Source organism: Hevea brasiliensis, chromosome 8, assembly GCF_030052815.1.
Source record: "Hevea brasiliensis isolate MT/VB/25A 57/8 chromosome 8, ASM3005281v1, whole genome shotgun sequence".
Classification (NCBI taxonomy): domain Eukaryota; kingdom Viridiplantae; phylum Streptophyta; class Magnoliopsida; order Malpighiales; family Euphorbiaceae; genus Hevea; species Hevea brasiliensis.
Window position 1 is genome coordinate 77,624,886 of NC_079500.1, and position 144,179 is coordinate 77,769,064.

At 34.9% G+C, this 144,179-nt stretch overlaps 1 non-coding gene across 1 annotated transcript; it reads left to right on the forward strand.

Annotated features, from left to right (window-relative positions):
• Positions 1-14,314: 14,314 nt before the first annotated feature.
• LOC131182654 (small nucleolar RNA R71) lies at positions 14,315-14,421 on the forward strand. The gene has a single exon (XR_009150916.1). It is a non-coding gene; the product is annotated as a small nucleolar RNA R71 (small nucleolar RNA).
• The last annotated feature ends 129,758 nt before the right edge of the window (positions 14,422-144,179 follow it).

Here is a 144,179-nt window from a genome sequence, read left to right on the forward strand (position 1 = left end):
TAACACTTTCCAAGTATCAATAAATCATTTATTACAAACATTAAAAAATCATTAGTGTTGCCAACATCACATAGTTTAAGCTATAACACAAAATTTTATGATCAATGTTGTGTTGTACACCATGACAAAGCTATCTCAACCTCACTAACCGTTATTAATGAGGGAGGGCTAGCTAGAAAATATGAGTACTCATCCGATCTCGACCTCAACTGGCAAGCCAGAGAGGAAAGTAACATAATCAATCTCAACCTCACTAGCCACTACTAATGAGGGAAGCAAACAAGTTTGTCATGCCAACTGTGGTTTTAAAACAATTTAAATAATTTCCATTCAAATACCCAAGCATTTCAAATCATCATAATTCAACACATAGGGTTGGCAACACAACAATTTCTCAAACACTTCTAAAACACATTCATTCCGGCCACCCCCTTGCTGCAATCAATGGCCAACATCCGCCTTTTCAACATAATAATAAACTCATTTCAACATTCAAATATTTTCAAAACAATATAACTAATTCAATACAAAGGAAACTCAAATTTGATTTATAGAAAGTTTATTCATTTATTTGAAATTTAAAACACAAGGAAATCAAGTTGTGCACAAACCTTTCTTAAAATTCCTTTCTTTGATTTAATTCTCCCCTTCACTTCAAGTATTCTTCTCCACTAAAAATACACAATTTCAAAGCTTCAATACTCATTCTAATGTCCTTAATAACAAATCAAATGAATTCCTTGTAATATTCCTAAACTAACTACATATTCCAACTTTTTTTAGATTCCAGGCAGCATTTGCACTTGACTTTAAAACTCAATTTCAACCTAACATAATTTATCAAAGTGAAGTTCATGAAAATTGTTTCTCTATATCTTACTTTTAATTATCATTTTGAATCACTCAATTTGGAGGTCAAGATCATCAGTTATGATCAAAAAACTAGGTACTGCTCCTAAGTATGTTACCTTGCCATTCTCAGGTTTTCCAGATTTTCACCTAAACTTGCATTCCATATTCAAGCACTTTATGTTCAGAATTGGCATCAGGTCTCCGAAACAAAGTTTTAGTTCTTTGTCTTAAGTTTATAAATCATTTTGTATCACCTCAATTGAAGATGTGCAAAGAAAATTATGCTTTGTTACCACACGTAGGTCATAGGACAAAATTGCTAAGTTGTAGGAAATTCTTAGTTCTAATGTTCTGATTTTCTCTAACATTTTAACTACCTTGCCCTTATATCTGGGTCTAGGTCAAAATATGAAAGTTATAGTTTTATGCCTTATGGTTATTTTAGCTTTAGAATAATCTAATTTGCATCTATGTAGCTTCAGTTATGGTTATTTTTCCAAAACTGTTCAGGTGGTAATTTCTCAGGTTTTCAGGTTAATTCCAGAATCAGGGTAGAATTTTGGACTTACTATATCTAGCTAATTTGGATAGGTTACAATCATAGTTTGACTTCATAGTCTTCATATGAATTGTTTCCTTGTGTCTCAAATTACAGAAGTTCAAGATTCACTCAATTTGGAGTTTTGAAGAGTGAGTTATGCTTAATTAAGTAAGTACTGTTCATTTGGTCAATTTTCCAAGTTCCTGGTTTTCATTATCGGATTCTAGCCCTAATTGAGGTACCTTTCGACATTTTCAGGTCAAGTCTTCCACATAAAAGTTTTAGCATTTTGTCTTAGGTTTCATTTCCCATTGGTTTCACATCAATTGGGGTTATATAGCTCAAGTTATGAGCTAATAACCCCACTAGACTCAAGCTGTCCAGATTCAGCACTTAAGGTAGCACTTTAATTCACTTAATTTCTCCACTCAATCATGGTCATTTCTCACTAATTGCATATCCATTAGTCATATTATAACCATTTTAACACAAAACAAACTTCATACCACTAAAACCCTAATTACAAGCAAACCCTAATTTCTTCCTCTCTATTTCCATCAAATTCAAGTGTATATTTCATGCCTATTATTTCATTCACTCCTAAAATTCAAGTTTTTGACATCTAAGCACATAAACCCTAACTCTAAAACCCTAGACCTAAATTCCCTTCTTCCATAGCAACCATAATTTGATCAATTTCATTGTAATTTTTCACAAATAAACTTGGAAATCCTTAAATTCATAACAAAGTAAATATAATTCTTTGCTTAGTCAATTTTCCTATCTTCACAATCCTTTAATTTTCTTTGATTTTCTTATCCCCTTTCTTCAAATCAAGAACTAAATGAAGGTTTTCTTGTGATTTTCTATGGAATTAGTGGAGAATTATAGGGTTTGGGAGCTTGAAGGAAGCAAAAATGGAGGTAGGAGTGAGATAGGGTGGACGGCAACATGAAAGAGGAAGAGAAGATGGAGATGATGATGGTAGGTGATGTATATAAGTGAGATTTTATCTTAAACAATTAACTTTTTGTCTTATATACAAATTATCCCTATTTATTTTAATGATAATTTTGTTTATAATTATAACAATTCTATAATTCCTTCTATGTCCTCTTTTAAATTTTATACTTCTTTCACTTAATTTAATCCCATTCTACTTTATCAATCTCATTTATTTTATTTGATATTTAGGTCAAAAGTCAACTCTTTAAATGAATTGACCAAAATGCACTTTATTGGGTTATAGTTGATCTTTTTTAATAATACCGATTAAATCCATAACCCGATGGTCACTTCGATTTTTATTCTTCTTATCTCAATTAATTTTCATCTAATTTTAGTTCTTAAACTGGCTTTGAATAGTATTATTTACAGACCAGAAATAGTATTATTCATAACTTGAAATTTTCGGGATGTTACACTCTAACTGAAAACATGTAAAGAATGACAGCCGTAGACATTATATTTTATGTAGACATTTTAATAATAATAATAATAATAATAATAATAATCGAATTTTGATTCTTTCTATATGGCAATATAATTGTTGAATATCAAATTTAATCCACCCCGAATTTTAATTTTCTTTTGAGCCTAATTAAATTTGAATTTGAATTTTATTTTAATTTTCTTGCCATAATTAGATTATTATTTATTTTTTAAAAAAAGGTTATTAATTTTAATTAAAAAAGTAATAAAAATAATAATAAAATATGTTTTTGTACCAATTTTAATCTTGACTATCAATTTTATGAAAATTTAATTTTAGAACAACTAAAGAAAAGAATAAAATTGTTTTAATCTCCACTCTTGGTTTTTTTTTTCTTTTTTTTTTCTTTTTCCTTCACCTTATATTTAAGAGAATAAAAGAAAATGGCAGAATTAAATCTTATCTATCAAAATTTATTAGAGTTTATTTTTAGCCATTAGATTTAAATTAGTTTAAGTAATTTGTACCTTTTAATCTTAGCTCTTTATTTTTGTAAGAATAAATCTAGACCCTTAGATCAAAAGGTAATAAAGCAAAATAGTCCCAAATTAATCCTAGCTATTAAATATTTTAGGAATTAATTTTGGACCATTAGATTAGGAATTTGTTAAAGAAGCAAAGACAAATTTTGGTACCATTAAATCCTAGCCCTTGTTTTTTTTTAGAGATTTAATTTACACCATTAGATCAAGAATTAGTTGAAGTAAAGAAGACAAATTTTGTACAATTTATTTCAACCATTGATTTAATTCATAAGAACAAATCTTGACTCTTGGATCAAAAGTAATAAAACCAAAATAGTCCTTAGTTAATCCTAACCTTCTTTTTTTTTTTTTCAATTTTTTCCTCTACCATTAGATTAGGAGTTAGTTAAAGGGATAAAAAAATAAAATTAGTACCTTTTGATCTAAACCTTTAATTTTCTCTCTTTAATTTTGGACCCTTAGATTAAAAGTAAAAAAATAAAATTGTCCTTTTTAATCTTCACCTTTTATTTTATCTCTTTAAATCACAACCCTTTATTCTAGGGTTTTACTCTCTTATAAATACTCTCCTTTCTACTTTTTCAAGGAAAAGGAAAATTTTTGGAGAGATCAACCCAAAGACCTCGGCCTTTCTTTCCCAATCTCCATCATGTTATAGCTCTTGAACACCTCCTCCATCATTCAACATAGAGACCCATTTTGAGGTTTCGTTTTATCTCCATCAGCCACACCCACCTCTCCATCGCCACTAGCCCCTATGAAAGACCCATTCCTCACAACATCCAATTGTTTACCTCATTTCATCTGTGACGATATTGCATGTTATTAGCTCCACCCATCAATAAGAAAAACCACATATAACACAATGCCACAATTCCTCTGCACCACTGTCCATCCTCATTTCACAATGACCCTTTTCTACTGCCCATGTACACACTATGGTTCACTTCCTCTTTACTCCTTGGCATTAAACATATTATTTAGGTTATCTTTTGTTTGCTATGGGTGAAGCAATTTCTTTCTATTTTAATGCTTGACACTTGTTTACTGATTTGTTGTTTCAAAAAATAGTATTTTGTTCTAATTTCTACTAATTCCTAATTCTTGATTATGTGTTTAAGGTCTATAGGTGTTGATTGAAATTATATATGATATTGTATCTTGTTAGAAGATGTGTTTCCTTTTCTTCAATACTTTTGTTCTTCCATTCTACATTCGAGTTATCTTGTGGAAATGAAGAATGCGCTTATCATTTTGTTCTGTTTTGGTCCTTGCTCGAACCAATTTGTCCTTTTGTGTTTATCGGTCTTGATATGGATATTCATAAGTTTTAGGTAATCTTGGTAAGAATCTTCATGATGCTGTGTCTACAAATTTTAATCTAAAAACTATTAATCTTTTATTTGTATATATTTTTTTTTGTTTCTTATTGTCCTATTCAAATTCTATTTTATCATTCAAAGTGTTCATTCTCTGTTTTTAGAACACACTTTGCCTAGATTTATTTTTGTGGTTATAGCTCATAAGATCAAAATCTCATGATCAATATGTTCTGAAGTTAATTAATTTGTGCAAAGTATGGGTTAAAATGTTTGAAGTTGGTTGATGTGGAGTGAGTATTTATAAGAATAGGAGGATGAAGGTATAATGAGGATTGAGACACCATTCTTTCTCGCCATTTTGGGAACTAAATAGATGGATTGCTGCTTTTTTTTTTTTTAATTTATCCATTAGTCAATTATCATATTATTAGTTCATTTTCTTTTCATGCGATTTGATATTGACAATATGGTATAAACATGCCTGGTTTTATGCCTGATGAATGTGGTGACTATTGAGGTTATAAAAATAATTCAATAATAATGTTATATGGGTAAAGGATGTGTCAAATGTTGAAGAAAGTAGTGAGTTTATGGATTAAAGTGTGAAATGTTTTATGATGCTTCAGTGTGATGAATTTCACTATAGAGTATGAGCCTTTCCCTGAAATATTATTTTGATATGGTTCATAAAAATGTACCAATAACTTTATAATGGTTTGGTCAAATTGGATTGCACTAATAGTGAAGATTGTTATGATTTTAAGAAAAATTACAATTAAATTAAAGCCAGTTTACTTTAAAAGGGGATTTTCTCTCATACAATAATAATAAATACTTTTTTTTTTTGGTTATACGGAGCATGCTTAACTACCTAAATAGGGGTACCCCTTATAATAATAATAATAATAATAATAATAATAATAATAATTATTATTATTATTATTATTATTATTATTATTATTATTGTAACACTCCTTACTCGGTCTACAGTGTAGCTGAGCAAGGAATGCCACATTATGTGTCAGAGCACCTTATCTTAACTTACTTTATTTATTATCCATTTGAAGTTTATCACATTTAAATCGTATTATTTTTAAGTGGAGAAATTAACAGAGTCTTCCCTGTTTTATGGATATTGACCTATTAAAATATTCACCTATTTAAGAATCTCAACATAATATCCAATTCAAATTTCATTCTCAACTATAATTTCCAAACATATTTTCATAATGATCCATATGATCATCTCATACTCATTCATATCATTAATGAATCCATTAGATTTAATTACAAATATACATAATTGTTTCCCATAAATGTAAAAATTATTTACAATCAAAAGTTAATTTACAATTGTGTATCTAATTACAAGTGCAAGATCATGCATGCAAGGGCCCCTTGCATTTTACCAAAATAGCAAGTGGAGGTGACAGCGACTCTACTGCAGATCAGGCTTCAATGATCTCTGTCCAATATCTACTAGGCCTTATCGTCTAGACCTGCGTGAGGAAAAACCATATCGCTGAGCATTTCTGCTTACTAGTGCAATAGTAGAATGAAAATATACTATACAAATGAAAATAAATATTTCATGGTTGTAGTAACATAAAAGAAGTGCAATTTTTATTAATTATGAGTTATTACACATTTTGTTGATCTTTAGGAGCAATTGTTTCATTTGGGATCTTTTCCATACATTTGTTCATTATCCAATCCTCTTAACTCTTTTCAATGCCCAAGTAACCTATAACAGAACTGAATGGACTGGATACGCGGGTTTTACTAGCATTGGGTACTCGATACCTTAGGCTGTTATACCATCGGTCATAAAGTGTTTATCCGGTATGCAATATAATGGCATAAGAGCCAAATAATCACAGATGTAGAATAATCATAACTAGTACTGGACAGTCGGTGCCTTGGGCAGTCATACCATTGGACATATAAATGTTTGTCAGGTATACAATAAAATTGGGCTTAAAAGCCATAAGTAATACTGCTAAACTCATCCCTTCCTGGCATGCTAATCTATCCAACCCATAAGCAAATGTCTAGGCATACATGGGCAATATATTTAATCAATCAATGATCTTATTATCTCATCATATGTATCATTCCAATCATAGTGGGAACATAAGTCCCAATCACATATTCACATAGTACACATGTTCATCAAACCATTAATGTTACATACAAATTATAATTCAAGTCACTTTGGACTGTTTCATGAATTTTCAGAATTGGTACTTTAACTTCCCCCATTAATTTGGCCATGCTTTCTTCATTAAAGTTGTAGATTTATGTTTTATGTTTAAATTGGTGATAGGCAAATCCGTAAGTATACGGGTCATCTCAACTAATAGAGTGATGAATCAAGTATCGTTCCCAAGAGAATTTGCCGTTTGAGTATCAAACTATGAATGAAAGATTATTTAGGCTAATGATTAATGAATAATTGGTAAATATAAATGAGCAAAGTAAATTGATTAATCTAATTGGAATGCATAAAGAGCAAATAAATAAATTCTAAATCTAGTTTCCTATTAAACTAAATTAATAATGGGTAATTTAAATCAAAGTCTAATTATGTTAAAAGTGATTCTAGAGTTGGGGGTTTATGCATAAATTAATTGGGATTTGTCTTGGGTATTCCAATTTTAAGGGAAAAATAGAGTTTGAAGGAAATTGATTCTAAATTCCTTTGATATCTTTTTCAAGCAAACCAAAGTGTGTTCTAAAATAACCAAACCTACTTTCGTATGTTATTTGATTACTTTAAAACCCATTAAGTTTTGTAACCAATCATTAATTCCTCTTAAAATCCTAGTTTATTTCTAAATCTAGGTGATTTTAAGTTCCAATCCTTGATTATCTATCAATGACTTTCACCTTTCGGTCCTTCAATCAAAGATTAACACAATACCCAATGGGTACCAACATTAGGTAAGTAAATCAAGCACACAAGGAAGGAATCAAAACTCGTATTTATGTAAAATAAGGAAATACCCAGTCCAAATCCACAAATTAATCTAAAACATATTTCCCAACTCTGAAATCTAAAGAGTTTACTCACTCATAATGGTATTTACAAGAAAGATTGATGGAAAACTAAAGAAAAATATGATAAGAGGACTAAAATAGAAAAAACCCAGGTAGAAGAACCCAAAACTCTGATTTTTGGAGCTCCAAAAGATGGTTGCAGCAGCTCCTTCCCAGAAAAATGGTGACCTCCTCCTCTCTCTATATTTTTTTTTTCTTTTTGTTTCTTCCCATTTCTTCTTATGGAAAAAACTAGGAAATGATGAATTTAAATGGTCCCAAAAAGTTGCCCTAAAAGTAAATAGGAGCCAAGGAGTGGATAGGAAATGAGGTGTAAAATTATCCAAGTCAGCAGCATTATTCACGTTCTGGCAGTCTGCTTAGGGTACTACTTAACCCTAAACAGCTTCTTAGCAAATTTCAACCTTTAGTTGCACTTTCTGCTTAAGGTTAAGCAGACACTTAGCAAATCTCGGCAGACTTGGAGTAAAATGGACTTTTCTGCTCATGCTTGACTTCCAGCTTGACTTGTGCTGCACCTTAAGCACTGCCTCTTTACCCTAAGCAAGATCTTAAGCAATTCTCGGTAGGTTGTGGAGTAAAAGCTTGAATATGTAGGATTTAAGCCGTGCTTGACTTTCAGCTTGAACAGGCTTAAGGTTAAGCTTATATGACATACCCTAAGCAACATCATAAGCAAAGTCTCAAGTAAATTTCGACTAGCTTGCTCTTTCAAAGCTTGATTTCTTGAACTTTCCTCCATGCTCAAAGAATTTCAAATTTCTTCAAATCACTTCCTAATACACTCATTGATCTTTGATTTGCCACAAAATCCTATCAAAAACAACAAAATTACAAAAATCAAATATAAAGTATCTAAAGTTAACAAATAAGCTAAAATAAAGCTAAAAATATAAAATATACTAAAATATAAGGGCAAAATGGATGCAAAACTACCCTAAAATGCCTATATGAAATGAGTCTAACAAAATTTCCCAAACTCAAACTTTTGTTTGTCCTCAAGCAAATTAAAAAAAATTAATTCAATTGGGGTACCTTATCTTAAATTTATGAAAATTACTTATCCAAACTCTCAAGCTTACTTTTAGCCACCAACAAACCATATAACCACTTTCAAGATACAAATAATTCAATCCTTACCAAAGTTATCACCACTTAGCCTTGGGTCAATTATCCATATCATCAAGCCCAAACCAATCAATCATAAAGAATAATCATGCCTAAATAGACTATAGAGTAATCTATAAACTAAAGTGTCTCAAATAATGATGGAAGTTAATGAATGGATTAATGATATCCTAATCCCATAGGCAATTCTCCTATTCCAATCTCCACTAATATAGCAAAACACCATCAAAAGATCAAAAGGACTTTTAAGAGTTGTAATGGGGCTAAGGGGGTGATAATGTGGCTAACAAGGAAAGGATAAAGGTTAAAAAAAAAATGAGAATAATCAAATTATTAAAAGATCAAGACACACATTTTCTTTTCTTTTTTTTTTGAATCAAATGGGAGAAGAAACTTTACAACTATTTACCAATGCTAGCATATAATTTTGAAGCTTTTGGAGGGACTACATAAATAACATTAACTTTGAATTACAATTGTCCCTTTCAATTCACCCCCAAACTCATTTCTTCATGTACTTGGGTGGTGAATTACTTTACATACCATAATTGAATTTGCTAGCATTTTTACTTTAGTCACTTCTCCCAACTAATTATTATATATATATATATATATATTTTTCTTTTTTTTATTTTTATATATATATTTTTTTATTATTATTTTTAAGTGTATCTATCATTCAAAGAATTATTCTCATAGAGGGTAGGTAAGTGTTTGGGTTTATGGCTAGGTATTAATGTGGGTTCCAAAGGAATAAGAGGGATAAATGTAGGCTCAAATTGGTTCCAAAGGGAAATTTTAAAGTGAGGCTGGCTAAAGCTAAAATATGGGTTTTAAAATTCAAAGAATGCCTAGATCATTTCTTTCTCAAGTGCATGCTATGATTTCGCCTTGAAAGGTTTAGAAAGATTGTTCGAGGATTGGTGAGACATCAATTAGCTACTTCTCACCCTATAGTTTTCTCTAGGCACTCAAAGTCAACGCAATTGATTGGGTGGCCCTTGGCTAAGAAGATATAAACTAAAGCAAGAATCTAATAACTTTGCACTTATCTAGAACTTTCAATCCATCAAACCCTTCTAAAAGTAAGCTTAATTGCTCTTCAAAGTAATTCTCAATCCTCTAAGGATAAGGTAAAAATTTATTTTTATGATATGCATGATCCTAAAATGAATGCATAAATCAAATTAAAACTAAGTGTAATCTATATGAAAACTATATGCAAATGTATGTGAATGAGTATAGACATGTGTGTGGTATATGTATAAGTGTATGGATTATCTATATGTGAATGAATAAAATGCAATAAATGAATGAATGAAAATTTTAAAGAAAATTTTTAAAAATTTTGCAAAAATTTTGCCCTCATCCCCAACTCAAATGAAACATTGTCTTCAATGTCTAAAATGAATGCAAAGATGGGCAAAATTGTGTGAACTAATCAATTAATGAAATATATGCAATTGGGGATTAAATCAATATAAGCTCAAGATTTCCAAAATTAGCTCAAAATGATATTAACAATGAAGCTTTAGAGAGAAAAATATGAAAAAGTATCCCAAATGTATGAATTTACACTACTTAAGATATTGCTTAGCCTGTTGCGTAGGGTAAGCAAAAGCATAAGCATTGGCAACATACCATTAACATAAATAGTCGAAAGGTAAGCTGTTACCTTAAAATGATGTTAAACATATGCAGCTCAAAGTAAATTGTGCAACTCATCAATATCAACAAAATTAGGACTGAATAAAAGATAAAGTACAAAAATAATGTGCAAGAAGATGAAAAAGTATAATGAAATAAGATCAAATAGTTAAATTAAGAATTAAACCAAAAAGCATTCATAGAATAACTATATCCATATAGAAGATAAAATAAAATAAACTAAACTAAAGGAAATGAATGCAAATATAATCATAAAAACTAATTACCAAAGTATTACAACTATTACTAAAGTTTGAAGATTAAAATAAACAGATTACAAAATAAACCTAAAACAGAAACTAAAACTGAATTGAAGAACAAAAACTAGTACTAAACTACTGCTACTGTTCAAGCTCTGCTGTTAAGGCTTAACTATTGTTCATCTTGCTGCTGGTAGGTCTACTAGTGGCACAAGGCATTTTGCTGGGGTAAGCACAAAATTACTTAAGGTTAAGCATGACTTGCATAGGGTAGTTGCTTAGGTTAAACATGTAGCAATCGCTGAAATTAAAGATTCTGGGTAATGCTTAGGGTCTGCACAAATTTGCTTAGGGTTAAGCAAGATTTGCCTAGGGTACAACTTAGGGTAAGCATGAAGTAATTACTGAACTAACAATTCTGGTTTTGCTTAGGGTCAAGCACAAATTTGCTTAGGGTTAAGCAGAATTTGCATAGGATACAGCTTAGGGAAAGCATACAGCAATTGCTGAACTAACGATTCTAGTATTGCTTAAGGTCAAGCACAAATTTGCTTAAGGTTAAGCAGAATTTGCATAGGGTACAGCTTACGGTAAGCAACATCATCAGCAAATTTTGGCAGGTTTTAGGAAAAATTGTGATTTTACTTACCAAAAACAGTCCAAATGCTATGGAATGCTATCATGACCCTCAACAATTACCAAATACACATTAACACCACAAAATTGAAGAATTTAAGCTCATCATCTCTCATAAACTTATCAAGCATAATACAAGTATGTGGTAATTAGCTCAAATTAGGTACAAATTGTGATTACCCTTTGCAAACTTAATGAAATGGTCTTATTCCTAAGTTTATACCCAAAGCACATTCAGTAGCGTTTGAGACAAGTTCCAAGCATTCAAAAATTGCAGAAAAGACATAGAAATTGACTTCTCAAGCAGAATGAATAGTAGCGTGAACAGTAACATAAACAATAACTCAAACAAAAACATGCAAATTATAACAAACTACAAAAAAATATATATACACTAAAAGGTAAAACTTAACAAACACTATTTTTGTACTAAGGCTCACATCAATCCTAAATATCAAAATTGATCCTCATTCAAGTTGCATTTCACAAAATTTACACAAGACATAAAATCAAACATGTGCTATCAAGTAGATTTCAATATCATCAATTTAGCACAAGTTTAAAAGTGTTACTGTTCACAGGGACTAGATAAAGTGCAGAAATTTGCTTTATACTTGCTCCTTCTCAATTCTTCCTTTCTTTGTTACAAATCTCAATTTGCCCAATCTTCATGAATGACCTAGAAAAGATAAAAAAAATATCACTTTTGAGTTTAATGAGGGTAAAAACTAAAATGAGATAAAATAGAAAATTAATAAACTATAAAAGGATATGCTTGGGTTGCCTCCCAAGAAGCGCTTATTTAAGGTCTTAAGCTTGACCTTCTTTTCAAAGCTCATGGTGGTTGGAATTGGAAAATATTACCTCCCTTCACAATAGGTGCTGAAATGAATTTATACTTCAACTCTTTCCCATTATATGTGAAAATACCTGTTGCTTTGTTCAGAATCCCAACTATATCTTGAAGAATATTCTTATAAACTTTATATGAATCTCCTCTTTTGAGTGATTTTGATGGAGGCTTGAGCTTAACTTTCAAAGCTTCATTGTTCGTCAAATGAGATGGTGAAGCTGACTTTTTCTTTTGCACTTTATGCTGATTGCATTGCATTGGAATAGCTTGATTTTCCTCTAGTTTAGTAACTTCAGTTTCAACATTATGCTCTATAACATCTACCCTATAACAAGAATTCATCACACCTGGTTCCTTGGAATGTTTGAATAAATTAAACTCTATTTCCTCCTCCCCCACTGTCAACTTCAATTTCCAATTCTTTACATCTATATTAGCTCCTGCAGTGGCTAAAAATGGCCTTCCAAGTATGATAGGCATTCTTACATCCTCCTCCATCTTTAGTATAATAAAATCCACTGGAATGAAAAACTTCCCAACTTTTAATGGCACATTCTCTAAAATCCCAACTGGATACTTTATAGATTTGTCAGCTAACTGCAAAGAAATAGTTGTGGGCTTTAGATCTCCAACCTTTAACTTCTCACGTATGGAAAGTGGCATCAAGCTAACATTAGCCCCCAAGTCACATAATGCTCTCTCAATACTTATTTCTCCAATGTGACATGGTATGGAAAAACTTCCAGGATCTTTCAACTTAGGTGGGAGCTTATTCTGCAATATAGCACTGCACTCCTCAGTAAGTGCAACAGTTTCATAATCTTCCAACCTTCTTTTATTTGATAAAATCTCCCTCAGAAACTTGGCATAAGAAGGCATTTGAGAAATGACATCGGTGAATGGAATGTTGATATACAACTTCTTCAAAACTTCAAGGAATTTCCCAAACTGCTTATCTAATTGTGCTTTCTGAAACCTCTGAGGAAAGGGCAATGGTGGCTTGTACGATGCAGGAGGCACATATTTCTCTTCTATTTTCTTTTTATCTTCTTTCTCTTCATTTGCTTCCTTACTAGCTTTAGCTTTAGTTGAAGTGGATTCACTCTCACACTCATCTTTCTTTTCTTTCAACTTTACTTCAATTTCATATTCTTCCCCCATTACCTTTCCACTTCTTAAAGTAATAGCATTGCACTGCTCGCTTGGATTCTCAGGTTGGCTAGGAAGCTTCCCAAAAGCTTTATTATTTGAAGAGCTAGCCTGTTGAGCTATTTGATTATCTAACATCTTGTTGTGTGCTGCTATTTGATCCACTTTAGATGCTAATTGAGAAATCATTTCTTGTTGACTTTGATGGCTCACTAATAGAGTCTCAATCATGGCTTCCAATCTGGCTGCCTTGTCTGGTTGTGCTTGTTGTGGTGGAGGTTGTTGTGGTTGTGGTGGAGCAGGCCCATTTTGAGGTTTGGGAATTCCAAGAGGAGGACCTATATTCTGCTGAAAATTCTGATGTTGTTGATACCCAGAAGGTTGCTGAAAATTCTGGTGTTGCCCTTGTCTACCTCCCCAAGAGAAATTTGGGTGGTTTCTCCAAGTTGGATCATAAGTTGCAAAAAATGGGTAACCACCTAGTCTTTGATTGTAGTTTCCCACATAATCCACTTGCTCACTTGAAAAATCTTGACTAAGTGCAGAAAAATCAGCTGCACAATTGACATTTGCGACTCTAACTTCTACTGAATTATTAGAACCTCCAGCTGAAGAATCTACTTTCATGCCTAGCTTGTCCATTTTCCTTGTCAAAGCATCAAACTTAGCATTAATCATATTCATGGCATCAAGCTCGAACATACCAGCAAGTTTCTTGATCTCATTCATCTCACAACTCCATTGGTAGTTGTTATAAGCAATTTTATCAAGAGCAGAAAAAGCTTCATTTTCAGATTTCTCCATAAGATCACCTCCAGAAGATGCATCAATTGTACTAATAGCTGGTGAAACTCCATTATAAAAGTGTTGAACAAGCATCCACTTAAGAATCCCATGATGTGGACATCTCCTTTCCAAATCCTTGTACCTCTCCCATGCTTCATATAAGCTCTCATCATCTCTAGGTTTAAAAGAAGTTAGCTCATTTTTTAGCTTAACTGTCTTGCTTGGTGGAAAATGTTGAGCTAAAAATGCTTGAGAAAGTTCATCCCATATTGTGATAGAACCCAGTGGCAAAGAATGTAACCACTCTCTAGCTCGGTCCTTCAAAGAAAAAGGAAATAATCTGAGTCGAATTGCATCATCAGAAACTCCATTTATCTTCAACATATCACTGATCTCAAGAAAGTGTGCTAGATGCACATGTGGACTTTCACTTAGACTTCCCCCAAATTGTGATTGTTGTACCATCTGATAGAGTGCAGGCTTCAATTCAAAATTATTAGCTTCTACTCTTGGTCTTGTGATACTTGGCATGAAATCCCCAATGTTAGGATAGGCATGATCCTTCACAAAATGGTTGTTATTATTGTTGGCCATTTTTTCTTGTAATTGCTCTTGCTATTGTGCTCTTTCTTATTGTTGTTGAGCTTTAAATTTAGCTTTTCTCCTCTTAGATTCTGCTCTTAAAGCTCTTATTGTCTTTTCTATTTTCGAATCAAAGGATAAATTGATTTCTTCACTTTTTGTCCTTCTCATAAAATAAAGTACGTGAAAAACAAAATAAACAAATTCTCAAAGTAAAATGGTAAAAAGAAAATAAAATAAAATGCCCAAATTAACCAAACAAATAATTGTTCAATATCAAACAAAAAACAAATCCCCGGTAACGGCGCCAAACACTTGATAGGCGAATACGCAAGTATACGGGTCATCTCAAGTAATAGAGTGATGAATCAAGTATCATTCCCACGAGAATTTGCCATTTGAGTATCAAACCATGAATGAAATGATTATTTGGGCTAATTATTGATGAATAATTAGTAAATGTAAATGAGCAAAGTAAATTGATTAATCTAATTGGAATGCATAAAGAGCAAACAAATAAATTCTAAATCTAGTTTGCTATTAAACTAAATTAATAATGGGTAATTTAAATCAAAGTCTAATTATGTTAAAAGTAATTCCAGAGTTAGGGGTTTATGCATAAATTAATTGAGATTTGTCTTGGGTATTCCAATTTTAAGGGAAAAATAGAGTTTGAAGGAAATTGATTCTAAATTCCTTTGATATCTTTTTCAAGCAAACCAAAGTGTATTCTAAAATAACCAAACCTACTTTCATATGTTATTTGATTACTTTAAAACCCATTAAGTTTTGTAACCAAACATTAATTCCTCTTAAAATCCTAGTTTATTTCTAAATCTAGGAGATTTTAAGTTCCAATCCTTTATTATCTATCAATAACTTTCACCTTTCAGTACTTCAATCAAAGATTAAGACAATACCCAATGGGTACCAACATTAGATAAGTAAATCAAGCACACAAGGAAGGAATCAAAACTCGTATTTATGTAAAATAAGGAAATACCGAGTCCAAATCCACAAGAAAGATTTTCGAGCTAAAATAATCTAAAACATATTTTCCAACTTTGAAATCTAAAGAGTTTATTCACTCATAATGGTATTTATAAGAAAGATTGATGGAAAAGTAAAGAAAAACAAGACTAAAATAGAAAAAACCCAGGTAGAAGAACCAAAAACTCTGGTTTTTGGAGCTCCAAAAGATGGTTGTAGCAGCTTCTCCCTGGAAAAATGGCGTACTCCTCCTATCTCTATTTTTATTTTTTTTTTCTTTTTATTTCTTCCTGTTTCTTCTTATGGCAAAAACTAGTAAATGATGAATTTATATGGTCCCAAAAAGTTGCCCTAAAAGTAAATAGGAGCAAAGGAGTGGATAAGAAATGAGGTGTAAAATTATCCAAGTCAGCAGTATTATTCATGTTCTGGCAGTCTACTTAGAGTACTGCTTAACCCTAAGCAGCTTCTTAGCAAATTTCAGCCTCTGGTTGCACTGTCTGCTTAAGGTTAAGCAGAACCTCAGCAAATCTCAGCAGTCTTGGAGTAAAATGGACTTTTCTGCTCATGCTAGACTTCTAGCTTAACTTGTGCTGCACCTTAAGCACTGCCTCTTTACCCTAAGCAGGATCTTAAGCAATTCTCGGCAGGTTGTGGAGTAAAAGCTTGAATATGTAGGATTTAAGCCGTGCTTGACTTTCAGCTTGAACAGGCTTAAGGTTAAGCTTATATGACATACCCTAAGCAACATCATAAGCAAAGTCTCAAGCAAATTTCGACTAACTTGCTCTTTCAAAGCTTGATTTCTTCAACTTTCCTCCATGCTTAAAGAATTCCAGATTTCTTGAAATCACTTCCTAATGCACTCATTGATCTTCGATTTGCCACAAAATCCTATCAAAAATAACAAAATTACAAAAATCAAATATAAAGTATCTAAAGTTAACAAATAAGCTAAAATAAAGCTAAAAATATAAAATATACTAAAATATAAGGGCAAAATAGATGCAAAACTAACCTAAAATGCCTATATGAAATGAGTTTAACAATTGGCTCTAAAATTACTCAATTTGCATTTTTTTAGCTCAAGTTATGGCCATATCATCAAAATTAGTCAGTGACCAATTTTGGTTTTAGGTCTGTCTAGAATAGGTTAAGTTTGTGGAGCTAGTTTGTCAAGCCATTTTGGACAGGATACAGTCATAATTTGACTCAATGTTCTTCATATGAATTGTTCTCCTATGTCTCAGGGTTACATAGGTTCAAGAATCACTCAATTTTCATTTTTGTAAAGTGAGTTATGGCTGATTGATCAACCCTGACTCACGGATGCAGTACCCTGCAGATTTCAGGGTTCCAGGTTTTCCGATCAATTTTGCACTTAATATTTAGGTGTCTTGCACCCAGAATTTGAGCAAGGTCTCTCAAACAAAGTTGAAGGTCTATGTCTCAGGTTTCTAGATCATTTCAAATTATCCAATTTGGAGTTATATATTGAAAGTTATGCTCTAAACATCACACAGAAGTCAAATGGCAATTTGCTGAAGTCTCAGGAAATTCCAGTTTCAGTGTTTGGTACTTCTCTTAGCAATTCAACCCATTTTCCCTAGGATTTTGGTTTGGGCCAAAACATAAAATTTGTAGCTATGTGTCTTAGCTTTAATTGGATTTAAGTTTCACAGCAATTAGACTTATATAACTCAACTTATGGCCAATTGAGCAGACTGGACTCAAGCTGTTCAGAATCTACCTCACTGCACAACTTCCCTTTCCATCAACCAATTTGATATCCTCTTAACATACTCCAACAATTAACACATCCAAGAGTTATAATATACACTCAATTTCATCAATTAAGGCATAAATAAGAAAATCCCCAATCATACCAAACCCTAGCCCAAAATTTTAAAACTTCAAAATTGAGAGGGATTGTTAGTGCTAACTTTCTTTTCAAGCTTTCCTTAGCATCAATCAAGCTTCAATTCAACTAAGTCTTCACTCCCCTTTTGGAACCACCTTTGCCAAAATTCTTTTTGCTCTAAACTCTTAATTTCTTTTGGTTTTCTTGAGTGCTCTCTTCAAATTAGGCTTTAATTTAAGGTTTGCTATAGGTTTCCTATAGGAATTAAGGATGGAACTTAGAGTTTTAAGCTTGATCTTGATGTTTTAATGGAGGAAACTTAAGAGAGAAGTGAGAGAGAGCATGTGAACGGGAAGATGAAGATGAGAATGGCTGAAATTTCAGCCCAAGAATTGATATATAAATTAATTAAATATTCAATGGTAAAGTTGTAAATAAGTGGAATGACAATTTTGTAATTATTTTGAAGTTCATAATAATTATATTTTAAATTTTCAATAATTATATTTAATTTTCATAATCTCAATTAATTAAATTAATCTAGCTTTATTAATTTAATAACTCTCATTTTTTGTCAATACTGAACCTTTAAATTTAATTGACTAAGTTTGGCTCTTACTGAGTTTATATCTAGTTTTCCATAATACCCGATAACTCCTTATCTTCCTTTGCTTTGTGCTTATTTCTTTTCATTTCTTTGCCTTTTCAAATTTATAATAATACATCGATCAATTCCTCATTAAGGGTCTTACAGAGTTCTACATGAATTTAGAGTAGCATTGAACTCACTGTCCTTTCCTAGTGAGGTCACCCATCACCAGGGCTTGTGCTCATTTAACCAATTTTCTACTTCACTTCTATTAATTTTCTTCAACCTTAATTGATCTTTATTTAATTTAATTATGACTCCTCACTCTAATTTAAGTATGGTTCTATACATTCTATCTGTCCGAACAAACTTTAGTCACTAGAACAGTAGAACGTACAGAACTGCCTACAGTGAGAATGTTACAATTATTATTATTATTATTATTATTATTATTATTATTATTATTATTATTATTATCATCATTATTATTATTATAAAAAAAATCTTTTTCATAAAAGGTAATAATAAAAACTTTTTTAGTGGTTTAAGGGGTACCCCTTAAACTACTTAAATAGGGGAATACCCCTTAATTTTTTCCTAGTTTATAAAAAATATATTAATTTTTTTTTTAAATATCTTTCGGTAGTTAAAGAGGGTACCCTTAACCTACTTAAATGGAGAGTACCCCTTAATTTGTTATTAATTATTACAATTATTTAAATCAAATAAACTTTTATATATATATATATATATATATATATATATATATATATATATATATATATATATATATATATATATATATATAATAGTTAAAGGGGTACCCTTTAAACTATTTAAATAATAGGATATCTCTTAAATAATTCCTAATTTATTAAGTTAAATAAAATATTTCTATAAAAAATTTTTTAGTAGTTAAAGGCGTTCCCTTAAAATACTTAAATAAGGGGTACCCCTTAATAGTTCCTAATTTATTAAGTCAAATAAAAACTTCTATAAATATGTCCTTTTTTAGTAGTTAAAGGGGTACCCCTTGAGCTACTTATTTGGGGGATACCATCAAATTATTTTTAATATTTGGGCCAAACAATTTTTTGATAATTTTTAAAAAACGGATACCCTTGAGCCACTTAAATAGGAGATACACCTTGAATCATCTAAATTAATAGAAATTAATAAGTCCTTTCTATATAAAATATTTTTTTTAGTAATTAAAGGGGGTACTCGTTAAACTACTTAAATAGAGGATTCCCCCTTAAATTGTTATTACTTTATTAAAATTGTTTGGCCTAAATAATTTATTTATTTATTTATTATTTTAGTTTTAGTCAAGTTAAATCTTTACTTGAAATCTAAATCGACTTTTAGTTGAATTTCTTTGTTTTTTTATGTGATATTCTTGTTCAGGTAGAAGATGTATGAAAATAGACAGGGTAGGATAGCAATTTTGTGCAAGTTGTGTTTTGTTAAAATTTGGGAAATGTCCAGTTTTTAGATAAAATTCTGCTAAAGTTTTGACAAATTCGTAAGTAACAAATATTTTATTTGACAAGTATAATTCACTTTTGTTATTAAATTATGTTTAGCTCATGAATGATGAAGTGTGTATGTTTTTTCCAATTAATATAGGTCAAGATTGTGATTATTTAGTGCCAATGATGAGGTTTTGATCTATTGAGTGGGATACCCACAAGTGGATCAAACTCTTTAGGTATTAATTAACACATTCATTTTAATTGGGGTACTGATTCAAATAATGAAAGTCTTAGTCTATATTAATTTAATTTAATTTCTGTAATTATTAAAAGATGTTTAATTTGTGGATTACAAAGTGTATGATTGCTAAATAATTGAACTAATAAAAGTATGTTTTTTTTTTAATTATATTTAACAAAAATAGTAAATAATAAATATGTGATTAAGGTTTTATTGAGTTAATAAAAAGTAAGATTGAAGTTAATTAGTGCCGATGATGAGACTTTGATTTTATTAAGTGGGGTACCCATTAATAGGTCAAATTTTTAGGCATTAATTAATACATTCCTTTTAATCAGAGTACTAGTTAAAAGAATGGAAGTCTTGGTTTATGTTAATTCAATTTCATTTCTATAGTTATTAAATTATGTTTAACTTATTAAATTGTCGACACCATATTTTGGCCGATCCCTAGAATCAATAAAAATTCTTCTTTGAACAGCTAATCGCGTTTCCGATCCCTCTTTGATAGGCGGTCACATTTCCGATCTCTCCTCACAAAGAATTGAATTAATGCTGAGTCCTCATATTCACTAAGGCCTCGCCGATCTCTCAAATCATTTACCGACCTCTCAAACCCGTTGTCGAATTTCCGGACCTGTCAAGTATATTCCTGATCTCTGTTGATAAATAAAATGAACTGGCACTAGATCTTTTCCTACCAGTTTTATTGCCGACCTCCTTTTCGGAAGATTAAGAGCTAAAGTTTTGGTTCGGTTTAACGAGGGTTCCGATCTTAAGTGTTCAAGTTAAATTTTCAATTTTAATCAAGTCCCGTTCAGCATTTCTCCTCCACCGATCTCATGCTTATTGTGCTTTCCGATCTTTTATACTTGGATTAATAATGGCATTTAGTTCATGTTTCGCTATGCTCATACAATCAAATACTTAGGCAATTCAAAGATTTTCCAATCACATCCATTCATTGAACAAAAGAGATATTCCATTTCATTTCATAATTTGTACAAGTTATTCGGCTGGGGGATCACCCCCAGCCTGATTTACATTCTGCTCACTCTCTCTCTCTTCCTCGCCCTCCCCCTCACTATCTTCACCATCGCCCCCGGGAGCCAGGTCGTCCATCCAAGAGAAGTCCTCTTCAGGATAGCGCTTTTGAAGTTCGGCCAAGAGATCCTTATGAGCATTCACATAGGCTCCGGCTATTCCCGACACCATCTCTTCATCCTTTTCCTTAAGCTCTTTGTCTTTCTCCGAAAGCTCCTTATCCTTCGCGTTAAGCTCCTCTACAAGTTGAGCGACCTGAGCGGCTTCGTTGGCCTGAAGTGCCTGGACTTCTCTGAGAACCCGTTCACTTTCAGCCAAGTCACGAGACCTTTCCGCCAGCTGGTCTTCATGGTACTTCGCCCGTCCCTCGACTTGAGATATATAATCTCTAGCGGATGAGAGTTGGGATCGGAGGGAAGCCAATTCCTGATTTTTCTTCCCAACCTCCTTACCCAGACGCTGAATCTTTTCCCGAATCATGGTCTGGTTCACCAGACACTCCACGTTTAGGCTCATGGTTCGAGTCAAGATATCATCGAGACCATTCTGGGATAGCCTGTCCCGATCCTCTTGAAAGAAGATGGTAGATCCCAGGACTTTGGCAAAATCGGAGTTCTCCCTAACGATCGGTTATTCTTCAAGCGATCGATCAAGATTCGGCGCCACGAGAAGAGGTCCTCCCAGAAGATTGAGAAGGCTCCCTTTCCGTGCTTGGAATAACTGAGAGAGGCGGGGGCTGCTCTTCCGATCTAGGAGGAGATCTGACAGCCTCAATGGTCGGCGGACCCGAAGGTTGAGGCGGGTCCCTTTGTATCTCCCAGTGTTCGTGGATCGGGTGTTTGAAGACGTTCAACGCTTCATCTCCTTTACCTTCCGAGATCTCTCTTTCCTTCTTCCGCTTCCTAGAACCCTCACCACCCGCCATACCGCAGAAAAGAGGTTAGTGAGATCGCTAAGGTCTGAGCGAGATATAGAAAATACCAATGCCGAGGTCGAGAGCGGAAGTTCGCGATCTCGGCCGGTGATCGATTGCATGGTCCAATGGTGCGATTCGCGATCACCGCATTTGGACAGAATATTTTAGAGTGGTGGCACGACTTTTGGCTCCATCACTATTGAGCTTTCCACTTGACTCAAGGTAATGTGCTTGAGCGAGGGCCCTGGTACCACCGGCTACGAGGAAAGTCCTCAAAGCGGCTCGGATCTTTACTCCTCGGAATGAAGAACCTGGTTCTTCCAATTCTTAAGGGATGAGGCAGATCGGAAAAGAGTCCGCAACGAGGCTTCGCTGAAAGAACCGGTGTTCGTCATCCTTTGGCGAGTTAGTGCATGCAGCTCGGCGAACACCTTAGCCGTAGGTCTGATTCCCTTAGCTCGGCATAGACCTCGGAAAGCTACCAAGATCCGCCACGAGTTGGGGTGGATTTGAACAATGGATGCTCGGTGAAGTTTTAGGACCTCCTTATAGAAATCGGCTAGAGGGAACCTCAGACCGGCCTTTAACTGTTCCTCGTACACCATGACCATGTCATTCTCTTCAAAAGAGTGATCGACACGAAGATCGCCATGGCACTTGATCAGCTCATATGAATCAGGACAAATATTGTATTCTTGAACAAACGATTGCAGATCGGATTCTCGAAGAACCGACGGAAGCTCGTCTATAGGAAGGGTCTCTCTCCTTGAAGGTGGTGCAAGCCTTGATGGTATGACCCGACCCCGACCTGGAGCAGAGACCCTAGGGGGTTTAGGTTGCACGCTGGGCCCGACTGCCTCTTCTTCGTCAGACGATGACCATGAGAACTGAATGGAAGGAGGGCTCGCCGCTCTCTGACCTTCGGCACCGCTCATTTTTAAAAGAAACAAAGAACTTAAACAAGAAAGAAGATCAAAGTCCTTACCGGAGTCTGATCGGCGTCGGAGAGACTGGAGAAAATGAGAGAACTTCGAAGTTGTGAGCAGGGGATTGAAAATGGAATGAGAGAACAACTGGCTAACCCTCCCACCCCTATTTATACTAGTCCGAGCATTTAATGCTCGCGAGGTTCTAGGCAGCGCATCGATTGGTGGGACTCGACAGCTGTTCTGACACTTTTCTCAAATATCCGAATGTTCTGAGATCGGTTTATTAGAGATCGGCATAATAAGTTAAAAATTTTGAATAAAGGATCAGCTAAGTGTCATTCAGGTAAAGAATCAGATTGGATAATCACATTAGGGATCGGAAAATAATCAATGCAAAAATAATAAGATGATAACCGACAAAATAAAGTCTTTATTTTCAAAAGTTCGGATTACATCATTTGGGCGATCTCTAGGGATCGGATTACACTAACATTGGATCACATCATTTCTGTGATCTCTAGAGATCGGATTGCATTGAAAATAAAATACATCATTTGGGCGATCTCTAGCGATCGGACTACAATAAAGGTCTAACTACAACATTTGGGCAATCTCTAGAGATCTGATTACATTTCAGGATTACATCATTTGGGCGATCTCTAGAGACCGGTGGAACATCCTATCTAAAAGGCCTATGTCAAAGCCTAGTCTTGTGGCTGAATCAAAAGATGTGTTTGACCAGGAGACCGGCTGTTGGCATCGGATAGATGTGCAGCTCAGATGGGGTGACTATGACTCCCATGAAGAGGAGAGACATCGTCACCGATGTTACCACTCGAAACCGACCCGCTGTCGGAACACCCAATGTGGAGGAAAGACGCTGTCGGAACACCCAATGCGATGAGAAGCCGAATGAACTCAGTAGAGCGACTCGAGATCGGTACAACCAAAGTCCGCAATACAGATCGATCAAATCCAGTCCTCTCACCATCATCAGTAAAGGTCATTCGATCACCGGGATCGTGAATTTTCAGTCGGTAAGTAAGGAAATCCATCGGAAAAAGATCAAAGCCACAGTTATAGCCAGAACTTCCACCGGAGCAGCTAGAACAGGGAAAGTAAGAAAAGAAGAGAGGAAAGTCAGATGAAGAAAATGTCTCCGTCATTGTGGTATATATAGGGGAAATGGGCATTTAATGTCGAAGGAAAACGAAGCGGACGCTTCGAGAATCGAGATGTAATTAATGCTTGGATCGAATCCAGACTGATTAAGGGATAATAGAGATCGGGAGATAGGAGATCAGCATGAGAGATCGGAATAGGAGCTAGGGGAGGGATCGGAAGACAAAAAGAATAAGACAAATAACCGTCGTCAGAATCAGAGCCGAGGTAGTTAAAGCGTGGCAGACGAGATCTCCACCGCACGCCTAAGAATCGCCCGCACGTCGACAGTGCCGTGGTATGTCATGATCCTGTACATCCCAATCTCCACCGTTGATCTCACTTGTAAGGATGAATTGAACCCTTGGATCAAAAGAGAAGACGACAATACCAGCGTTTTCACTCTTAGCCCTCGGATCGTTCGGACAAGAGGATTCAAGACCGTCGATTAAAAGAGGAAAAGGACAAATATTACGAGAAGCGATCTCACCATTTGTTTTGATTCTCTTTAATTCTGAACATCCGATCATGTACTTCAAAATCTTGACCCTCCATCTCCTCAAAATAAATCCCGACCCTTCATGGGGAGCACGATTCCTATAAATACTGCATGAAAACTGCTTCACTGACGGACAAAAATATAGACAAGAGGTCGCTATTATCGTGGAGGAACTCAAACTTCATTCAGTTTGTTACTCTGCTGTTTTGTAGTGATTAAAAGACTTTTGAAACTAGTTTTCGAGTGTTTTCTTGGAAAAGATTTTGAATCTCGGAACTCTACATTTCGCTTTGTTCATTATCCGGTCATACTCTTGTCATCTCTCGCTTTCTTTTCCTCTGCTCAAGCTCAACTTCCTTCCACTGTTCTTACCGGTTACCTTTTAGCTAAAGTATCTCTCGGTTTCACGACAGGACATCAACTCTCAGCTGGTCAATCCGCCATCTTCATCACTATTTACCACCTCATAGTTATTTCAATACATTTGGCTCCTCACGGACATCAACTCTCGGTGATCAATCCGCCATCTTCATCACTATTTACCACCTCACAGTTATTTCAATACATTTGGCTCCTCACAGGTAAGAGTTCATATTACTGTTTTATTAAGTATTTGCGTTTACTTTTCGCACTTTCTTTGTTCTCTTTACGTATGCGGTCTTCTCTAAGTTTATTCTAAGCAAAAAAAATCTCAAAGAACGTTACTCTCGAATTATCTCTTTAGTGATCGGTCCATCATTTCATCAATTTTCGTCATTTCTGAATACGAGCTTTTAGCTCCTAGTAGCGTGTAAGTGGTCAGGCAAAATATAGGTATCTGCAACTTAAGGGTCTCTTTTAAAAGAGAAAGCTTGAATAACACGTCAGGAAAATAGCCAAACTATTAGGCTGACGTGAACGGGAATTCGGCAAGATACCATGAAGAGGAATAAAACCAAAATAAATTAGACAGAACAGATCGGACATTAATAGGTACGCGTGAAATGACTACATGGAAGGTCGGTAAATCAAGTTTAGTATTACCCATTTAGTCATGGGGTATCAAGAAACCTTATCTCCAGCATTTTTGAATGCCAGAAACCTTAGTTTTAGGTTCTTGTGACATGTAGCTGAAATTGAAATTCGGGAGATCGGCAAAGCCCCTTCCGGGTTCCTGCTAATTCAAAAGAGATCGGAGGAGAGTTCTTATCCGGTCTCAGCTTAAAATTTTAATAAATGCTTAATAGAGATTGGAGGAGAGTTCTTATCCGGTCTCAGCTTAAAATTTTAATAAATACTTAAAAGAGGTCGGAGGAGAGTTCTTATCCGATCTCAAATTAAAATCTCTAATAAATATTTATTAGGGATCGGAAGAGAGTTCTTATCCGATCCCCAACCAAAATTTTAATGAATATCTAAAAGAGGTTCGGAAGAGAGTTCTTATCCGATCTTCTAAATTAAATTTTAAATAAAACATTCCTTTTCAAGTAAAATTAACATACAAAAGTAATTCACTAAGGTTGTCTCATTTACTTATGTATCTGGGTGATCCTAATCAGTGAAAAATCAAACATTCCTTTTACCAAAAGGACTAACATTCTCATCCGAGCCCTCCTAACTAATCTACAAAGGACGCAAAACTAAATCTACTTACCCTTATCAAGGGACGAGGTGGGGTGCCTAACACCTTCCCCACCCGTTTACGGACCCCGAACCTAGAATCTCTGTTTTGAAGTGGTTTCATTTTTAATTTATCTTCCTGAACGGTTTTCTTTAGTTCCCCTCAAAACTAAGGTGGCGACTCCTCACTTTTTCCCACTTCGGTGAGTGATCATTCGGGCGACCGCAAAATCCCATTGCGACAGCTTGGCGACTCCACTGGGGATGCACCGACTTAACCCCGGTCTAGTGGTCCAAAATTAGATTTAATTTTTGTCCGATCAAATTATAGTTAGATGGGCTCACTCGGCGATGTCTTATATGTTAATTATTATTGCTGCTAACTATTTTGTTTTGCCTGTTCTATCTCTCACAGTGCTCTTCATTTCAAAAAGGAAGAAAAAGGAAAAAATGGGAAAATAAAATCCCCCTGAATTGGGAAGAGGTAAAGGTGTCCCTTCACACACTGAACACTTACACAATGTCCTCACACACTTTGGTCCTAACCCGGGCTTTCTTACCCTTTTAGGAAAGTAGGAGGGGGTCATGTAGCGTACAGTGGGTTCTACCCCGTTAGTATCCGTGAAGGCTTCTGCTCAAATTGAAACTCGTTCTATCCACTGTGATACTCGTGGAATTTTCCCGATAATATCATGGAGGTAGAATGGGGCTCTACTGTTTACAGTAGGGGCAATTTGGGAACCTGTGGCTTTTAGAAAATTAGATCCTAAGCTAAACTATCACGATAGTTGAAAGCCGTAGTAAACTACCTCATAAGATAGAACTATCCAGGTAGGTAGCGCTCACCCGGTGTTAGGAGTCTCCCTATTCTAGGACAAAAGGGGCATATTTACTCTTACCCTGTTCTGCTTTAATTTCCTTTTGTTCGTTTTTGTGAGGGTAATTTTGAATTCTACCGAAACACCTACACATTTTCCTACTTTGATAAATGTGTACAGTATGATTCAAAATTACCTTGCTGACGAGTTTTTCCGCAGGCATCATCAAACCAAGAGTCTGTGAAAAGGATAGGCATCATTTTTAACATGGCATTCTCGAGTCAGTTGGCAGAAGAAGTTCTTAGACCAGAACAGAATGCTAAACCATTGTTGAACCTATGAGGCGGTTCGGGTCATGGTTTAGCAAAATTGTGAATGGATAGTATGACTCCCGTAGGTATTCCCTCGTTAGGGTTATGTGAAAAGTTGGAAGCGCCATATGGACAAGTACCATAGAGGCGTGTTCAATCCAGTCATTCACCGTCAGACTATCGAACAATGCCACGATAAAATTGATGCAATTATCCTTCTCCAGACCCCATTTTGGCTCCCAGATGCCACAGTATCCTTCGTCCGAACCAGGACCTTTAGTTTTTTACGAAATCCAAAATTTATTAAAAGTTTTTACTACCCCACAGGAAATCAATATTGCTTCTAACAACGCAAGTCTGACCAAGCGCACGGTTCAACCCCAGCGAGTGTACTTAACAAGATCTCGAACAAGAAGACTAATGGAAGACCAGGAACAAGTACAGAACCTACAGGGGCAAGTGTCTGAACTAAAAGACCAGGTTTCAGAACTTATGAAGATGATGAGGGAGATGTCCCAAAATAGGCCCACTTCAGACCCTAACCTACCATTACCTCCCCCACCTCCTACAACGGTTGATTCTCACTACGCTTCAACCTCCTTCACTTTCCAGCCATCAATCCGGACCGATGATCACTAATCAATCCGGTGACCATAAATAATGACCTACCTTTTTCCTATTACCCGGCTATCTCAAATGCCGAGCCTCACCCTTCAATCCCGATCCCTCTAGTTTACTCCACCCCTCAGATCCCAGTTGGAGGAGCGTGTCATACGGTGGAAGGAGAACATAGGGCGAGAGAAAACGAGAAACTATCTGCCCTATAAGAAAGATTGAGAGCAATAGAAGGGTTGAACATGTATGGCTCAGTCGATGTGTCGTCTCTGAAATTGGTGCCAGATGTGGTGGTACCACCCAAATTCAAGGTTCCGGATTTCGACAAATACAGCGGAAACTCAGATCCCCGCATCCACCTGGCAACCTACATTGCCAAAATGTCTGCCTTAACAGAAGACGATAGACTTCTCATTCACTTCTTTCACGAGAGCCTCTCCGGAGCAGCTCTGAGATGGTGCATACAATTGGACAGGAGCAAGCTGCGCTCCTGGAAAGATTTGGCTGATACCTTCTTGAAGCAATACAAATTCAACTGCGACGTGGCCCTCACAAGGAGAGATCTCCAAAACTTGGTGCAGAGGGACAGGGAAAGCTTCAAAGAATATGCTCAGAGATGGAGAGAGAAAGCAGCGGAGATATACCCTCCAGTTATCGACAATGAGCTTTGCTCTCTCTTCATTGAGACCTTGAAAGCTCCTTATTTCTATTTGATGATCGGGAACACTTCCAACAACTTTGCTAACATTATACAGACTGGGGAGAGAATTGAGGCAAATTTGAGACTAGGGGAGGTGCACAATGTGATCAACCATGCCCCCCACAAAACACCTACCGTTCTCGATTTCCTTCCCAAAAGCTAATGGTAGCCAATTTTCCACCACAAGTTCTTCTTATCCCAACCGCATTAGGTCCTATAACCAATTGCTTACACTTCACGTCTGCTGACTCAAACAAACTAGTTCATCTAAATCACCCACTCCCCAATCCTGACCCACCACTGCCTATACCCTTAAGCGAGATTTATTGCTACCTTTTAAGCATAAACCAGATAGCCCCCATACCACTTGACCTTTTACAATCCCCATATCCAATGAGGTGTGATCCAAATGCTCATTGTGACTACTATAGGGGGGGGGGCAATTGGTCACTCAACACACAATTGTGGAGCTTTCAAAGGTAAAGTACAGTCCCTTATCAGAAATGGGTGGTTGGAGATGGAAAGTGAAAGTGCAATTCCTAATGTTGCCTAACCACGAAACTGGTAAAAGAGAATGTGCACATGAAACAATGCATAGGGGATGCGTTGGAACCAGAAATGCTGATTGTGCAAATAAAAGAAAATCAAGAGCTTGATACTTGGGGGGCAAAGGATATCCTTATACTTTTCTCTGAGTAATGAATATTTGGTTACCAACACTTGACTACTTTGTCCATGGTGTCAAGTGAATTGTGAATGGACCTTCTCTCATGATTAAGTATTAGTAAGTTAATAGCGCATTTTTCCAAATTTTCATATCCGATTACTTCTTTTGTTTAGCCTTTTCTTTGCTTAATAAAACCACTTAATTCTCCTCTTGTAACCGCCCCATTTCCATTTTCTTCAAGAATAATAATCAACCAATACATAATGATTCAATCAACTATGATATTCATGAAGTTAACTTTGAAGGACCAATAATTGCCCTGAATACTAGTGATTCTGATGAAGGGGAACTATGCCACGCAAGCTAACGAACACATGATGGCTAAGAAAATCTTACGACAGAGATACTATTAGATTACTTTGGAAGGAGAAACTATATTGAATATGTTTGAAAATGTCATAAGTGCTGTACATACGCTAGCTGGATAAACGTCCCATGATCGATTGCAATGCGGGGGATCGATGTCATTGGAAGCCTCCGGGGTGATTCATCTTAATTCATCACCTTATCGGCCCCAAATGAACAAAGCCATGGAAACTGTAAACAAGAATCTCAAATGAATGATCGAAAAGATGACTGATTAGGGCAACTCCATATATGCAAGCAGTTTTGCCAATCAAGATGGAAATTCCTTCACTGTGAATCTTAATGGAGAACAGAGCTAGATGAAATCGAATAGGTCAAAACAAGATTCGAAATCTACCATGGACGATATACCAAAGAAGAAAGGCCAGGGCGCTTGAATAAGAATGAACAATCTCAGGAGCTCCAACCAAGAAATCTTATATCGAAGGAAAATACTACAAAATGTGGGACTTGAACTTTTTTTGAAAAAAAAAAAAAAAAAAAAAAAAAAAGAAAAAGAAAAAGAAAAAGAAAATGTAGGAGTAAAAGCCCGAAAGGGCGCTCCTAGCAAAATGTGTGAAAGAGGGTGAAAACCTGAGAGGGCGCCTTCTGCAAAAGGAGTGAAGGATGAAAACCCGAAAGGGCATCCTGAAAAAGTGAGTTATCCAAAATAAATAAAAAAAACAAAGGCGGGGTGAAAACCCGAAAGGGCGCGTCTAGTCCAAAGGGCGAAAGGAACGAGGGTGAAAACCCGCGAAGGCGCATACAAAATGAGTGAAGGATGAAAACTCGAGAGGGCATCCTGAAAAAGTGGGTTATCGGGATTGAAAATCTCAAAGGATGCGCCTAGCAACATGAAACCTTATTGAGAACGTAAAATGGAGTCAAAAGGTAGCAAGTGACCATGGCACAAGGATTCTTCTCAGACTATTAGTATTTGGGGCAGTAAAGGGTCTAGAAAAGTTAATGAAGGAATTCGTGAGATTTCTCTTTCTTCCAAATTCATATTCTTATTCTTTGCTATTAAAAACCATATTTTTCTCATATTCCATTAGCCCATTTACCTTGGAACATGCGCTGTTAACTTGTTAATGCTTTATTATGAGTTAATAATTTAAACACAGGTAACTTTATATACATTGCATTGAGAACTATAGGGAATGACTAAGCAGTGAACACAACCTATTGATAAGAAGAAAAATGTAGGAGTGAAAACCCGAAAGGGCGTTCCTAGCAAAATGTGTGAAAGAGGGTGAAAACCCGAGAGGGCGCCTTCTGCAAAATGAGTGAAGGATGAAAACCCGAAAGGGCATCCTGAAAAAGTGAGTTATCAAAAAAAAAAAAAAAAAAAAAAAAAGAAAAAAAAAAACAAACTAGAGGTGAAAACCCGAAAGGGCACTTCTGGTCGAATGGACGAAAAGAAAGTGAAAACCCGCGAGGGCGCTTTCCATAGAATAAGAAGAAAATCGGGAACAGAAGAGGGGCATTTGAAGAAATGGGGTCATGGGCCAAGTCTTGCAACTTCTTTTCCGTTAATCATCAACCTTCGGTATCTTGTTAAGTACACTTTGTCAGGGAATAACTTCATGTGCCAAAGTCAGACTTGTTTTGTAAGTTGATTTTAATTCCTGTTATCAACCTCAGGTGCCTTGTAAGTTGATTTTAATTTCCTGCAATTTAGATTTCTGCTATCAACCTCTGGTTCCTTGATCTAAGTTGATTTTAATTTCTTGTAATTCACATTTCCACCATCAACCTCTGGTTCCTTGATCTAAGTTGATTTTAATTTCATGCAATTTACATTTCCTGCTATCAACCTCTGGTTCCTTGATCTAAGTTGATTTTAATTTCCAGCAATTTAAATTCCTGTTATCAACCTCTGGTTCCTTGATCTAAGTTGATTTTAATTTTCTGCAATTTACATTTCTGTTATCAACCTCTGGTTCCTTGATCTAAGTTGATTTTAATTTCATGCAATTTACATTTCCTGCTATCAACCTCTGGTTCCTTGATCTAAGTTGATTTTAATTTTCTGCAATTTACATTTCTGTTATCAACCTTTGGTTCCTTGATCTAAGTTGATTTTAATTTCCTGCAATTCCACCATCAACCTCTGGTTCCTTGATCTAAGTTGATTTTAATTTCATGCAATTTACATTTCCTGCTATCAACCTCTGGTTCCTTGATCTAAGTTGATTTTAATTTTCTGCAATTTACATTTCTGTTATCAACCTCTGGTTCCTTGATCTAAGTTGATTTTAATTTCCTGCAATTCCACCATCAACCTCTGGTTCCTTGATCTAAGTTGATTTTAATTTTCTGCAATTTACATTTCATGCTATCAACCTCTGGTTCCTTGATCTAAGTTGATTTTAATTTCATGCAATTTACATTTCTGTTATCAACCTCTGGTTCCTTGATCTAAGTTGATTTTAATTTCATGCAATTTACATTCCTGTTATCAACCTCTGGTTTCTAGATCCAAGTTGATTTTAATTTTCTAGGTCATTAACTTAGGTGTGCTTTAGTTCCCTAATTTCGAACACCTAATCGTCCAAAATATGAGTCTGAATCTTTACATAATTCCTATACGGAAATTTTTCCTTTAATAGAAATTATGTAAAGAGGGGCAGCTGTCGACACCATATTTTGGCCGATCCCTAGAATCAATAAAAATTCTTCTTTGAACAGCTAATCGCGTTTCCGATCCCTCTTTGATAGGCGGTCACATTTCCGATCTCTCCTCACAAAGAATTGAATTAATGCTGAGTCCTCATATTCACTAAGGCCTCGCCGATCTCTCAAATCATTTACCGACCTCTCAAACCCGTTGTCGAATTTCCGGACCTGTCAAGTATATTCCTAATCTCTGTTGATAAATAAAATGAACTGGCACTAGATCTTTTCCTACCAGTTTTATTGCCGACCTCCTTTTCGGAAGATTAAGAGCTAAAGTTTTGGTTCGGTTTAACGAGGGTTCCGATCTTAAGTGTTCAAGTTAAATTTTCAATTTTAATCAAGTCCCGTTCAGCATTTCTCCCCCACCGATCTCATGCTTATTGTGCTTTCCGATCTTTTATACTTGGATTAATAATGGCATTTAGTTCATGTTTCGCTATGCTCATACAATCAAATACTTAGGCAATTCAAAGATTTTCCAATCACATCCATTCATTGAACAAAAGAGATATTCCATTTCATTTCATAATTTGTACAAGTTATTGGTGGGGATCACCCCACTGATTGTCTGCTCACTCTCTCTCTCTTCCTCGCCCTCCCCCTCACTATCTTCACCATCGCCCCAGGGAGCCAGGTCGTCCATCCAAGAGAAGTCCTCTTCAGGATAGCGCTTTTGAAGTTCGGCCAAGAGATCCTTTGGAGCATTCAGATAGGCTCTGGCTATTCCCGACACCATCTCTTCATCCTTTTCCTTAAGCTCTTTTTCTTTCTCCGAAAGATACTTATCCTTCTCTTTAAGCTCCTCTACAAGTTGAGCGACACAGGCCGTTGGCTGAAGTGCCCGGACTTCTCCGAGAACCCATTCACTTTCGGCCAAGTCACGAGACCTTTCCGCCACCGGTCTTCATGGTACTTCGCCGTCCCTCGACTTGAGATATATAATCTCTAGCGGATGAGAGTTGGGATCGGAGGAAGCCAATTCTGATTTTTCTTCCCAACCTCCTTACCTGCACTGAATCTTTTCCCGAATCATGGTCCGGTTCACGGTACTCCACGCTTAGGCTCATGGTTCGAGTCAAGATATCATCGAGACCATTCAGGATAGCTGTCCCGATCCTTTTGAAAGAAGATGGTAGATCCCGGGACTTTGGCAAAATCGAGTTCTCCCTAACGATCGGTTATTCTTCAAGCGATCGATCGATTCGAGCGCCACGAGAAGAGGTCCTCGAGAAGATTGAGAAGGCTCCCTTTCCGTGCTTGGAATAATCGAGAGAGGCGGGGCTGCTCTTCCGATCTAGGAGATCGGCGACCTCAATGGTCGGCGGACCGAAGGTTGAGGCGGGTCCCTTTGTATCTCCCAGGTTCGTGGCCAGGGTGTTTGAAGACGTTTGAACGCTTCATATCCTTTAAATTCCTGGAGATCACTCTTTCCTTCTAACGCTTCCTAGAACCCTCACAACCCGCCATACCGCACGTAAAAGAGGTTAGTGAGATCGCTAAGGTCCCGAATCGAGATATAGAAAATACCAATGCCGAGGTCGAGAGCGGAAGTTCGCGATCTCGGCCGGTGATCGCTGCATGGTCCAATGGTGCGATTCGCGATCACCGCATTTGGACAGGAATATTTTAGAGTGGCGGCCTGACTTTTCAGCTCCATCACTATTGAGCTTTCCTCTTGACTCAAGGTAATGTGCTTCGGAAGCAGGGGCCCCTGGTACCACCAGCTACGAGGAAAGTCCTCAAAGCAGCTCGGATCTTTACTCCTCAGAATGAAGAACCGGTTCTTCCAATTCTTAAGGGATGAGGGCAGATCGGAAAAGAGTCCGCAACGAGGCTTCGCCTGAAAGAACCAGTGTTCGTCATCCTTTCGGCGAGTTAGTCATGCATTTCGGCGAACACCTTAGCCGTAGGTCTGATTCCCTTAGCTCGGCATAGACCTCGGAAAGCTACCAAGATCCGCCACGAGTTGGGGTGGATTTGAACAATGGATGCTCGGTGAAGTTTTAGGACCTCCTTATAGAAATCGGCTAGAGGGAACCTCAGACCGGCCTTTAACTGTTCCTCGTACACCATGACCATGTCATTCTCTTCAAAAGAGTGATCGACACGAAGATCGCCATGGCACTTGATCAGCTCATATGAATCAGGACAAATATTGTATTCTTGAACAAACGATTGCAGATCGGATTCTCGAAGAACCGACGGAAGCTCGTCTATAGGAAGGGTCTCTCTCCTTGAAGGTGGTGCAAGCCTTGATGGTATGACCCGACCCCGACCTGGAGCAGAGACCCTAGGGGGTTTAGGTTGCACTGGCCCGATCGCCTCTTCTTCGCGACGATGACCATGAGAACTGAATGGAAGGAGGGCTCGCCGCTCTCTGACCTTCGGCACCGCTCATTTTTAAAAGAAACAAAGAACTTAAACAAGAAAGAAGATCAAAGTCCTTACCGGAGTCTGATCGGCGTCGGAGAGACTGGAGAAAATGAGAGAACTTCGAAGTTGTGAGCAGGGGATTGAAAATGGAATGAGAGAACAACTGGCTAACCCTCCCACCCCTATTTATACTAGTCCGAGCATTTAATGCTCGCGAGGTTCTAGGCAGCGCATCGATTGGTGGGACTCGACAGCTGTTCTGACACTTTTCTCAAATATCCGAATGTTCTGAGATCGGTTTATTAGAGATCGGCATAATAAGTTAAAAATTTTGAATGAAGGATCAGCTAAGTGTCATTCAGGTAAAGAATCAGATTGGATAATCACATTAGGGATCGGAAAATAATCAATGCAAAAATAATAAGATGATAACCGACAAAATAAAGTCTTTATTTTCAAAAGTTCGGATTACATCATTTGGGCGATCTCTAGGGATCGGATTACACTAACATTGGATCACATCATTTCTGTGATCTCTAGAGATCGGATTGCATTGAAAATAAAATACATCATTTGGGCGATCTCTAGCGATCGGACTACAATAAAGGTCTAACTACAACATTTGGGCAATCTCTAGAGATCTGATTACATTTCAGGATTACATCATTTGGGCGATCTCTAGAGACCGGTGGAACATCCTATCTAAAAGGCCTATGTCAAAGCCTAGTCTTGTGGCTGAATCAAAAGATGTGTTTGACCAGGAGACCGGCTGTTGGCATCGGATAGATGTGCAGCTCAGATGGGGTGACTATGACTCCCATGAAGAGGAGAGACATCGTCACCGATGTTACCACTCAAAACCGACCCGCTGTCGGAACACCCAATGTGAAGGAAAGATGCTGTCGGAACACCCAATGCGATGAGAAGCCGAATGAACTCAGTAGAGCGACTCGAGATCGGTACAACCAAAGTCCGCAATACAGATCGATCAAATCCAGTCCTCTCACCATCATCAGTAAAGGTCATTCGATCACCGGGATCGTGAATTTTCAGTCGGTAAGTAAGGAAATCCATCGGAAAAAGATCAAAGCCACAGTTATAGCCAGAACTTCCACCGGAGCAGCTAGAACAGGGAAAGTAAGAAAAGAAGAGAGGAAAGTCAGATGAAGAAAATGTCTCCGCATGTGGGTATATATAGGGGAAATGGGCATTTAATGTCGAGCGGAAAACGGCGGACACTTCGAGAATCGAGATGTAATTAATGCTTGGATCGAATCGCATCGATTAAGGGATAATAGAGATCGGAGATAGGAGATCAGCATGAGAGATCGAATAGGAGCTAGGGAGGGATCGGAAGACAAAAAGAATAAGACAAATAACCGCCGTCGAGAATCGAGCCGAGGTAGTTAAAGCGTGGCACGAGATCTCCACCGCACGCCTAAGAATCGCCTTAATGCCGACAGTGCGGTGGTATGTCATGATACCTGTACATCCCAATCTCCACCGTTGATCTCACTTGTAAGGATGAATTCGAACCCTTGGATCAAAAGAGAAGACGACAATACCATCGTTTTTCACTCTTAGCCCTCAGATCGTTCCGGACAAGAGGATTAAAGACCGTAAGATTAAAAGAGGAAAAGGACAAATATTATGAGAAGAGAACTCATCCATTTGTTTTTATTCTCTTTAATTCTGAACATCCGATCATGTACTTCAAAATCTTGACCCTCCATCTCCTCAAAATAAATCCTCGACCCTTCATGGGGAGCACCCGATTCCTATAAATACTGCATGAAAAAGCTGTTCACGGACGGACAAAAATATAGACAAGAGGTCGCTATTATCGTGGAGGAACTCAAACTTCATTCGGTTTGTTACTCTGTTTTGTAGTGATTAAAAAGACTTTTGAAACTAGTTTTCAGGAGTGTTTTCTTGGAAAAGATTTTGAATACTGGAACTCTACATTTCCAGTTTGTTCATTATCTGGTCATACTCTCGTCATCTCTGCTTTCTTTTCCTCTGTTCAAGCTCAACTTCCTTCCACCTGGTTCTTACCTGGTTACCTTTTAGCTAAAGTATCTCTCGGTTTCACGACAGACATCAACTCTCAGGCTGGTCAATCCGCCATCTTCATCACTATTTACCACCTCATAGTTATTTCAATACATTTGGCTCCTCACAGACATCAACTCTCAGGCTGATCAATCCGCCATCTTCATCACTATTTACCACCTCACAGTTATTTCAATACATTTGGCTCCTCACAGGTAAGAGTTCATATTACTGTTTTATTAAGTATTTGCGTTTACTTTTCGCACTTTCTTTGTTCTCTTTACGTATGCGGTCTTCTCTAAGTTTATTCTAAGCAAAAAAAATCTCAAAGAACGTTACTCTCGAATTATCTCTTTAGTGATCGGTCCATCATTTCATCAATTTTCGTCATTTCTGAATACGAGCTTTTAGCTCCTAGTAGCGTGTAAGTGGTCAGGCAAAATATAGGTATCTGCAACTTAAGGGTCTCTTTTAAAAGAGAAAGCTTGAATAACACGTCAGGAAAATAGCCAAACTATTAGGCTGACGTGAACGGGAATTCGGCAAGATACCATGAAGAGGAATAAAACCAAAATAAATTAGACAGAACAGATCGGACATTAATAGGTACGCGTGAAATGACTACATGGAAGGTCGGTAAATCAAGTTTAGTATTACCCATTTAGTCATGGGGTATCAAGAAACCTTATCTCCAGCATTTTTGAATGCCAGAAACCTTAGTTTTAGGTTCTTGTGACATGTAGCTGAAATTGAAATTCGGGAGATCGGCAAAGCCCCTTCCGGGTTCCTGCTAATTCAAAAGAGATCGGAGGAGAGTTCTTATCCGGTCTCAGCTTAAAATTTTAATAAATGCTTAATAGAGATTGGAGGAGAGTTCTTATCCGGTCTCAGCTTAAAATTTTAATAAATACTTAAAAGAGGTCGGAGGAGAGTTCTTATCCGATCTCAAATTAAAATCTCTAATAAATATTTATTAGGGATCGGAAGAGAGTTCTTATCCGATCCCCAACCAAAATTTTAATGAATATCTAAAAGAGGTTCGGAAGAGAGTTCTTATCCGATCTTCTAAATTAAATTTTAAATAAAACATTCCTTTTCAAGTAAAATTAACATACAAAAGTAATTCACTAAGGTTGTCTCATTTACTTATGTATCTGGGTGATCCTAATCAGTGAAAAATCAAACATTCCTTTTACCAAAAGGACTAACATTCTCATCCGAGCCCTCCTAACTAATCTACAAAGGACGCAAAACTAAATCTACTTACCCTTATCAAGGGACGAGGTGGGGTGCCTAACACCTTCCCCACCCGTTTACGGACCCCGAACCTAGAATCTCTGTTTTGAAGTGGTTTCATTTTTAATTTATCTTCCTGAACGGTTTTCTTTAGTTCCCCTCAAAACTAAGGTGGCGACTCCTCACTTTTTCCCACTTCGGTGAGTGATCGTTCGGGCGACCGTAAAATCCCATTGCGACATAAATAAAAAAATAAATTTTTTTAGCTTAATTAAATTAATAAAGATAAAGATTGTAGTTAATCAGTATCGATGATGAGACTTTGATTTTATTAAGTAAGGTACTTGTTAATGGATCAAACTCTTTATACACTAATTAACACATTCCTCTTAATCGGGGTACTGATTAAAATTAATGAAAGTCTTGATCTAAGTTAATTTAATTTCTTTATTGATAATCAAATTGTGCTTTGAAAAATTATTTTTAAATGGCTTTCACTTTTGACAATGTGTTTCCATCTTCAAAATTCATCTCTTTTAATTTTAAGCAAAACTTAATTTTTAGCTAGCAAATGACTCAATGTTCATTTTTATTTTGGCATACATTTTAAATTTTAGAAAATTTAGTTTTCATTAAGAAATTTTAGATTTTATTTTCCTGTAAAATTACCAAAAATTTTATAACAACCCCCGATCCGATAACGTGATGGCTGAACCGGGAGTGTTACCTGTAATTCACACAACCTGTAATAAGGACTATATCTTAATTTCATATCAACATTCCACATTTACTAAGTAAAAATTTCTCACAGGTGGTTTAAGCAAAATACAATATTTATAACCATGTCATTTACTTAAATACATCTTTTCATCATTAATTACTGTCACACCTTACCCCTCTGTAAGATATGACATGATCCCGTAGTATACCTGATAAATTACCGAACTTCTCCTACCGATAATTTATTAAATATACTATAAGGAATTTTGACAAAACAAATTCATTTTTAAGGTTAGCGTGATGGTAAAAGAATTATTTAAATGTATTCAATTTAAGTGTATGTCATAAACTTATTTAGAATTAATTTAGCATTTTTAGAATTTTGCGAAAATTTTGCATGGTGACGACTAAAAGTGAAATAAAACAGTTCTTCAAATCTGTTAAAAATCTCCTATAACAGTTTATATAACTCATGCTCAACAATTTCCATCGTAAAGAAATTGATTCATTAATTACATAGTTCATAAAGAATTTAAATGTATACATTCATTGAAGTAATAAAATTAATATTACAAAAATTTTCAAATGATCAAACTTAAAAGAAATAATATTACAATAATTTACATTTGATTAAAGTCCGAAATAATACTACAAATATTTCTGTATAACTACTCGAATGTAATTACATACATATAACTATGCGATTACATCAAAACATAATGTACAAGGGTATACCTATGACATACCTGAAGATAGTACCAATACGACTTCAAGTCACAGCCTCAAGTAGTCTCACTCAGCTACACAATCCTTTCTTTCGCCTGCGGCAGCATACAAAGTTATCGCTGAGCAGTGAACACAGTGGTGTACAACTAATAATTTATAACTCAATATAAAATATGCTTTACCAAATCATAGCAAGGAATTTGAAATATTCAAATTTTTCCATAATTCATAAAACTAATGCCAACATTTTTAGTCATACAAAATCTTTGTTTCAATAACATTTTATCAAACATTCATATTCACCATAAACTATAACAACAATACTATATTTCTTAATTAATGTTTAAATCATTTAATCATATTTTATTTTAAACAATCATAAAACATACATTTCATCCTCATTTTGTATCAAAGTATTTACGTTTCAAGGGTATTGATAACATTCACACAGTTCAGAGCATGACACACCACGACAAAGGCAATACATTCCAATAACCAAAGGCTAAAGGAGAATACAAAGGCTAGCTAGAATTTACGAGTACTCATTCAATACATCCTCAACTGGTCAACTAGAGAGGAAAAACTCAACCCCATAAGTGGAGTAGATTATATCCAATACATCTCACTAGGCAAGCTAATAAGGAACATAAATCATATTACCATGCTAACTGTGGTTTCAAAATAATTTCGAATAATTTTTATTTAAAGAATCACATTGCAAATTCAATAAACACATTTCATTTCATAATTTAAGTTCTCAATCAGAAGAAAAATCATAACTCATTTATAATAACTTATTGAAAACAATTACAATATTAAAAATAAAGAAAAAGGCTAGTTGTGCACAAACCTTTAATGAATCTCTTTTTTTATGTCTTAAACCTTCCCTTCCTTGGAAGTCTCTTTATTCACTAAAATCACACAATTATCAAACCTTAATACTCATTCTAAGTTCCATTCATAGTTAACTAAATAAAATTCTAATGAATTCCAAAGTTCTAGTTGATTCTGGACTAAGGGCAGATTTGAAACCTAACTTTAGAGCCCAAATTCAACCTAATTCTAATCATAATTTGATAAAGTGTTCATGAAAATTGTTCCTCTATGTGTTACATTTTATTTCCAATTTGAATCACTTAATTTCAATTTCTGTAGCTCATGTTATGGCTAAAACATTAGACACTATTCCAAATGCCATATTCTTGAAATTCTAGGTTTTCCAAAATTTGTACCTTAACATTTCATTTTATATCCAGGCATCTTAAACTCATAATTTGGCATGGTCCCTAAAACAATGTTTTAGATCTTTATCTTAGATTTCCAAATCATTTTGAATCACTTCAATTGGAGTTTTTTAGGGGAAGTTATGGCCTGATAACCATTCGAAGGTCACAAGGCCAAATAGCTAAGGCGCAGGAATTCCAAATTTAGGATTCTTGATTTATCCCAATAATTCCTCTACCTTGCCCTAAGAACTGGGTTCTTGTCAAAACATAAAGTTTTTAGTTCTATGTCTTATAAGAATTTTGGCTTTGAAATTACTATATTTTCAGTTTTGTAGCCCAAGTTATGACAATTTTTCCAAAATTGGTAGGATGCCTAATCCTTCACATTTTCCAGATTTACGTTTAGTCCAGGGCAGGTTTGGTGGACTAAATTTGTCTAGCAATTTGATCACTTTAGGGTTAAAATTTAGCTCTATGGTCTCCATAAGAATTGTTCTCCTAACCTATTAGTTCAAGAATCACCTAATTTGGAGTTTTCTAGAGTGAGTTATGCCTATTCTAAGTACTATTCATTTGATCATTTTTAGTCAGGTCCAGAATTGTAATTTCGGATTCAAGTCAAATTTAAGGTAACTTATGGTCATTTTCTAGGCAGGGTGTCTTCATTAAAATTCCAGCATTATGTCGTAGGTTTTATTTCAATTAGTTTCACACCAATTAGAGTTGTATAACTCAACTTATAAGCATCTAAGTGGACTGGACTCAAGTGTCTAGAATTTCAGCACAATGACACACTACAAATTCATCCATTTCTTTCATTAATTCAACATCAATTCTTAACCAAGCATAGCAAATGGTCCTTATTAGACCTTATAAACATCAATTACATAACATACCATAGAAGCCCTAATTTCCCATAAACCCTAATTCTTCATCTTCTCAATTCCATGCAACTCATGCAATTCAAACACACCAATCAAGCATACATCATCACCTAAGCTTGAATTCAAGTTTAATTTCATCAACTCACTCAAAACCTTATGTCACACCCTACCCCTCTGTAAGGCACAACATGATCCCGTAGTATACCTAATGAATTACCAACTCCGTCTACTGATAACCCATTAAATACACTACAAGGGATTTTAAAACTTTTCTTACTTCTTTTTACAGTGGTGAGCACTATTTACAGGTGTTAAAAACTTTTTTGAACTGAAGTGAAATAGCTAATACATTTGAATTATTAGTAATTTCTGTAAAAATTTTGGCGAAGTGCCATCTGTATTTTGAATAAAACAGTTCTTCAAAAACCTGTAAAAAGGCACTTGAAATATATTTCTCAATCTCAACTCCAACATTTTGTTCAACACAATAAATTTCTCAACTCAAATCCACAATAATTTTTCAAAGGCTGAGATAAAAGAAATATAGTACAAATTTTACAAGCCAAAATAACTCATAATTTATTTTACAACTTAAATGTAAAATTTTAATTTACAACTGATCAAAACCAAGAACAATATATACATATAGTGAACATACATTACAGTACAAAATGCAAAATGTGGTATACTCAATATACCCAATGATCTCTCGCTGAATGCACTAGCAGCCTAGTCTGTTGCCCTGTCCGTCTGTCTACCTGCGACAACAATGAAAAGCTATCGCTGAGACAATGTCTCAGTAGTGCACAGCATTAACCAAATACAACTTTAAATCACAAATCATAAGTCATATAAATAGTGGATACTTAAACCATAGTTAAATTCAAGACAATGAATATCATAAAGAATTTGAACTCCATTTCACAATATCACAATAAATCTCAATAGTCAAAACATGGTTAAATTCAAAAGATAGTGAATGTCAATAAGAATTTAAACTCCATTTCACAAATTATCAAAGCTCATAATAACACAATTTAGTTAAATAATTTAAGAACACAGTGTTGCAAATTCATACACAACTTAAGCCGTGACACAAATTTCCAATCAATGCCGCGTTGTACACCACGACAAAGCAATCTACAATCCCACTAATCGAAATTAATGAGGGAGGAAGCTAGCTATATAATGAGTACTCATCCAATCTACAATCTCAATTGGTAAACCAGAGAGGGAGGAAAATAAATGATCTCAACCCCATAAATGGAGGCGGAATAATGTGATACTGTCATGCTAAGTGTGAACACAAAATCAATTCCAAACATTTTATTCAAATGATTCGTGAGAAATCCAATAAATTTCCAAAGTCATAATTTCATTCATAAGATGGCAACATAATTCACAATTAACTTCAAATTTTCACAAATCACACTAAATCAATTTTTCCACAGTTTCAAACCATTACAATGCTTTTCAAGCAATAAGTATCCATTTAAACACATTTCCATAATTGAAAACAATAATATATAAATAGTCATAATTTATTTCAATTGAAAAATTTAAAAGAAATAACTATTGTGCACAAACCTCTGATAACTATCTCCTGGCCTTGACTCAGTGTTTCCTTCCCTTTCCCTAAGTCTTTGCTAACTGAGAAACACAATTTGAAGTGTTTCAGTACTCATTTAAACTGTCTCTAATGATAATGCTTGATAATTAATTCACTGAATTCTATTATTTGCTTTGTCAACCTAATATGTCGACCCTCGATGAATTCTAGGTAAATTAGGTTTTAGTGTTACTAATATGTCACATTTGTAGCCTTTTAGGGTTGGTACATGTTACCCAATTCATTTCCATGTATATGGCATTTTATTGCAATTTGCAGGATTCTGGTCTACTAATTTGACCTAGTCGGATGACCTAGTTTCCTCAGTTTTTGGGTTTTGATCAAAACTACAAACTTGTAGATCTATGTCTTATTGCACGCAGGACAAAATTTCAGGTCATTCTGAGTTATGTAGACCAAGTTATGGTCATTTTACTATTGCTGATCAAAATGCATCAAAATTGGTCACTTTAGGTCATTTTAGGTTCGGCCAGTTTTTTGACCCGAACTTGTGCAAGCTGTTTGACTTGCTTATGGTCATTTCTGGGCTTTGATGTCTGCATAAGACTTGTAGATATATATCTTAACTATTCATGGTCAAAATTTCAGGTCAATTGGACCTGTTTTGAGTGAGTTATGGCCAAAACACTAACTACTGCCCAAGTAGTCAATTTTCAGGCCTTAATTGCACTAATCCGGATTTGGTCATTCTTCAAGTTACCTTACAAGCAGAATTTTGGTAAGATTTCTTCATGAAAGTTGGCACATTTTGTGCCTAGTTTTACCTCCAATTAGTCTCATACCAATTGGAGCCACACACTTAAGGTTCTAAGCCAAAACACACACTGCCCTATTGCACATTGTCCATCACTCATCAAATGATACATTTAACACTTACCAAATGACACATCCATGCCAATTCTGGTTTGTACCATAACCTAAACACATTTCACAACATATTGTTGGTCATTTTGGCAGCTTACAATCACACTCAATATGCACCATTTAGTACACAATTTTTTCAAGCTCAATTACAACAATTCAATCACCAAACCTAGCTCATTTACATGTCCAACCTCACACCATCATACATATACCCAAGCTATTAGTAGTATGCCCTAGAGCATATTATTTAGTATGTATCTTGTATATATTTTTATTAATAAAAGGCATTTCCACTTTTTCATTTACATAATATATTTATGTGTAATAGAAAAGGTCCATTGATATTTTGTTAGAAATATTATTCTTAAGTTGTTAAGACTATGAGTAACAATATTTCTAGCACAAAGTATCATAAATAGGTTCACAATCGTGGATACTTCATAATAAGGACATGACTTATCCAGAAAGATTGTATTCATGTTTGTTCCCAAGTTATTTATATGAGACATAAATAAGATGGAATGGTGAGTCTCATGCCATATGACAAACATGATAGGCACTTATAAATGAAAAGTAGGCCGAACCAGTGACACTTATGACAAGAACATGGAGTTTATTCTTGTCAATGTTTTGTCATAAATCATATTAGTGCATATAATCTTTAGACCTGAGATAGCACAGTTATCTGGTATATAGGTAGTTTGAGTTTGATACTGCTTTCATACTTGTACTGTGTATGGGTATATGGGCATGTGTTGGCTCCTACTAGTTATATATGGAGGTAGGTGTTGATCAAGATGGAATATGTTCCTCTAAGTAAATAGAGATAAAATCCTATGTTCATTTAATTGTTCTTGATATTTCAAGTTCCTGGCCAGGACAGATAGATTTATTCAGAAAAGAGTTTCTGATGAGAAAATCTTTTTAATCAAGAACTGGAATTAAAAGAGAACATAATATTCATAGCAAATGGAGTTTGACATAAACCATGACTCCAGCTTGAGTTGGGATTTTGTAACAGAGAGATTCTAGTGCATGGTAACATATGATTATAGGTTCATTTAAAGTAAACCTTATTACTAATTGGGTGGCTATGGCATGCTATGCTAGGTGTTAACCATGGTCTATGAGGTTCATAAAATGATTTAGAGAAATCATTTATTGTAAGAAAGAGTTCTGATGATATTAAGAGTTGATATCATGTCTCATTGCCAATTATTGATGAGCCTAGTAAGTCACACACATACACGAGTTATCACCTAATTAAATATGATTTAATTAATTAATTAAAGAGTTTAAATTGATTAATTAAATAGGTTTGGTTTGCAATTAGATTGCAAAGTCCCTAGCATGACTTGAAACCAAATCTAGATTATTGGATGTATAATATAAGTTAAATTTATATTTAAAGTGTTTAAATATGAATTTAATTAATGAGAAATTAATTAATAGAGATTAATTAATTAATTTATATTTGATATAAATTAATTAGAAGAAGAAAATAATTATTTTGGGTTAAGAACTCAAAATTAAGACAGGGGCATTTTGGTCATTTTGCAGTGTGACACGTGGCACCATGAGATGATGACACATGGCATAACACATAAGCTTGCCAAATGTTTTTTAATCATGTAAGATGATTAAAATCAAGATTAAATATAGGTTTGACACTTGGCCCAATGTGATTGGGTCACTTAAACCTAAAGCTAATCAAAGGGTGACATGTGGCAAGGGTTTAATGTGTTAACCTAGCTATTTAAGTGTTGTTATGAGAAAATAAAACACAACCAGCAGTCACACTCCTTTGTCACGCCACTTTGAGGGTTTTTATCTCTTCTTCTTCATCTCTTATCAATTCAAAGAGATTAGCCATCAATCTCTTGTATTAAGAACACTAGGAATTGTTTCTAGTGTCCTGTTTACATCTCTAATCTCTTAAAAGGAAGAACTTGAATTTCTAATTAATAGAAAAGGCTTTAGAAGCTGTTCAAGGGCTGCGATAGGTGTTCTTGGTGTGGACAAGCTAGAGGGACAACATCTGGTGTCCTGAAGACGAATCTCAAAGGTGCAGACACGCTGCAGTGCATCAAGAGGTTAGTATAATCGTTCTTGATTTAATCTAGGGTTCTAAAATTAATCTGATTAATTTTAAAATCTTAAATGGCAAATACAGATCCAAAAACATATTAAAAGAGTTTTAATATGTTGTTTATCATTGAAATCAAATAGATAAAAATAAATCTTGCATGATGCATGTGACCCTAGGTGAAAATTTTTTAATTCAATGGTATAAACTTGTGTTTTTCACGCTTCCGTTCCTTCAATTGGTATCAGAGCCACTATATTTGCCATTTAAATTGTTTATTATATAATTTAATTGTGTGTTTGATCATGAGATCAAGAGATTATTGCTGGTTGCAAAGCAAGGTATGGCGGCATGCTTGATGAACTCCAACATGGTGTGCATGGCTTGGGAAGATCATGGTGCGCATGGTTGTTATTAAATTCTGCAATTGTTGCATGATGAAAGGTTCATCATATGACTAATTAAAATGTTTAATTAGGATTTTTAATCACACAATTAAATTATGATTCAAATCAGATTTTTAAAAATTGTTTGAATGTGATTCAAATCTGAATTTTAAAAGTTGTTTGAATCATATTTAAATCTGATTTTTTAAAATTGATTGAATAAAATTCAGATCTGTTTTTTTTTTAAAAAATATTTGAATGTGATTCAAATCTGATTTTTTAAAAAATGTTTGAATGTGATTCAAATCTGAATTTTTAAAGTTGTTTGAATGTGATTCAAATCTGAATTTTTAAATTTGTTTGAATGAGATTCAAATCTGAATTTTTAAATTTATTTGAATCATATTCAAATATGGATTTTTAAGTTGAATATGAGATATTCAATTTAATTTAAGTATGTATGTTTTATTTAATTGTTAAATAGTGATATGCATGATGGATGATCATGGACTATAAAAGACCAATGTGATTGGATTTATTTCTTTTATGTTTCTTTGGGATTGTAAATTAATTAATTTATTTTAATTTATTTTGGGCATGTATTATTAAGTTTGTAATAATTTTTGGGTTGTAATTTCATTTATTTAAGTTCTTGTAAATTCACCTTGGTATGCCAAGGATTACTATGTAATATTGGATTGCAAGAAGTTCAAGGAGGTCAAGAGCATTGGTGGGACCAGTGGGAGGAATTCAAGATCAAGTGTTGATTATGTACTCCTTCAGCAACTCTTATAAAATGAATGAATGAAATGCACCTAGGAATGCCCTGATTCAATTCTTGGTGGCTCAGAATTGAATCCCTTAGAAAGTCCATGATCATACCATATTTACTGCTTATCCATGAATGCATGAGATGTATGGGAATGTATGCAATTATATGATATATGCATGCTAAATGGATAATGTGCAAAGTGAGACCTTAATAGTAAATAGAATGACCATAAAATCTTCCAAACAAATGATTAAGTTGGAAATGCTATAATTAAAGTAATTATAACATAGGCCCTCCATTGGGGCAATTATTTTAAGAAATTTTTAAATAGTTGCATGAGATGCAATTTATTTAAGAGATTTTCTTAAGAATAATTGTTAAGCATGAGATGCTGTAAATATGTAAATGGTTTAGTGGCCAATATTGGATGTACCTGAGGACATTAAAATTATTTGCATAATTACTGGCTCAATGGGATCAACTTAACTAATGCAAGATAAGTCAATAATGGATGTACCTGAGATTTTGAGCATTAGGGGCTAGGTAAAGGATTGAACCTCACATGAGATGTGATGGGCAAAGAGTTGCTCACTTATAGTTTATTGTAATTCCAATAATGGATGTACCTGAGGATGATCAATAGAATTATAAGAATTCAATCACCCACTAGAAATCCATCCAACTAGGATTTCCATTTTCTACTTTGGAAGTGTAGGATTCGCTAAGTTAGTGGGAGGACCAATTTGATTAAAAGACCATAATCATTTTGGTTAATTACATGATACATTTACTAATTAATCTGGTTATTTTCTGCGATTAATTTTACGATAAAAATGAGCACAAAACAACCACCACCATCCAATATCCTTGCAAGCATACTTGATCACAATAGGTTAACAGGACCTAATCATGCGATTGGCTAAGAAATTTGAAACTTGTCCTGAACCTTGAACATATAGGATATGTTCTATCCCTTACCTCCAGAGGCCACACAAGAGGAACATGAAACTTTGGACAAGTGGAAGGAGCATGATATGAGAGCTAAGTGTTACATGCTTGCTTCCATGAGTAATGAATTACAGAAGCAACATGAGAACATGCAGTGCGAGTGAGATCCTCCTTCACCTACAAGAGTTGTATGGTGAGCACAAAGAGAATGCTAGGTATGAGATATCTAGACGGCTATTCCGTATGAGGATGTCCGAGGGACGAGAATGTTGGGGATCATGTCCACAAGATGATTCGGTGATTGAGCGGTTGGAACATCTTGACTTCAACATGGATTTCCAACTACAGACGGATTTGATCCTTGATCCTTCACGAGTCTTTTGGGAATTTTGTGACAAATTTCCATATGACTAAACAGGAATGCACCTTAGCTGGTTTACTCAACATGCTGGTTATTGCCCAAAAGAATATGCCAGGCAATAAAGGAAAAGAGGTAGCTTTGGTTGCATCTTCTTCTACTGGAAAGTCCAACAAGAAGAAGGGCAGTAAGAAAAAGAAACCTCAGATTCCTGGTCCTTCCAAGAAAATAGCTTAACAGAAAAGGAAGACTAAAGCTGATGGTGGTAAAGGAAAGTGTTTCCACTACCAAAAGGATGGGCACTGGAAAAGGAACTGCCCAGAGTATCTTACTTCTCTGAAGGACAAGAAGGATATACCTTTGGAAGGTATGTCCATATCTTGTTATTTAGATTCTGATGATACTCATAGTTCATCTACAGCTTGGGTTTTAGATTCTGATGATACTCATAGTTCATCTACAGCTTGGGTTTTAGATACTGGTGCCAGTTCTCACATTTCTAATGATATGAAGGAACTAGCAAATAGTAGCAGCTTGCGTTCTCAAGATGTTAGAGTCCAGATTGGCAATGGCTCAACTGTTGAAGCTTTAGCCATAGGATCTAAATCTTTTTACATGTTTGGGCATATTTTGTGTTTGGATAATATTTTATATGTACCTGATGCTTTTAAGAACATCATTTCTATATCTAGTTTGACTAGAAATGGCTATGAATTTCAGTTCACTGATGATGTTTGCAATATTTATTTTAGAAATAAATATATTGGTTCGGGTTATATGAATGATGGTCTTTATTATTTGGATAATAATGACAAACACAAATTGAATGCAAGTGATCTAAAAGAATACAATGCCATGGTGAAAACCAACTCAAGTTCAAAATATATTTGGCACTTAAGGTTATATCATGTTGCAGAAGATAGGATTGTAAAACTGGAGAAAATGGGGATTCTATCCTCATTGGGCTCTGAGCCTACTCCAACTTGTGAATCTTGCCTTCAGGGCAAAATGACTAGATCACCCTTTGTTGGACAGGGGCTAAGAGCTGAAAATATTTTGGAGCTAATACATAGTGATGTATGTGGTCCATTTAAAGAAATGGCTAGAGGGGGTTTTCATTATTTTATTACCTTTACTGATGATAAATCAAGGTTTGGGTATTTGTATTTGATGAAATACAAACATGAATCTTTTGAAAAGTTCAAAGAATTTAAATCTGAAGTAGAAAATCAAATAGGAAAGAGTATTAAAGCTCTTCGATCAGATCGTAGAGGTGAATATTTGAGTACTGAATTTGATGAATACTTGAGAGAGCATGGCATTGTTTCTCAGCTGACTCCTCCAGGAACGCCACAGCTGAATGGTGTATCTGAAAGGAGAAATCGTACCCTATTGGATATGGTACGTAGTATGATGAGCTATACTGATATGCCAATCTCCTTTTGGGGATTTGCATTAGAATCAGCTTTGTATATTCTGAATAGGATTCCATCAAAATCAGTTTCTTCCACACCTTATGAGATATGGCATGGAAGAAAACCAAGTCTTAAGCATGTTAAGATTTGGGGTTGTCAAGCTTATATCAAAAAGCTGAACACTGATAAATTGGAGACCAGATCAGAAAAAGGTCGATTTGTTGGATATCCAAAATATAGTTTTGGATATTATTTTTATTTGCCTACTTCACAAAAGGTTGTGATAAGTAGAGATGCCACATTTCTTGAACAACAGTTTGTTCAAGAAGGAGGCAAAGGAAGGCAAATGGAGTTAGAATTGGAGAATTTTGACCAACCAACAGATCAGATGGATATAGATCCATCTAGTCAACCAATACCTGTTGATGAAACATCTACAGCTGTTCCTCGTAGAACAACCAGGGTATCTCACCCACCAGTGAGACATGGTTTTCTTCATGAAGAAGAACAAGAATTGTCTACTCATGAAGAAGTAGATCATGGAGATGATCCACTTACCTATGAAGAAGCTATATCAGATATAGACTCTTCAAAATGGATTGATGCTATGAAATCCGAGATTGATTCCATGTATAAGAATCAAGTTTGGGATCTTGTTGACCCACCTGAAGGTATTATACCTATAGGGAACAAATGGGTTTTCAAGAAGAAAATTGGTTCTGATGGAAAGGTAGAGACCTATAAGGCAAGGCTAGTAGCAAAAGGGTTTTGCCAAAGGCAAGGAATCGACTATGAGGAGACTTTCTCGCCTGTTGCCATGCTTAAATCAATTAGGATTTTATTAGCAATGGCTACGTACTATGATTATGAGATTTGGCAGATGGATGTCAAAACAGCTTTTCTCAATGGATACATTGAAGAAAACATTTTCATGGAACAACCTAAGGGATTTGAATCCCAAGATGGTTCCAAGGTATGCAAGCTAAAGCGATCCATTTATGGGTTGAAACAAGCTTCGAGGAGTTGGAACATTCGTTTTGATGAAGCCATTAAATCCTTTGGTTTTATCAAAAATGAGGATGAGCCATGTGTATATAAGAAGGTTAGTGTGATGCTATCACTTTCCTTGTCTTATATGTGGATGACATACTATTGATGGGTAATGACACAGGTATGTTGACGACTATAAAGGTATGGTTGTCAAATACATTCTCCATGAAAGACTTAGGGGAGGCAACCTATATTCTTGGGATTCGCATCTATAGAGATAGAGTGAAAAGAATAATTGGTTTATCCCAAAGTCTATACTTGGAAAAGGTGTTAAAGAGGTTTAACATGCTTGATTCTAAGAGAGGATTGTTACCAGTGAGACATGGTATCCATCTTTCTAAAGAGATGTCTCCAAAGACACCTGAAGAAAGAGATAAGATGGCAGATTCCATATGCTTCGGCTATTGGAAGTTTAATGTATGCAATATTGTGTACTAGGCCGGATATCGCATATGCTGTTAGTTTGATTAGCAGGTATCAATCCAATCCAGGTTTGGAACACTGGATAGCTGTCAAGAATATTCTTAAGTACTTGAGAAGAACTAAGGATTTATTCTTGATTTATGGAGGTGGAGACTTGCAATTGGATGGTTATACTGATTCTGATTTCCAATCAGATATCGATGATAGAAAGTCTACCTCTGGATATGTGTTTATTTGTAATGGAGGTGCAGTCAGTTGGAAGAGTTCCAAACAGAGCACATTGCAGATTCCACTACAGAGGTGAGTATATTCTTGCATCGGATCTTGCAAAGGAAGTGTTTGGATAAAGAAGTTTGTGATAGAACTTACAGTAGTTCCTTCCATTGATTCAGTTCCATTTCATCGTGACAAAAATGGAGAGCGATCATCTGAGCTAAGGAACTAAGGTCTCACCAAAATCCAAACACATAGAAAGGCACTACCATATTATCAGAGATATAGTTGGGAAAGGCAATATAGCCATGCAGAAAAATAACATCAGCTAAAAAATCCTGCTGATCCATTCACTAAGCTTTTGTCACAAGTTCAGTTAGATCGACATCTTGAGAAGATGGGTCTAAGGTATTGTAATGAATGGCTCTAGTGCTAGTGGGAGATTGTTAGTAGTATGCCCTAGAGCATATCATTTAGTATGTATCTTGTATATATTTTTATTAATAAAAGGCATTTCCACTTTTCCATTTACATAATATATTTATGTGTAATAGAAAAGGTCCATTGATATTTTGTTAGAAATATTATTCTTAAGTTGTTAAGAATATGAGTGATAATATTTCTAGCACAAAGTATCATAAATAGGTTCACAATCGTGGATACTTCATAATAAGGACATGACTTATCCAGAAAAATTGTATTCATGTTTGTTCCCAAGTTATTTATATGAGATATAAATAAGATGGAATGGTGAGTCTCATGCCATATGACAAACATGATAGGCACTTATAAATGATAAGTAGGCCGAACCAGTGACACTTATGACAAGCACATGGAGTTTATTCTTGTCAATGTTTTGTCATAAATCATATCAGTGCATATAACCTTTAGACCTAAGATAGCACAGTTATCTTGTATATAGGTAGTTTGAGTTTGATACTGCTTTCATACTTGTACTGTGTATGGGTATATGGGCATGTGTTGGCTCCTACTAGTTATATATGGAGGTAGGTGTTGATCAAGATGGAATCTGTTCCTCTAAGTAAATAGAGATAAAATCCTATGTTCATTTAATTGTTCTTGATGTTTCAAGTTCCTGGCCAGGACAGATAGATTTATTCATAAAAGAGTTTCTGATGAGAAAATCTTTTTTAATCAAGAACTGGAATTAAAAGAGAACATAATATTCATAGCAAATGGAGTTTGACATAAACCATGACTCCAGCTTGAGTTGGGATTTTGTAACAGAGAGATTCTAGTGCATGGTAACATATGATTATAGGTTCATTTAAGGTAAACCTTATTACTAATTGGGTGGCTATGGCATGCTATGCTAGGTGTTAACCATGGTCTGTGAGGTTCATAAAATGATTTAGAGAAATCATTTATGGTAAGAAAGAGTTCTGATGATATTAAGAGTTGATATCATCTCTCGTTGTCAATTAGTGATGAGCCTAGTAAGTCACACACATACACAAGTTATCACCTAATTAAATATTATTTAATTAATTAATTAAAGAGTTTAAATTGATTAATTAAATAGGTTTGGTTTGCAATTAGATTGCAAAGTCCCTAGCATACTTGAAACCAAATCTAGATTATTGGATGTATAATATAAGTTAAATTTATATTTAAAGTGTTTAAATATGAATTTAATTAATGAGAAATTAATTAATAGAGATTAATTAATTAATTTATATCAATTAATTTATATTTGATATAAATTAATTAGAAGAAGAAAATAATTATTTTGGGTTAAGAACTCAAAATTAAGACAAAGGGGCATTTTGGTCATTTTGCAGTGTGACACGTGGCACCATGAGATTGTGACACATGGCATAACACATAAGCTTGCCAAATGTTTTTTAATCATGTAAGATGATTAAAATCAAGATTAAATATAGGTTTGACACTTGGCACAATATGATTGGGTCACTTAAACCTAAAGCTAATCAAAGGGTGACATGTGGCAAGGGTTTAATGTGTTAACCTAGCTATTTAAGTGTTGTTATGAGAAAATAAAATACAACCAGCAGCCACACTCCTTTGTCACGCCACTTTGAGGGTTTTTATCTCTTCTTCTTCATCTCTTATCAATTCAAAGAGATTAGCCATCAATCTCTTGAATTAAGAACACTAGGAATTGTTTCTAGTGTCCTGTTTATATCTCTAATCTCTTAAAAGGCAGAACTTGAATTTCTAATTAATAGAAAAGGCTTTAGAAGCTGTTCAAAGGCTGCTATAGGTGTTCTTGGTGTGGACAAGCTAGAGGGACAACATCTGGTGTCCTGAAGACGAATCTCAAAGGCGTAGACACGCTGCAGTGCATCAAGAGGTTAGTATAATCGTTCTTGATTTAATCTAGGGTTCTAAAATTAATCTGATTAATTTTAAAATCTTAAATGGCAAATACAGATCCAAAAACATATTAAAAGAGTTTTAATATGTTGTTTATCATTGAAATCAAAAAGATAAAAATAAATCTTGCATGATGCATGTGACCCTAGGTGAAAATTTTGAATTCAATGGTATAAACTTGTGTTTTTCACGCTTCCGTTCCTTCACAAGCTGCCATAACAACTACCACAATTCAACATTAATATTCCATAGACCAAACATGAAATAACATTTTTATGGTTCACCAAATCAAGCTACCGATTCATACATCACACTACATTAATTTCCAAGTTTCCAAATTCAAGTACACATTTACATATACTTAATATACATCACCCAAATAAATTCCTACACACATAAACACTTAATCAACCCTTTAATCTACCATTTACAAGCAAGAATAAACTGTCCTTAAGGAGTTTCCATGGCTGCCAAAAATACAACTCTCCCTTTAAACATCAAACCTTAAAAATCTCTCCATAATTTAAGTACCCATAACATTCTTACTAACTTTAATGAAGCACTAACCAAAAATACAAACTTACCATTTTGGAAACTCTTCAAAACCTCTTCAAAACTTGGTCTTCTTGTTGCCTATCTACTGCCCAAGGTGTATGGACAATCTTTAATGAAGGAAAGTGCCAAGAAAGGAGCTTGAATCTCACATGCATGGAGCTTCAAACCATGCGTCAATGGAGTTTTTTTGGGAGCAATTTTCTGCTGGTTCTAAGGTTGAAGATGAAGATGTGTATTCTACCCAAGATGATGAGTTAGTGGTCCACTTTGATGGGTGAGTGGAGCACTAAGCTTAATTTAATATTAGTTTAATCTTAACTTTCATTTTCCCACATTTAACTCCCTATTTTTGCTATTTACATTAGGTACCACTAATTTAATTTTTTATTATATTTTCCAAGTGTAATATCATGTATTTTTAATGGATATTTAGGTCAAAAGACAACTCGGGGTGTCAAATGACCACAATGCCCCTGTTCGGGTTGCATTCCCGATTTTTTGGTAACACCGGGTTTTGTCCGTTTTTCGATTTCTCACTTTTCTTTGTACTAATTAATTAATTTTTCTTTGATATTTCTAATGGTATTTATACTTCAATAGGTGTCTATTTAAGTCCTAAAAATATTTTTCAGGGTTCCCCGCGGTCCAAGGCTAGTCAACGGTCCACGCCGCGACTTCCAAGTGCGGTCACCCATTGCTAGGGTTCTCGACTCGCTTAACTTGGTTACATTTCTTTGCTATCATTTTTCCTTTGTTTTTCTTGTATTTTCTTTTCTTGTATTTCATTATTTTATGGACCTCATCAATAGCTAAGTGTAGTTCTAGGCATTCTAGCTGTCCGGACAATAATGGTCACAGGAATAGTAGAACGCACTACCGAACATAGGGGTGTTACAATTCTCCCCCCCTTAAAAAAAATTTTGTCTCGAAATTTTTACCCAATAGCCATCTTACAATAGTCATACGTTTATTTTCTCCTTTCTATATGATCGTATAATCTTCTTTTTTTCAAATTTGTATAAGACTTTTAACAATCTACTACAACATTTAATTCGGTTGTATAACACCAATCTTCTCTTACTATTGTGCTGTCTAATATTTCGATTCATGTTCCTTCTTGAATGACCCTTGAGGTCATGTTAGAATCATTTATCTAGTTATTGGTCCTCTGACCATTCTAGTCCATAGTCTTCCTCACATTCGTAACATTTCTTTGTTATATCTGAACCAACTATTCAAATTTTTACTTTCATAACTCTTTTTATCTGTCAATATTCTATAACTTACTTCCTTTTGTACTAAACTATAATCTTTCGATATTCTAACCTTTTAGTTTTAGATCCCTAAGTAGGATTTCCAAACTTATTTCTAACAATTAAATTCTGTCCTGGCATAACTATACCAAAACAGATGCCATTGGCAACTATTCTCATGTAGGTGTACTATCGGGTAGTACGTAGCTCTACACAATAATCTCAAGTTAGTACTGTAATCTGCAGCTTACAGTATAAACATCAAGAACGTTGCATAGTTACTACGATACATCCCAATAGATCAAATTTTTTGATATTTTATCCTTTTCGAATTTACTGATATTCGAATCTTATTCTGATTATAATATCCATTAACAATTACTAACAGTAACATCCTTGCCCTCATCTAAAGCAATTCTATTATTGTAACTTACTTTTATGTCCTTTTGCCTTACATTAAGTAGGCTCGCCGATTAGTTTTATAATTTATGGTGTGTTAGAAAATACTTTTTGCTGATAAACTCTTTCAAAACTAATTTCACTTATTATCACTCTGAGCAGCCATTCTGATCTGATCAATCAACACTGGCTGTACATGCTAAGCAACTACTATCTGTCCCTCATCATCAATCTCTAAACTTGCATGCTGTGCTTTCAACTCATATACCATGGACAAAGGAGAAACTCTGAGACTTGCCATAGTCTTGTGACTTAAGGCGTTAGCCACCACATTTGCTTTCCCTGGCTGATAGTCTATTAAGCAATCATAGTCTTTAATCAGTTCTAACCATCTCCTCTGCCTCAAATTCAATTCCTTCTAGGTGCCTAAGTACTTCAAGCTCTTGTGATCTGTGTAAATGTAGCATTTCTCCCCATACAAATATTGTCTCCAGATCTTAAGAGCAAAAACAATAGCTGCTAGCTCCAAATCATGTGTTGGGTAGTTCCTCTCATGCGGTTTCAGCTGGCGTGATGCGTAAGCAATGACATTCCAATCTTGCATCAGTACACAGCCTAACCCATTGTGAGAAGCATCACTATAAACTGTGTATTCTTTACCCGGTGTAGGTAAAGTGAGGACTGGAGCTTCAGTCAAACACCTCTTCAACTCATCAAAACTTTGTTGGCATTTATCTGTCCACTGAAATTTTACATCTTTTTGAAGCAGCTTGGTCAGTGGAGAAGATAACATAGAAAACCCTTTCACAAACTGACGGTAATATCCAGCTAAACCCAGAAAACTTTGAATTTCTGTGATGTTCCTGGGCGGCTTCCAATTAGGGATAGCTTCTACCTTGCTGGAATCTACCTTGATCCCTTCAGCTGACACAACATGTCCCAAAAAGGAGATTTCTTTCAGCCAAAATTCATATTTCGACAATTTGGCGTATAGCTGTTTCTCCCTTAAAGTCTGCAGTACAATCTGCAGAAGTTTGTCATGCTCCTCTACATTCCTCGAATATATCAAAATGTCATCAATAAACACCACCACAAATTGGTCGAGATATGGTCTGAAGATAGTGTTCATCAGATCCATAAAAGCAGCTGGAGCATTTGTCAACCCGAAAGGCATTACTAGAAACTCATAGTGGCCATACCGAGTTCTGAAAGCAGTTTTTGGAATACTCTGCTCTTGCACCTTCAACTGATAATAACCAGATCGCAGATCAATTTTGGAGAATACAGCTGCACCCTTCAATTGATCAAACAGATCATCAATGCGAGGCAATGGATATCTGTTCTTTATTGTCACCTTATTCAACTGTCGGTAATCTATACATAAGCGGAGAGTACCATCCTTCTTCTTAACAAACAACACTGGTGCTCCCCAAGGTGACACACTAGGGCGGATGAAGCCCTTTTCAAGTAGTTCTTGCAACTGTATCTTCAACTCCTTCAACTCTGCTGGTGCCATTCTGTATGGTGTTATGGAGATTGGTTCCACAACAGGCATAACATTAATTTCAAACTGCACTTCTCTTTCCGGAGGTAATCCTGGCAATTCATCAGGAAATACATCTGAAAAGTCACATACTGTAGGGATGTCCCTCAATACTGGAATCCACACTTGGGTGTCTACCACATGTACCAAGTATGCTTCACACCTCTTTCTGATCATTTTTCTGGCTAGTGCAGCCGAAATAATGTTTGATGGCAATAGCTGCCTCTCCCCATATATTACCACATCACTGCATGCGAGGAGACCAAAAGTGGTGTCTTGACCTCTGATCCAATCATGGCATGATGCCTGGCTAACCAATCCATGCCCAAGATGATATCATAATCTCTGAAGGGTATTTCAATGAAATCAGACAGAAAAGTGTGTCCTTGGATCACCAAAGGACAATCCCTATACATTCTATTAACCCTGACCTCCTGTCCTAGCGGACTTGTTACTAGCACCTCAAAGTCCAATTTTGTACATGAAATAGCAATGCAATCAATGATGCTAGCACTCACATAAGAATGGGTAGAACCCGGATCAAATAACACAAACACATCTTGATTAAAAGTTGAGAAGGTACAAGCCACAACATCAGATGTCTCGGCCTCTTCTCTCTATCTCATTGCATAGATTCTGATTGGAGCATTGTCTTGCTCTGATTGTTTCACTGTGCCTTGGCTGCCTGCTGGTCTACCTCTACCCCTGCCTCTACCTCGACTGGGTGGTTGTGAACTTCTGGTGACAGGGCTCTGAACTGACCCTTCTGCAGTAGTAGGAGGTGGTCTAACTCTGTGAGTACTGGTGTAGTCCTTGGCAAAGTGTCCTGTGCCTCCACAGTTATAACAGGCTCCAATAGCCTTATAGCATATCCCACCATGATATCTTCCACAGGTTTCACATTGGCGGGGAGGGTAGGAACTTCTAGTTGTTTGACGACTGGACCTCGGTGGTCTCTGCCTTGATGATCCACCTCTGTTATATCCCTGAGCTCGGGGCTCCTCAAATTATTTTCTCTTTCTCAAATTACTGCTTGAGCTCTGACCCATAGGTTTCTCCCTCTTCTCTATTTTATGTTGCCCCTATGGGGGTTGGGCTTGTACTTGAGCTTGAGCTGACAGAGTATCAACCATTTGTTGAAAGAAAGTGGCCATTTGCTGGGCCATTTGTGCAGTAATTTGTACGAATTTAAGGTAGCAACTGAACTTATTATCGCTTCCAGTGTCGGTTACTCATCGCCGAGACCCAAGCTCATTTAACCTATTTATGCTTCATTTCTCTTATTTTTATCCTACCTCATTTAATCTTTGATCATTAATTTATGACTTCTCTCTGTGATTTAATTACAGTTCTTGACATTCTAGCTGTTCGAACCGACATTAGTCACCGGAATAGTAGAATGTACGGAACTATTTAATCTGAGAGTGTTACAATTCTCCCCTCTTTAAAAGAAATTTCATCCTCAAAATTTGCCTAATGTCAGCCTTTGAATAGTCATGAGTGTTGTCTCCTTATGTCCTTTTCACATTCCCTTATGGTCTCCTAGCTTAAATGATGGTTCCATAGCACTTTAACCAGAGGTATCTGTTTATCTCTCAGCTATTTCACCTCACGTGCCAATATCCTTATGGGTTCTTCATCATAAGTTAGGTCTGAGTTTACTTTAATTCTAGAGGTGAAATAAGTCTGTGAGCTAATGGATCCACTCTTTCTAAAACCTCTTATGGTCCTATGAAGCGTGTCACACCCTACCCCTCCATAAGATGTAACATGATCCCATAGTACACCTAATAAATTATCGTACTTCACCTACCGATAATCTATTAAATATACTATAAGGGATTTTAATAAAACAATTTTGTTTTTTAATCTTGCGAGGTGATAAAAATTTAATCTAAGTGTTTTCAACTCAAGTATTTGTAATAAATCTTATTTAGGACTAATTAGGCATTTTTAAAATTTTGCGAAAAATTCGCGTGGTTATGGCTAAAACTGGGTAAAAACAGTTCTTCAATTTACCTGAAAAGAAATTCTCAAAACATATCCTAATCCAAATTTCAACGAACTCACAAATCATTTCCAGCAATTAAATTCAATTCATCTCAATTTGTCACATTCATTCCCAACCAAACCAATCATAAAGAATTTAAAACATTATAGACAAATTCTCAGAAAGAAACTTAACTATACATTCATTAGATTTCATTAGATTTCTAAGATTTATTTTATAAAAATACATGAGTAAATAGGATTTCCAATTTATAATACAATAATTTGCATTTGATTACATATCCAAAATAATATTACAAGAGTTTTTGTACACTGCTCAAACGTGCTTATATACATATAATTACATGATTACATCACAAGCTAATGCATATGGATATACTTACAATATACTCAAAATTTATCCCAGCCTGTCCTCAAGTCACAGTTTCAAGTGATCTCACTAGGCTGCTCTATCATTTCTTTCACCTGCGACAACATACGAAGTTATCGCTGAGCGGTGAACTCAGTGGTGTACAAACTAATAATTTAAAACTTAATACAAGTTATGCTTTGCCAAACCATAACAATAAAAATTTGAACATTTCTAAATTCTTCAAAATTCATGACACCCAAAATCTATATTTTCAATCATGCAAATTATTCATTTGAATAACCTTTTGATCAAATAGTAACAATTTATCCACAACTTTTTTAAATCATAAAATAATATAATATTTTTAAATCACTAACAAAAATTTATTTCAATCGCAATTTCTCAAATTATCATAATTTAAAGGATGTTGAAAACATTCACACAGCTTAGAGCATGACACTAAAACAATGTCAAGTTGTACACCACGACAAAGCCAATTCTCCTAATAACCAAAGGCTAAAGGGGTATACACGGGCTAGCTAGCAAAGATGAGTACTCATTCAATTCTTCCTCAACTGGCACACACCTCAATACTTCAGCTAGAGAGGGAATTCAATTCATCCCATTAGACAAGCTAATGAGGAATTTGATCATATTGCCAAGACAACTATGGTTTCAAATCATATTCAAAACAATTTCTATTCATAAAATGTATTCACAAATCACAAAACATATTTAATCATTGTAAATTCATGCACAATATTGACAATACCGCAAATGCACAATTCACAATTTATAATTCTCAAACCATGCAATAAATCCAAAAATGCATAGGAGAAAATATAATTAAATCATATAAAGTCATTCAATAAATTAAAGTTCTTATACACAAGAGAAAATATAAATATCAAGTTCATTCAAAATCCATTATAAATTTAAAACATAGAAAATAAGCTAGTTGTGCACAAACCTCTTATCTAGGCTTGACTTAGTTCAATTCCTCCTCCTTCCTTGGAGGCTTCTTTCCTACTGAAACACATAATTAAATTGTTTCAATATCTATTCAATTTATTTCTAACTAATAAATTTAATAATTAAATTTTGTACACTTAATTCATCCACTAAAATTTATAACTTTTGAGTTCTTTGCAATTGTTGTATTTGTGGTTACTATTCAATTTACTATTCAAATCAAAATATTAACTTTTTCATACTAAATAGATATGCTAATTCTAATTACACTCACATACCACATTTTGGGTCTTAATTTTGTTGGCATTGATTGCCAATTAAAATTTCAAACTCCCTAAGTGACATTTTAAAATTTCTATTTTGGTTACCCAAGTTTGCTGTTCCATTGACCATATCTACAGTGAAAATTTGGCAATCTTGTCTTCATCAAAGTTGTTCCTCAGTGTCCTAGCTTTAATTCCCTTTTTGAATCACTCCATTTGGAGCTTTTTTAGCTCAAGTTATGGCCATTTAAACATAACTAGCCGAATTGACAAAGTCCAGATTTCTGGGCAATTTTTAGGTTCTGGCAGATTTGATGACCCAAAGTTGGGTGGCAATTTGACTTAGTTATTATCAGAATTTAGGATTGTGTTCTTATGAAAGTTGTATTACTATGTTATAGCTTTCCAATGGTATAAAAATCAGATCATTTGGATCTATCTATACCAAGTTATGGCCAAATGAACAAACACTGTTCATTTGGTTACTTTTACCAGTCCAGAATTGATTACCCGGATTTGGCTAATTTTTAAGTCATCCTAAGTCTGTTTTCTGGGCAAGGTTCTTTCACCAAAGTTGTGTCATTATGTATCTAGTTTCACCTCCAATTGGTCTTGCACCAATTGGAGCAACATAGCTCAAGATATAATCCCATGAACACACTAGATTCAAAGGGTCCAGAATTCCAACATTGTGGCAGCATACCTCTTTCAAATTGAAAGCCATAATTACTTCCAAATTGGGGTCAAACTTCATCAAATAATCACTAATTGACTATTAGAACTCCAATTCCATAACACATGAACAAAACCCTAACTTCATGGCTCAAACCTAATTCTCAAATATCAATTTCATACAACCCAAGCAAACCTAACATGCTAATCACATATACACACTAAACAACTCCCATAAACACCATTTATTCCATTTAAACTCATCAATTCCTTTAACTATATAAGCTGGCCGAAATTTGATTCTTCTTAATCATGCAATTTCTTTCAAGTTTCTTCAATATAAATTCATCATACTCAACATTAATAAAGCTTTTCTATCTTAGATTACTTATGTCAATTATACAAAAGAAAGCTTAGATTACTTACCTCAAATGAAGCTTTTCTATCTTCTCCAATTCTTCAAATTTCCTTTTTTTTTTCACTTTCAATCTTCAAATCAAGATTCAAGGATAATTTTTATTTAAGGGAAGTCTAAAATTGATGGTTAATTTTAGGGTTTTTGAAAGCTTGGGTGAGCTTCCATGGAGGAAGAAGAAAAAGAATGAGAGAGATGAGAGAGAGAGATGGGGCAGCAACATGAAGAAGAAGACTCAATTTATTATTTTTTTTTCTTTTCTTTAATTTTAATTGGTCAGTTAAGTAGACAATTATCCCATTTTTTTCAATATTTAAAAATTCTAATTTATTGTGTTATGCACACCTCATGATGATATCATAATTCCCAAATTTTCTTATTTCCTTTTTCTTTCTTTTACACAACTCTTCATATTTTAATCAATCTTTCATAATTTTAATTTCTTACATTTTGTTGGAAAATTATGCCAAAAGTCACCTCTAAGGGTGAATTGATCAAATTGCCCCTTGCTGGTCTGAACAATTTTTTCAGTAGCATTTAATTGCTTCTGGAACCCTGGTTTAATTACTTGAGCCAACTCTTAATTCTTTTCTATGGTTTTCATAATATTCTTAGCTTCGCAATAATTCTTAGGCCTGGGGTTTCACAAAGTTCCGCTCGAAAATAGGACAGTGACTGACCTCGCAGTCACTTCCCGTTTCGATCACCCATCGCTGTGGCCTTGGCTCATTTAACCCTTTATGCTTTGTTTTTCTTATTTCAATTTTACCTTCATGTAATGACTATTAATTTTTGTTTGTCGCTTTTCTAGGTGACTTAAATATGTTTCTGAATATCCTGACTATCGGGACAGATATCGATCACCGGAACAATAGACTATACGGTGCTGCCTACTATAAGGGTGTTACAATTCTCTTCTCCTTAAAATGAAATTTCGTCCTCGAAATTTGCCTAATGTCAGTCTCTTATAGTCATAGGTGTTGTCTTCTTATGTTCTTCTCATATTTCTATGCGTTTTCTTGGCTTAGATGCTAGTTCCATAGCACTTTAACCAAAGGTATACATTTATTTCTCAGCTGCTTCACCTCATGTGCTAAGATCTTTATGAGTTCCCCATCATAAGTTAAGTTTGAATTTATTTCAATTCTAGAGGTAAGCAATTATGTGTGCTAATGGACCCATTCATTATAGGACCCTAAATGGTCCAATGAAGTGAGGACTTAATTTCCTTCCTTTTCATAGTCTCATGATCTTCTGTCGAGGAAATCCCTTTAAAAACACTTTATTATTCGTATTATTTTTGATATCCCTCTTACTATTATTCTATTAATTATTTTCATTTATGTTTCCTTATAATAGGATCTTATTGGTCTTATTCAAAATACTTTTGTAAAATCCTTGGCCACAGTTTCCATAGTTGTTAACTTACTATCTTTATCCATAACTTAGCCAATGTGCCATTATGCACCGTTTTATTCACTTTTATTTAACATATTACTTCTACTTTTATTCTTTTGCCTAATATATCAGTTTAAAATACTCTTACACATCTTAAAATTTTTACTTGCTCTGGCTACATTTCCTCAACTAACTTTTCTCCTATTGTAATAAATTTAAATGAATCTTATCGCTGTAACACCTACTTCATCTTAAAGATAAGAATAAACAAAGTTTGATCCATTCCCTCTGTCATGTCCAAGTTCCAACCACTAGGGGATTTGTCCACTTTGGCTCCCGAGCCTCACGGTTTGCCCCATAGGTTGAATGGAGAATTTCCCAGGAGGTCACCCATCCTAGGATTTCTCTTAAGCGAGCACGCTTTACCCTAGAGTTCTTCCAATTCTTCAAACCATTCCATTAAATTTTTGAGATCGTGGAGCTCCTAACACTGTTTCAATTTTGACTTACTCTGAATTTCGCATTTTTGGGCTCTATACCATAATAATTGTTTCCTCAAAGTGTTATTCCTTGGCCCATCTGTCATGTCAAAAGTTTGTACCTTTTTACCATTCCCAATAAATTATCTACACTACAATATTACTCTAGATTGGTCCTCTGACTACTCTGGCTAATACTTTTAATATTCGTGATATCTCTTTATCACGTCTAAACCAACTATTCAAATTTTCATTTCTATATTTTCTTTTATCTACCGATATCCTATAACTTATTTTTCGCTGTTTTGCAATCATTACATTTTCTTTTACTGAATCATAAATAATCCTTTAACTTTAAGAAGGGAGTCTACAAGACTCTCCTTTTTCCCATGCTATTCAAAAGTTTTACATTAATCATAATCTAATCCTTATGATCCGCACAACAAAATTGTGCTTTTTCTAAGGAATACTTGAACAACTATTTCCTATTACATTACTGTCCCAATTAGAGCATCGTTTTGCAATCGTTTTTTAAGTTATATTTATCATCCATAACATCCTGTCTCCTTCAGTGGAGCAAAATCATACCTTGTGTCTTGCTGCTACACAAATAGAATATTATTTTTCAGTAGACTTTAGGCAAAAGATCCATTGCAATACCAAAATACTCCCTGTCAGAGACTGGATGACCTCACCCTATAGGTGTTATCTTTAAATTATGACTATACTGAAATCTCTAGTCTTATAGTAATTCCTGATGTACCATAACTGGTGCTAGTGTAACTGAGTCATTGACTCTCGCTACTTTGCAATTGTGATACTTCAATATTCTTATTCTGTAGTTTTAAATGCCGGGTTAGGATTCTTAAACTCATTTCCAATAAGAAAACTCTATCTTGTCATAGCTGTGTCAAAACAAAAGTTGTTTACAACTATTCTTATCTTGGTGTACTATCGAGTAGTACGTAGCTCTATATAATAATTTCAAGTCGGTACTATAATCTGCAGCTTACAGTACAAACATTAAGAATATTGCATAGTTACTATGATACATCCCAATAGACCAGTCTTTCCAATATTTTATCCTTCTTGAATCTACTAATATTCTAAACTTATTTTGATTATGGTATCCACTGACATGTATCAGCAGTAATACCTTTACCCATATCTAAGACAGCTATATTACTATACCTTACTTTTAGGTCCTCTTGCCTTGCCTAATTAGGCTCACTAATTAACTTTATAATTTATCGTATTCTAGGAGATGTTTCTCACTAGAAAATTTTTCCAAAACTAATTCCAAGCACACTTATTGTCGCAATTCTTATCCTAAAAGACTAGTCACCAACACATCAAAATTTATTTTCATACAAGAAGATAGCAATAGCACATGTAATTCTAACATCAGCATATAAATAAATAGAGCCGGAATCAAATAGTACATAATTATTCCTTTCAAAAATTGAGAACGTACCAGCAACTACGTGTGAATTTATTTTCATACAAGAAGATAGCAACAACACATGTAATTCTAGCATCAGCATATAAATAAATAGAGCCGAAATCAAATAGTACATAATTATTCCTTTCAAAAATTGAGAACGTACCAGCAACTACGTCTAAAGTCTTTGCTTCTTCCCCATGATGCATGGCGTACACTCTGTCTACTGTACTCCTTTGTTTGGGTTGGTCCATGGTGCTAGGATTACCCGAAGTGTTGTTTCTACTTCTGCCTCTACCCCTACTGTCTATCGATGAACCTCTATAATCAAAACCTTGAACTAATTCCTCTGGTGTAATATGTAGCATAGGTCGACGTGCTTTAGTACAATGTCTGACAAAATACCCAACTCTACCATAATTGTAACAGGCTCCAGTGGCCTTACAGCAAATACCCCCGTGTAATTTACCACAAATGCCACAGGTACGGATAGGAAAGTAGTTCCAGGTTGCCTGTCGATTGGATCTTAGTGGCCTCTGTCTTGATGGTTCATTCCAATCATATCTATGAATTTGGGGTCCCCCAAAATATTTTCTCTTCCCCAAACTACTGCCTAAACTTTGGCCAGCAGGCTTCACACCCTTACAATTTCATGCAACCTATGTGGGGGTTGGGTATGTACTTGAGCTTGAGCCAACATACTATTAGCCATTTGTTGAAAATATGTCGCCAACTGCTGGGCTATTTGTGCAAAAATTTGCATAGGCGGGGCTGGAGCATTTGGATCTTTGACATTCTATGGAGCTGGGACCTCCCTTGTGTCTCAATTGTAACTGGTTGTTCTACTATCTTATCTCCCTCTTCTATTTCTATTTGCAAAATTTTCTATTCTCGGAACAACCTACACGAGGAGATTTCTCTCGTTAGTTCATATTTATGATGTAAATGCACTATATGTATCAAACATTTGAGTAGTTGTACTTATCAATAAAATATTTCAAATTCATAGTCAAAACTCATTTCAAAATCTTGCTTTGATACCTCTTAAACATGTCACACCCTACCCTTCCATAAGATGTAACATGATCCCATAGTATACCTAATAAATTACCGTACTTCACCTACCGATAATCTATTAAATATACTACAAGGGATTTTAAAAGAACAATTTTGTTATTTAGTTTAGCGTGGTGATAAAAATTTAATCTGAGTGTTTTCAACTCAAGTATGTGTTATAAATCTTATTTAGGACTAATTAGGCATTTTTAAAATTTTGCAGAAAATTTGCGTAGTTACGGCTAAAACTGGGTAAAAATAGTTCTTCCATTTACCTGAAAAGAAATTTAAAAAACATATCCCAATCCAAATTTCAACCAACTCAAATCATTTCCAGCAATTAAATTCAATTCATCTCAATTTGTCACATTCATTCCCAACCAAACCAATCATAAAAAATTTAAAACATTATATACAAGTCTTAGAAAGAAACTTAACTATACATTCATTAGAATTCTAAGATTTATTTTATAAAAATACATAAGTAAATAGGATTTCCAATTTATAATACAATAATTTGCATTTGATTATATATCCAAAATAATATTACAAGAGTTTTTGTACACTGCTCAAACGTGCTTACATACATATAATTGCATGATTACATCACAAACTAATGCATACGGATATACATATAATATACTCAAAATTTATCCCAGCCTATCTTCAAGTCACAGCTTCAAGTGATCTCACTCGACTGCTCTATCCTTTCTTTCACCTGCGATAGCATACAAAGCTATCGCTGAGCGGTGAACTTAGTGGTGCACAAACTAATAATTTAAAACTTAATACAAGTTATGCTTTACCAAACCATAACAATAAAAATTTGAACATTTCTAAATTCTTCAAAATTCATGACACCCAAAAACCAATATTTTCAATTATGCAAATTATTCATTTGAATAATCTTTTGATCAAATAGTAACAATTTATCCACAATTCTTTTAAATAATAAAGCAATATAATATTTTTCAATCACGGGCAAATATTTATTTCGATCACAATTTGTCAAATTATCATAATTTAAAGGATGTTGAAAACATTCACATAGCTTAGAGCATGGCACTAAAACAATGTCGGGTTGTACACCACGACAAAGCTAATTCTCCCAATAACCAAAGGCTAAAGGGGTATACATGGGCTAGCTAGCAAAGATGAGTACTCATTCAATTTTTCCTCAACTGGCACACACCCCAATACTTTAGCTAGAGAGGGAATTCAATTCATCCCATTAGATAAGCTAATGAGGAATTTGATCACATTGCCATGCCAACTGTGGTTTCAAATCATATTCAAAACAATTTCTATTCACAAAAAGTATTCACAAATCACTAAACATATTTAATCATTGTAAATTCATGCACAATACTGACAATACCGCAAACGCACAATTCACAATTTATAATTCTCAAACCATGCAATAAATCCTTAAATGCATATGAGAAAATATAATTAAATCATATAAAGTTATTCAATAAATTAAAGTTCTTGTACACAAGAGAAAATACAGTTATCAAGTTCATTCAAAATCTATTATAAATTTAAAACATAGAAAATAAGCTAGTTGTGCACAAACCTCTTATCTAGGCTTGACTTAGTTCAATTCCTCCTCCTTCCTTGGAGGCTTCTTTCCCACTGAAACACATAATTAAAGTGTTTCAATATCTATTCAATTTATTTCTAACTAATAAATTCAATAATTAAATTTTGTACACTTAATTCATCCACTAAAATTTATAACTTTTGAGTTCTTTGTAGTTGTTGTATTTGTGGTTACTATTTACTTTACTATTCAAATCAAAATAGACTTTTTCATACTAAATAGATATGCTAATTCTAATTACACTCGCATACCACATTTTGAGTCTTATTTTTGTTGGCATTGATTACCAATTGAAATTTCAAACTCCCTAAGTGACATTTCAAAATTTCAGTTTTGGTTACCCAAGTTTACTGTTCCATTGACCATATCTACAGTGAAAATTTCGTAATCTTGTCTTCATGAAAGTTGTTCCTCAATGTCCTAGCTTTAATTCCTTTTTTGAATCACTCCATTTGGAGTTTTTTTAGCTCAAGTTATAGCCATTTAACCATAACTTGTCACACCCTACCTCTCTATAAGGCATAACATGATCCCGCAGTATACCTAATGAATTACCAACTTCGTCTACTGATAACCCATTAAATACACTACAAGGGATTTTAAAACTTTTCTTACTTCTTTTTACAGTGGTGAGCACAATTTACAGGTGTTAAAAAAAAACTTTTTGAACTAAAGTGAAACAGCTAACTCATTTGGACTATTAGTAATATCTATAAAAATTTTGGCAGAGTGCCATCTGTATTTTGGATAAAACAGTTCTTCAGAAAACCTATAAAAAGCACTTCAATATATTTCCAAATCTCAACTCCAACATAACTCAACACAACATATTTCTCAATTCAAATCCACAGTAATTTTTCAAAGACTGAGATAAAGAAATACAGTACAAATTTTACAAGCCAAAATATCTCATAATTTACTTTACAACTTCAATGTACAATTTTAATTTACAACTGCTCAAAACCAAGAACAATATGTACATACAGTGGTCATACATTACAGTACAAAATGCAAAAATGTGGTATACTCATTATACCCGATAATCTCTCGCTGGATGTACTAGCAGCCTAGTCTGCTGCCCTGTCCGTCTGTCTACCTGCGACAGCAATGAAAAGCTATCGCTGAGACAATGTCTCAGTGGTGCACAACATTAACCAAATACAACTTTAAATCACAAATCATAAGTTAAATAAATAGTGGATACTTAAAACCATAGTTAAATTCAAGACAGTAAATGTCAACAAGAATTTAAACTCCATTTCTCAATATCACAATAAATTTTAATAAATCAAATCATGGTTAAATTCAAAAGACAGTGAATATCAATAAGAATTTAAACTCCATTTCACAATCTCATAATACATATCAATAAATCACACACAGCTCAAAGTTCAATTCGTCCCAAAAGCCGATGGCTAATGAGGTATTCAATTCATCCCAAAAGTCGATGACTAATGAGGAATAACATAGCTAGCTAGCAACAATATGAGTACTCATTCGATTCGTCCTCAACAGGCACACACCTCAACACTTCAGCCAGAGAGGGAATTCAATTCGTCCCACTAGACAAGCTAGCGAGGAATACAATCAATACACATGATAGTTGTGGTTTCAAACCATTTCCAATGCTTTTCAATCAATAAGCATCCATCAATATCATTCAAACAATTTTTCACAGTTTCAAACCATTCACAATGTTTTTCAAGCAGTAAGCATGCATTCAACACATTTCCACAATTTAAAACAATAATGTACAAATAGTCATAATTCATTTCAATTGAAAAAAAATTCAAAAGAAATAGCTGTTGTGTACAAACCTCTAATAACTGTCTCCTGGTCTTGACTCAGTGTTTCCTTCCCTTTCCCTAAGTCTTTGCTAACTGAGAAACACAATTTGAAGTGTTTTAGTACTTATTTAAACTGTCTCTAACGATAATGCTTGATAATTAATTCACTGAATTATATTATTTGCTTAGTCAACGTAATATGTTGACCCTCGGTGCATTCTATGTAATTTAGGTTTTAATGTTACTAAAATGTCACATTCAATAGTCTTTTAGGGTTGGTGCATGTTACCAAATTCATTTCTATGTATCTTGCATTTTCTTCCAATTTGCTGGATTCCAGGATACTAGTTTAACCTAGCCGGACGACCTAGTTCCCTCGATTTTCGGGTTTCGGTCAAAACTGCAAACCTGTAGATCTATGTCTTATTGCATGTGGGGCAAAATTTCAGGCCATTCTGAGTTATGTAGACCAAGTTATGGTCATTTTACTATTGCTAGTCAAAATGTATCAAAATTGGTCACTTTAGGTCACTTTAGGTTCGGCCAGTTTTTGGACCCGAACTTGTGCAAGCTTTTTGACTTGCTTATGGTCATTTCTGGGCTCTGGTGTCTTCATAATACTTGTAGATATAGGTCTTAACTATTCATGGTCAAAAGTTCAAGTCAATTGGACCTAATTTGAGTGAGTTATGGCCTAAACACTAACTGCTGCCCAAATGGTCAATTTTCAGGCCTTATTTGCACTTAATCCGGATTTGGTCATTTTTCAAGCTACCTTGCAAGCAGAATTTTGGCAAGCTTCCTTCATGAAAGTTGGGACATTTTGTGCCTAGTTTTACCTCCAATTGGTCTCATACCAATTGGAGCCACACACTTAAAGTTCTAGGCCCAAAACACAAACTGCCTTATTGCATTTCTTTCATACACATCAAGGATCACTTTTAACACTTACCAAACTCAACATTCAAGCCAATTCTAGTTGTACCATAAACTAAACATAATTCACAACATATTATAGGTCATTTTGGCAGCTTACAATCACATTCAATGTGCACCATTTAGTACAGAATTTTTCAAACCCAATTTACAACAATTCAATCACCTAACCATAACACTTTTACATGTCCAACCTCACACCATCATACATACACTCAAACTGCCATAACCACTATCACAATTCAACATTATTATTCCATAAACAAAGCATGAATTCCAGCATTCTTCAAGAGTTAACAAACTGCCGCAATGGTATACCTCCATAATTGCCTTCAAACTCAAATTTTTCACTTGGTCACCATTCCATATACATGAAGTTAACTTACCAAAACTTTGAATCACATTAGTCAAAGTTAATTCTCCATAATACATGTAATAATATTTCATTTAGTGTACAATCCCATGGCTGTCCATTTAGACAATCACGCATACAATTCCAAATTCAACAAAAATTTCCAATTCAAGTGTTCAATTTAACATACATCAACAATTAACCTACTAAACTTTGATTTACTTTAATCAACACTAATACCCATCAAATGCATGTGAAAATAATTCAAGTTCTTAAATTGCCATGGCTGCCTAAACTAGTGCAATATAACAATTCACCAAAACCTCAAAATTTCTTCATCAATTCATTCAACTCAAGCTTCCCACAAACTTTATATAAGGACTAAATCAATTTAAACACTTACCTATTGTTGGGACTTGTTAAATCTTCACTAAACTCCCTTGATTTTGGTATCTACTTCTTCCTTGTAAGGTGGGGATCAAAATTAATGAAGACAAGTAAACAAAATTTAGCTTGAAAATGGGTATAATGAGCCATGCATTTGGGCGGCCATGGGAGAGTTCTCAAGCTTTTGATTTCGGCATGGTGAGTGAATTGAAGAAGATGAAGATGTTAGTGGAGATACACCTGCCCAATTAATGGTTATTCAATCCCATAGTGCTCCACTCATGCTAGGATAATAATTTAGTAAGTTTTAAGTGATAATTACTCCATTTACACTCCATTTTTGCTATTTACATTAGGTACCACTAAATTAATTTTTCATTATATTTTCCAAGTGTAATATTATTTATTGTTAATGGACATTTAGGTCAAAAGACAACTCGGGGTGTCAAATGACCACAATGCCCCTATTGGGGTTGCATTCCAATTTTTCGATAACACCGAGTTTTGTCCATTTTTTGATTTCTCACTTTTCTTTGTACTAATTATTTAATTTTCATTTAATATTTCTTATGGTATTTATACTTCAATAGGGGTCTATTTAAGTCCTAAAAATATTTTCTAGGGTTCCCCGCGGTCCAGGGCTAGTCAATGGTCCACGCCGTGACTTCCCAGTGCGGTCACCCATCGCTAGGGTTCTCGGCTCGCTTAACTTGGTTACATTTCTTTGCTATTATTTTTTCTTTGTTTTTCTTGTATTCTCTTTTCTTGTATTTCATTATTTTATGTCTCCTCACTCATAATGAAGTGTAGTTCTAGGCATCCTAGCTGTCCGGACAACACTGGTCACTGGAACAGTAGAACGCACTACCGAACATAGGGGTGTTCAAATTCTACCCCCCTTAAATAAATTTCATCTCGAAATTTTACCTGGCATTAGTCTCTGAACAGCTGTGGGTGCTGTCTCCTCATATCCTCTTCACGTTCCCAAGTAGCTTCCTGGCCTAAATGATGGTTCCACAGCACTTTAACCATGTGTATCTGTTTGTTCCTCAGCTACTTCACCTCATAAGCCAGAATTTCTATGGGTTCTTCCTCATATGAGAGGTCTGGATTTACTTCAATCTCTTCAACTGATAGTACATGAGATGGGACTGATCTGTACCTTCTTAACATGGACACATGGAAGACATTGTGTATCCTTGTTAACTCCGGAGGTAATGCCAACCGATATGCCAAAGGACCCACTCTTTCCAGAACCTCATATGGTCCGATGAAACTAGGACTCAGTTTCCCCTTTCTGCCAAATCTCATAATCCTCTTCCAAGGAGAAACTTTGAGGAATACTTTATCACCTACTGCATATTCAATATCTCTTCTCTTCAGATCAACATAGGACTTCTGATTGTCTAATGCAGCCTTGAGTTTATCTCTGATCAATCTGATCTTTTCCTCTATCTGTTGAACAATTTCTGGCTCAATCATCTTCCTTTCACCTACTTCATCCCAACATAAGGGAGTTCTGCACTTTCTGCCATACAAAGCTTCATATGGAGGCATCCCAATGCTTGATTGATAGCTGTTGTTATAAGCAAACATATCCCAACTACCTTCAAACTCAATCACACAAGCCCGTAGCATATCCTCCAATATTTGAATAGCCCTTTTAGACTGGCCATCTGTTTGTGGGTGGAATCTGTACTGAAGTTCAATCTAGTTCCTAGGGCTCTCTGTAGACTACCCTAGAATCTAGAAGTGAACCTAGGATCTCTGTCAAACACAATTGATACTGGCACTCCATGCAGTTTTACAATCTCATATATGTACAATCTGGCCAATCTTTCTAGGCTATAATCCATCAAAACTGGCAAAAAGTGAGCAGACTTGGCCAATCTATCAACTATAACCCATACTGCATCATGACCATTCTGTGTTCTTGGAAGTCCTGTAACAAAATCCATAGTTATTCGTTCCCATTTCCACTCTGGTACTGGCAAAGGATGTAACAAACTAGCTGGAACTTGATGTTTTACCTTTACTTGCTGACAAGTTAGGCATTTGGAAACAAATTCAGCTATATCTCTCTTCATACCCATCCACCAGTAATGCTCTTTCAGCCCTCTGTACATTTTAGTTCCACCAGGGTGCATAGCAAATGGAGACTCATGTGTTTCCTTGATAATGATCTATCTCAATTCCACATCACTAGGAACACACATTCTGCCCTGATGTTAAACCATTATCTCTCATAGAAAATTCGGGTTTCTTGCCTTGCTGGACTTCTTTTAGTAGCTTCTGATATTTATCATCACTCTGAGCAGCCATTCTGATATGATCAATCAACACTGGCTGTACATGCCATGCAACTACTGACTGTCCCTCATAATCAATCTCCAAACTGGCATGCTGTGCTTTTAATTCATATACCATGGACAAAGGAGAAACTTTGAGACTTGCCATAGTCTTGCGACTTAATGCGTCAGCCACCACATTTGCTTTCCCTGGCTGATAGTCTATTAAGCAATCATAGTCTTTAATCAGATCTAACCATCTCCTCTACCTCAAATTCAATTCCTTCTGGGTGCTTAAGTACTTCAAGCTCTTATGATCTGTGTAAATGTAGCATTTCTCCCCATACAAATAGTGTTTCCAGATCTTTAGAGCAAAAACAATAGATGCTAACTCCAGATCATGTGTTGCGTAGTTCCTCTCATGCGGTTTCAGCTGGCGTGATGCATAAGCAATGACATTCTGATCTTGCATCAGTACACAGCCTAACCCATTGTGAGAAGCATTACTATAAACTGTGTATTCTTTACCGGTGTAGGTAAAATGAGGACTGGAGCTTCAGTTAAACACCTCTTCAACTCATCAAAACTTTGCTGATATTTATTTGTCCACTGAAATTTTACATCTTTCCGAAGCAGCTTGGTCAGTGGAGAATATAACATAGAAAACCCTTTCACAAACCGACGGTAATATCCAGCTAAACCCAGAAAACTGCGAACTTCTGTGATATTCCTGGGTGGCTTCCAATTAAGGATAGCTTCTACCTTGCTGGAATCTACCTTGATCCCTTTAGCTGACACAACATGTCCCAAAAAGGAGATTTCTTTCAGCCAAAATTCACATTTTGACAATTTGGCGTATAGATATTTCTCCCTTAAAGTCTGCAGTACAATCCGCAGATGTCTGTCATGCTCCTCTGCATTCCTCGAATATATCAAAATGTCATCAATAAACACCACCACAAATTGATCGAGATATGGTCTGAAGATAGTGTTCATCAGATCCATAAAAGCAGCTGGAGCATTTGTCAACCCGAAAGGCATTACTAGAAACTCATAGTGGCCATACCGAGTTACGGCGCTTTTGGAATACTCGCTCTTGCACCTTCAATCGATAATAACCGGATCGCGGATCAATTTTGGAGAATACTGTTGCACCCTTCAATTGATCAAGCGGATCATCAATGCGAGGCAATGGATATCATTCTTTATTGTCACCTTATTCAAGCCATTAATCTATACATAAGCGGAGAGTACCATCCTTCTTCTTAACAAACAACACTGGTGCTCCCCAAGGTGACACACTAGGGCGGATGAAGCCCTTTTCAAGTAGTTCTTGCAACTGTATCTTCAACTCCTTCAACTCTGCTGGTGCCATTCTGTATGGTGTTATGGAGATTGGTTCCACAACAGGCATAACATTAATTTCAAACTGCACTTCTCTTTCCGGAGGTAATCCTGGCAATTCATCAGGAAATACATCTGAAAAGTCACATACTGTAGGGATGTCTTTCAATGCTGGACTCCCCACTTGGGTGTCTACCACATGTGCCAAGTATGCTTCACACCCTTTTCTGATCATTTTTCTGGCTAGTGCAGCTGAAATGATGTTTGATGGCAATAACTGGCTCTCCCCATGTATTACCACATCACTGCATCTTGAGGAGACCAAAAGTGGTATCTTGACCTATAGTCAATCATGGCATGATGCCTACCTAACCAATCCATGCCCAAAATGATATCGTAATCTCTGAAGGGCATTTCAATGAAATCAGACAGAAAAGTGTGTCCTTGGATCACCAAAAGACAATCCCTATATGTTCTATTAACCCTAACCTCCTGTCCTAGCAGACTTGTTACTAGCACCTCAAAGTCCATTTTTGTACATGGAACACCAATGCAATCAATGATGCTAGCACTCACATAAGAATGGGTAGAACCCGGATCAAATAACACAAACACATCTTGGTTAAAAGTTGAGAAGGTACCAGCCACAACATCAGATGCCTCGGCCACTTCTCTCTGTCTCATTGCATAGATTCTGACTGGAGCACTGTCTTGCTCTGACTGTTTCACTGTGCCTTGGCTGCCTGCTAGGCTACCTCTACCCCTGCCTCTACCTCTGCTGGGTGGTTGTGAACTTCTGGTGACAGGGCTCTGAACTGACCTTTCTGCAGTAGTAGGAGGTGGTCCAACTCTGCGATTACTGGTGCAGTCCTTGGCAAAATGTCTTGTGCCTCCACAGTTATAATAGGCTCTAATAGCCTTGTAGCATATCCCACCATGATTTCTTCCACAAGTTTCGCATTGGCGGGGAGGGTAGGAACTTCTGGAACTCTGCTGACCAGATAGTGGAGGTTTCTGTCCTGAATATCTTCCCCTACCAGACTTCTTGCCACCTCTGCCATGTCCCCCATGGTTCTTCCTCTTTCAGAGGGACCACCGGAACTCATTCTCTTGATTTTCCCTCTTTCTCTATCTTCTCGATTTCTTTTTCTCGGGAAGCGACTTGGACTCAATTCTTTCCAACTATAGGGCTTGAGAAACAAGTTCAGAGAAGTTAGTGTGTTTGAATCCGACCACTAGTAATCTGATACTAGGCTTCAAGCTGGTTTCAAACCTCTTGCATCTCTCCCTGCTGGTAGAAAGTAGACTCACTGCATAATGGCTCAGGCGGGAACATTCTCTTTCATACTCAGCCACTGATCTGCTCCCCTGTTTCAGACTTAGGAACTCTTGTAACTTCTGGTCTACATAAGCATCAGGGACATATTTTTGTCTGAATTCCCTAAGAAAGTCATTCCATGTTAGCACTGCAAGTTCTACCAGACTGTGGGGAATGGTTTTCCACCAGTTATAAGCATCCCCCTGTAGCAAAGATACTGAGTATTCAAATCTGAGCTCCTCCATGCAATGCAGTTTCTTGAATATCCTATCCATCCTCTCTAACCTTTGTTCTGCCTCTAGAGGATCTACTGTCCCCTTGAACTCTGTAGCCCCATATTTCATGAATTTGTCATACTATCTAGCAGAAGACTGTGGTTGTACCACTGGTGTCTGTATTGGGACTTGAGTAGGCACATTACCAGCCATTTGTTGGAACATTGTAGCCATCTGCTGAGCAAACTGAGCAGGAAACTGCGGTACTGCAAGGGCTGGTGCTACTGAACCACTGACATTATGTAGGCTTGGGGCATCCCCTTGCACCTCAGCCTCAATAGATTGATTGACTGAACGATCACCCTCTTCCAAACTCAATGCGAGGATCTTAGATCTCCTGAACAAATAACACAAGGAGATTTTCTCCCGTTAGTGCATATTTATAATGTAATGTACTGTATGTATCAAACAATGATATTGAGCAGTTGTACTATGAAGAAAGAATATTCAAGTAACAGGTGAAAACAGAATTTAAAAACTTTGCTCTGATACCACTAAAACATGTCACACCCTACCTCTCTGTAAGGCATAACATGATCCCGTAGTATACCTAATGAATTACCAACTTCGTCTACTGATAACCCATTAAATACACTACAAGGGATTTTAAAACTTTTCTTACTTCTTTTTACAGTGGTGAGCACAATTTACAGGTGTTAAAAAAAAAAAAAAACTTTTTGAACTGAAGTGAAACAACTAACTCATTTGGACTATTAGTAATTTCTGTAAAAATTTTGGCAGAGTGCCATCTGTATTTTGGATAAAACAGTTCTTCAAAAAACCTATAAAAAGCACTTCAATATATTTCCAAATCTCAACTCCAACATAACTCAACACAATATATTTCTCAATTCAAATCCACAGTAATTTTTCAAAGACTGAGATAAAGAAATACAGTACAAATTTTACAAGCCAAAATATCTCATAATTTACTTTACAACTGCAATGCACAATTTTAATTTACAACTGCACAAAACCAAGAACAATATGTACATAGAGTGGTCATACATTACAGTACAAAATGCAAAATGTGGTATACTCATTATACCCGATAATCTCTCGCTGGATGTATTAGCAGCCTAGTCTGTTGCCCTGTCCGTCTGTCTACCTGCGACAGCAATGAAAAGCTATCGCTGAGACAATGTCTTAGTGGTACACAACATTAACCAAATACAACTTTAAATCACAAATCATAAGTTAAATAAATAGTGGATACTTAAAACCATAGTTAAATTCAAGACAATAAATGTCAACAAGAATTTAAACTCCATTTCTCAATATCACAATAAATTTCAATAAATCAAATCATGGTTAAATTCAAAAGACAGTGAATGTCAATAAGAATTTAAACTCCATTTTCACAATCTCATGATACATATCAATAAATCACACACAGCTTAATCATGTTCCAAAGTTCAATTCGTCCCAAAAGCCGATGGCTAATGAGGTATTCAATTCGTCCTAAAAGTCGATGACTAATGAGGAATAACATAGCTAGCTAGCAACAATATGAGTACTCATTCGATTCGTCCTCAACAGGCACACACCTCAACACTTCAGCCAGAGAGGGAATTCAATTCGTCCCACTAGACAAGCTAGCGAGAATTACAATCAATATACATGATAGCTGTGGTTTCAAACCATTTCCAATGTTTTTCAATCAATAAGTATCCATCAATATCATTCAAACAATTTTTCACAGTTTCAAACCATTCACAATGTTTTTCAAGCAGTAAGCATCCATTCAACACATTTCCACAATTTAAAACAATAATGTACAAATGGTCATAATTCATTTCAATTGAAAAAAAATTCAAAAGAAATAGCTGTTGTGTACAAACCTCTGATAACTGTCTCTTGGTCTTGACTCAGTATTTCCTTCCCTTTCCCTGAGTCTTTGCTAACTGAGAAACACAATTTGAAGTGTTTCAGTACTTATTTAAACTATCTCTAACGATAACGCTTGATAATTAATTCACTGAATTCTATTATTTGCTTAGTCAACCTAATATGTTGACCCTTGGTGCATTCTAGGTAATTTAGGTTTTAATGTTACTAATATTTCACATTCGATAGTCTTTTAGGGTTGGTACATGTTACCAAATTCATTTTTATGTATCTTGCATTTTCTTACAATTTGCTGGATTCCAGGATACTAGTTTGACCTAGCCGGACGATCTAGTTCCCTCAGTTTTCAGGTTTCGGTCAAAACTACAAACTTGTAGATCTATGTCTTATTGCATGCGGGGAAGAATTTCAGGTCATTCTGAGTTATGTAGACCAAGTTATGGTCATTTTACTATTGCTGGTCAAAATGCATCAAAATTGGTCACTTTAGGTCACTTTAGGTCATTTTAGGTTCGGCCAGTTTTTGGACCCGAACTTGTGCAAGCTTTTTGACTTGCTTATGGTCATTTCTGGGCTTTGGTGTCTTCATAATACTTGTAGATATAGCTCTTAACTATTCATGGTCAAAATTTCAGGTCAATTGGACCTGTTTTGAGTGAGTTATGGCCTAAACACTAACTGCTGCCCAAATGGTCAATTTTCAGGCCTTATTTGCACTTAATCCGGATTTGGTCATTTTTCAAGCTACCTTGCAAGCAGAATTTTGGCAAGCTTCCTTCATGAAAGTGAAGGAACGGAAGCGTGGAAAACATAAGTTTATACCATTGAATTTAAAAATTTTCACCTAGGGTCACATGCATCATGCAAGATTTATTTTTATCTATTTGATTTCAATGATAAACAACATATTAAAACTCTTTTAATATGTTTTTGGATCTGTATTTTCCATTTAAGATTTTAAAATTAGTTAGATTAATTTTAGAACCCTAGATTAAATCAAGAACGATTACACTAACCTCTTGATGCACTGCAGCGTTTCTGCGCCTTTGAGATTAATCTTCAGGACACCAGATGTTGTCCTTCTAGCTTGTCCACACCAAGAACACCTATGGCAGCCCTTGAACAGCTTCTAAAGCCTTTTCTATTAATTAGAAATTCAAGTTCTGCCTTTTAAGAGATTAGAGATGTAAACAGGACACTAGAAACAATTTCTAGTGTTCTCAATTCAAGAGATTGATGGCTAATCTCTTTGAATTGATGAGAGATGAAGAAGAATAGAGGGAGGGCTGCAAAATGGCGTGACCAAGGAGTGTGGCTGCTGGTTGTATTTTGTTTTTTCATAACAACAGTTAAATAGCTAGGTTAACACATTAAACCCTTGCCACATGTCACCCTTTGATTAGCTCTAGGTTTAAGTGACCCAATCACATTGTGCCAAGTGTCAAACCTATATTTAATCTTGATTTTAATCATCTTACATGATTAAAAAACATTTGGCAAGCTTATGTGTTATGCCATGTGTCACCATCTCATGGTGCCACGTGTCACACTGCAAAATGACCAAAATGCCCCTGTGTCTTAATTTTGAGTTCTCAACCCAAAATAATTATTTTTCTTCTTCTAATTAATTTATATCAAATATAAATTAATTAATTAATCTCTATTAATTAATTTCTCATTAATTAAATTTATATTTAAACACTTTAAATATAAATTTAACTTATATTATACATCCAATAATCTAGATTTGGTTTCAAGTCATGCTAGGGACTTTGCAATCTAATTGCAAACCAAACCTATTTAATTAATCAATTAAACTCTTTAATTAATTAATTAAATCATATTTAATTAGGTGATAACTTGTGTATGTGTGTGACTTACTAGGCTCATCACTAATTGGCAATGAGACATGATATCAACTCTTAATATCATCAGAACTCTTTCTTACCATAAATGATTTCTCTAAATCATTTTATGCACCTCATAGACCATGGTTAACACCTAGCATAGCATGCCATAGCCACCCAATTAGTAATAAGGTTTACCTTAAATGAACCTATAATCATATGTTACCATGCACTAGAATCTCTCTGTTACAAAATCCCAACTCAAGCTGGAGTCATGGTTTATGTCAAACTCCATTTGCTATGAATATTATGTTCTCTTTTAATTCCAGTTCTTGATTAAAAAGATTTTCTCATCAGAAACTCTTTTTTGAATAAATCTATCTGTCCTGGCCAGGAACTTGAAACATCAAGAACAATTAAATGAACATAGGATTTTATCTCTATTTACTTAGAGGAACAGATTCCATCTTGATCAACTCCTACCTCCATATATAACTAGTAAGAGCCAACACTGTTAGTAGTATGCCCTAGAGCATATCATTTAGTATGTATCTTGTATATATTTTTATTAATAAAAGGCATTTTCACTTTTCCGTTTACATAATATATTTATGTGTAATAGAAAAGGTCCATTGATATTTTGTTAGAAATATTATTCTTAAGTTGTTAAGAATATGAGTGACAATATTTCTAGCACAAAGTATCATAAATAGGTTCACAATCGAGGATACTTCATAATAAGGACATGACTTATCCAGAAAGATTGTATTCATGTTTGTTCCCAAGTTATTTATATGAGATATAAATAAGATGGAATGGTGAGTCTCATGCCATATGACAAACATGATAGGCACTTATAAATGATAAGTAGGTCGAACCAGTGACACTTATGACAAGCACATGGAGTTTACTCTTGTCAATGTTTTGTCATAAATCATATCAGTGCATATAATCTTTAGACTTGAGATAGACAAATTATCATGTATATAGGTAGTTTGAGTTTGATACTGCTTTCATACTTGTACTGTGTATGGGTATATGGGCATGTGTTGGCTCCTACTAGTTATATATGGAGGTAGGTGTTGATCAAGATGGAATCTGTCCTCTAAGTAAATAGAGATAAAATCCTATGTTCATTTAATTGTTCTTGATGTTTCAAGTTCTGGCCAGACAGATAGATTTATTCGTAAAAGAGTTTCTGATGAGAAAATCTTTTTAATCAAGAACTGGAATTAAAAGAGAACATAATATTCATAGCAAATGGAGTTTGACATAAACCATGACTCCAGCTTGAGTTGGGATTTTGTAACAGAGAGATTCTAGTGCATGGTAACATATGATTATAGGTTCATTTAAGGTAAACCTTATTACTAATTGGGTGGCCATGGCATGCTATGCTAGGTGTTAACCATGGTCTATGAGGTTCATAAAATGATTTAGAGAAATCATTTATGGTAAGAAAGAGTTCTGATGATACTAAGAGTTGATATCATGTCTCATTGCCAATTAGTGATGAGCCTAGTAAGTCACACACATACACAAGTTATCATCTATTTAAATATGATTTAATTAATTAATTAAAGAGTTTAATTGATTAATTAAATAGGTTTGGTTTGCAATTAGATTGCAAAGTCCCTAGCATGACTTGAAGCCAAATCTAGATTATTGGATGTATAATATAAGTTAAATTTATATTTAAAGTGTTTAAATATGAATTTAATTAATGAGAAATTAATTAATAGAGATTAATTAATTAATTTATATTTGATATAAATTAATTAGAAGAAGAAAATAATTATTTTGGGTTAAGAACTCAAAATAAAGACACAGGGGCATTTTGGTCATTTTACAGTGTGACACGTGGCACCATGAGATGGTGACACATGGCATAACACATAAGCTTGCCAAATGTTTTTTTTTTTTTAATCATGTAAGATGATTAAAATGAAGATTTAATATAGGTTTGACACTTGGCACAATGTGATTGGGTCACTTAAACCTAGAGCTAATCAAAGGGTGACATGTGGCAAGGGTTTAATGTGTTAACCTAGCTATTTAAGTGTTGTTATGAAAAGAAAAGCAACCAGCAGCCACTCCTCTCTTTTGTCACGCCACTTTGAGGTTTTTCATTTTTTCTTCTTCATCTCTCATCAATTCAAAGAGATTAGCCATCAATCTCTTGAATTAAGAACGCTAGAAATTGTTTCTAGTGTCCTGTTTACATCTCTAATCTCTTAATAGGCAGAACTTGAATTTCTAATTAATAGAAAAAGCTTTAGAAGCTGTTCAAGGGCTGCCATAGGTGTTCTTGGTGTGGACAAGCTAGAGGGACAACATCTGGTGTCCTGAAGACGAATCTCAAAGGCGCAGACACGCTGCAGTACATCAAGAGGTTAGTGTAATCGTTTTTTATTTAATCCAGGGTTCTAAAATTAATTTGATTAATTTTAAAATCTTAAATGGCAAATACAGATCCAAAAACATATTAAAAGAGTTTTAATATGTTGTTTATCATTGAAATCAAGTAGATAAAAAATAAATCTTGCATGATGCATGTGACCCTAGGTGAAAATTTTTGAATTCAATGGTATAAACTTGTGTTTTTCACGCTTCCGTTCCTTCAAACACATGCCCATATACCCATACACAGTACAAGTATGAAAGCAGTATCAAACTCAAACTACCTATATATAAGATAACTGTGCTATCTCAGGTCTAAAGATTATATGCACTGATATGATTTATGACAAAACATTGACAAGAGTAAACTCCATGTGCTTGTCATAAGTGTCACTGGTTCGGCCTACTTATCATTTATAAGTGCCTATCATGTTTGTTATATGGCATGAGACTCACCATTCCATCTTATTTATATCTCATATAAATAACTTGGGAACAAACATGAATACAATCTTTCTGGATAAGTCATGTCCTTATTATGAAGTATCCTCGATTGTGAACCTATTTATGATACTTCGTGCTAGAAATATTGTCACTCATATTCTTAACAAATTAAGAATAATATTTCTAACAAAATATCAATGGACCTTTTCTATTACACATAAATATATTATGTAAACGGAAAATTGGAAATGCCTTTTATTAATAAAAATATGTACAAGATACATACTAAATGATATGCTCTAGGGCATACTACTAACAGAAAGTTGGCACATTTTGTGCCTAGTTTCACCTCCAATTGGTCTCATACCAATTGGAGCCACACACTTAAAGTTCTAGGCCCAAAACACAAACTGCCTTATTGCATTTCTTTCATACACATCAAGGATCACTTTTAACACTTACCAAACTCAACATTCAAGCCAATTCTGGTTGTACCATAACCTAAACATAATTCACAACATATTATAGGTCATTTTGGCAGCTTACAATTACATTCAATGTGCATCATTTAGTACAGAATTTTTCAAATCCAATTTACAACAATTCAATCACCTAACCATAACACTTTTACATGTCCAACCTCACACCATCATACATACACTCAAACTGCCATAACCACTATCACAATTCAACATTATTATTCCATAAACCAAGCATGAATTCCAACATTCTTCAAGAGTTAACAAACTGCCGCAATGGTATACCTCCATAATTGCCTTCAAACTCAAATTTTTCACTTGGTCACCATTCCATATACATGAAGTTAACTTACCAAAACTTTGAATCACATTAGTCAAAGTTAATTCTCCACAATACTTGTAATAATATTTCATTTAGTGTACAATCCCATGGCTGTCCATTTAGACAATCACGCATACAATTCCAAATTCAACAAAAATTTCCAATTCAAGTGTTCAATTTAACATACATCAATAATTAACCTACTAAACTTTGATTTACTTTAATCAACACTAATACCCATCAAATGCATATGAAAATAATTCAAGTTCTTAAATTGCAATGGCTGCCTAAACTAGTGCAACATAACAATTCACCAAAACCTCAAAATTTCTTCATCAATTGATTCAACTCAAGCTTCCCACAAACTTTATATAAGACCTAAATCAATTTAAACACTTACCTATTGTTGGGACTTGTTAAATCTTCACTAAACTCCCTTGATTTTGTTATCTACTTCTTCCTTGTGAGGTGGGGATCAAAATTAATGAAGACAAATAAAAAAAATTTAGCTTGAAAATGGGTATAATAAGCCATGCATTTGGGCGGCCATGGGAGGGTTCTCAAACTTTTGATTTCGGCATGGTAAGTGAATTGAAGAAGATGAAGATGTTAGTGGAGATACACCTGCCCAATTAATGGTTATTCAATCCCATAGTGCTCCACTCATGCTAGGATAATAATTTAATAAGTTTTAAGTGATAATTACTCCATTTACACTCCATTTTTGCTATTTACATTAGGTACCACTAAATTAATTTTTCATTATATTTTCCAAGTGTAATATTATTTATTTTTAATGAACATTTAGGTCAAAAGACAACTCAGGGTGTTAAATGACCACAATACCCCTGTTCAGGTTGCATTCTCGATTTTTCGATAACACCGGGTTTTGTCCATTTTTCGATTTCTCACTTTTCTTTGTACTAATGATTTAATTTTCATTTAATATTTCTTATGGTATTTATACTTCAATAGGGGTCTATTTAAGTCCTAAAAATATTTTCTAGGGTTCCCCGCTGTTCAGGGCTAGTCAATGGTCAACACCGTGACTTCCCGGTGCGGTCACCCATCGCTAAGGTTCTCGGCTCGCTTAACTTGGTTACATTTCTTTGCTATTATTTTTCCCTTGTTTTTCTTGTATTCTCTTTTCTTGTATTTCATTATTTTATGTCTCCTCACTCATAACGAAGTGTAGTTCTAGGCATCCTAGCTGTCCGGATAACACTGGTCACTGGAACAGTAGAACGCACTACCGAACATAGGGGTGTTACATAACTGGCCGGATTGACAAAGTCTAGATTTCTGGGCAATTTTTAGTTTCTGGCAGATTTTATAACCCAACTTGGGTTGGCAATTTGACTTGGTTATGGTCAGAATTTAGGATTTTGTTGTGCATGAAAGTTGTAGTACTATGTCATAGCTTTCCAATGGTATAAAAATTAGGTCATTTGGACCTGTCTACACCAAGCGATGGCCAAATGAACAAATTTGGTCACTTTTACCAGGTCCAGAATTGGTTACCCAGATTTGACTAATTTTTAAGTCATCCTAAGTCTATTTCCTGGGCAAGGTTCCCTCATCAAAGTTGTGTCATTTTGTATCTAGTTTCACCTTCAATTGGCCTTGCTCAAATTGGAGCAACGTAGCTCAAGATACAACCCCATGAACACACTGGATTCAAAGGGTCCAGAATTCCAACATTGAGGCAGCATACCTCTTTCAAATTCAAAGCCAAAATTACTTCCAAATTGGGGTCAAACTGCATCAAATGGTCACTAATTGACCATTAGAACTCCAATTCCATAATGCATGAACAAAAACCCTAACTTCATGGCTCAAACCCTAATTCTCAAATATCAATTTCATACAACCCATGCAAACCTAACATGCTAATCACATATACACACTAAACAACTCCCATAAACACCATTTATTCCATTTAAACTCATCAATTCCTTTAACTATATAAGCTGGCCGAAATTTTATTCTTCCTAATCATGTTATTTCTTTCAAGTTTCTTTAATATAAATTCATCATACTCAACATTAATTCACTCAATTATACAAAAGAAAGCTTAGATTACTTACCTCAAATGATGCTTTTCTATCTTCTCTAATTCTTCAAATTTCCTTTTTTTTTTTTTTTTCATTTTCAATCTTCAAATCAAGACCCGAGGATAATTTTTATTTAAGGGAAGTCTAAAATTAATGGGTAATTTTAGGATTTTGGAAAGCTTGGGTTAGCTTCCATGGAGGAAAAAGAAAAAGAATGAGAGAGATGAGAGAGAGAGAGATGGGGCGTCCACATGAAGATGAAGACTCAATTTTTTATTATTTTTTTCTTTTCTTTAATTTTAATTGGTCAATTAAGTAGACAATTATCCCATTTTTTTTTCAATATTTAAAAATTCTAATTTATTGTGTTATGCACACTTCATGATGATATCATAATTCCCAAATTTTCTTATTTCCTTTTCCTTTCTTTTACACAACTCTTCATATTTTAATCAATCTTTCTTAATTTTAATTTCTTACATTTTATTGGACAATTATGTCAAAGTTACCTCTAAGGGTGAGTTTGTAACGTCCTCACCATAGGTAGTCCGTACATTCTACTGTTCTGATGACTAATGTCTGTTCAGACAGTTAGAATGTCTAGAACTATACTTAAACTATAGCGAGGAGGCATAAATTAATGGAATAAATTTTAATAAAATATAGAAAAAATTTAGAGAAAATAAGATAAAATTTTAGAGAATTTATTAATTGGTACAAAAAAAAATAATAACCCGATATGCAAAATGACGGCATTTTGGTCATTTCACCCCAAAGGTGAATTTTGACCTAAATGTCAAATTAAAAATTTGAGAGAATTAAAATAATTAAAATAAATTAAAATTATAAATTTTATTTGTGGAAAATGAGAAAAGAAAGAAGAAAAGAAAATAAAAGAAAATAAAAAAAGACTTATGACTTTTTAAAAATTAAAGTACACAAAATATATATATATATATATATATATATATATATATATATATATATATATATATATATATATATATATATATATATATATATATATATAGACATAAGAAGACAAAAGCCACCAACTCATCTTCTTCTCCACTCCACTTCTTCTCTCTCCCTCTTTTGACTGGCTGCTTGGTCCTCCCTTCCACCATTTTTGTTCAAGCTTAAAGCTTGATTATCTCCTTATTTACCGATCAAAACCCATAGTCCCATTCACTAAAAATCATCCCCACTCCATAAGGAAGCTATTGGTACCCACAAAAAGAAGGAAAGTTGAAGTTTGGGAAGTTACAAGTTGGGTCACAAGAGGTAAGTGCCAAAATACCACTCCCTTCTTTAAATCTTGTAAGAATGATGAGATGAGTGAGTATTATATGAAAATGAAAAAAAAATGATAAGGAATTGAAGAACCCTAATTTCAGCAGCCATGGAACTCTTGGGGTTTGATGCTTTTAAAAGATGAAAATGGGTTCCATGAAGATGTTTGATAAGTTGATATGAATAGGAGATTGAATGTGTTGTGTTTGTATAAATTTGATAATTGAAACTAGGGTTTATGTACATGATTTGAGGATTTTGTGTAATTGTTGAGATTGACCTAATTGAGATGAGATTGTTGCTTATAGAAGTGTTATGTATGCAAATTGAAGTAAGGAAGATGGAGGAGATTGAATATTTGGGAGTGCTATTTTCTATAGGTTGGGACTCAATGAGTTCAGTGTGTTTGATGAACCATAAATGAAATTATGTGACTCCAATTGGTATAAGGCCAATTGGAGGTGAAAATAGACTCAAAATAGCCCATTTTTTTATGGAGGTGCCATGCCCAAATTTCATCAGAATCCTGACCAATTTTTTGCCCAAATCTGGATGACCCTGCACAAAACCCAAAAAATGACCAAATGAACAGTACATATTCATTTGGTCATAACTCCCTCTTTACTGGTCCAAACGACCTAAATTTGATACCATTGGAAAGATTAGATATAGGGCTACAATTTTCATGAAGACCACTGAACCCATAAATGCCTTAAACGAAACCAAATTGCTGGCCCAATTTGGGTCTCAAAACTGTCCAGAAGTAGGTTGTCCAGAAACAGCTGGACATAAACTTACCCGACCAGTTTTAGCAATATGGCCATAACTTGGTCTACAAGAACTCAAATGCAATGAAACTAGTGGCAAAATGTCCAAAAGACACAGATCTACAAAATTGGTATTTTGACAAAAACCCAAAAATCAAGAAAATTAGGTTAAATTGTTAGAACAAATTAATACATCAAAACCTAGAATCTGACCAAACTTCCTTTGACCCTAGTACAATATTTTTGCCTTATCTCCCACTAGAAAAATCCAATTGGGATGAGCCATACCTTTCCAGAAACTTGAGAAATAGCACTACAACATTGTTTTAGGAACCTTTCTCAAATTATGAATTTAAGAACCTTAAAAGGTGACCTGAACTGAAAACCTATTAGCATAGGGTACATGAGTCCAGGTCAGTTAATTGGCCCTAAACAATTCCACAAAACTTGAAAAATTTTGAATAAAAATTCTAAGTGATCACAAGACATAGGGCAAAAATTTTTATGGAGATCACTATGCCTAAAAGTGACTACAACATATTCCATTAATTAGGTAAACTCTAAGTCCAAAAGCTGCCTAGTTAAGGAACCAGAATCTAGAAATGAATAAGTTATGGTTATCCTACCATAACTTGAGTTCTAAAAATCAAATTGACATTATTCAAAAGGGAAAATAAAGATAAGACATAGATGAACAACTTTTATGAAGGAAGTGTGGCCAAACAGTAGCTACAAACTAATCAAATGGATAGGAAAAAGTAAGACACAAAAACTGAAATCAAAGAAAGGTCCATGAGATAAATTATCTTATGGTAGGAATTTAACCCTAACAAGCCATTAAAAACTAAACCACATGAAAGGGGTCTGTGGGACCTATTTTTCCACTATTAAGTGATATGAACATTTTAAATAAAGAAGTAATAATGTGTAATTACCTATAGTATACCTAGACTTATTTATTTAATTTGGATCAATTGATATGCCAATTAGGGACTACAGATAGCAGTACTGCCCATAAGAATAATCATTAACAGATAAAACCTGTCTTACATGATTGTTCTATAAGCTTTATGCTTGCCCGTTGGCCATTGTATCTAATAGTATATCTGGCTTAAATGTCTACCCGCAGGCTTCATGCCTGACATGACTGACGTATACTGGATCGACATATGGCTGTTTAACTAGTATACTCCCATGTATCTAGCTTTTATAATTTGTTATAGGTTTCTTGGGCATTAATAATTATTAATTAAGAATGAATATACAATAAGTAAAAAAGAAAAGATCTCGATAATTTTAATTGTTTCCAAAGTGCAATAAAAATGTAAAAGACCTAGAAATTATGATCTGCCATATAGAATTATTATTTCAATTGTTCAGTTATTGTTATTATAAATTATGCACCACTAAGCATTATGCTTAGCATGTTGGTTTTCCATAGCGTAGGTATTGGAGACCAGTTCTCGCAGCCCCAGCAGCAGCAGTAGTAGTACTCATACAGAGGCCGATCAGATTTGCCAGTGTCTACTAGTCACCTCTACAGTTGTAATTTTGTTGGTAGGGCCCATATATGTCTAGATTTTGTCTTTTTGTTCATTGTACATAAACACATGATGTATTTCATTTTGGATTGTAATTAAACTTTGAGATTATAATGTAAACTTGTAATTTATTATCTATGAATTTATATATGAATGCAATATATGATACCTTTTGGAGATCTCATAAATAATTGTGAATGATATGATACAATAGAATATGATATGGAAATGTGTGAAATGAATATGGACATATTAACAGGTAATTAGTGGAACCCAGCAGATGCCAGTAAAACAAAGGAGGCTCTGTCAGGGTTTGCACAGAAACAAGTTGTACAAAAAAAAAAAATTTACACATAGATTACCTATTTTAATTGATATTAAAATTTTACAATGCACATGATAAGACAAGATAGGGTGCTCCGACACTGAATGTGACACTTCTTGCTCAGCTATGCAGTAGACAGGTAAGGAGTGTCACATTTAGTGGCATCAGAGCAGAGGTTTAGGCAGTCCTAGACCTAGATAGTTAGAAATAGATAGAGTGCATTACATGCATGGGCCTTTAAATAGAGTCGAGGTGACACTAATGTAGATATGTTCTTTGTCTTTTTTATAGGATCGATGGCATATGATCCTTCAGAGCGTGAACCTCCAGGACAGATAGAGGAGGAGGTAGAGAGTCACGCACTTGCACCTGCTCCTAGTAGGGAGCAAAGTAGTAGAGCCAAGTCATCCCATGGAATTGCAGGGAGAGCACAGCAAGCCTTCCTGGAATAGATGACTCAGCTGCTCCGTCAGGTCACCAAAGTTATACCTCAGCCACAACCACCTCCACAGCCACAGCCATAGCCCTCACCACCTTTACAGCCACCATCGCGCCCACAGCCACAACCTATACACAGATCCCCACTAGAGAGACTGCAGAAGTATGGGGCAATTGACTTCATGGGTAAAAAGGAGGATGATCCAATCGCAGCAGAGTATTGGCTGGAGAGGACAGAGAGGGTACTGCAGTAGTTGCACTGCACCCTGGAGCAGCAGTTGCATTGTGCTCTGTCACTGCTACGGGAGGATGCTTATAGATGGTAGGTGACAGTATCGAGAGTGGTACAGCCTGGACAGATCACCTGGGAGTTCTTTCTGACTGAATTCAGAAAGAAATACATCAGCCATGTATACTTGGAGGCCAAAAGGAGAGAATTCCTAGCACTGAGATAGAGGCAGCTTATAGTCTCTGAATATGAGTGGGAATTTGTGAGACTTAGCGAATATGCATTAGAGTTGATGCCCACAGAAACTGATAAATGCAGAAGGTTTGAGGACGGAATGAATGACAACATTAGGTTGATTTTCACATCTCATCACTTCACAGACTTCTCCCAGCTGATAGCATCAACCCTTGATGTGAAGAGAGTTAGAAATGAAGAACAGTCTAGAAAGGATAGGCAACGTAAGAGGGTTTCTAGATCTGGTCAGTCTAGTTTAGGAGACACGGGTAGTAAGAGGCCCAAGGAGTCTCAGGGTTAGACTCAGGGTTGAGGTAAGAAGCAGAAATCCCGATTTGCCCCAAGGAGAGGAGGAGGATAGTCTAGTGCATCAATGGGTAGTTCTCCGGGTACAACTACACAAGGATCAGCCCCACCACTAGCTTGTACACATTTTGGCAGACCCCATAGAGAAGAGTGCAGATTGTTGACTGGTGGATGTTTTAGATGTGGGTCTACAAATCACTTCTTGAAGGATTGTCCACAGAGGAATGCTAGTGTTCCCACGGTTTCACCCCATGCAGAGAGACCTACCCTGACACCATAGAGGGGTAGAAGACCTGCGAGACCTGATATAGCTGGTAAATCAGAGAGGCCTACTGCAGAGACAGTTCAGAGGTAGGAGACTAGAGCAGCACCTCGTACTTATGCTATGAGAGCTCGAGATGAGCCAGATCCAGCTGATGTCATAAGGGGTACTTTATCACTTTATGATCTATCTGTATGTGCATTAATTGATCCTGGTTCCACACATTCTTATGTGTGCATTGCACCACCTATTGGTAGAAGGGTACAAGTAGAGGAGTTAGAGGAGGACATACAAGTTATAAACCCTTTAGGTCATAGTGTTATGGTGAAAAAGATCTACAAAGGTTATCCTCTGAGGATACAGGGTTATGAGTTTCCAACTAACTTGATTGAGCTACCATTCCATGAGTTCGATGTGATATTGGGTATGGATTGGTTAACACATCATTGGGTGATGGTAGATTATAGGCTAAAGAGGATTTCATTACAAACAACAGATGGAGATGAGATTACAGTTGTGGGTAAAGGAACGAATTTTCTTTCTACTATCATATCAGCTACAGCAGCCAGAAGAATGATAAGAAAGGGCTGTAAGGCTTTTTTAACACATGTGGTTGACACCAGGAAGACTAGCCCAAGTATATAGGAGATCCCCACAGTATGTGAATTTTCGGATGTGTTTCCGAAAGAGTTGCCGGGTTTGCCACCTGATAGAGAAGTGGAGTTTGCTATAGAGCTTATGCCGGGTACTGCACCGATTTCCATTGCTCCATATAGGATGGCACCCACTGAATTGAGAGAGTTGAAAGTTCAGTTATAGGAGCTACTAGATAAGGGTTTCAGATGCCCTAGTGTGTCACCTTGGGGAGCACCGGTGCTATTTGTGAAGAAGAAGGATGGTACACTTTGGTTATGTATAGACTATCGGCAGCTGAATAAGGTGACTGTGAAAAACAAATATCCTTTACCGCAGGTAGATGATCTGTTTGATCAGCTGAGGGGAGCTGGAGTATTCTCCAAGATAGATCTCAGATCAGGCTATTACCAGATGAGAGTGAAGGAGACAAATGTTCCTAAGATTGCTTTTAGGACCCAGTATGGACACTATGAGTTTTTAGTGATGCCATTTGGGCTGACAAATGCACCAGCAACTTTTATAGACCTAATGAACCTCATCTTTCATACCTACTTGGATCGGTTTGTTATGGTCTTTATAGATGATATCTTGGTGTATTCTAAGAACCGGGAGGAGCATGATGAACACCTGAAAGTAGTACTACAGACACTGTGGGAAAAGTAATTGTATGCCAAGTTGTCCAAGTGTGGCTTCTAGTTGGATGAGATATCTTTCCTTAGACATATTGTATCAGCAGATGGGATCAGGGTAGATCTTAAGAAGATTGAAGCAATAGTTGAATGGAAGCCTCCCAGAAATGTAATAGAGGTCAGAAGCTTTTTGGGGTTAGCCGGATACTACAGGAGATTTGTGAAGGGATTCTCCCTTATTGCAGCCCACTAACTAAGTTACTACATAACAATGCAAAGTTTGACTGGAATGATAAATGTTAAACTAGTTTTGAGAAACTAAAGGCTATGCTTACAGAAGCTCCAATGTTGACATAGCCAAAGTCAGTGAAAGACTATGTGATCTATAGTGATACCTCTCACAATGGGCTTGGGTGTGTTCTGATATAGGAAGGGAAAGTAGTTGCCTATGCTTCCAGATGGCTAAGGCCACATGAAAAGAACTACCCAACTCATGATCTAGTATTGGCAGCAATAATATTTGAATTGAAGATATGGAGGCATTACCTATATGGTGAGAAATGCTACATCTATACGAATCACAAGAGTTTGAAGTATTTGCCAACCCGGAAGGAACTCAATCTGAGACAGAGGAGATGAATTGAATTCCTTAAAGATTATGACTGTGTGATTGACTACCATCCTAGGAAGGCAAATATAGTGGCTGACGCACTTAGCAGGAAGTCCATAATGGCTTTAAGAGCATTGAATGCTAGGTTGTCTTTAGCACAGAATGGGGTACTTTTGGCTGAGTTGTGTGTAAAGCCAAGCTTGTTACAGCAAATACAAGAAGCATAGTTAATGGATGAAAAGTTGCTAACTGTTATAGGTAGAACTTAAGAGGGGAAGGAGACTGATTATGAGTTAAAAGGAGATGGGTGCTTTTATTATAAAGGTAGAATCTGTGTACCAGGAGATGAGGAACTGAAGAAGAATATCTTGAAAGAGGCGCACAGTAGCTTCCATGCTCTGCACCCAGGATGTACCAAGATGCACCAAGACTTGAAAACACATTATTTGTGGCTTGGAATGAAGAAAGAGATTGGTGATTTTGTGACCACATGTTTACCATGCCAGCAAGTTAAAGCCGAGCATCAGGTTCTAACAGGGTTATTGCAACCTATATCCATACCAGAGTGGAAATGGGACAGCATCACCATGGATTTTGTCACTGGGCTACCATTGACACAGAGGAAGCATGATACTATATGGGTGATTGTGGATAGATTGACCAAGTCAGCTATTTCCTACTAGTCATAGCCGACTACTCACTGGAGAGGTTAGCAGAGATTTAAATAGATGAGATAGTCCGGCTACATGGAGTGCCAACATCGATCATATCTGACCGAGATCGAGATTTACTTCGAGGTTTTGGAAGAGGCTACAGGAATCTTTAGGCACTCAACTGCACTTTATTATGGCTTTTAATCCATAGACGGATGGACAATCAAAAAGGGTGATTCAGGTAACCTTTAGAACTTAATGAATTGTTGTAGTTGTTAAAGGAATGATAACAATGACTTGACACTAATGACATGAATGATATGATATGATAGGTATTGAAGGATATGTTAAGAAGCTGCATCATTGATTTTGATGGAAGTTGGGAGAAGTATCTTTTTTTGGTAGAGTTTGCTTACAACAACAGCTACCAAGCCAGCATAAAAATTGATCCATATGAAGCATTGTATAGGAGGAGATGCAGAACTCCCTTATGTTGGACAGAAATAAGGGAAGAGAAAGTAGTGGGCCCAGACTTGGTGAGGCAGACTGAGGAAAAAGTGAAACTCATCAAAGACAATTTGAAAGTCGCCTCAGACAGACAGAAGTCATATGCCGACCTGAGGAGAAAGGATATAGAGTATGAGGTGGGCGATAAGGTGTTTCTCAAGGTATCACCTTGGAAGAAAGTGTTAAGACTTGGTAAGAAGGGTAAGTTAAGCCCTAGGTTTATTGGTCCATACGATGTCATTGAATGTGTGGGTTTAGTAGCCCACAGGCTAGCTTTACCACCTAAGCTGGACAAGATTCACAATGTATTCCATGTGTTGATGCTTAGGAGATAGAGATCAAATCCTTCACATGTCATTTCAACAGAAGAGATAATTGTGCAACCTGATTTGACATATGAAGAAGAATCAATCAAAATCTTAGCACGGGAAGTGAAAGAACTCAGAAATAAGAGGATCCCACTAGTGAAAGTCTTGCGGAAACACCACAACACAGAAGAAGCGACATGGGAGAGCGAGAAGATGATGAGGCAGCAGTTCCCTTAGCTCTTCACATCAGGTAAATTTTGAGGATGAAATTTTTATTAGAGGGGAAGAATTATAATGCCCTCACCATAGGTAGTCCATATATTCTACTGTTTCAATGACTAATGTCTGTTCGGACAGTCAAAATGTCTAGAACTACACTTAAACTATAGTGAGGAGGCATAAATTGATGGAATAAATATTAAGAAAATACAGAAAAAAAATTTAGAGAAAATAAGATAAAATTTTAGAGAATTTATTAATTGGTACAAAAAAATAATAATAACCCGATGTGCACTGTGAAGGGCATTTTGATCATTTCATCCTAGAGGTGAATTTTGACCAAAATGTCAAATTAAAAATTTGAGAGAATTAAAATAATTAAAATAAATTAAAATTATAAATTTTATTAGTGGAAAATGAGAAAAGAAAAAAGAAAAGAAAAGAAAATAAAAAAAAAAGATTTATGACATTTTAAAAATTAAAGTACACAAAAATATATATATCTATAAATATATAAACATAAGAAAACAAAAGCCACCAATTCATCTTCTTCTCCACTCCACTTCTTCTCTCTCCCTCTTTTAGTCGGTTGCTTGGTCCTCCCTTCCACCATTTTTGTTCAAGCTTAAAGCTTGATTATCACCTCATTTACCCATCAAAACCTATAGTCCCCTTCACTTAAAATCATCCCCACTCCATAAGGAAGCTATTGGTACCCACAATAAGAAGGAAAGTTGAAGTTTGGGAAGTTATAAGTTGGGTCACAAGAGGTAAGTGCAAAAATACCACTCCCTCTCTTCTTTAAATCTTTTAAGAATGATGAGATGAGTGAGTATTACATGAAAATGAAAATAAATGATAAGGAATTGAAGAACCCTAATTTCAGCAACCATGGAACTCTTGGGGTTTGATGCTGTTAAATGATGAAAATGGGTTCCATGAGGATGTTTGAAAAGTTGATATGAATAGAAGATTGAATGTGTTGTGTTTGTATAAATTTGATAATTAAAACTAGGGTTTGTAACTCCCTCACTTTAGATAGTCCATACATTCTACTATTCCGACGACTAATGTTTGTTCGGATAGCTAAGATGTATAGGACTACACTTAAGCTAGAGTGAGAAGCCATAAATTGATTGAATAAAGACTAAGAAAAATTAAGGAAAAATAAAAGAAATGAAATGAGTTAAACGAGCCGGAGTAGTCAGTTGCTGACCCCAGACCTATGAGGAACCCTAGGAAATAATTTTTGGGACTAAATTAGAGGTTTTATGAAGATTAAATGACATTAAGAATGTCAAAGAAAATTCAAGAAAATTTATCAATCGGTAAAGGGAAATTAAAACCTGATAAGCACCATGAAGGGCATTTTGGTCATTTCAACCCTAGAGTTGAATTTTGACCTAAATGTCAATTAAAATAAGGGAGATTAAAACACATAAAATAAATTAAATTATAAAAAATATAATTAAAATAGGAAAAGAAAAGAAAAGAAAAATAAATAATATTTATTACCTAAGCATGATGTCATAATGACATCATTAAAGATTTTAACCAATTAAATTAGAACAACTACATATTAAGGGATAAGAAAGAAATTGAAAAGAGATAAATTTGACTAAGACTCATCTTCTTCCTCTCATTCCTCCCATGGTCGAACCATATGGAGAGTTTTCTCTCCTCCATTTCCATCCTTCCTAGCTCTAATTCCCACCCTTTCTCATCATAAAACCATAAACTCCCTTCACTAAAAATCATCCCTACACCATAAGGAAGATAGTGGTTGCTAAGGAAGTGAAGGAAATGGGAGTTTTAGCAAAGTGAAGAAGTGGTCCATAAGGTTAGTGCACTATATGACCTTTCTTCTTTCTTTTATAGTTGTTAATATACAAAATTAAGTCAAAATAACATGAAATTGAAAAGAATACATTGGGAATATGGAACCCTAATTTTTGGCAGCAAAGACAAGATTTGGGATTTATGATTTTTGATGAGATTAATCTTGTTTATTAGTGTTATTGATGAACACATGTTAAAGATAAGTTGATTAGATATGAGTTTGGTGTGTATTGCATGTAAATTAAGTATGGAAATTAGGGTTTTTTACCTAACTTTGAGGATCTTAGATATGACTTGAAATTGATGATTTTGAAATGAATTGTTGACATATAGAAGTACCATGAATGTGAAATGAAGTTTGGGAGTTGGGAGGATTTGAAATTGGGAGTGCTGATTTTTCTGTGCAGGAAATTAAACCTTAAGTCCAGTGTCATTTTTAAGCCATAAGTTGAATTTTGTTGCTCCAATTGGTGTGAGGCCAAATGGAGATGAAATATAAGACAATTTGCCACATTTTTCATGAAGAAACCATACCTAAAAACTGTACCTAACTTGGCCTAAAATTGACTTGAATCCGGGTAACCTTAATCTTGACCTGGAAAATTGACCAAATGAACAGTAAATATTTAAATGGCCATAACTCACACTAGGAAGGTCAGAATGACCTAATTCTTGAACCATTGGAAAGGGTAGACATAGGAGGACATTTTTCATGAAGAACATAGAACCGAGATCTGGCTTTAACTAAATCAAATTGCTAGCACGATTTAGGTCAATAAAAACTGTCCAGAACTAAACTGCCCAGAATTTCTGGACTTAGGCTCACCCGACCAGTTTTGGGAAAAAATGCCATAACTTGGCCTATAAAATTGCAAATGCAATGAAACCAGTGCTAACATTTTTATAAGACATAGGTCTACAATATTAGTGTTTTGACCAGAACTCAGAACCCAGGGGAACTAGGCTAAATTTCTAGAAAAATTCACACATCAAAACCTAGAATTTGACTAATCTACCATTTGACCCTAGAACAGTGTTTGTATCATATCTTTCACTAGAAAATCCCAAATGGGATGAGCCAAACTGTTATGAAAACATAAGATACAGGACTCCAATTTTGATTTAGAAACTTATCTCAACTTTAGAGTGTAAGAACCCTAAAATGATAGTCAAAACTACTGACCTAAATCTGGAATCCTGTAGACACAGGGTACCTGAGTCCAGGCCATTTAATTTGCTATAATTAATTCTACAAGACCTAAAAAATTGTAATTAAAAATTTTAAGTAATCATAAGACATAGGGTAACAACTTCTATAAAAAGCATTAAACTTAAAAGTAGCTATAACATGTCCAATTAATTAGACAAAGATGTCCAGAATATGTCTGAATCTAGACCCAGAATGAGACTATGAACCAGTTGTGGTTATTTGACCATAACTTGAGTTCTAAAACTTCAAATGACATGAATCAAAAAGCAAAACAAATACAAGATATAAAAGAACAACTTCCATAAAGGAAGTGTGTGTAATACCCCGAACCTCCGTGTTATGAATAGTACTATTTTTGGTCCGTGACTAGTACTATTCAAAGACACCTTGAGGACCAAAAATAAATAGAAAATTAATTGAGATAGACACAGTAAAAATTCAAGTGACCCAAAAATATAAGGACTCACCGGGTATATTGTGATACCCCTTACCCGTGTACAGTATACCCGAGTAAGTAATGCCACACGGTGTATCGGCACACTCTAATATTCCTCAGTTAATTTATATCATGCTTTTGCATATAATTTATGAAATACAATTTATTTAAGCCATTTATCAAAAGTATCATTCATTTAAGGTTCCGAAAATTTTTAAAGAAAATCCGGCGGAGTACCGGTTAAAAATGGAGAAAACCGTTCTTCGAAACCTGTTAAAAACACTTCCAATATTTTTATTCCATCATCTCAAACTCCAATATTCAAAATCTCAATAATATTTCTCAATAGCAAATTCTCAATAATCTTTTCATTTCTCAACATCCATTTCTCATATACAAGCAATAAATACATGCTCAAATCTTGCATTCATAGTCATAACCTTCATTATTTACATGAATATCAAAATATATTACATGAGTTTAAATACATATGAAAAAGTAAAAATCTGCTACAAAATATCAAAATGACAAAATGACACCTAGTACCCTACCAATGCACTGCAGGTAGTGAGGTGACACGGACAGCGAAGCGCCGGATGGACTCACCCAGTCTGTGGTCTACTGGGCTCACGATCGGGGTCTCCAGTACCTACGCGTGGTAAAAGCAACGCGCTAAGCAATAATGCTTAGTGGTGCAATAATATAATAAAAGAAAATAGCAGATATAAATATGTATTGCATGTGCATGTTTTGTTTGTCATGTATTTGTATATTCATTCCTTTATTTCTTCTACATTGCTTATTTTCATTCATTTGGTTGCCCAAGTAACCTACACTAGACGCATCGGATGGATAACAGTAACCGCACTTTGGGTACCTAGTACCTCGGGCCGTCACACCATCGGTCACATATGCATCTCCGGTGTGCAGCGAGCGGCTAACAAGTGTAAATAATATCAGGCACAAGGCCAAGTCTCAATGCAAAGTCAGAATGGCTAAAAGCCATGAAATCACAGAATGGCATTTTTGCCATGTGCAGTACTGCTAACTGAACCCTATTGGCATGCCAAACTATCCAAACCAATCTTGTTAGGTATACTAGGGCATTTGAAACTCTTAAATTCGTCAATTTGTGAATTTCAACTTTTTTGGTGTTACTATTCATCATTGGTCAACAAAAATGTTGACTTTTGGAATAAAAATATGTACATTGCCTTTGGCACTCCCAACATACCACATTTGGTGTTTAAAACTTGTTGGCATTAAGTGTTAATGCAATTTCAAAGTGTAACCCACACAAGCAGAAAATTTCAGTTTTGGTGAGTCAACTTCACTGTTCCATTGGACACTGTTACTGTTGGAATTTGAAGAAATGTAAAACATGAAAGTTGTTCCTTATTTTGTCTAGTTGAATTTCCTTTTTTGAATCACTCCATTTGGAGTTTTGTAGCTCAGATATGGCTCAAACACCCAAGCTATCCGGATATGCGATGCGCAGAAATTTACCATATCTACAGTGCATGAACAGTGACTTGAGTCACTTGGTTGAATGGGTTCTGGCCATAATTTGGAGTAGGTTCCTTCATGAAAGTTGTTTGTCTATGTCTTAACTTGTTGCTGTAAAAATTTCAGACCAATTGACAAATCTACAGTGACTTATGGCCAAATGAATAGTTACTGTTCATTTGGTCAAATTCTCAGAGCGATTTGAGTTCGGATTGTGGCTGAGTTTTGACCCTTTTGCTTTGGTCTTTTGGGCATGGTTTCTTCAGCAAAAATGTGCCATTATAAGCCTAGTTTCATGTCCAATTGGCCAAACATCAATTGGACAAGCACAGCCCAAGTTATGGCAGTGCAAAGGGACTGAAATTTCAGTCCTATCTTTCATCCATAGGGCGATTTATACTTTCACTTTACCATCCCATTTTTCAGTTCTAATTAGAGTCAACCTACCTAAAATGGTCACTAATTGACCATTAAAAAGTCCTCTAACCATTTCCAAAGCTAAGTCACCATTTCACCTTCCCAAACCCTAATGTTCAACTAAATTTACTCATAAACCTTGTCTAACATACTTAGTTCAATCTTCATGCATTTTAATACCTCAACCATGATTTCCAACCACTCTAAGTTTGTTAAACATTCAAACTCAATCTCCCATAGGGCTGCCGAAATTTGAAGGTGCACTTAACACATGCAATTTACTTTAATTTCCTTAAAGTTTCTTAGCTCAAATGATGTTCTAACTAAAATTAAAAGAAGAAGAATGAAATTTGTAGCACTAACCTTGTTTGGGCAGAATTTCCAAAGCCCTAAACCTCACTTTTCTTCCTTTCCTTGGCTGCCAAAAGACTATGCAAGGTACTAGAACAAATTTTAGTGAAAGGAAACTAGGGTTTTAGGGTGAAATGAAGGAGAAATTGAAGTTTTGGAGTGAACATCAATGGAGGGTGTTGAAGAGGGATTTCGGATGCACTAAGGGGAGGAGGATGGCTGCTGGTTTCTTTGTTGAATTTGGTCTTCATTTGTCTTTTTAATTGTTAGTCAAAGGATGGCTTAAGTGTGATTGGTCCAAATTTTTAAATGATGTCATTTTTGCCTTATTTTTGCATTTTCTTTTCTTTTCTTTCACTACTCATTTCAATTTTCATTTCTAGTAATATTTCTTCATATTTGATGTCATATTAATTATTTAATCAACTGGGCAAGTCGGCCAAAAATACCTAATGACCAAAATGCCCTCCGTTTGGCTTAACGGGTCAAAATTGTCTGTACCGATTGAAAAATTTTTCTAGGTATTTTCTTGGCATTCTAATGCCATGGGAACCTCAGTAACCCTTCTCTGAAGTCCCAAAAATTATTTTATAATTTTTCCCCCGGGTCTAGGGCTCCTCGTTGCGAGAACCGCAACTTCCCTCCGGTTACCCATCGCTAGGGCACCGGCTCGTTTAACTTGATTGTATTTTATTTCTAAAATTTTTACTAAATTTTTCTTGTTAATATTTGAGTTAATTATGGTTCCTGACTTTAGTTTGAATATTTTTCCGGACATTCTAGCTGTCCGGACCGACACCGGTCACCGGAACAGTAGGATGTACGGAGTGGTTATCGGGAGGGTGTTACATATATTATAATAGAGGGATTATAACCCGATAAGGGGCTTTTTGGTCAATTCACTTTAAGAGTTGATTTTTTACCAAAATTTCAACTTAATTAAATGAAAATAAAATATTGAATTATGAAGAAATATTGAGGGAAAAATTAGAGTAAAAGTGGAAAGAAAATAAAAGAGGTAAAAATCTAGAATTTAAATTCCATTTTTGACCTAATTAAAATTAATGACTTATGGGCTTTTGACAATTAAACTTAATTATTTAATTAAAAAGGAATAAATAAGTATAAAAGAAGACAAGTCTCCTTCTTTCCCTTCTTCCATGCCACCACCCATCTTCCCTCTCCCTCTCTTTTCTTTTCTCTTCTTCTCCAATCTTCTTCCACCACTGTTTTCCCTTCCAAGTCTTGATTCACTTCAATTCCCTTCATAAATTCCATAGCCCACTAAATGAAAACATCAAAGAGATCTTTGATTGAGAGATTAAAAACAAGAACAGCAAGATTTGGAAGAGTTTAGAAGTGGGAAAAATCATCAAGTGAGGTAAGCTCTCTCTTTCATGCTTGATTAACCAAATATGCTTTGAATCAAGTTTGGGTGTGATGAATTTACATGAGAAAGCATGAAATTTCATAAGAAAATGAAAGAAAACATGTATGGAATCTAAACTAGGATTTTGGCCAAATTGGAGAAAAGTTAGGGTTTGATGTCTTTGAATGAAATTTATGATGAGATTAAGCTTAGTTGAAGTAGTATACATGATTGGGGTAAAGAAATTGCATGAAATGTCTATAAATTTAATTATGGGAGATTAGGGTTCATGGGAAAGTTGGAGTTTTGGTGCAAGAGAGTGAAATTGGTGTGTGTGGTATTAAATTATGGTCATTTGAGGTTTATTTAGTTTGAATTGACACTGGGTTGATGAATGGAGGTAATGAAATGGTAGGATTAAGGAAAATTGCAAACTTTGGTGTTTGAAAATTGTGGGGTTTGTGCTAGGAAGTGCCATTGATGTGTCAATGCTAAATTATAGTCATTTTGGGTGAATTAAATGTGAATTGAGGTTGGTTAGTGGGAATAACTGAAGAAATGAAAAATTTGAACCTAGGGCAGAATTTGCACACTGAGTTCAGTGTGTTTGATAGCCCATAAATTGAGCTACACAACTCCAATTGGTGTGAAACCAATTGGAAATGAAAGTTAAGACATAGGGATAGAATTTTTGTAAAGATACCCTGCCCCGAAAATGACCTTAAGCTATCCGAAATGAGCCTTGAACTTAGAGACAACATTCTGAAACCTGCAGAATTTAATCATATGAATGGTAAAATTTGCATAGCCATAACTCTCTCTAGAAAACTCCAATTTAGGCAATTCTTGAAACGATGGAAACCTAAGACATAGTAGAACATTTCATATGAAGAACTTGAGGCCAAATTATGGATTTAACCCAATCAAATTGCTGAGTAAAGTTGAATCACTGAATATGCAGAACTGTAGATTTATTATATGAAAAGTAAATTTTACATGGCCATAACTCTCTCTAGAAAACTCTGACTTAGGCGATTCTTGAACCGATGGAAACCTAAGACATAGTAGAACATTTCGAATGAAGAACAGTAGACCAAATTATGGACTTAACTTGATCAAATTGCTCAACGAAGTTGGATCGATAAATCTGCCAGAACTGAATCTGTAGGATGAACAGTGACGTGAATAGTAACTATATTTTGGTCATAACTTGAGCTACACAGCTCTGAATTAGGCGATTCAAAAAGAAAAATAAATTTAAGACCTAAATGAACAATTTTCATAAAGAAAACCTAACCAAATTATGATCGAAACTAGGTAAAAATTGGGTTCAAAGATTGGGGCACCAAGCTGTCCCAAAACCAAAATATTCTAAAATTTACAAAGCTAACTTGGGATGCATTAGACATGCATGTAATGAGTTCTTGGCAGCAATTGAGATTGGTATTGAGGTATTCTATTTGTATATTTTTAGTAGAAAAAGAAGTTGGAATGGACAAGGAGAAGTAGGTAACAAGGAAGGAGAATTATTGAAGGTTTGTGCACAACTAACCTTTTCTTCATTTTTAAACTTATAAATTGTTTGGAATGTGTTTATTTGAATGAGTTTGCTTTGAGCAAGTTTACTTTGACTGAAATATGGCTTTTCTCTTGTATTTGAGGAATTTGTGTGTTGCCACCCCTTTTATGGGTTTTATGATGATTTGAATATGTTATTGTTTTGCAAACATGATTATTGATTTAGAAACTCTTGAAAGTTGTTTTGAAACTACAGCTAGCATGACAGTCCCTTCGGAACTCCCTAGTAGTAACAGCTACTTGGGGTTTTATAATTGATATTGATTGTGTCTCTCATTAATAACGGTTAGTGGGGTAAGACTACATGAGTACTCATTAGCTAGCTATCCCTTCCCTCATTAATAATGGTTAGTGAGGTTGAGATTGGTTTGTCGTGGTGTACAACATGGCACTGATCGTGAAATTTTGTGTCATGGCCTAAACTGGGTGTTGATGTTGGCAACACTAATGCTTTGTAAATTGTTATTTATAAAGTGTGATTTCTCATTTGAAATGTTATTCAAATAAATGGCCTTTATGGACTTAGAACTATTGTGAAGTTTTCATGCTTAAGAAAAATATGATTTATTATGTTTTGATAAATTGTGTTTTACCTTAAGTTTTAAAGTAATTAGTTGTGCACCACTGAGTGATATACTCAGCGATAGCTTCTTTATGCGATCGCAGGTAAAGGAAAGCAGAAGGCTGCCGAGTGAGAGACTTGAAAGCAGCATTTTGGTATTATTTGTGGGTATTTACGTTAGGTATACCCTTGTGATTCCTTTGGATGCATTTTGTACCTGTATGTATGGATGTACGGACATTGAGCAGTTTGTATTTAAAAGCATTGCATTGCTATCACATTTTGAGTTTGTAACTATTTTGTATTTTACTTTAAGACTTTTGAAAATGTAACTTTTGTAATATTTAGTCTATCATTATTTCCAATGAATGTTTACATGGAATTTTAACTATTTTCATGCAGTTTTCCACAAAAGAATTGATAAGATAAAAGGCTATGGTTTGTTTTAAAATCCTTTGTAGCATAACTAATGGGTTATCGATAGGTGGAGTTCGGTAATTCATTAGGTATGCCATAGGAACATGTCGTGCCTTACAAGGGATAAGGTGTGACATGTTTTAGTGGTATTAGAGCTTTGGTTTTTATACAAGTTTTGAAATTGCATGTTTGAAAATTTTTGATAAGTACAACTGCTCAACTGTCATTAATTGATACATATAGTGCATTACATCGTAAATATGGACTAATGGAGGGAAATATCCTTGTGTTAGTTGTCCAGGGAGTAAAATTCTTTGTAATTCAGTATGGAAGAGGGGGATTACACAGTAGAGCAATCAGTAACAGCTGAGGTACAGGGGGAGGCCCCAGCTCCTCAGAATGCCAGTGGGTCAACTGCACCCATCCCACCCATGCAGTTTCTTGCCCAGTTCGGTCAGCAGTTGGTTGCATTATTTCAGCAAATGGCTGGCAATATACCAATCCAAGGTCCTGTGCAAGCACCTCCAGTGCAACCACCATCCCCAGCCAGACAATATGATAAGTTAATGAAGTATGGGGCAATAAAGTTCAAGGGTACAGTGGACCCATTGGAAGCTGAGCAATGGTTAGAACGGATGGAGAGGGTCTTCAAGAAATTGCACTGCACAGATAAGTTAAAGGTGCAATTGCAGGAATTGTTACATAAGGGTTTCATCCACCCTACTGTGTCACCTTGGGGAGCACTAGTATTATTTAAGAAGAAAAAGGATGATACTCTCTGCCTATACATAGACTACAGATAGTTGAATAAGGTGACCATAAAGAATAGATATCCTCTACCACGGATCGATGATTTGTTTGATCAGTTAAAGGATGCAACTGTATTCTCCAAAATTGACTTGAGATCGGAATACTACCAGTTGAGGGTGCAGGAGCAAAGTATTCCTAAAATTGCCTTTAGGACTCGATATGGCCACTATGAGTTCTTGGTAATGCCATTTGGGTTGACTAATGCTCTAGCTACTTTTATGGGCCTGATGAACACTATCTTCAGGCCATATTTGGACCAGTTTGTTGTGGTGTTCATTAATGATATTTTGGTGTACTCAAAGTGTTAGTAGTATGCCCTAGAGCATATCATTTAGAATGTATCTTGTACATATTTTTATTAATAAAAGGCATTTCCACTTTTCCGTTTACATAATATATTTATGTGTAATAGAAAAGGTCCATTGATATTTTGTTAGAAATATTATTCTTAAGTTGTTAAGAATATGAGTGACAATATTTCTAGCACGAAGTATCATAAATAGGTTCACAATCGAGGATACTTCATAATAAGGACATGACTTATCCAGAAAGATTGTATTCATGTTTGTTCCCAAGTTATTTATATGAGATATAAATAAGATGGAATGGTGAGTCTCATGCCATATAACAAACATGATAGGCACTTATAAATGATAAGTAGGCCGAACCAGTGACACTTATGACAAGCACATGGAGTTTACTCTTGTCAATGTTTTGTCATAAATCATATCAGTGCATATACTCTTTAGACCTGAGATAGCACAGTTATCTTGTATATAGGTAGTTTGAGTTTGATACTGCTTTCATACTTGTACTGTGTATGGGTATATGGGCATGTGTTGGCTCCTACTAGTTATATATGGAGGTAGGTGTTGATCAAGATGGAATCTGTTCCTCTAAGTAAACAGAGATAAAATCCTATGTTCATTTAATTGTTCTTGATGTTTCAAGTTCCTGGCCAGGACAGACAGATTTATTCAGAAAAGAGTTTCTGATGAGAAAATCTTTTTAATCAAGAACTGGAATTAAAAGAGAACATAATATTCATAGCAAATGGAGTTTGACATAAACCATGACTCCAGCTTGAGTTGGGATTTTGTAACAGAGAGATTTTAGTGCATGGTAACATATGATTATAGGTTCATTTAAGGTAAACCTTATTACTAATTCGGTGGCCATGGCATGCTATGCTAGGTGTAAAACATGGTCTATGAGGTCCATAAAATGATTTAGAGAAATCATTTATGGTAAGAAAGAGTTCTGATGATATTAAGAGTTGATATCATGTCTCATTGCCAATTAGTGATGAGCCTAGTAAGTCACACACATACACAAGTTATCACCTATTTAAATATGATTTAATTAATTAATTGAAGAGTTTAATTGATTAATTAAATAGGTTTGGTTTGCAATTAAATTGCAAAGTCCCTAGCATGACTTGAAACCAAATCTAGATTATTGGATGCATAGTATAAGTTAAATTTATATTTAAAGTGTTTAAATATGAATTTAATTGATGAGAAATTAATTAATAGAGATTAATTAATTAATTTATATTTGATATAAATTAATTAGAAGAAGAAAATAATTATTTTGGGTTAAGAACTCAAAATAAAGACACAGGGGCATTTTGGTCATTTTACAGTGTGACACGTGGCACCATGAGATGGTGACACATGGCATAACACATAAGCTTGCCAAATTTTTTTTTTAATCATGTAAGATGATTAAAATCAAGATTAAATATAGGTTTGACACTTGGCACAATATGATTGGGTCACTTAAACCTAGAGCTAATCAAAGGGTGACATGTGGCAAGGGTTTAATGTGTTAACCTAGCTATTTAAGTGTTGTTATGAGAAAATAAAACACAACCAGCAGCCACACTCCTTTTTCACGCCACTTTGAGGGTTTTTATCTCTTCTTCTTCATCTCTTATCAATTCAAAGAGATTAGCCATCAATCTCTTGAATTAAGAACACTAGGAATTGTTTCTAGTGTCCTGTTTACATCTCTAATCTCTTAAAAGGCAGAACTTGAATTTCTAATTAATAGAATAGGCTTTAGAAGCTGTTCAAGGGCTGCCATAGGTGTTCTTGGTGTGGACAAGCTAGAGGGACAACATCTGGTGTCCTGAAGACGAATCTCAAAGGCGCAGACACACTGCAGTGCATCAAGAGATTAGTGTAATCGTTCTTGATTTAATCTAGGGTTCTAAAATTAATCTGATTAATTTTAAAATCTTAAATGGCAAATATAGATCCAAAAACATATTAAAAGAGTTTTAATATGTTGTTTATCATTGAAATCAAATAGATAAAAATAAATCTTGCATGATGCATGTGACCCTAGGTGAAAATTTTTGAATTCAATGGTATAAACTTGTGTTTTTCACGCTTCCGTTCCTTCACAAAGAATGCAGAGGAACACGACAAGCACTTAAGGATAGTATTGCAGACTTTGAGTGTAACACCCCTATGTTCGGTAGTGCGTTCTATTGTTCTAGTGACCAGTGTTGTCCAGACAGCTAGGATGCCTAGAACTACACTTAGATATGGGTGAGGAGATATAAAATAATGAAATACAAGAAAAGAAAATACAAAAAAAACAAAGGAAAAATAATAGTAATGAAATGTAACCAAGTTAAACGAGCCGAGAACCATAGCGATGGGTGACTGCATTGGGAAGTTGCGGCATGGACCGTTGACTAGCCATGGACCGTGGAGAACCCTGGAAAATATTTTTAAGACTTAAATGAACATCTATTCAAGTATAAACGTCATTATAAATATAAAAAAAATAATTAATTAGTACAAAGAAAGACGAGAAATCGAGAAAACGACAAAACTCGGTGTTACCGAAAAATCGGGAATACAACCCGAATAGGAGCATTGTGGTCATTTGACACCCCGAGTTGTCTTTTGACCTAAATGTCCATTAAAAATAAATGATATTAAACTTTGAAAATACCATGAAAAATTAAAATGAGATACATTATGTAAACAGTGAAAGTGTGGTGGCCAAATTGCAAAAATTGGAAAGTTTAACATTAAAATAGAATTTTAATCAATTAGTACTCCACTAACATCACTTAAGTGGACCTTTAATAAACCTTTGGACAGAAAATTCTGTCAGCTTCAACCTTTGGAAGAGTGGCCGAAATGAACTCCATGGGAGACTCCATGGCCAAACTCACATCCACACCCATGCATCCATGATTCAAGCTTCCTTTCACCATAAATCCTTCATTAAACCTTGCATACTCAGCTTGGGGAAAACATTGGCAGCAAAAAGAAGAAGTTTGGGTGAGGTTTTGAAGAACTTCAAAAGTGATAAGTTAGTGTTTTCAATTCTTGTTTCATTAAAAGTGTAACCAAGTTTGTGGGTAGTTGATTTATGGAAGAATTTTTGAAGTTTGATGTTTTAATAGAGATGTACATTTTGGCAGCCATGGAAATTCAGTATATGTAGCTTGTTTTTACTTGTTTATGGTTATTTAAGATGTTCTTATTGATGGCAGCATGGATATGTGTATAATGGTTTGGAATTGGGTATGTAAATGGTGTATGTACATGTGGTTAAATGGTGTAAATGGACTTTGGAAAATTCTGTGTTATAGTGTGTGTAACATCCTCATTTTCGTAGTCCATACATTCTACTGTTCTGATAGCTAATATCTGTCCCGGAAAGTCAGAATGTCTGGAACTACACTTCGGTGATAATGAACAGACATATAATGATGAAATAAATAAGAAGAAAATGCAAGAAAAATCAAAGACAAATGAAAGAGAGAAAATGAAGCTAAGTTAAACGAGCTGGCATCGCAGCGATGGGTAACCGCACTGGGAAGGCCGTTGCCGACCCTAGGACTATGGGGAACCCTCAGAATTTAATTATGGGATGTAAGTAAAGGTCTATTGAAATATAATTGACACTAGAATTATTAAAGAAAAATTAATAAATTAGTACAAAGAAAAATGAAAAATCGAGAAACAGACAAAAATCGGTGTTACCGAAAAATCGGGAATATAACCCGAAGTGGGGTATTTTGGTCAATTGACACCTAGAGTTTACTTGACTTAAATGTCCATGAAAAATAAGTGGTATTATATTTTGAAAATTTAATGAAAAATGAAATTCAAGATAACATGTAATTTAAGGGAATTGGAGGGCATAATTGCAATTAATGGAAATCTTGAATTAATCTAATTTTTAATTGTGATTAGTGGGGCATTAGTGGAGTATATAAGGACCACTAGGACAAATTTTTCCACTATTCATCTTCTTCTTCATTCTTCTTCTTTGCCGAATTGAAATTTCTCCAAGCTTCATCCATGGCCGCCCCATATACAAGCCTTCATCTACCCATCTTCAAGCCTTGATTTTCATAAGTTCCTTCATTAAACTTAGTCTATACATCATGGGCAGTATAATGGAAGCAAAAAGAAGAGGATTTGATGAAGTTTTGGTCAAGCTCAAAAAAGGTTAGTGCTAGTTTTTCATCCCTTGCTTCATTAAAGTTTGTATTAAGGTTGAGATGAGTTGGATGGTGAAGAAATTTGAAGGATTTGATGAGTTATTGATATATCCAGTTTTGGACAGCCATGAAAGTTTATTGTAGTTGAGTTTTTCTTACCTCAAATGGATGGAAACTAAGGTTGAATAACTTAAATGGAGTAAATAGCAAGTTAAAATCTAAGTATGTGCATGTAGTGCTTGAATTAAGGGTGTGTAATGGAACCTTAATGCTTTGGGCAAACTGCCATGTTTGGCAGCCTATTAAACCATGAATTTGTGTGTGAACATGTAGTTATTAATGAAATATGCTAATGTTAAATTGTGGGCAGCAAGTGTAAGTGATATTGAAGTATGATTATGTTGAAGTGTATGTGTAATATTGACATTGAGATATGTTGAATTTTGGTGGAAGTGAATGTTGAACTTAATGGTGAATTGTGTGCATTGAGCACTTGAATATTCTACCCAAAATTGTTGCTGGAATTGTGTACAATATATATATGGAAGTGTTATTGATTGAATATTGAAGTAATGAGGAGGAGAAGGAATATCAAATTGGAAGTGTATGTGCTTTGTGCAGGTTGTGTATTGAAGGCAGTACATAAATTAGGCCATACGTGACAAACTATGAACCCAATTGGTATGAAGCCAATGGGGGGTGAAACTAGACACCAAATAAGCCAACTTTCATGTAGAAATGTTGCCAAAATTCTGCCTAGAAACTGACCTTAAAAATGACCAAATCCGAATTAGCAACCTTGCAACCCAGATTTTTGACCATATGAATAGTAGTCCTTGGGATGACCATAACTCACTCAAACCAGATCCAATTGACCTGAAATTTTTACCATGGTTAGTTTAGACATAGAGCTACAATTCTTATGAAGACAACAAAACCCAGAAATGGCCAGAACCAAGTCAAATAGCTTGCACAAGTTCAGGTACCAAAACTACCAGAACTAAAATTGACCAAATTTTGCACTAAAGGTGCAATCTGTCCAGCTTTAGTAAATTGACCATATCTTGGTCTATACAAGTTAGAATGACCTGAAATTTTGCACAGAGTGCAATAAGACATAGAGCTACAATTCTTATGAAGACACCAAAACCAGAAATGGCCAGAACCAAGTCAAATGTCCTGCACAAGTTTGGGTACAAAAACTGCCGAACCAAACGTGACCTAAAATTGACCAAATTTTGCACTAAAGGTGCAATCTGTCCAGCTTTAGTAAACTCACCATATCTTGGTCTATACAACTTAGAATGACCTGAAATTTTGCCCCGAGTGCAATAAGACATAGAGCTACAATTCTTATGAAGAGACCAAAACCCATAAATGGCCAGAACCAAGTCAAATAGCTTGCACAAGTTCAGGTACCAAAACTGCCAGAACTAAAACTGACCAAATTTTGCACTAAAGGTGCAATCTGTCCAGCTTTAGTAAACTGACCATATCTTGGTCTATACAACTTAGAATGACCTGAAATTTTGCCTCGAGTGCAATAAGACATAGAGCTACAATTCTTATGAAGACACCAAAACCCAGAAATGGCCAGAACCAAGTCAAATAGCTTGCACAAGTTCAGGTACCAAAACTGCCAGAACTAAAACTGATCAAATTTTGCACTAAAGGTGCAATCTGTCCAGCTGTAGTGAATTGACCATATCTTGGTCTATACGACTTAGAATGACCTGAAATTTTACCCCGAGTGCAATAAGACATAGAGCTATAATTCTTATGAAGACACCAAAACACAAAAATGGCCAGAACCAAGTCAAATAGCTTGCACAAGTTCAGGTACCAAAACTGGCCGAACCAAAGGTGACCTAAAAATGACCTAAGCCTACTATTTTAGTGCTTTCTGTCCAGCATTGGTAAATTGACCATATCTTGGTCTACACAACACAGAATGACCTGAAATTTTACCCCGCATGCAATAAGACATAGACCTACAAGTTTGTAGTTTGGATCGAAACCTAAAAACCGAGGAAACTAGGTCGTCCGGCTAGGTCAAAATAGTACATTGAAATCCGATAAATTGCAATAAAATGCAATACACTTAGAAATGAAATTGGTAACATATACCAACACTAAAGGGCTATAAAATGTGACATATTGGTAACATTAGAATTAACTCACGTAGAGTGCATCAAGGGTCAACATTATAGGTTGACTAAGGAAATGAATTGAAGGGAATAGTACCAAGAGAAATAGGACTTTAAGCTAGACAAATCTAGCACACAAAAATTGAGAAATTGACCAAATTTTGAAGTAAAGGTGCAATCTGTCCAACTTTAGTAAATTAACCATAACTTGGTCTATGCAACTTGAAATGACCTGAAATTTTGCCCCGCGTGCAATAAGACATAGAGCTACAATTTTGCTTCTTTGACCAGAAGCTAAAAACCAAGAAAAATAGGACTTTAAGCTAGACCAATCTAGCATACTAAAATTGAAAATTGGTAATTACATAAAATAATGCTTGAAGTGATTTGGCAATGAATGCCAACTTGTGAAAAGGGTAAATTGCATTATATTAACAACATATTGAATTGTAAATTGTGACATGTTGATGCTAGAATCAACCTATCCATGATGCATAAAAGGTCAATAATTTTATTGACCAGTGAAAGGCATAAAGATGTATAAACCCTATGAATAAAGAATTAAATATGTAACATTGTAATATGCCCTAATTTGCCTAGTTGACTAGTTTGGATAGGTTGGCATGCCAATAGGATTCGACAATTACGTAAATGACTTTACGTCATACTGTGTTTTATGGCTTATTATGCCATACTATGATTTTAATAGCCTATGGCTATACAGATTGTGTTGTTATACTCGGCTTAATGCCTGATTGGTTATATGGCTTTTTAGCCACATTGTTTGCACACCGGGAGATACTTTGTGATCAATGGTGTGACGGCCCGAGGTACTAGGTACCCAGTGCTCGTGTATCCGTTTATCCAGTCTCGTCAGTGTATAGGCTATATGGGCAGTCATTTAAAACATTATTCAATTCAGGAAGCTAAGTTAAGTTAAGTATAATGAAATTTCAGTACAATTAAATTACGTATTGAATGAATGAGTAAAAGAGATTAGCAAAAGAAACATAACAAAAATATAAATTGCAGAATCGTAGAGACTTGAAATACAATACAGTTAGAATAATTTATATACTGGGTAGTATTACTAAAAAGTTATAAACTAAGCACTTCCAAAGAGGAACAAACTAGTATATAAGATTGTTGATACTAAAAATACCATACAAAATTAAATTGATTTTTGAGTATCTGAATTATTATTTATTTCTTTCTTTAATTGTATATATTATTTCTTGTTATACAATTGCACCACTAAGCAGAAATGCTTAGTGCGATGGAATTGCTTCCTCGCGCAGGTACTGAAGGTAAAACCAGTAGACTGTCGACTGAGATTTTTGGAGTCCAGATCTGCAGAAGTGTCAGAAGAATTGAAGGTTGTCACCTCCTCAGCAATGCATGTAGATAGGGCTCATATTTACACATGTTATGTATTTTGTTCATTCTAAGTATAATGTAAATTATTTGTACATCCTGTACTTGACAAATTTATGTAATTAGTTGGCAAATTATGCAAAATAATAAAATGTAAGAATTTTGATATATGAGTTAAGTATCTGATCATGATGATTCTGATTGAGATTGAGTATGAAAAATTTTGAGACTGATTCTGAGTTGTGAATTTGAGTATATATTGAAATTGTTTTTGGCAGGTTCAGAAGAACTGTTAGTCCAAATTACTGCCGGCACTCTGCTGGATTATCATTAAAATTTTTGAATTTTCCAAATTAGTTAGATTTTGATAAAAGTAAAAATAGCCTAAACCTTAAATAAAGTTTTTGAATAAATAAATCAAGAACTGTAATGAAATCAGATAAGATCAGGTGCTCTGGCACTCTGTGTAACACACTTTGCTTGGCTACACTGTAGACGGGTGAGTGGTGTTACAGTGTGCATATTAAGAATGGTTACAAGCTGTCCAAAATGACCAAAATGTGTTGTTAAATGTTTTAATGATAAGGTACAAACCAGAATTGGCATGAAAGAAGTAGTTTGGCAAGTGTTGACTATGTACTTGGTAAGTGATGAGAAGTGTGTAGTAGGGCAGTGTATGTTTTGGCTTAGAACCTTAAGTGTGTGACTCCAATTGGTATGAGACCAATTGGAGGTGAAACTAGGCACAAAATGTGCCAACTTTCATGAAGGAGGCTTACCTAAATTCTGCCTAGAAGGTGACTTGAAAAATGACCAAATCCGGATTAGTGACTTGAAAGCCTGAAAATTGACTATTTGGGAAGTAGTTAGTGTTTTGACCATAACTTACTCAAAACAGGTCAAATTGACCTGAAATTTTTACCATGAATAGTTGAGACATATATCTACAACTCTTATGAAGACACCAAAGCCCAAAAATGGCCAGAACCAAGCCAAATAGCTTGCACAATTTCAGGTCCAAAAACTGGCCGAACCAAAAGTGACCTAAGCCTACCATTTTAGTGCATTATGTCCAGCATTGATACATTGACCATATCTTGGTCTACACAACTCAGAATGACCTGAAATTTTGCCCCCCGTGCAATAAGACATAGACCTACAAGTTTTTAGTTTGGACTGAAACCCGAAAACCTAGGGAACTAGGTCGTCCGGCTAGGTTAAAATAGTGTACCGAAATCCGGTAAATTGTAATAAAATGTAATACACTTAAAAATGAATTTGGTAACATATACCAACACTAAAGGGCTATAAAATGTGACATATTGGTAACATTGGAATTGACTCACTTAGAGTGCATTAAAGGTCAACATTATAAGTTGACTAATGAAATGAATTGAAGGGAATAGTACCAAGAAAATTTAGATATTGGATTTTATGGTTGGAAACAAATTCATTGAGTACTGAAACACTTTAAATTGTGTGTTTCAGTTGATAAGGATATTGAGAAGCATAAAGAACATTGAGTCAAGGCCTAGGAGCAACTCAACTCAGGTTTGTGCACAACTAGTTTTTAACTGATTTTGTTCTGAATATTTCATATGATTAAATGATATATTTTTCTTATGTATTATGTTTAACAAGCATCTGATTTAATTCAATGATTATTGAAATTGTTATAATATGTATGAATTTAGCTTTGTGAAATGGTATTTCCACAAGTATTAAGCATTGTTGTGGATTGAATAAATTATATTTTGAAAAATTGTGATAGAACATGTTTTGAATTGTGATAGGCAATTTGGATGGAAAAATGCAAATTTATGATTTGAATTGTGATGAGCATAAAAATTATTGGATATTGGAATTGACTTTGAATCGAATTGTATTGTGATTTATGCTTACTAAAAGGATTGTGATATTGTTTTATATCTCACTATAGATGCTTGACTAGGTTATTACCCGTATCTCTCATTTGTTGAGAAGACAATGGAGTTAGTTGTGTTTTGATTACCATGGTACGTGCACAGACTTAGATTCTCCTCTTATTAGAGGTTAGATCTAAGTTTTTATTTGTTATGGCCCTTTCGGAAGTTTCATTATTGTGATGTGTACTGTGCACGATGATTCGACCTCCCCGACTATAGGGAGTTAGAATCTGATTCGACCTCCTCGACCATAGAGAGTTAGAAATACCCCGAAGATGGCCCTTTTGGATTAGTCTTGCATAGTTAGTGAGATAAAGAATGGTTTTTGAGATAAAGATTGGGTTTTGAGATAAAAAATGGTTTTTTAGATAAAGAACAGTTTTTGAGATAAAGAATATTTTTGAATAGTAAAGAATTGTGATTTCAATTATGATTTATGTGTAATTGATTTTGTTGGAATTACCTTAAATGGCTAGTTATGATTTGATAAATTGAATTTCGTGATCAAAGTCATTTTATACAAATGATTTATATTATTGGCAATGAATATTTTGAGTTTTGGAATTTGATGAGTATCCAGATTTCCAAATTAATTGCTGTAATTTTTATTAAGGTATATTGTACTATGTTTTAAATTATAGTTGTGCACCACTGAGTTCACCACTCAGCGATAGCTTTGTATGCTGTCGCAGGTGAAAAGAGTATAGAGCAATTGAGTAAGCTTTTTTAAAGACACATTCAGATCAGCTCCAGGTAGATCATAGGTATACCCATGTACACAGTTTTTGATGTATGCATGTAATAATATGTATGTAAATTATTTGAGCAGTTGTATAAAAACTCTTATAAAATATTTTAGTATGTAATTAAATGTAAATTATTGCAAATGTCAATTTGAGATTACATTTACCTGAATAGTTTTGTAATATTAATTTTGAGTCTTATAATCAATGAAATATTTCTTTTATGATGAGGTTGGTTTGAAAATAAATTGATTTGATTATTGAGATTGAATTGTGAGATGAAAAGAAGTTATTGGAGTTGTATTTGAGAAAACATATTGGGAGTGTTTTCCTTTTCAGGTTTGAAGAACTATTTTCTCAAAATACAGTCAGCACTTTGCTGAAATTTTAAAAAAATTTTATAACACCAGATTTTAATCGATGATTTAAATTTCACGAAAATTGTCTTAAAATCTCTTGTAGTATATCTAATGGGTTATCGGTAGGCGAAGTACGGTAATTCATTAGGTGTACTACGGGATCATGTTACATCTTACGGGGGAGTAGGGTGTGACATTGAGGGAGAAGCAGTTGTATGCCAAACTATCGAAATGTGAGTTTTGGCTAAAGGAGATTACATTTTTGGGGCATATTGTATCTGCAGAAGGTATTCAGGTGGATCCTAGCAAAGTAGAAGCCATTCTTAATTGGAAGCCACCTAGAAATGTCACGGAAGTTCGGAGTTTCCTTGGTTTAGCTAGGTATTACCAAAGGTTTGTGAAGGGATTCTCCATGCTAGCATCTCCATTGACTAACCTACTTAGGAAGGATGTAAAATTTCAGTGGACTGATCGGTGTTAGGAAAGTTTTGATGAGTTAAAGAGGCATTTAACTAAAGCTCCAGTCTTAACCTTGCCCACTTTAGGTAAGGAGTATACCATATATAGTGATGCTTCTTATAACGGATTGGGTTGTGTGTCGATGCAAGATAGGAATGTTATTGCCTATTCTTCACGTCAGCTTAAACCACATGAGAGGAATTATCTTATGCATGACTTAGAGCTGGCAGCCATTATCTTTGCCTAGAAGATCTGGAGACATTACTTGTATGGGGAGAGATGTTATATATACACAGATCATGTCACACCTTACCCCTCTGTAAGGCATAACATGATCCCATAGAATACCTAATGAACTATCGAACTTCACCTACCGATAACTCATTAAGTACCCTACAAGGGATTTTAAAACAATTTTCTTACTTTTATAAGTGGTGAGCATTTTCTAATAGGTATTAAAACATTTAATTAAGGTTAAAAACTAGTTAAAATTTTCGGCCCATTTTATTTTTCCGCAATTTTTATAGAAATTTCGGTAGAGTGCCATCTGTATTTTGAGAAAATAGTTCATCAAATACCTGAAAAAAAAAAAAAAGCACTTCCAATAATTTGTCTCAACAACTTCTTCAAATTCACAACCATCCCAATCAATTTTAATATCATTTATCAATTTCCAAAAATTCAAATCCACAATTTCCAATATTCAACACTCATTAAAATACCATTAATCAATTTTATTCAATTTTAAGCAAAATACTTCCATTCATATTTCATTAAAGATAAAACAATTTATATACATCATTACAAAAATTTACACTAAGAGAAATTCAAACTAAAATTTATTATAAACTTTATACAAACTTTATACAAACTGCTCAAGACCAGTTTTACATGTCCATACCTTTACATACATTACATACATCAAAATAATTTTTTTACAGTCAGGGTATAAAATATACTCAATAACTTCAAGCGAGTAGCTCCTCAGTCCTCAGCAGCTCAATCTGCTACTCCTCTAGTATCTAAATCTGCGATAGCAATAACAACCATCGCTGAGTACTAGGACTCAGTGGTGCACAACATACTAAAATAATCTTTACGCAGAATTTAAATCATATTTATTCAAAAATTGGACTGAACATGAGAATTAAATACAAAACATGAATTATGAGATTTTAATCCAAACAATTTCATTTCGAAGTGTCAAAACCAATTTCATAAAACCCACAGTTATATCATGCCATTCGAAACAAATATAATCTCAATAGCCAAAGGCTAAGGATAAGTCACATCACAAGGCTAGCTAGCTCAAATATATGGATATCCATTCAATTTCTTCTTCTACTAGCAGATACCTCAACACTTCAGCAAGAGAAGGAATCAAAATTCGAAACGGATTACCCCCACTAGTCATGCTAGTGAGGTGTTCAAATATATGGTCATGACACTGTAGTTTCAAAACTTATCTTAACAATTTACTAAACATTGCCATTTCAAATATACACAAATAGCTTTCAACAATTTAAATCAAAAGCATAATAAATATTTCATTACAATGATGTCACAATTCAATATTTCAAATTATTCAAAACAATATGCAGTAGAGAATTTAAAAAAATTCTACGTTGTGCACAAACCTTAAGAGAGTCGCCTCTTGGCCTTGACTCGATTCCTCGGGTTCTTTCCCGGTGTTCCTTTCTACTGAAACACATAGTTTCACAGTATTTTAGCACCATAACTTAGCATAAATCCAAAAACAAATTTAAATTCACTTTTACCTAGCTCTAATGTGCTAAACTTGACGTTCTTTAAAATTTGTGTTTCGAGGTTACTATTTACGATATTATTCAAGTCAATTTGTTGACTTTCTAAGACTTAATAGGTATGGGAATTCTAACTTCACCCACATACCACATTTTGGTCATTAAATTTGTTGGTTTTGGTTGTTTACTCAAATTCTAAGTCTTTTAGGTAAATTTGCAAATTTTCAGTTTTGGTGTCTTAAGTTGCACTGTTCCATTGGTCATTTTTCTGTTAGAATTTAGCAAAACTTTCTTCATAGAAAATGTTTCCTATTGTATTAAATTTATTCTCCTTTTTGAATCACTCCAATTGGAGTTTTGTAGCTCAAGTTATAGCCATTTGAATCATGGCTGCCGGATTGAACTTAACCCAGATTTCTGGGCACCAAACTGGTTCTGGCAGTTTTAGGTCACCAACTTTGGGTGGCCAAATGACTTGGTTAAGGCATAATTTGGGTTTGTGTTCTTCATGAAAGTTTTAGGTCTATATCTCAGCTATCTGCTGGTAAAATTTCAGATTATTTAGACCTGCCTAGCCCAAGTTATGGCCAAATGAACAAACACTGTTTATTTGGTCATTTTGTACAGGTCAGACTGCATAAATCCGGATTTGGTCAATTTGTTCACTAGGTTTTGGTCACTTTTTGGGCATGATTCCTAAATGAAAAATGTTCCATTTTGTGTCTATTTTCTTTCCCTATTGGTCTCATACCAATTAGACTTGTAAATTTTCAGTTTTGGTCCTGCTGCCTACAGCATGGCCATTTTCAGTCCGAATTTGAACTCACTTCTAACACTTCCAACACATCTCAATTGGTCACAAATGACCATTTTTTCATCTCAAACAAGGTCAAACACAACATTTGACCCATTCTCACTTTTTTGCCTCCAAAACCCTAGATGCCAAAACCCTAGTTCATGCCATTTGTTGCATTTAGCTAATTAAACACCTATAAACATGCTTCCTTAACCCATTCAAGCTTACCTACTCTACTAATTCAATCAAAACACATGTATACACCATCAAACCCTAGCTAGCTGAAATTCAACTTTGGTCCTTCAATAAAAATTTTCTTTTCATTTAAGCATATTTCCAAGTTCATTCAATAATAAACACATATATTAAACTCAAAATTCCAAAGTAAATAGCTTACCTCAACTTTGAAGTTCAATAACCCAATTTTTTCTTTCTTGCTCAATCTCCTCCTCTAGTTGTCAAAAAAAGTTTTAATTAAGGGGCTTGCAATTTCTATGGCTAAAGTTTGATTTCTTCAAGCTCAAAAATGAGCTTTCATGGAGTATTTTGTGAGGGAGAGAGTGAGAGAGAGAGACGGAAATTGAGGAAGAAGACTTTTATTTTATTTTTTTTTTCTTTTCTTTTTGCTTTTAGCCTTATGGAAGACCAAAAAAATCAAATTAATTAAATTTATTAATTATATATTTATTGCATCATACACGAGGTCATGCATGATGTCATCACCTTTTTCACTTTTTCTTTCTTTTTTCTTTTTTTTTCTATTTATTTTTCAATTAGTTCTTTAATTTAATTCCCAATTCTGAAATTTTCTTTTCTTCGATTTTATTTGACAGTTAGGTCATGAGTCAGCTCTCAGGGTCAATTGACCAAGTAGCCCCTCGCCAGTTCAACCCGGTTTGCAAATAATTCAATATTTCTTCTGGCTCCCTGACCTAATTATTTGATTGGCTTAACAATTCTTTTTCGTGATTTTCTCTTTTCCACTGTGTTCGCAATAGTCCTAAGGACCGCAGCATCACATTTTACGGTTCGAAATTTGAGTTTAAATTGACTTTGCAATCCTTGCCGAGAAGGTCACCCATCACTGTGACTCTCGGCTCATTTAACTTCTTATGTTCTATTTTTCTTATTCATACTTAACTAATTGGCAATTACTAATTATTTGTGTTTATGGCTTCTCTAGTCGTCTTAAGTGTGGTTCTAATCCCCTTAATTGTCCAGATCGGCTCCGGTCACCGGAATAGTGAAATATACCAGGCTATGCAAATAGGGATGTTACAAATCATAAAAGTTTGAAGTACTTGGGCACACAAAAGGAGTTAAATTTGAGGTAGAGGAGATGGTTAAAGCTGATAAAAGATTATGATTGTTTGATAGACTATCAGCCTGGAAAAGCTAATGTTATAGCTGATGCTTTAAGTCACAAGACTATGGCTGGTTTGAGGTTTCTCTATTGTCCATGGTGCATGAGTTAAGGGCATTGCATGCTAATTTGGAGATTAATAAAGATGGTCAGATGGTAGCTACTTAGCAAGTGAAGCCAATGCTGGCAGAATAAATTAAAGCAGTTGCACAGAAGGATGATAAGTATGTGAAGTTGATGGAAGAGGCTCGGGATGGCAAGAAACCAGAATTATCAGTAAATGATGAGGGCTTGTTGTTATATAAGGGCAGAATGTGCATTCCTGAGAATGTTGAACTGAGGCAGACCATTTTAAAGGAAGCACATGATTCACCGTTTGCAATGCACCCTGGTGGAACCAAAATGTACAGAAGTGTGAAAGAGCACTATTGGTGGAGAGGAATGAAGAAAGACATTACAGAAAATGTTGCCAAATGCCTAACTTTTCAGCAAGTAAAGGCAAAACACCAAGTGTCTACAAGGTTGCTACAGCCGTTGCCAATTCCCTAGTGGAAATGGAAAAGAATCACTATGGATTTCATGACAGGACTTCCATGTACACAAAAGAATCATGATGTAGTTTGGGTTATTGTTGATTGATTGACCAAGTCTGCACACTTTTTGCCAGTGATGATGAATTACAGCCTGGAAAGATTGGCCAAAATGTGCATTGATGATGTGGTGAGGTTACATGGAGTGCCAGTGTCTATTGTGTCGGACAGAGACCCAAGGTTCACTTCTAGATTCTGGGGTAGTATCCAAAAAACCCTAGGAATTAGATTGAAATTTAGTACAACATTCCATCCACAGACAGACGGCCAATCTGAAAGGATCATTTAGATTTTGGAGGATATGTTTCGGGCCTATGTGATTGAGTTTGAAGGGAGTTGGGACACACACTTGCCTTTAATTGAATTTGCCTACAATAACAATTATCTGTCAAGCATTGAGATGCCTCCAAACGAAGCACTTTATGGCAGAAAGTGTAGAACTCCCTTGTGTTGGGATGAAGTGGGCGAGAGGAAGTTGATTGGCCCAGAATTAGTGCAGCAGACGGAAGAAAAGGTTAAGCTCATTGGAGATAGACTCAAAGTTGCAACAAATAGACAGAAGTCCTACATTGACTTAATGAGAAGAGATATTCGATACAGTGTGGGTGACAAGGTGTTCTTGAAAGTTTCCCCATGGAAGAGGATCATGAGGTTTGGTAGAAAAGGGAAACTAAGTCCTCGCTTCATTAGGTCGTATGGGGTTCTGGAAAGAGTGTGTCCATTAGCATATAGACTTGCATTGCCTCCGGAGTTATAAAAGATTCACAATGTCTTCCATGTCTCCATGTTGAGGAGGTACAGATCAGACCCCTCTCACATTTTGCCAGTGGAGGAGATTGAGGTGAATCCAGACCTGACATATGATGAAGAGCCCATAAAGATCGTGGCACATGAGGTGAAACAGTTGAGGAATAAGCAAATACCTCTAGTGAAAGTGCTGTGGAACCACCATTCAGGTGACGAGGCTACATGGGAGCGTGAGGAGGACATGAGGAGACAACACCCACAACTATTCAGAGACTGAGACCAGGTAAATTTTGAGGATGAAATTTATTTTTAAGGAGGGGAGAATTGTAACACCCTGAACCTCCGAGTTATGAATAGTACCATTTTTGGTCCGTGACCAATACTATTGAAAGATACCTTGAGGACAAAAAATAAATAGAAAATTAATTGAGATAGACATAATAAAAATTCAAGTGACCAAAAAATATAAGGACTCACCGGGTATATTGTAAAAAAGGAATTATGACCCGATAAGGGGCATTTTGGTCAATTCACTTTAAGATTTGATTTTTGACCAAAATTTCAATTTAATTAAATGAAAATAAAATATTGAATTATGAAGAAATATTGAGGGAAAAATTAGAGTAAAAGTGGAAAGAAAATAAAAGAGGCAAAAATCTAGAATTTAAATTCTATTTTTGACCTAATTAAAATTAATGACTTATGGGCTTTTGACAATTAAACTTAATTATTTAATTAAAAAGGAATAAATAAGTATAAAAGAAGATAAGTCTCCTTCTTTCCCTTCTTCCATGCCACCACCCATCTTCCCTCTCCCTCTCTTTTCTTTTCTCTTCTTCTCCAATCTTCTTCCACCATTGTTTTCCCTTCCAAGTCTTGATTCACTTCAATTCCCTTCATAAATTCCATAGCCCACTAAAAGAAAATATCAAAGAGATCTTTGATTGAGAGATTAAAAACAAGAAGAGTAAGATTTGGAAGAGATTGGAAGTGGGAAAAATCATCAAGTGAGGTAAGCTCTCTCTTTCATGCTTGATTAACCAAATATACTTGGAATCAAGTTTGGGTGTGATGAATTTACATGAGAAAGCATGAAATTTCATAAGAAAATGAAAGAAAACATGTATGGAATCTAAACTAGGGTTTTGGCCAAATTGGAGAAAAGTTAGGGTTTGATGTCTTTGAATGAAATTTATGATGAGATTAAGCTTAGTTGAAGTAGTATACATGATTGGGGCAAAGAAATTTCATGAAATGTGTATAAATTTAATTATTGGAGATTAGGGTTCATGGGAAAATTAGAGTTGTGGTGCTAGAGAGTGAAATTGGTGTGTGTAGTATTAAATTATAGTCATTTGAGGTTTATTTAGTTTGAATTGACATTGGGTTGATGAATGGAGGTAATGAAATGGTAGGATTAAGGAAAATTGCAAACTTTGGTGTTTGAAAATTGTGGTGTTTGTGTTAAGAAGTGCCATTGATGTGTCAATGCTAAATTATAGTCATTTTGGGTGAATTAAGTGTGAATTAAGGTTGGTTAGCAGGGAATAATTGAAGAAATGAAAAATTTGAACCTAGGGCAGAATTTGCACACTGAGTTCAGTGTGTTTGACAGCCCATAAATTGAGCTACACAACTCCAATTGGTGTGAAACTAATTGGAAATGAAACTTAAGACATAGGGCTAGAATTTTTGTGAAGATACCCTGCTTCGAAAATGACTTTAAGCTATCCGAAATGAGCCTTGAACTTAGAGACAAAATTCTAGAACTTGCAGAATTTGACCATATAAATTGTAAACTTTGCATGGCCATAACTCTCTCTAGAAAACTCTGATTTAGGTGATTCTTGAACCGATGGAAACCTAAGACATAGTAGAACATTTCATATGAAGAACTTGAGGCCAAATTATGGACTTAACCTAATCAAATTGCTAAGCAAATTTGAATCACCAAATCTGCAAAACTGCAGATTTACCATATGAACAGTAAACTTTGCATGGCCATAACTCTCTCTAGAAAACTCTGATTTAGGCGATTCTTGAACCGATGGAAACCTAAGACATAGTAGAATATTTTTAATGAAGAACATTAGACCAAATTATGGACTTAACATGATCAAATTGCTCAACGAAGTTGGATCGATAAATCTGCTAGAACTGAATCTGTAGGATGAACAATGACGTGAACAGTAACTATATTTTGTTCATAACTTGAGCTACACAGCTCCGAATTAGGCAATTCAAAAAGGAAAATAAAGTTAATATATAAATGAACAATTTTCATGAAGAACACCTAACCAAATTATGATCGAAACAGGTAAAAATTGGGTTCAAAGAGTGGGGCACCAAGCTGTCCCAAAACCAAAATATTCTAAAATTTACAAAGCTAACTTGGGATGCATTAGACATGCATGTAATGAGTTCTTGGTAGCAATTGAGATTGGTATTGAGGTATTCTATTTTTATATTTTCAGTAGAAAAAGAAGTTGGAATGGACAAGGAGAAGTAGGTAACAAGGAAGGAGAATTATTGAAGGTTTGTGCACAACTAACCTTTTCTTCGTTTTTAAACTTGTAAATTGTTTAAAATGTGTTTATTTGAATGAGTTTGCTTTGAGCAAGTTTACTTTGACTGAAATATGATTTTTCTCTTGTATTTGAGGAATTTGTGTATTGCTACCCCTTTTATGGGTTTTATGATGATTTGAATATGTTATTGTTTTGCAAACGTGATTATTGATTTAGAAACTCTTGAAAGTTGTTTTGAAATCATAGTTAGCATGGCAATCCCTTCGGAACTCCCCAGTATTAATGGCTACTTGGGGTTTTATAATTGATATTGATTATGCCTCCCATTAATAACGGTCAGTGGGGTAAGACTACATGAGTACTAATTAGCTAGCTAACCCTTCCCTCATTAATAACGATTAGTGAGGTTGAGATTGCTTTATCGTAGTGTACAACACGGCACTAATCTTGAAATTTTGTGTCATGGCCTAAACTGTGTGTTGATGTTGGCAACACTAATGCTTTGTGAATTGTGATTTATGAAGTGTGATTTCTCATTTAAAATGTTATTCCAATAAATGGCCTTTATGGACTTAGAACTTTTGTGAAGTTTTCATGCTTAAGAAAAATATGATTTATTATGCTTTAACAAATTGTGTTTTACCTTAAGTTTTAAAGTTATTAGTTGTGCACCACTGAGTGATATACTCAGCGATAGATTCTTTATGCTGTCGCGGGTAAGGGAAAGGAGAAGCCTGCCGAGTGAGAGACTTGAAAGCAGCATTTTGGTATTGTTTGTGCGTATTTACGTTAGGTATACCCTTGTGATTCCTTTGGATGTATTTTGTACCTGTATGTATGGATTTACAGACATTGAGCAGTTTGTATTTAAAAGCATTACATTGCTATCACATTTTGAGTTTGTAACTATTTTGTATTTTACTTTGAGACTTATGAAAATGTAACTTTTGCAATATTTAGTCTATCATTATTTCCAATGAATGTTTACATGGAATTTTAACTATTCTCATGCAGTTTTCCGCAAAAGAATTGATAAGATAAAAGGTTATGATTTGTTTTAAAATCCTTTGTAGCATAGCTAATGGGTTATCGGTAGGTGGAGTTCGGTAATTCATTAGGTATGCTATGAGAACATGTCGTGCCATATAAGGGATAAGGTGTGACATGTTTTCATAACCAAAGCGGACAATTCCTCTAGTGGTTGGAGCCTGATCGTTACAATTGGTTTCAGAGCCGCTCGCATGTCCTCTTGGGTGATGGTGGGGCAAACCTCAGCGAAGACGCTGAGTCCTGAAAGGGGGGGAGAAAGGTTCCTTAGGCAAATCCCACATCGGCAAAGCATGGAGTTGGTTTTGGGTTCAAAAAGTAATGATATATAAAATGGGAGAACTAATCATTAGAGGCGCCTTTTAGTGGAATGGCCTGGAGAGTTGGAAGAACTCCAGGGTTAAGCATGCTCGTTTGAGAGAAATCCTAGGAGGGGTGACCTCCTAGGAAGTTCTCCATTCCATCTATGGGACAAAACCATGAGGCTTATGGTCAAAGTAGACAATTCCTCTAGTGGTTGGAGCTCGATAGTTATAGTGTGGCCAAACAGTGGCCACACCTTGACCAATTTGTTAGGTGAACTTAAGACATCAAATCTAGACCTTGAGAAAGGTTCATAAAATGACTTGTTATATGATATGAAGTTAATCAAAATAAATTGTTAAACATAAAAGTGACATGAATATGCATATGGGAATTATGTTTCCCATCATAAGTAACATGAAAATATTATTAAATACAACTAGCACATAATGTGAAATTATAAATACTTAATAACTCTATTTTGCCCAAAGTACACCTAGACTTATGTATATAGCTTGCATCGATTGGTATACCAATTAGGGACTACAGATTATAGTACTGCCAACAGGAATAATCATTGATAGACAATATATGTCTAAGATGGTTGTTCTACAGGCTTTATGCCTACCCGTTAGCCATTGTGCCTGATTTTATTTCTGGCTTTATGCCTGCCCGCTGGCCTTGTGCCTAACATGGCAGATGTATACATGTTAGACATACGGATGTTTAACTAGTATACTCCCGTGTATCCAGTCTTTATAGTCTATCATAGGTTACTTGGGCATAGATATATGCAATAAACTTTAGGTTTAAAATAAATACATGAAGAAAGTACTAATATGGGTATAATAAGATTGAATATGCAATATATGAATAAAAAGATCCCGATAAATTATTTGTTCCCAAAGTTTTATAAATATGTAATTAATTCAAAAATTTAGTAAATTTCATATGGAATAATTATTTCTATTATTAGTTATTTCTATTTCAATATATGCACCACTAAGCAATATGCTTAGCACGTTGGTTCTTACCATGTGTAAGTACGAAGGACCAGTGTAACACCCCTATTTACATAGCCTAGTATATTTCACTGTTCCGGTGACCAGAGTCGGTCTGGACAATTAAGGAGATTAGAACCACATCTAAGACAACTAGATAAGCCATAAACCCAAATAATTAGTAATTGCTAATTAGTTAAGTATGAATAAGAAAAACAGAACATAAGAAGTTAAACGAGCTAAGAGTCACAACGATGGGTGACCTTCTCGGGAAGGATTACGAAGTCGATTTAAACTCAAATTTCGAATCATAAAATGTGACACCGCGGTCCTTAAGACTATTACAAACACAGTGGAAAAGAGAAAATCACGGAAAAAGGCTGTTAAGCCAATTAAATAATTAGGTCAGGGAGCCGGAAGAAATATTGAATTATTTGCAAACCGGGTTGAACTAGCGAGGGGCAATTTGGTCAATTGACCCCGAGAGTTGACTCCTGACCTAACTGTCAAATAAAATCGGTGAAAAGAAAATTTTAGAATTGGGAATCAAATTAAAGAACTAAAAAAAAAAGAGGAAAGAAAAGAAAAAGGTTATTACATCATGGATGACATCAATTATGATGTCATAATTGATTTTATTTTTTACCTACCAATTTTGACTAAGATAAGCTCTATTAGTTAAGACAAAATAACATTAAAAAAAAAACTCTCATCTTTTTCCCTCACCCAACTAGCTGAACCCTCTCTCCCTCTCATCTTCATGATTGTCCACCATTAAAGAGTTATTCAAACTTGAATAACTTGATGTTCTTTCACAAAATCTAACCCTAAACCCTAAAAAGCTTCTCAAGAATCCTAGACAAGAAGTATAGAAGAAAGAAGGAGGAAGAAAGATAGAAAATTGAAGCCTTGGGAATCCAAAGCAAAGGTTAGAGTTTTAACTCTCTATTTCCTGGATTTAATTCATGTGTAGGTAGTGAAATAGCTTACAAATTATGAGAAAATTGAAACAAATTAAAAGTATGGACTATAAGTGAAATTTCGGCCAGCATGTGTGGGGGTATGATTTTCATGGTTTGATTGAATTAGAGAGGAATATGAACGTCAAGTAGTTGAATGATTATGGTTATATGCTTTGAATTAGCTAAATGCAATGAATTGGTGAACTAGGGTTTTGGACACTTAGAGTTTAGGAGTAAAAAATGTGAGAAGTTGTGAAATGATGTGTTTGACCTAGTTTGAGGTGAGAAATGGTCATTTGTGACCAAATGAAGTGTGTTGGAAGTGTTGGAATGGAGTTTAAATTCGGATTGAATGTGGTCATGCTACAGGCAGCAGGACCAAGGTCCCTTTGAGGGACCAAAACTAAAAATTTACAAGTCCAATTGGTATTAGACAAATTGGGAATGAAAATATACACAAAATGACACAATTTTCATTGAGGAATCATGCCCAAAAAGTGACCAAAACCTAGTGAACAAATTGACCAAATCCGGATTTTCTCAGTCTGGCCTGTACAAAAAATGACCAAATGAACAGTGTTTGTTCATTTGGTCATAACTTGAGCTAGGCAGGTTTAAATGACCTGAAATTTTACCAGTGGACAGCTGAGATATAGACCTAAAACTTTGATGAAGAACACCAACCCAAATTATGCCCTTAACCAAGTCATTTGGCCACCCAAAATTGGTGACCTAAAACTGCCAAAACCAGAATTTGCCCAGAAAATCTGGGTTAAGTCCAATCCGGCAGCCATGATTCAAATGGCTATAACTTGAGCTGCAAAACTCCAAATGGAGTGATTCAAAAAGGAGAATAAATTTAAGATAATAGGGAACATTTTCTATGAAGGAAGTTCTGCTAAATTCTAACAAAAAAATAACCAATGGAACAATGCAACTTAAGACACCAAAACTGAAAATTTGCAAATTTGCCTAAAAGACTTAGAATTTGAGTAAACAGCCAAAACTAACAAATTTAGTGACCAAAATGTGGTATGTGGGTGAAGTTGGAATTCCTATGCCTATTAAACCTTAGAAAGTCAATAGATTGACTTGAATAGTGCAGTGAATAGTAACCCGAAACACAAAATTTAAAGAACGTCAAGTTTAGCACATTAGAGTTAGGTAAAAGTGAATTTAAATTTATTTTTGGATTTATGCTAAGTTATGATACTGAAACACTGTGAAACTGTGTGTTTCAGTTGAAAAGAACACCGGAAAGAACCCGAGGAATCGAGTCAAGGCCAAGAGGCGACTCACTTAAGGTTTATGCACAACATATAATTTCTGTAAATTATCTTCTGCATATTGTTTTGAATAATTTGAAATATTGAATTGTGACATCATTGTGATGAAATGCTTATTATGCTTTTGATTTTAATTGTTGAAAGTTATTTGTATGTATTTTAGATGGCATAAATGTTTAGTAAATTATTAAGATAAGTTTTGAAACCACAGTGTCATGACCATATATTTGAACGCCTCACTAGTATGACTAGTGGGGGCAATCAGTTTCGAATTTTGATTCCTTCTCTGGCTGAAGTGTTGAGGTGTGTGCCAGTAGAAAAAGAAATTGAATGGATATCCATATATTTGAGCTAGCTAGCCTTGTGATGTGACTTCTCCTTAGCCTCTGGCTATTGAGATTATATTTGTTTCGAATGGCATGATATAACTGTGGGTTTTATGAAATTGGTTTTGACACTTCAAAATGAAATTGTTTGAATTAAAATCTCATAATTCATGTTTCGTGTTTAACTTTCATGTTAAGTTCAATTTTTGAATAAATATGATTTAAATTCTGCATAAAGATTATTTTGGTATGTTGTGCACCACTAAGTCCTAGTACTCAGCAATGGCTGTTATTGCTGTCGCAGATACAGAGACTAGAATAGCAGCAGAGTGAGCTGCTGAGAACAGAGGAGCTACCTGCTTTGAAGCTATCGAGTATAATTTATACCCTAACTGTAAATATTTGTTTTGATGTATGTAATGCACGTAAATGTATGGACATGTAAAATTGATCTTGAGCAGCTTGTACAAAGTTTGTATAAAGTTTGTAATAAATTTTAGTTTAGATTTTCCTAATGTAAAATTTTAGTATGATGTATATATAAATTGTTTATCTTTAATGAAATATGAATGAATGAAATTGATTGATAATATCTTGATGATTACTGAATTTTTGGAAATTGAGAAATGAGGATTGTTGAATTTTGAAATTTGAGAAATTGGTTGGGATTGTTGTGGAGTTGTTGAAATTGTTTAGATAAATTATTAGAAGTGCTTTTTTCAGGTATTTGAAGAACTGTTTTCTCAGAATACAGACGGCACTCTGCCGAAATTTTTATAAAATTTACGAAAAAATAAAATGGGCGAAAAATTTTAACTAGTTTTCGACTTTGAATAAATAATTTTAATATCTATTAGAAAATGCTCACCACTTATAAAAGTAAGAAAATTGTTGTAAAATCCCTTGTAGGGTACTTAATGAGTTATTGGTAGGTGAAGTTTGGTAGTTCATTAGGTATTCTACGGGATCATGTTATGCCTTACAGAGGGGTAAGGTGTGACAACCAGTACCAGCAACAGCAGCAGCAGTAGAGCTTAGACAAGATTTTGATCAGATCTGCTATAGTGTAGGTTGTCATCTCAGCAGTCCATTTTGGTAGGGCTCATGCATATTTAGATTTTGCATTTTGGTTATTGTATAAAAGTAAAAGATGTAAATCATTTTGTGATTGTAAATAATTTGCAAATTATTGTACCAAAATTTTATATGAATGTATGAATTTTATATGAATAAAATGAAGTATTTTATTTACTTGAAATGATTATGAGTATTATGATGACATGACATGGTTTATGAAAAATGATATGGATGTGGGATTTTAACAGGTAAATTATAGAACCCACCATGCACTAATAAAACAAAGGAGATTTTGTCTGGGTCTCCACAAAAATAATATGTGATAAAAAAAATTTTCTACACATAAAATAATATAATTAAATTAATATTATACACGACAAGACAGGATAGGGTGCTCCGGCACTGAATGTAGCACACCTTGCTCGACTGCACTATAAACAGGTGTGGAGTGTTACAGGGTTTGTGTACATGATTTGAGGATTTTATGTAGTTGTTGAGATTGACATAATTAAGATGAGATTGTTACTTATAGAAGTGCCATGTATGCAAATTGAAGTAAGGAAGTTGGAGGAGATTGAATATTTGGGAGTGCCATTTTCTGCAGGTTGGGACTCAATGAGTCCAGTGTGTTTGATGAAGCATAACTAAAATTATGTGACTCCAATTGGTATAAGGTCAATTAGAGGTGAAATTAGACCCAAAATAGCCCATTTTTCATGAAGACACCATGCTCAAATTTCATCAAAATCCTGACCAATTTTTTGCCCAAATCTGGATGACCCTGCACAAAACCCAGAAAATGACCAAATGAACAGTACCTGTTCATTTGGTCATAACTCCCTTTATACTGGTCCAAATAACCTGAATTTGATACCATTGGAAAGCTTAGATATAGGGCTACAATTTTCATGAGGACCACTGAACCCAGAAATGCCTTAAACCAAACCAAATTGCTGGCCCAAGTTGGATCACAAATTGTCCAAAATTAGGTTGTCCATAAACTGCTGGACATAAACTTACCTGACCAGTTTTAGCAAAATAGCCATAACTTGGTCTAAAAGAACTCAAATGTAATGAAACTAGTGGAAAAATGTCCACAAGACACAGATCTACAAAATTGGTATTTTGACCAAAACCCAGAAATCAAGAGAATCAGGTCAAATTGTTAGAACAAGTCAATACATCAAAACCTGGAATCTGACCAAACTTCATTTGACCCCAGTACAGTCTTTTAGTCATATCTCCTACTAAAAAAATCTAATTGGGATGAGTCATACCTTTCTAGAAACCTAAGAAACAGGGATACAACTTTGTTTTAGGAACCTTCCTAAAATTATGAATTTAAGAATCTCAAAAAGTGACCTGTATTCACTGACCTAAACTGAACACTTGTTGGCACAAGGTACATGCGTCTAGGTCAGTTAATTGGCCCTAAACAATTCCAAAAAACTTGAAAATTTTTGAATAAAAATTCTAAGTAACCACAAGACATTGGGCAACAATTTCTATGAAGATCACTATGCTCAAAAGTGACTACAACATGTTCCATTAATTAGGTAAACTCCAAGTCCAAAAGCTGCCTAGTTAAGGAACTAGAATCTAGAAATGAATCAGTTATGGTTATCTAGCCATAACTTGAGTTCTAAAAATCAAATTGACATGATTCAAAAGGAAAAATAAAGATAAGATATAGAGGAACAGCTTTCATGAAGGAAGTGTGGCCAAACAATGGCTACAAATTGATCAAATGGATAGGACACAAAAACTGAAATCAAAGAAAGGTCCATGAGATAAATTATCTTATGGTAGGAATTTAACCCTAACAAGTCATTAAACAATAAACCACATGAAAGGGGTATGTGGGACCTATTTTTTCACTATTAAGTGATATGAACATTTCAAATAAATAAGTAATAATGTGTATTGCCCATAGTATACCTAGACTTATTTATTTAATTTGGATCAATTGGTATACTAATTAAGGACTACAGATAGCAGTACTACCCATAAGAATAATCATTAATAGATAAAAACTGTCTAACATGATTGTTCTATAGGTTTTATACCTGCCCGTTGGCCATTGTACCTAATAGTATATCTGGCTTAAATGCCTGCCCGCAGGCTTCATGCCTGACATGACCGACGTATACCGGATGGACATATGGCTGTCTAACTAATATACTCCCGTGTATATAGCTTTTATAATTTTTTATAGGTTTCTTGGGCATTAATAATGATTAATTAAGACTGAATATACAATAAGTAAAAAGAAAAGATCCCAACAATTTCAATTGTTTACAAAGTGTAATAAAAATGTAAAAGACCTAGAAATTATGAATTGCCATATAGAATTATTATTTCAATTGTTCAGTTATTGTTATTATAAATTATGCACCACTAAGTGTTATGCTTAGCGCGTTGGTTTTCCATCGCGTAGGTATTGGAGACCAGTCCCCGTAGCCACAGTAGTAGTGCTCATATAGAGGCCGATCAGATTTGCCAGTGTCTACTAGTCACCTCTACAGTTGTAATTTTATTAGTAGGGCCCATGTATGTCTAGATTTTATCTTTTTGCTAATTGTACATAAACACATGATGTATTTCATTTTGGATTGTAATTAAACTTTGAGATTGTAATCTAAACTTATAATTTATTATCTATGAATTTCTATATGAATGCAATAGATGATACCTTTTGGAGATCTCATAAATAATTGTGAATGATATGATACAATAGAGTATGATATGGAAATGTGTGAAATAAATATGAACATGCTAACAAGTAATTAGTGAAACCCACCAGATGCCAGTAAAATAGAGGAGGCTCTGTCCGGGTTTTCACAGAAACAAGTTGCATAAAAATAAAAAAAATTTCTACACATGGATTACCTATTTTAATTGATATTAAAATTTTACAATGGACATGATAAGACAAGATAGGGTGCTCCGGCACCAAATGTGGCACTTTTTTATTGGCTATACAGTAGACGGGTAAGGGGCATCACAAAATTAACCAAATTACCCCTTGTTAGTCTGATCCATTTTTCCAGTAGCATTTAATTGCTTCCGGAACCCTGGTTTAATTATTTGAGCCGGTTATTCATTCTTTTCTGTGGTTTTCATAATACTCTTAGCTTTGCAATAATTCTTAGGCCTGGGGTGCCACAAAGTCCAACTTGAAAATAGGATAGCGACTGATCTTGCAGTCACTTCCCATTTCGATCACCCATCGCTATGGCCTTGGCTCATTTAACCCTTTATGCTTTGTTTTTCTTATTTCAATTTTACCTTCATGTAATGACTATTAATTTTTGTTTGTGACTTTTCTAGGTGACTTAAATATGCTTCTGAACATCCTAACTATCCAGACAGATATCGGTCGCCGGAATAGTAGACGATATGGTGCTGCCTACTATGAGGGTGTTACAGAGTGAGGACTTACATTCCCTTTCTTGCCAAATCTTATGATCTTCTTCTAGAACAAACCTTCAAAACACCTTATCATTCACTTTATTTTCAATATCTCTTTTCTTTAAGTCTATGTAAGACTTCTGACAATCTGATGTAGCTTTTAGTTTGTTTTGAATAATTCTAATCTTCTTTTACTGTGGTTCTGTTAATTATTTTCATTCATGTTTCCTTATAATGTGACCCTATTGGTCATATTAGAAATACTTATCTAATCATGGGCCACAGATCCATAACCGCTATCTTACCATCTCTATTCATGACCTAGACCTATGTGCTATTTTGCACCATCTTGTTTACTTTTATTTAACTTACTACTCATAATTCACTCCTTTGCCTAATAGAATAATTCAGGATATCATTTCACATCTTAAAAGTTTTGCCTACTCTGCTTGCATTCCTCAACTAAGTTTTCTCATACTGTTATAAACTTAAATGGATTTTATCTCTATATTACCTACTTCAACTTGAAATTAGGAATAAATAGAGTTTGACCCTATCCTACAATTTTAAATTCCATGGTTTGGCTCCTAACTTTGTCCCAATTTAATCTGCTTTGAGTTTTGCACTTCTGAATTCTATACCATAACAAACATTTTCCATAGTGTCATTCCTTTTTGCATTCTTCCTCCTTACTTTTCTATTTACTTCTTTTTCCCTTTCTCAGACTGTATTTGTTTCCTTTAAATTCTGACTCTATTTTCCCCAATCTTATGTGGTCTTGTTAATTGATTCTTTAATTAACTCTTTTATCTCCCCCACAGCTCAACTTTGGTTATATTATTCTTTAGTCTGATTCTCTGTCTTGACTCGATTGTCGAGTTAAAAGCTTGTACCTTTTTACCATCTCTAATAAATCCTCTGCACTTCAATATTACTTTGAATTCGTCCTCTAACCATTCTAACTAGCACTTCTACTAATATACGTGATATCTCTTTATCACATTTAAACCAACTATTCAATTTTTCACTTCTACATTTTCTTTTATCTACCAAAATTCTATAGCTTATTTTTTTCACTGATTTGCAATCATTGCCTTCTCTTCTACTTAACTATAAACTACACTCTAATACTTTAAGAAGGGAGTCTACAGGACTCTCCTTTTTCCCATGCCATTTAAAAGCTTCGCACCAATCACGATATGTTCCTTCCTAAAGGATATCTGGGCCAACTATTTCCTATCACACCACTATCCTAGTTAGAATATCATTTCATAAATAAGTTTATTAGTGGTATTCATCCGTCCCTTCTGAGAAAACACTATTATATTCTGGTAGTATAACTGATTACAATAGAATACTATATCTACTATCTTACCATTTTTATATAAAGTCATCTACTCTCTTTTCATACTATAAATCCCTTAAAGCATCATTTTACAAGTTGTGAACATTATCCATAGCACCCTGTTTCTTTCAGGGAAATAAAATCACACCTTATGCCTTGGTGCTACACAAATAAGATACGATTTTTCATTAAACTTTAGACAAAAGATCCATTGTAATGCCAAAACAACTGTAAGACCCCATATCAGAGACCAGATGACCTCACCCTATAGGTGTTACCTTTAATTTATGACTATACTAAAATCTGTAGTCTTATAGCAATTCCTGATGTACTGTATCTCATGCTAGCTAATTGAGTCAGTGACTCTAGCTATCTTACAACTATGATCTTTCGATATTCTAGTTCTAGGGTTTTAAATCTCTAATTAGGATTTTCAAACTCATTTCTAGTAATAAAACTCTCTTCTGGCATAATAGTACCCGAGCAGAAGCCATTTGCAACTATTCTTATCTTGGTGCACTATTGGGTAGTATGTAGCTCTACACAATAATCCCAAGCCGGTTCTGTAATCTGTAGCTTACAGCACAAACATCAAGAACATTGCATAGTTACTACGATACATCCCAATAGATCAAATTTACCTATATCTTATCTTTCTCGAATCCACTAATATCATAAACGTAATACCCCTATATTCAGTGGTGCATTCTACTGTTCCGGTGATCGGTGTCTGTCCGGACAGTTAGAATGCCTAGAACTACACTTAAATGTTAGTGAGGAGACATAAAATAATAAAATACAATAGAGGAAAATAAAAGAAAAACAAAGAAAAAATAAGAGCAATGAAATGTGATTAAGTTAAACGAGCCAAAAACCCTAGCGATGGGTGATTGCACTAGGAAGTTACGGCGAGGACCGTTGACTAGCCCTGGACTATGGGGAACCCTAGGAAATATTTTTGGGACCTAATTAAAAATCTATTGAGGTACAAATGACATTAGAAATGTCAAAGAGATATTAAGAAATTAGTACAAAGAAAAATGAAAAATTAAGAAACAGATAAAAATCGGTGTTACTGAAAATTCGAAATGCAACCCGAAAAGGGGCATTTTGGTCATTTGACACCTAGAGTGGACTTTTGACCTAAATGTCCATGAAAAATTTGTAGTGTTAAATTTTGAAAATGCCATGAAAAATGAAATTTAAAAATGAAGTACAATTAAAAGAGAAATGGGGGATTAATTTGCAAATATGGAAACTTGGATCATTAAATGTTTAATGTGAGTTAGTGGGGCACTAAGTGGGATTATATAAGCTATATAAAGACAAATTTTTCCACTAACACTTCATTTGGCCGAATTTATCTTCCCCTAAGAAACCTCCATTGACGTCCCCAAACCAAGCTATATGCATCCATTTTCAAGCTATTTTTCACATAATTTCCTTCATTAAATTTAGTCTACACAGCTTGAGAAGTGTTATGGCAGCAAAAAGAAGCAAGATTGGTGAGGTTTTAGCAAGCTCCAATAAGAGGTAAGTGTCCATTTTCTTTCCTTGCTTAATTAAAACTTGTGTTGATGTTGTGGGTAGTATTTTGGTTGAAAAATTGAAAGAATTACTTGAGTAATTATTAGGTGTAACTTTCGGTAGCCATGGAAAGGAAAGATGAACAGATTATTCTCACTTGTAATTGATGTAATTGATGATGTTTAATGGGAATTAAGTTTGATAAAAGAAATTTGATGTATTGGTTAGTTAATTCCATGTGTTTATGTCTTTGTGCAATTGATTTTGGAAGCTTGAAAGCAATTGAGGGAGACATTTGCAATTGGACAATTCGGTAGCCTTATGGTGTAATTAGGAGTGTTTAATTTCAGGGAATGGTTTGATGAATTATGTTACCAAGGATTGAAGAATATATATGTAAATCATTAGTGGGAATTATATGTGTTAATTAGGTGTGTTATGTGTATATAATGTTAAATTTTGACTTTGTAATTCTGAGTTGTATTTGGTGTATGGAGAGTTTGTATATTCTACCCAAATTGACCATAATGTGATGTGATGAATGGTTATGGTTTGGTACAAATCCAGAATGAGGTATAGGAAGTGAAATTACAACAAGTTGAATGTGCATTGGTTGGGGTATGAGAATTATGTTTAAGGGCAGTATACATTTTAAGCCATAAGTGAATTTGTGTGACCCCAATTGGATGTGAAACTAAGCACAAAATGTGCCAACTTTCATGTTGAAAGCCTACCAAAATTCTATCCGAAAAGTGACACTAAAACTGACCTAATCCGGATTTGTAACCTTTCAAACCTGAAAATTTACCATATGAATGGTAGTCAGTCTTTTGGCCATAACTCACTCAAAACAAGTCCAAATGATCTAAAATTTATATGGTTGGAAACATTAGACATAGGGCTATAATTTTGGTTCAGACAACCAAACCCAGAAATGACCATAAGCAAATCAAAATGCTTGCACAAGTTCGGGTATAAAACCTGCCAAAATTGGAAGTGACCTAAAAATGACTTAAGTTCACAATAAAAAGGTAATTTGACCAGCAATAGTAAAGTGACCATAACTTGGTCCAGAAAACTTCAAATGTCAATAAGATATAAATCTACAATTTTGTTCTTTTGACCAGAACCTAAAAACCAAGGGAAACAAGACATTTAACTAGAGCAATCTAGCATACAAAATTTGAAAAATTGCAATAAAATGCAATAAGCTTTAAAATAAAATTGGTAACATACACTAACACTTGAGGACTACAAAATGTGACATATTGGTAACATTAAAATTAATTCACCTAGTTTGCATTAAAGGTCAACATTATAGGTTGACTAATGAAAGGAATAGTATCAATAAAATTTAATTATGGAACCTTATGATTAGAAACAATTTAAATGAGTATCGAAACACTTTAAATTATGTGTTTAAGTTGAAAAGGATATTGAGAAGCATAAGGGACATTGAGTCAAGGCCTAGAGGCGACTCAAATCAGGTCTATGCACAATACTTTTTATATTCACTGCTTTCACTAGAAAATTTATTTGGAGAAATGAGTTATGAATAATTTTTTATTGTTTTGGCTTTGGGAATTTTATTTGGAAATTATTGTGTTGCCTACTTTGTAAATGGAAATTTTTAGATAAAATGTGATTTGTGGTTTGTATGAAATATTTAAATATTGTGATTTGAAATTATTTTTGATTCACACTTGGCATGACAATATCACTATGTTCCTCCTCTATTTATGGGGTGAGTATGACTATATTCCTCGCTCTTTGACTTGCCAGTCTGAAGTGAGTATGGATGAGTACTCATTATCTAGCTAGCCACCTCCCTCATTGATTTCAATCAATGGGGTGAGTGTGCCTTGTCGTGGCGTATAACACGGCATGTTCGGAAAATTTTGTGTCATGACATAAGTTGTGTTAGTGATTGGCAACACTGTGTTTATTAAGTTGTTTGATCAAATTTGTGTTATATGAGCTTTGAAAATTATGACATGAAATTATGAATCAATTGAATTTTGAATTGTCAATAAATTTTTTATATACCGCATTTTAAATTTTTATTATGCACCACTCAGTAAATTTTACTCAGCGATAGCTTTTTCATTGCTGTCACAGGTAGACAGACAGAAAAAGTAGCAGAGTAGGCTGTTTGTGACTTCGCTTTGGGATTTTGTCAGGTATATTGAGTGTACCACTTCCTTGTAATTTTTGTTATAATGTATGTAAACTGTATGCATATATTGTACTTGGTCTTGAGAAGTTGTAAACTAAAGTTGTAAAATAAAGTTGTAAATTATTTTGAACTATTAAAATATTGTATTACAATTCTCTTATTTCAGCTTTTGAAATACACAGTTATTTTGCACTTTATTTTTGGAATTGCAGAATTTGAGTTTAACATGTGTTGTAAAAATTGATTTGAGTTGAGCTATTATTGGAATTAGGGATTGAAACAAATATATTGGAAGTGCTTTTTTACAGGTTTTTGAAGAATTGTTTTCACAAAATATAAACAACACTCTGCCGAAATTTTTATAAAATTTGTGGCTATTTCAGACCTAATGTGTGATTTAACTTCGATTAAAAAGTTTTAACACCTGTCAAAAGTGCTCACCACTTTAAAAAGAAGCAAGAAATTGTTTAAAATCCCTTGAAGTGTATTTAATGGATTATCAGTAGGTGAAGTTTGGTAATTCATTATATATACTATGGGATCATGTTATGCCTTATGGAAGGGTAAGGTGTGACAATAAACTTATTCTAATTGTGGTATCCATTGAAAACTACTAGTAGTGATACTTTTGCCCTTGTCTAGGGTAGCTATATTACCATAACTCACCTTTAGGTCCTCTTGCCTTGCACTAAATAGGCATGCCAATTAGCTCTATAATTTACTATATTCTAGAAAATACCTTTCACTAACAAACTCTTCCAAAATTGGTTCCAATCATACTTATTACTGTAGTTCTTATCCTAATGGACTAGTCACTAATGCATCAAAAAATTTTTCCATGCAAGGGAATAGCAGTAGAACTCATAATTCTAGCATTAGCATAAAAATAAGTAGAGCCAGAATCAAACAACACATAAACATCTTATTCGAGGATTAAGAATATACCAGCAACTACATCTGAAGTCTCTTCTTCTTCCCCTTAGAGCATGGTGTACACGCTGACTGGTACACTACTCTGCTCAGGTTGGTCCATTGTGCCATGGCTGCCAGAAGTGTTGCCTCAACCTCTGCCTCTGCCTCTACTGACTATCTATAAACCTCTGTAAGCAGAACCTGTCACACCCTACCCCGTAGTATACCTAATGAATTACCAACTTCGTCTACTGATAACCCATTAAATACACTATAAGGGATTTTAAAACTTTTCTTACTTCTTTTTACAGTGGTGAAGGGATTTTAAAACTTTTCTTACTTCTTTTTACAGTAGTGAGCACTATTTACAGGTGTTAAAAAATTTTTTGAACTGAAGTGAAATAGCTAACACATTTGAATTATTAGTAATTTCTGTAAAAATTTTGGCGGAGTGCCATCTGTATTTTGAATAAAACAGTTCTTCAAAAACCTATAAAAGCACTTCAATATATTTCTCAATCTCAACTCCAACATTTAATCAACTCAAATCCACAATAATTTTTCAGTGTTATCAAAGGCTGAGATAAAAGAAATACATCATAAATTTTTATAAGCCAAAATAATTTACAATTTATTTTACAACTTTAATGTACAATTTTAATTTACAACTGCTCAAAACCAAGAACACTATATACATACAGTGAACATACATTACAATACAAAATATGGAATATGGTATACTCAATATACCCGATGATCTCTCACTGAAGCACTAGCAGCCTAGTCTACTGTCTTGTCAGTTTGTCTACCTGCGACAGCCATGAAAAGTTATCGCTGAGCCAATGTCTCAGTGGTGCACAACATTAATCAAATACAACTTTAAATCACAAATCATAAGTCATATAAATAGTGGATACTTAAAACCATAGTTACATTCAAAGGCAATGAATGTCATAAAGAATTTAAACTCCATTTCACAATATTACAATAAATCTCAATAAATCAAAAAATAGTTAAATTCAAAAGACAGTGAATGTTAATAAGAATTTAAACTCCATTTCACAATATCACAATGAATATCCATAAATCACACACACAGCTTAATCATATTCCAAAGTTCAATTCGTCCTAAAAGCCGATGGCTAATGAGGAATAACATAGCTAGCTAGCAATAATACGAGTACTCATTCTATTCCTTCTCAACAGGCACACACCTCAACACTTCAGCCAGAGAGGGAATTCAATTCGTCCCACTAGACAAACTAGCGAGGAATTCAATCAATATACATGATAGCTGTGGTTTTAAACCATTTACAATGCTTTTCAATCAATAAGTATCCATCAAATATCATTCAAACAATCTTTCATAGTTCCAAACCATTTACAATGCTTTTCAAGCAATAAGTATTCATTCAAACACATTTCCACAATTTAAAACAACAATATTAAAATAGTCATAATTTATTTCAATTGAAAAATTCAAAAGAAATAACTGTTGTGCACAAACCTCTGATAACTGTCTCTTGGCTCTGACTCAGTGTTTCTTTCACCTTCCCTGAGTCTTTGCTAGCTGAAACACATAATTTGAAGTGTTTCAATACTCATTTAAACTGTCTCTAACGATAATGCTTAATAATTAATTCATTGAATTCTATTATTTCCTTAGTCAACCTAAGATGTTGACCCTCGATGCATTCTAGGTGAATTAGGTTTTAATGTTACCAATATGTCACATTTTGTAGCCTTTTAGGGTTGGTACATATTACCCAATTCATTTCCATGTATAGTGCATTTTATTGCAATTTGTCGGATTCCGGTATACTAATTTGACCTAAACGGATGACCAAGTTCCCTCAATTTTCGGGTTTTGGTCAAAACTACAAACTTGTAGATCTATGTCTTATTGCACGTTGGGCAAAATTTCAGATCATTCTGAGTTTCCTAGACCAAGTTATGGTCATTTTACTATTTCTGGTCAAAATGTATCAAAATGGTCACTTTAGGTCATTTTTAGGTCACTTTTGGTTCGGCCAGTTTTTGGACCTGAACTTGTGCAAGCTATTTGACTTGCTTATGGTCATTTCTGAGCTTTGGTGTCTTCATAAGAATTGTAGATATATGTCTTAACTATTCATGATAAAAATTTCAGGTCAATTAGACCTGTTTTGAGTGAGTTATGGCGAAAACACTAACTGCTGCCCAAATGGTCAATTTTCAGGCCTTAAATGCACTAATCAGGATTTGGTCATTTTTCAAGTTACCTTCCAAGTAGAATTTTGGTAAGCTTCCTTCATGAAAGTTGGCACTTTTTGTGCCTAGTTTCATCTCCAATTAGTCTCATACCAATTGGAGCCACACACTTAAGGTTCTAAGCCAAAACACACACTGCCCTGTTATTCATTGTTCATCACTCATCAAATACACATCCTATGCCTACCAAGTTAACTCTTACATGTCATTTCTGTTTTGTACCTTATCATTAACACATTTCACAACACATTTTTGGTCATTTTCGCAGCTTATAACCACACTCAACATGCACATTATAGTACAGAATTTACCAAGTCCAAATTACAAACAATTTAACCACATGACAAGCTCATTCCACATTCAAACCCTTATACACATATACAAGCTGCCTTAACAAGAACCATAATTCAACCATATAATTCCATAAACCAAACCACAAAATAACATATCTTGATATACACTTCAAGTTTGCCAAATTGTTCCTCTCTTTCAATTTACTTCCAAGCTTCCAAAGTCAAGTGTACATTCACATATACATTTAGTACACATCACCCAATTTATTCCTACACATATAAACACTTCATCAACACTTTAATCTACCATTTATATGCAAAGATAAACTGCCCTTATTGAAGTTTCATGGCTGCAAAAAATATACCTCTCCCTTAACTCATCAGACCTCAAAAATCCTTCCACAATTCAACTACCCATAACATCCATGCAAAGTTTAATGAAACAATAATAAAAAATATATACTTACCACTTTTGAAACTCTTTAAAACCTTGACTAAACTTGATCTTCTTACTGCCTATCTACTACCCAAGTAGTGTAGAACAACTTTTGTGAAGGAATCAAATGGAATGGAGGTGGGATTCATGGTTGCATGGAGCTTGGGACAATTCGGCCATGGAGGATTTCTTTGGTAGCATTTCGGCTGATCTTTGAGAGGTGAGGAAGAAGATGAACAATTTGTCCAAATGAAGGTTTAGTGTTCCACTTAGGTGAGTTAGTGGAGCACTATGTGAAGATTAATGTTTCTTTATTCTTAAATTTCCAAATTCTCACATTAAGCCCCTATCTTTTGCTATTTGAATTAGGTACCACCAATTTAATTTTTCATGACATTTTTCAAGTGTAATATCATTTATTTTTAATGGACATTTAGGTCAAAAGACAACTCGGAGTGTCAAATGACCACAATGCCCCTGTTCAGGTTGCATTCCCGATCTTTCGGTAACACCGAGTTTTGTCTGTTTTTTTTTATTTCTTACTTTTTCTTTATACTAATTAATTAATTTTTCTTTGATATTTTTAATAATAGTTATACT